The sequence below is a fragment of the Cyprinodon tularosa genome, unplaced genomic scaffold (genome assembly GCF_016077235.1).
Source record: "Cyprinodon tularosa strain WSP-4 unplaced genomic scaffold, ASM1607723v1 ctg318, whole genome shotgun sequence".
NCBI classification, from domain to species: Eukaryota; Metazoa; Chordata; class Actinopteri; order Cyprinodontiformes; family Cyprinodontidae; genus Cyprinodon; species Cyprinodon tularosa.
Genome location: NW_024039028.1, coordinates 1,260,250 through 1,404,428, shown reverse-complemented (window position 1 = coordinate 1,404,428; position 144,179 = coordinate 1,260,250). Strand labels below are relative to the sequence as shown.

The 144,179-nt window shown below is 40.2% G+C and overlaps 3 protein-coding genes across 7 annotated transcripts; all 3 read right to left on the bottom strand.

The window, feature by feature from the left end:
* Window positions 1-24,940: 24,940 nt before the first annotated feature.
* LOC119788469 (retinal cone rhodopsin-sensitive cGMP 3',5'-cyclic phosphodiesterase subunit gamma-like) lies at window positions 24,941-26,288 on the bottom strand. Its single transcript, XM_038292814.1, has 3 exons — window positions 26,137-26,288; window positions 25,714-25,829; window positions 24,941-25,622 (listed from the first exon to the last, which is right to left on the bottom strand). Exons 2-3 carry the CDS (start codon window positions 25,815-25,817, stop codon window positions 25,505-25,507), a joined length of 222 nt encoding a protein of 73 aa, XP_038148742.1. The 5' UTR covers window positions 25,818-25,829; window positions 26,137-26,288; the 3' UTR covers window positions 24,941-25,504.
* A 13,978-nt stretch (window positions 26,289-40,266) lies between these two features.
* On the bottom strand, window positions 40,267-98,752 carry LOC119788491 (RNA binding protein fox-1 homolog 2-like). Of its 5 annotated transcripts, none has more exons than XM_038292850.1 (13): window positions 97,751-98,752; window positions 84,560-84,610; window positions 62,874-63,074; window positions 59,126-59,293; window positions 58,836-58,889; window positions 58,644-58,736; window positions 53,951-54,038; window positions 49,984-50,040; window positions 48,701-48,854; window positions 47,637-47,673; window positions 44,555-44,643; window positions 42,591-42,663; window positions 40,267-41,033 (listed from the first exon to the last, which is right to left on the bottom strand). In XM_038292850.1, exons 1-13 carry the CDS (start codon window positions 98,000-98,002, stop codon window positions 40,989-40,991), a joined length of 1,362 nt encoding a protein of 453 aa, XP_038148778.1. In that variant the 5' UTR covers window positions 98,003-98,752; the 3' UTR covers window positions 40,267-40,988. The 5 variants fall into 5 exon arrangements, 3 of the variants coding, with proteins under 3 accessions (XP_038148778.1, XP_038148776.1, XP_038148779.1); XM_038292848.1 differs by lacking the exon at window positions 47,637-47,673 and adding an exon at window positions 48,075-48,120 and having other exon boundaries at window positions 97,751-98,750; XR_005281479.1 differs by lacking the exon at window positions 40,267-41,033 and adding an exon at window positions 48,075-48,120 and having other exon boundaries at window positions 42,612-42,663.
* A 10,461-nt stretch (window positions 98,753-109,213) lies between these two features.
* LOC119788490 lies at window positions 109,214-131,438 on the bottom strand. The gene is made up of 17 exons (XM_038292847.1): window positions 131,037-131,438; window positions 130,279-130,437; window positions 129,897-130,015; window positions 129,639-129,822; window positions 124,215-124,327; window positions 123,100-124,138; window positions 122,467-122,591; window positions 121,681-121,936; window positions 121,380-121,507; window positions 121,178-121,274; window positions 120,961-121,083; window positions 120,512-120,684; window positions 115,871-115,968; window positions 114,235-114,362; window positions 113,433-113,613; window positions 113,179-113,323; window positions 109,214-109,569 (listed from the first exon to the last, which is right to left on the bottom strand). Exons 1-17 carry the CDS (start codon window positions 131,116-131,118, stop codon window positions 109,495-109,497), a joined length of 3,225 nt encoding a protein of 1,074 aa, XP_038148775.1. The 5' UTR covers window positions 131,119-131,438; the 3' UTR covers window positions 109,214-109,494.
* Window positions 131,439-144,179: the final 12,741 nt, after the last annotated feature.

Sequence of the window (144,179 nt, the reverse complement as noted above, 5' to 3'; positions counted from 1 at the left end):
CCTGAAGGAACTATCGTAGACGGCGGTCATCATGCGACACTGCTGGAGAACCGCTCAAAACAAACTGAATAATAGACAGAGGGACACCAGTTAGTGAACCATCAGAGTTTCAACCTGACAGCAGAGCCATAAATAAGAGGCGGGATGAGGGATAGTAGAGCTCCTCAGTCAAACACAGACTGGACTGGAAGTGAGGACCTGCAGTTCAGCTTCCCATCAATTCTCTCTTATCTGAATAGATAACATTTAACAAAACACAATCTTCAAATATCAGAGTTAAGGTCGTCTAACATCTAACAGGAGACACTGACTTTCTCCCTCCAGCTTTTATTTGGTGCTAAAATGCCTAAAGTGACGTTGCTGCCATAGTAGGGAAGAGAGAGTTGAAGCTAGCATTAAGACCCATTGTCCCAGCCACTACCCGATCCGTACCGAAAGCTCGATCCGTACCGGTAGGTTTTATGGTAGTAAAAGTACTTATTTCTATCCTTTAGTCAATAAAGAATGCTAAACGACAACTCTAAATTAATAATTTATAACATTTCTGAGATCATTTGATGCTTTTTACATTTTCTCTGTTGAAAATATTTTAATTCCATTTATTTTTTCAGAAAATAAATTATTAACCTTTTAGATAGTCTAGTTTAGTACAATTCTTATTTTGGGGCAGAGATAAAATAGTTTTGGTCTGTTTTATAAAGTCAAATCGAGGGTGACCCAGATTTATATTAGGTTGCATTTGTGCAGATGAGCTGATGATCGTGCTACCGGTACGGATCGTTCTACCGGAGCGGATCGTGCTACCGGTACGGATCGTGCTACCGGAGCGGATCGTGCTACCGGTACGGATCGTGCTACCGGTGTGGATCGTGCTACCGGAGCGGATCGTTCTACCGGTACGGATCGTTCTACCTGTACGGATCGTTCTACCGGTACAGATCGTGCTACCGGTGTGGATCGTGCTACCCGTACGGATCGTGCTACCGGTGTGGATCGTGCTACCGGTACGGATCGTTCTACCGGAGCAGATCGTTCTACCGGAGCGGATCGTGCTACCGGTACGGATCGTGCTACCGGTGTGGATCGTGCTACCGGTGTGGATCGTGCTACCTGAGCGGATCGTGCTACCGGTACGGATCGTTCTACCGGAGCGGAACGTGCTACCGGTGTGGATCGTGCTACCGGTGTGGATCGTGCTACCGGTACGGATCGTTCTACCGGAGCGGATCGTGCTACCGGTACGGATCGTGCTACCGGAGCGGATCGTGCTACCGGTACGGATCGTGCTACCGGTGTGGATCGTGCTACCGGAGCGGATCGTTCTACCGGTACGGATCGTTCTACCGGTACGGATCGTTCTACCGGTACGGATCGTGCTACCGGTGTGGATCGTGCTACCCGTACGGATCGTGCTACCGGTGTGGATCGTGCTACCGGTACGGATCGTTCTACCGGAGCAGATCGTTCTACCGGAGCGGATCGTGCTACCGGTACGGATCGTGCTACCGATGTGGATCGTGCTACCGGTGTGGATCGTGCTACCGGAGCGGATCGTGCTACCGGTACGGATCGTTCTACCGGAAAGGATCGTTCTACCGGAGCGGATCGTGCTACAGGTACGGATCGTGCTACCGGTACGGATCGTTCTACCGGAAAGGATCGTGCTACCGGTGTGGATCGTGCTACCGGTGTGGATCGTGCTACTGGTACGGATCGTGCTACCGGTACGGATCGTGCTACCGGTGTGGATCGTGCTACCGGAGCGGATCGTGCTACCGGTACGGATCGTTCTACCGGAAAAGATCGTTCTACCGGAGCGGATCGTGCTACTGGTACGGATCGTGCTACCGGAAAGGATCGTACTACCGGTACGGATCGTGCTACCGGTACGGATCGTTCAACCGGAAAGGATCGTACTACTGGTACGGATCGTTCTACCGGAAAGGATCGTTCTACCGGTACGGATCGTGCTACCGGTACGGATCGTTCAACCGGAAAGGATCGTGCTACCGGTACGGATCGTGCTACCGGTACGGATCGTGCTACCGGTACGGATCGTTCTACCGGAAAGGATCGTGCTACCGGTACGGATCGTGCTACCTGTATGGATCGTGCTACCGGTACGGATCGTGCTACCTGTATGGATCGTGCTACCGGTACGGATCGTGCTACCGGTACGGATCGTTCTACCGGAAAGGATCATGCTACCGGTACGGATCGTGCTACCGGTACGGATCGTTCTACCGGTACGGATCGTGCTACCGGTGCAGATCGTGCTACTGGTACGGATCGTGCTACCGGAAAGGATCGTGCTACCGGTATGGATCGTGCTACCTGTATGGATCGTGCTACCGGTATGGATCGTTCTACTGGTACGGATCGTGCTACCTCGTTCTACCGGTATGGATCGTGCTACCTCGTTCTACCGGTACGGATCGTTTTATCGGTACGGATTGTTCTACCGGTACGGATCGTGCTACCGGTAAGGATCGTGCTAACGGTATGGATCGTTCTACCGGTACGGATCGTTCTATCGGTGTGGATCGTGCTACCGGTACGGATCGTGCTACCTCGTTCTACCGGTACGGATCGTTCTACCGGTACGGATAGTGCTACCGGTACGGATAGTGCTACCGGTACGGATCGTGCTACCGGTAAGGATCGTGCTACCGGTACGGATAGTGCTACCGGTACGGATCGTGCTACCTGTACGGATCGTGCTACCGGTACGGATCGTTCTACCGGAAAGGATCGTGCTACCGGTACGGATCGTGCTACCTGTGTGGATTGTGCTACCGGTACGGATCGTGCTACCGGTACGGATCGTTCTACCGGAAAGGATCATGCTACCGGTACGGATCGTGCTACCGGTACGGATCGTTCTACCGGTACGGATCGTGCTACCGGTGCAGATCGTGCTACTGGTACGGATCGTGCTACCGGAAAGGATCGTGCTACCGGTATGGATCGTGCTACCTGTATGGATCGTGCTACTGGTACGGATCGTGCTACCTCGTTCTACCGGTATGGATCGTGCTACCTCGTTCTACCGGTACGGATCGTTTTATCGGTACGGATTGTTCTACCGGTACGGATCGTGCTACCGGTAAGGATCGTGCTAACGGTATGGATCGTTCTACCGGTACGGATCGTTCTATCGGTGTGGATCGTGCTACCGGTACGGATCGTGCTACCTCGTTCTACCGGTACGGATCGTTCTACCGGTACGGATAGTGCTACCGGTACGGATCGTGCTACCGGTAAGGATCGTTCTATCGGTATGGATCGTGCTACAGGTGCGGATCGTGCTACCGGTAAGGATCGTGCTAACGGTATGGATCGTTCTACCGGTACGGATCGTTCTATCGGTATGGATCGTGCTACCGGTACGGATCGTGCTACCTGTATGGATCGTGCTACCTGTACGGATCGTGCTACCGGTACGGATCGTGCTACCGGTATGGATCGTTCTACCGGTACGGATCGTGCTACCTCGTTCTACCGGTATGGATCGTGCTACCGGTAAGGATCGTGCTAACGGTATGGATCGTTCTACCGGTACGGATCGTTCTATCGGTATGGATCGTGCTATCGGTGCGGATCGTGCTACCTGTATGGATCGTGCTACCGGTATGGATCGTTCTACCGGTACGGATCGTGCTACCTCGTTCTACCGGTATGGATCGTGCTACCTGTACGGATCGTGCTACCGGTACGGATCGTGCTACCGGTACGGATCGTTCTACCGGTACGGATCGTGCTACCGGTGCGGATCGTGCTACCTGTATGGATCGTGCTACCGGTATGGATCGTTCTACCGGTACGGATCGTGCTACCTCGTTCTACCGGTATGGATCGTGCTACCTGTTCGGATCGTGCTACCGGTACGGATCGTTCTACCGGAAAGGATCGTGCTACCTCGTTCTACCGGTATGGATCGTGCTACCTGTATGGATCGTGCTACCGGTACGGATCGTGCTACCGGTACGGATCGTTCTACCGGAAAGGATCGTGCTACCTCGTTCTACCGGTATGGATCGTGCTACCTGTATGGATCGTGCTACCTGTACGGATCGTGCTACCGGTACGGATCGTGCTACCGGTATGGATCGTTCTACCGGTACGGATCGTGCTACCTCGTTCTACCGGTATGGATCGTGCTACCTGTATGGATCGTGCTACCGGTACGGATCGTGCTACCGGTACGGATCGTTCTACCGGAAAGGATCGTGCTACCGGTACGGATCGTGCTACCGGTACGGATCGTTCTACCGGTACGGATCGTGCTACCGGTGCGGATCGTGCTACTGGTACGGATCGTGCTACCGGAAAGGATCGTGCTACCGGTACGGATCGTGCTACCTGTATGGACTGTGCTACCGGTATGGATCGTTCTACCGGTACGGATCGTGCTACCTCGTTCTACCGGTACGGATCGTGCTACCTCGTTCTACCGGTAAGGATCGTTTTATCGGTACGGATTGTTCTACCGGTACGGATCGTGCTACCGGTAAGGATCGTGCTAACGGTATGGATCGTTCTACCGGTACGGATCGTTCTATCGGTATGGATCGTGCTACCGGTACGGATCGTGCTACCTCGTTCTACCGGTATGGATCGTGCTACCTCGTTCTACCGGTACGGATCGTTTTATCGGTACGGATTGTTCTACCGGTACGGATCGTTCTACCGGTACGGATCGTGCTACCGGTACGGATCGTGCTACCGGTAAAGATCGTTCTATCGGTATGGATCGTGCTACAGGTGCGGATCGTGCTACCGGTAAGGATCGTGCTAACGGTATGGATCGTTCTACCGGTACGGATCGTTCTATCGGTATGGATCGTGCTACCGGTAATGATCGTTCTACCGGTATGGATCGTGCTACCTTGTTCTACCTGTACGGATCGTTTTATCGGTACGGATTGTTCTACCGGTACGGATCGTTCTACCGGTACTGATTGTTCTACCGGTACGGATCGTTCTACCGGTACGGATCGTGCTACCGGTACGGATCGTGCTACCGGTAAGGATCGTGCTAACGGTATGGATCGTGCTACCGGTACGGATCATTCTACCGATACGGATCGTGCTACCTCGTTCTACCGGTATGGATCGTGCTACCTGTACGGATCGTGCTACCGGTACGGATCATTCTACCGGAAAGGATCGTGCTACCTCGTTCTACCGGTATGGATCGTGCTACCTGTATGGATCGTGCTACCGGTACGGATCGTGCTACCGGTACGGATCGTTCTACCGGTATGGATCGTGCTACCTGTATGGATCGTGCTACCTGTACGGATCGTGCTACCGGTACGGATCGTGCTACCGGTATGGATCGTTCTACCGGTACGGATCGTGCTACCTCGTTCTACCGGTATGGATCGTGCTACCTGTATGGATCGTGCTACCGGTACGGATCGTGCTACCGGTACGGATCGTTCTACCGGAAAGGATCGTGCTACCGGTACGGATCGTGCTACCGGTACGGATCGTTCTACCGGTACGGATCGTGCTACCGGTGCGGATCGTGCTACTGGTACGGATCGTGCTACCGGAAAGGATCGTGCTACCGGTACGGATCGTGCTACCTGTATGGATCGTGCTACCGGTATGGATCGTTCTACCGGTACGGATCGTGCTACCTCGTTCTACCGGTACGGATCGTGCTACCTCGTTCTACCGGTAAGGATCGTTTTATCGGTACGGATTGTTCTACCGGTACGGATCGTGCTACCGGTAAGGATCGTGCTACCGGTACGGATCGTGCTACCTGTATGGATCGTGCTACCGGTATGGATCGTTCTACCGGTACGGATCGTGCTACCTCGTTCTACCGGTACGGATCGTGCTACCTCGTTCTACCGGTAAGGATCGTTTTATCGGTACGGATTGTTCTACCGGTACGGATCGTGCTACCGGTAAGGATCGTGCTAACGGTATGGATCGTTCTACCGGTACGGATCGTTCTATCGGTATGGATCGTGCTACCGGTACGGATCGTGCTACCTCGTTCTACCGGTATGGATCGTGCTACCTCGTTCTACCGGTACGGATCGTTTTATCGGTACGGATTGTTCTACCGGTACGGATCGTTCTACCGGTACGGATCGTGCTACCGGTACGGATCGTGCTACCGGTAAAGATCGTTCTATCGGTATGGATCGTGCTACAGGTGCGGATCGTGCTACCGGTAAGGATCGTGCTAACGGTATGGATCGTTCTACCGGTACGGATCGTTCTATCGGTATGGATCGTGCTACCGGTAATGATCGTTCTACCGGTATGGATCGTGCTACCTCGTTCTACCTGTACGGATCGTTTTATCGGTACGGATTGTTCTACCGGTACGGATCGTACTACCGGTACTGATTGTTCTACCGGTACGGATCGTTCTACCGGTACGGATCGTGCTACCGGTACGGATCGTGCTACCGGTAAGGATCGTGCTAACGGTATGGATCGTGCTACCGGTACGGATCATTCTACCGATACGGATCGTGCTACCTCATTCTACCGGTATGGATCGTGCTACCTGTACGGATCGTGCTACCGGTACGGATCGTTCTACCGGAAAGGATCGTGCTACCTCGTTCTACCGGTATGGATCGTGCTACCTGTATGGATCGTGCTACCTGTACGGATCGTGCTACCGGTACGGATCGTGCTACCGGTATGGATCGTTCTACCGGTATGGATCGTGCTACCTGTACGGATCGTGCTACCGGTACGGATCGTGCTACCGGTATGGATCGTTCTACCGGTACGGATCGTGCTACCTCGTTCTACCGGTATGGATCGTGCTACCTGTATGGATCGTGCTACCGGTACGGATCGTGCTACCGGTACGGATCGTTCTACCGGAAAGGATCGTGCTACCGGTACGGATCGTGCTACCGGTACGGATCGTGCTACCGGTACGGATCGTTCTACCGGTACGGATCGTGCTACCGGTGCGGATCGTGCTACTGGTACGGATCGTGCTACCGGAAAGGATCGTGCTACCGGTACGGATCGTGCTACCTGTATGGATCGTGCTACCGGTATGGATCGTTCTACCGGTACGGATCGTGCTACCTCGTTCTACCGGTACGGATCGTGCTACCTCGTTCTACCGGTAAGGATCGTTTTATCGGTACGGATTGTTCTACCGGTACGGATCGTGCTACCGGTAAGGATCGTGATAACGGTATGGATCGTTCTACCGGTACGGATCGTTCTATCGGTATGGATCGTGCTACCGGTACGGATCGTGCTACCTCGTTCTACCGGTATGGATCATGCTACCTCGTTCTACCGGTACGGATCGTTTTATCGGTACGGATTGTTCTACCGGTACGGATCGTTCTACCGGTACGGATCGTGCTACCGGTACGGATCGTGCTACCGGTAAGGATCCTTCTATCGGTATGGATCGTGCTACAGGTGCGGATCGTGCTATCGGTAAGGATCGTGCTAACGGTATGGATCGTTCTACCGGTACGGATCGTTCTATCGGTATGGATCGTGCTACCGGTACGGATCGTTCTACCGGTATGGATCGTGCTACCTCGTTCTACCGGTATGGATCGTTTTATCGGTACGGATTGTTCTAACGGTACGGATCGTTCTACCGGTACGGATTGTTCTACCGGTACGGATCGTTCTACCGGTACGGATCGTGCTACCGGTACGGATCGTGCTACCGGTAAGGATCGTGCTAACGGTATGGATCGTGCTACCGGTACGGATCGTTCTACCGGTACGGATCGTTCTACCGGTACGGACCGTGCTACCTCGTTCTACCGGTACGGATCGTGCTACCTCGTTCTACCGGTAAGGATCGTTTTATCGGTACGGATTGTTCTACCGGTACGGATCGTTCTACCAGTAAGGATCGTGCTAACGGTATGGATCGTTCTACCGGTACGGATCGTTCTATCGGTATGGATCGTGCTACCGGTACGGATCGTGCTACCTCGTTCTACCGGTATGGATCGTGCTACCTCGTTCTACCGGTACGGATCGTTTTATCGGTACGGATTGTTCTACCGGTACGGATCGTTCTACCGGTACGGATCGTGCTACCGGTACGGATCGTGCTACCGGTAAGGATCGTTCTATCGGTATGGATCGTGCTACAGGTGCGGATCGTGCTACCGGTAAGGATCGTGCTAACGGTATGGATCGTTCTACCGGTACGGATCGTTCTATCGGTATGGATCGTGCTACCGGTAATGATCGTTCTACCGGTATGGATCGTGCTACCTCGTTCTACCTGTACGGATCGTTTTATCGGTACGGATTGTTCTACCGGTACGGATCGTTCTACCGGTACTGATTGTTCTACCGGTGCGGATCGTGCTACTGGTACGGATCGTGCTACCGGAAAGGATCGTGCTACCGGTACGGATCGTGCTACCTGTATGGATCGTGCTACCGGTATGGATCGTTCTACCGGTACGGATCGTGCTACCTCGTTCTACCGGTATGGATCGTGCTACCTGTACGGATCGTGCTACCGGTACGGATCGTTCTACCGGAAAGGATCGTGCTACCTCGTTCTACCGGTATGGATCGTGCTACCTGTATGGATCGTGCTACCGGTACGGATCGTGCTACCGGTACGGATCGTTCTACCGGAAAGGATCGTGCTACCTCGTTCTACCGGTATGGATCGTGCTACCTGTATGGATCGTGCTACCTGTACGGATCGTGCTACCGGTACGGATCGTGCTACCGGTATGGATCGTGCTACCGGTACGGATCGTGCTACCGGTATGGATCGTTCTACCGGAAAGGATCGTGCTACCTCGTTCTACCGGTATGGATCGTGCTACCTGTATGGATCGTGCTACCTGTACGGATCGTGCTACCGGTACGGATCGTGCTACCGGTATGGATCGTTCTACCGGTACGGATCGTGCTACCTCGTTCTACCGGTATGGATCGTGCTACCTGTATGGATCGTGCTACCGGTACGGATCGTGCTACCGGTACGGATCGTTCTACCGGAAAGGATCGTGCTACCGGTACGGATCGTGCTACCGGTACGGATCGTTCTACCGGTACGGATCGTGCTACCGGTGCGGATCGTGCTACTGGTACGGATTGTGCTACCGGAAAGGATCGTGCTACCGGTACGGATCGTGCTACCTGTATGGATCGTGCTACCGGTATGGATCGTTCTACCGGTACGGATCGTGCTACCTCGTTCTACCGGTACGGATCGTGCTACCTCGTTCTACCGGTAAGGATCGTTTTATCGGTACGGATTGTTCTACCGGTACGGATCGTGCTACCGGTAAGGATCGTGCTAACGGTATGGATCGTTCTACCGGTACGGATCGTTCTATCGGTATGGATCGTGCTATCGGTGCGGATCGTGCTACCTGTATGGATCGTGCTACCCGGTATGGATCGTTCTACCGGTACGGATCGTGCTACCTCGTTCTACCGGTATGGATCGTGCTACCTGTACGGATCGTGCTACCGGTACGGATCGTTCTACCGGAAAGGATCGTGCTACCGGTACGGATCGTGCTACCGGTACGGATCGTTCTACCGGAAAGGATCGTGCTACCTTGTTCTACCGGTATGGATCGTGCTACCTGTATGGATCGTGCTACCGGTACGGATCGTGCTACCGGTACGGATCGTGCTACCGGTATCAGGGATCGTTCTACCGGTACGGATCGTGCTACCTCGTTCTCGGTATGGATCCGTATGCTACGGTAAGGATCGTGCTAACGGTATGGATCGTTCTTAACGGTTCGAGGAATCGTTCTATCGGTATTGGATCGTGCTTATCGTGTAGGGGGCCGGATCGTGGCTAGCCGGTATGGATCGTCGCTACCGGTCAGGATGTTCTACACGAGTACGGATCGTGCTACCTCGTTCTACCGGTATGGAATTCGTGCTACCTGTTAGGATCGTTGGCTACGGTACGGTCGGGCTACCGGTACGATCGTTCTACCGGTAGGATCGTTCGCTGACCGGTGCGGATTCGTGGTGCTACCTGTTGGATCGTGCTACCGGTATGGATCGTTCTACCGGTACGGATCCATGCTACCTGTTATCTTCCGAGTATGGGATCGTGTACATGTTCGGATCGTGCTACCGAGTAGGATAGTTCTATCGGAAAGGACTCGTGCTACCTCAGTTTTCCGGTATGGATAGTGCTACCTGTAGGATCGTGGCTACCGGTACGGATCGTCCGGACTACCGGTTCGGATCGTTCTACCGGAGGGAAAAGGATTCGTGCTAACCTCGTTTTTCGGTTTGGTTCGGTGCACTGCTTCCCTGTTATGGATAGTGATTCACGGTACGGTTCGTGTGAGACCGGGTTCAGGTGTCGGTGCCGTACAGGTTTGGTTCTGTCTATTAGGAGCTTTCCAGGGTTACGGTTCGATGGTGTTGCTTCCTCGGTATCTTACAGGTTTTGGGATAGTGCTACCTCATGTAATAGGATACGTTGCTTCCGGTACGCGATTCGTCAGCCATAACGGTTCTGTACGGATAGTTTCTACCGGAAGAGGAATCGTGCTACCGGTTACGGAATCGTGAGCTACCGGTACGGTTCGTTTCTACCCGGTACGGAATCGTGCTACCGGTGCGGATTCGTGTAATGTCTACTGGTACGGATCGTTAGCTACCGGGGAGAAAAAAGGATCGTGCTACCGGGTACGGATCGTAGCTGCGTGCAACCAGTATTGGGGGACCTGTGCAACCGGATATCAATGTCCGTTGTTGGTGTTAGAAGGATTTATCTACAAACTGAGCTTTAAACATGTTTTTCTACATGGAATGTTTGGCCAAAGTCAACAGTGAGCGTCTGTTCTTTTTATGCTGTTTTTTTCCTCTCCCCATTATTTCCATGTGAGTAGGGAATTTTATTTTGCGACGTTTTCGCTAATAATTCGCAAAAACCCGATTTCGGACTATGAGAAAGTTTTATACAAGCATCGCATCGACCCCATTGGTCTCTACGCGTGTGCCACTTTGGGCCGGGAATCCGTACGTAATTGGTGGCGTGATAGTTACGCGCCGAAGTTTTGGTGGCGAGAGGAGAACTATAAGATATAATAAAATAATACGCGGAATAAATATGTGAGATAGTAGTAGGTGGGCCATGCCTTCGGCATGTGGCCCCCCTAATAAATATGTGAGATAGTAGTAGGTGGGCCATGCCTTCGGCATGTGGCCCCCCTAATTAAATCACCAATACTTAAAGAATAGGACAATCTTGGCTATTACGCATTTAATCGGATAAAAGGGGATGATAGTGAGAAAATAGTCTACCAAAGATGAACTGACGTAGAGATTAGAAGGCATCCACAAACATGGATCTTGGAAAGAGCTTGGTGTCCTCAATCTGTCACCGCTCCTTTATAGAGCGCCTTAGAAGAACGGGTCACATGGTCACCAGAACCCACAGGCAGCCATGCTGTAAAGTATAGTTACTGTTAGGTCTACAGACCACTGGTTTATGACAGATAGGATGTTTGCCTCACATGTTACTGACATGGGATTGTTTGGTGGATGAATAAACAAAATATCTAATAATGAAAGTGGCAAGTGGATAATAAGGTCTGTGTCCCAACGATTGAAGAAAGAGGGTGTCCATGATTTCCTCATTTTGTTTTACCAAACACATCAGGGAAATAAATTTCATGAAGCAAGAGCAACAATGATGAAATCTATAAAACTAAATGGTCTAATTAAAAAAAAAATTAGTTCACATGCGAGGACGTTATCCCAAAACGGCCATGTCGTGGGTCGAGGCCTCTGAACACAGGCTGCACCCCTGTGCCACCATCTATTCTCTTTCAAAATATTAATTTGTAGATAAACAACAATGCAGCAGTTTCATGTAACTCTTGTGTCTTTTGTTCATCTTCAAATTGCTTTAAATCCTTCTTGATAATGTTGAGCGTGGGTGGTCCCAGCTCAGCAGCACTCAGAGCTGACACTACATGCAGATAGGGAGCAGGATTTAGCTTCAAACATCAGTGATGTAATGCAGGTGAGCCTGAGGCTAACAGATTACTGCTAATAAGAATGACGCCAGGTTGTTTATCAACCCTCACTCACACAACCTCCACCCTTCTGTAGCTTTACCAAAGTCTCTTTATATGTGTGTCTGGGTGTAAGCATCTGAACCCCTCCACCCACTAAATGAGCAAAGGGTGTAGCTCAATTATAAAAAGCATTTATGTTACATTATAGGCTGAGCATAAAAGTAGCATTACACTGAGAACGAGCGTAATTACGATAAAAAAGTAAATACTTTCATTTTTATTTATGTAAAACATATTCAAAAATAGGAAGAGGTTGTTCTGTTGGGATGCAACCAGCTGATGAAATGTCAATAGTGTCTGAGAGCACACAATCTATCAAAACACTTTAAATTATCACTATAATCAAAAAATTCCTGTCTCACACACACCCACAGCTTTGTTTTCATGACATATGGGGAAATTTCATTGACTTGCATTCATTTTATATGGCCTAACCCAGACCCTTACCCTAACCCTAACTATTACCAAGATGTGCCTAATCCTTAAACTGAATTCAAACATTAGTCCTAAACCTTACCCCATCTCAAAGAACAGAACTTTACCATATAGGGACCAGTTGAATGTCTCCATATGTACCTTTAAGTCTTCTCATGTAGGATATTTTACAAAATACTTCCCTCACATTGTAGGTAAAACAAGACCACACACACACACACACACACACACACACATGCAAACACACTCAGACAGTTTTGTTTTCATGACATATCGGGATATTTCATTGACTTGCATTCATTTTATATGGCCTATCCCAGACCCTAACCCTAACTATTAACAACATATACCTAACCCTAACCTAAACTGAATTGACACCTACAGTAAGTCCTAAACCCAACCCCGGCTCAAAGAGAAGAACAGGGACCAGGATTTTGGTGCCCATAAGGACATAGGTCCCTATGACATGCCTTAACAGATTAAAGTCCCTACACACACACTCAATTACTTGAGGAGTACCACCAGGTTTAATGCTAGTGGCAATTCAATTTAATTCAGTTTACTCATATAGCGCCAAATCACAACACATGTCATCTCAACGCACTTTACAGTTCAGATCATCCAGTCAAATTGATTCAAAGTATCCTATCTAATGAAAACCAGCTGATTGCATCGACTCATTGACACGAATGGAATCCCTCAGGGCCAGTTCTCTTTACTACATACACATATATATACATATATATATATATACACATGTATATATATGTATATATACATGTATATATATACACATGTATATATATATATGTATATATATATATATATATATATATATATATATATATATATATATATATATATATATATATATATATATATATATATATATATATATATATTATATATATATATATATATATATATATACATACAGATAACATGGGATAACATGGGATTGATTTCCTGTCATGTTAAGGGTTCTCTGCTGTATCTGTGCATAAATCCTGATGAAACCAACCAGTTAGACAGGCTACCGAAATATCCCAAAGACATACATACTTGGGTGACTACATTTTTTGCTTTTACATTCAGACAGTAGCTATTGCCTTTGGGCCAGAGTCTTTCAAACCTAAACTGAATTGACACCTAAGTCCTAAACCCAACCCCGGCTCAAAGAGAAGAATGGGGACCAGGATTTTGGTCCTCATAAGGACATACTGTAGGTCCCCATGACATGCCTAAACAGATTAAAGTCCCTACACACATACTCAATTACTTGAGGAGTACCACCAGGTGTAATGCTAGTGGCAATTCAATTTAATTCAGTTTACTCATATAGCGCCAAATCACAACACATGTCATCTCAACGCACTTTACAGTTCAGATCATCCAGTCAAATTGATTCAAAGTATCCTATCTAATGAAAACCAGCTGATTGCATCGACTCATTGACACGAATGGAATCCCTCAGGGCCAGTTCTCTTTACTACATACACATATATATATATATATATATATATATATATATATATATATATATATATATACATATATATATATATACACATGTATATATATGTATATATACATGTATATATATACACATGTATATATATATATGTATATATATATATATATATATATATATATATATATATATATATATATATATATATATATATATATATATATATATTATATATATATATATATATATATATATATATATATATATATATATATATATATATATATATATATATATATATACATACAGATAACATGGGATAACATGGGATTGATTTCCTGTCATGTTAAGGGTTCTCTGCTGTATCTGTGCATAAATCCTGATGAAACCAACCAGTTAGACAGGCTACCGAAATATCCCAAAGACATACATACTTGGGTGACTACATTTTTTGCTTTTACATTCAGACAGTAGCTATTGCCTTTGGGCCAGAGTCTTTCAAACCTAAACTGAATTGACACCTAAGTCCTAAACCCAACCCCGGCTCAAAGAGAAGAATGGGGACCAGGATTTTGGTCCTCATAAGGACATAGGTCCCCATGACATGCCTAAACAGATTAAAGTCCCTACACACATACTCAATTACTTGAGGAGTACCACCAGGTGTAATGCTAGTGGCAATTCAATTTAATTCAGTTTATTGATTCAAAGTTTCCCATCTAAGGAAAACCAGCTGATTGCATCGACTCATTGACACGAATGGAATCCCTCAGGGCCAGTTCTCTTTACTAAATATTTATATATATATATATATATAATTATACAGATAACATGGGATAACATGGGATGGATTTCTTGTCATGTTAAGGATTCTCTGCTGTATCTGTGCATAAATCCTGATGAAACCAACCAGTTAGACAGGCTACCGAAATATCCCAAAGACATACATACTTGGGTGACTTTACATTTTTTGCTTTTAAATTCAGACAGTAGCTATTGCCTTTGGGCCAGAGTCTTTCAAAATGAATTTTCAAAATGAATGCTTAGTTGGTGACTTCATTGAGATGGCATTAAATTGGCCTCTGGTCATAAAGTAAAAAACCTCTGTCTTATTTTGTATTGGGACATGTCATTTAAAGGTCCCATATAATACCAAATTCCATTAATAAACATTTTCTAACAATCATATGTGCCCTGAGCCTCTGTAAGAGGTTCACAAATAAGAAAAATGATTTCCCTTCTCTTACTGTCTTCTTCCTGCTATTACTTAATGGGTGCATTCAAATCCATGGGACGTCTCCTTCGAAGGCTAGATTCATAGGCCGATTATGTCATAGCATGGTGCAGAGGCCTGGTCGGATTCCAAGACTCCTCGTTTTGCGGCCTACAAATCCGTCCTTCTTTTTGCCCAATTTGAAGGGCGGGTCTGGTGTATTCTATCTAGTCTTTATTCTCCCAGGATTCATTGGGAAACCAAGCAGGCCGACTGCTCCATGATCAGAGGAAAAAGGTAGGCTACTTGGCGCAGAACAGTTGTGAATATTGGAAGTTTAGTTTAATATAATACAAGTATGTGAACAGTTCTGTCTGAAATTAATGAAAAGAGTTTTTTAAATGGTTATTGAGTCAGATATGTGGCGGTAATGTTTGATTTATCTAAAGGTTTTTATATGTTTCTGTGTAAATGGGTTTGGCTGGAATTTAGGGACAGATTCTAACAGATCTGCATTGTGGGGACTATAAATCTGATATGATTTTTATTTGTTAATTGCTATTTTGCAAAAGTTGCCTAAGTATTTTTTGTTGTTGAATATAAAAGATTTTGTACATAAATTTTTTATACATACATAGTTTAGTTTTTTAGTTTACTTATATCTTACTACCCCTTATATAGAATAGAATAGAATAAAATAGCAAATTAGTTTATTGTTCCACAATGTGGAAATTCTGCTGTTAACAGCAGCAAAAAGATTATAGAAAAAAATGGTCACACAAATGTGGATCTTTGAAAATGTATAAGAATAACATAATAGTGAAGAGTTAAAATATAAACAAGAAAATTCTGTACTGTAAAGTGTTTTTTAACAAAATGAAAGAAGCTGTGCACCTGGAAAATAAATAACCAATATACAGCCATGGACATTTTTACAGTAATGGATATTTGAAAATACAGCAGTGAAAGCCGCGGAAGGCTGGACCTGCTTGAATTCACAGCCAAAACTCTTTCGGTCTCCTTATTTTCACAGACTTTAAACGATCCAGTCCAGATAGACCGCGTCCTTGGAAGATGCAGCCAATGAATTCGAAGGCACATATTGTGTGCTAAAAAGGCTGTTTCAAAATCTTTCCCCTCATGAAGTCATTTGGGGAAACAACTACTAAGCTCGCCCTGTAGCAGGCCCTATGACAGGCAGCTTAAGGCCAGCTGTGCACTAATCATGGTGTCTAATCAGCATCTTGATATGGCACACCTGTGAGGTGGGATGGATTATCTCAGCAAAGGAGAGCAAAGTGCTCACTTTCACAGATTTAGACTGATTTTTTAAATATATTTGGGGGAAATTACTATTGGGTATGGGGAAAAAGTTTTAGATCTTTGAGTTCATCTCTTAAAAATGGGAGCAACATCGAATGAGTTGCATTTGTATTTTTGTTGAGTGTAAATGGATGGTAAGCTGCTCAGAGTGGTCTGTAGCAGCCCATCGGTTAAGATCTGACTTTGTCTTCTGTATTATCCGCTATCCTAGACGCCATCATTGGTGGCTGGTTGTCATGGTTGCATGTTGTGGGGGTGCAGCCTTTGGGTGTGGAAAGCCAAAATGGCTCATTTAGAAGAGTGCTAAATAAGGAAGTTAATGGTTCGTGCTGCCTGCCTAATTCGAAAGGAATTTTCCTGCTCAAACTGTAAAAACATTCTCTGGAGGGCTCATTGATAATATTTTTTATTTTTCAAATATAAAATTATATGAGACCTTTAAATCTCACATTAAACATGTTTCCAGGACTTCCTCAAAACCGTTAGAATACTCACTACAGGCTGTTAATATATTTTGTATTTAAATAACTATTTTATTTCTTCAAGGGGCTCAGGAAATTATAGTTAAAGGAGGATTGTGTTTGTCAGTGCATGAAAACATATAAAGTATCTGGGTTCTTCTCTGTTTTCAAGGCTCCCCTGTTAATGTGATAAGCCTGAAATGGAGACAGATTTAGCATAAATAGAAACAAACAAAGGCTCAGAACATACAGTTGGGGAGTTTGCCTACCTTGACCAAAATGGACAAATCCCAATCCTATTAGGGTGTTAGCTGCTCACTTAGCCACAGTGTGAAGAAAGATGTCATGTCAGGGCAAAGGGACCAACAGCACCCAGGAGCGCTCCGCACCTTTCTCATCTCGTTTTCTGATTAACTGAGCTGCACACCTTCAAACGAAATGTTGGGTATTATTTGGAGAAGACAGACTTTGAATTATACAAGTAATGTTTATTGGAGGTTCAGGCACGTAATGTTATAAATAAAAATCAATAATGCATCATTTTATAGATTTAATATGATTTCAAATATTGTTTTTGATTAAAAAAAAGAAGAAAACGTTTATTAGATACACAAAACTTGCTTTGCTAGTTTTTGCTTAAAGCTGATTGAAGCCACTAAAACCTCAAGAACTTATGTTTTATGTATAACGTCTAATTTGAAATAAATTTATGTGCAAAAACATTATTGCAGTTTGGAAGTAATTACCCACGGCTGCACTGCTGAGCGGTATGAGACTGTAGGCTGTTTTTCAGAGCTGTATCTTTGCATATGAAGCAGCGGTTGTGTGGATCAAAGGTTTAATCATGCTGATAGGCTAAGCAAGCTTTAGTATGTTATGTAGAGAACTCGAATGCATATTAGTATTAGAGTCTATATTCACCATCAAACATTTTATTTCATAACTTCTTACATAATAAAAGCAGTTTGTCAGATTTTATTTGACTCAATAGAGATTTTTAGAAATTTAAAGTAATAGCTGTTTTTCTAGCTCAGTAAAAATGTTGGACTAATCATATATAGAAAGATGCAGCCAAACTCATCAATTCCTCTGTCCAGTACAGATCTATACACTCACCGGCCACTTTATTAGGTACACCTGTCCAACTGCTCGTTAACACTTAATTTCTAAGCAGCCAATCACATGGCGGCAACTCAGTGCATTTAGGCATGTAGACATGGTCAAGACAATCTCCTGCAGTTCAAACCGAGCATCAGTATGGGGAAGAAAGGTGATTTGAGTGACTTTGAACGTGGCATGATTGTTGGTGCCAGAAGGGCTGGTCTGAGTATTTCAGAAACTGCTGATCTACTGGGATTTTCACGCACAACCATCTCTAGGGTTTACAGAGAATGGTCCGAAAAAGAAAAAACATCCAGTGAGCGGCAGTTCTGTGGGCGGAAATGCCTTGTTGATGCCAGAGGTCAGAGGAGAATGGCCAGACTGGTTCGAGCTGATAGAAGGGAAACAGTGACTCAAATAACCACCCGTTACAACCAAGGTGGGCAGAAGAGCATCTCTGAACACACAGTACGTCGAACTTTGAGGCAGATGGGCTACAGCAGCAGAAGACCACACCGGGTGCCACTCCTTTCAGCTAAGAACAGGAAACTAAGGCTACAATTTGCACAAGCTCATCGAAATTGGACAATAGAAGATTGGAAAAACGTTGCCTGGTCTGATGAGTCTCGATTTCTGCTGCGACATTCGGATGGTAGGGTCAGAATTTGGCGTCTACAACATGAAAGCATGGATCCATCCTGCCTTGTATCAACGGTTCAGGCTGGTGGTGGTGGTGTCATGATGTGGGGAATATTTTCTTGGCACTCTTTGGGCCCCTTGGTACCAATTGAGCATCGTTGCAACGCCACAGCCTACCTGAGTATTGTTGCTGACCATGTCCATCCCTTTATGACCACAATGTACCCAACTTCTGATGGCTACTTTCAGCAGGATAATGCGCCATGTCATAAAGCTGGAATCATCTCAGACTGGTTTCTTGAACATGACAATGAGTTCACTGTACTCAAATGGCCTCCACAGTCACCAGATCACAATCCAATAGAGCATCTTTGGGATGTGGTGGAACGGGAGATTCGCATCATGGATGTGCAGCCGACAAATCTGCGGCAACTGTGTGATGCCATCATGTCAATATGGACCAAACTCCCTGAGGAATGCTTCCAGCACCTTGTTGAATCTATGCCACGAAGAATTGAGGCAGTTCTGAAGGCAAAAGGGGGTCCAACCCGTTACTAGCATGGGGTACCTAATAAAGTGGCCGGTGAGTGTAGTTACCTGTTGACTGCAAGCAAAACAGACAGAGGCAATCTATTTGATGCCTTCAATATAACATTACGTAACTATGTATTTATTTGATAACATTTATGAATTTTGCACCATATATATTTATTTTTTGCACTGCTCTGAACCTTCCACATCAATGCCTTTTGCACCATATCTCCCCTACATTGTTTACATCTTGATCAATGCTGTACTTGACTATTAGAATAGAAATGGTCATTGCTAAGCTGCTGCTCACTCTGTGTGTACAAAACGACAATAAAGTTTGCCTAAGTCTAAATTTAAAGAGCAACCCCGGTAGTATTTACTCTTCGCATAAGCCTTCTCTGACATCAGGCATAAAACGACAGACTTTGTTATTGCAGAAAACACACTTTTTTTTCCTGCTAGTTTTGTTTGTATGGCCGCCATTGCAGAAAACAACTCGTGAAGATGGACCAGCTAAAAGAGCAAGGTGCGCGTGAACTCTGGGACCCTTTCTCCACCTGGATCCCCGCTCTTTTTCGCCCACATGTTCCTCCGTTGTCGCTCAAACTTGTCCCCTCTTCCTCACCGCCTCAGCCGTATCTAGACCCACAGCTGGTTCCTGATTGTCTCTCTTGCGTTATGGCGTGGAATAACATAGCGCAGACCATGCTTCAATATTGAGCATAAATCGAAGATATCTGCGACAAGCTCATTGCGACACTCTGCTGCGGGAGCATCACCAACTCTTTACTGGGTCCACTGGTTAGATGGTATTTCATGCCTGCAACTACAACAACAGCTTGCTCATGCTTTCTTAGCTGAACTGTGTTTTGAGGAACATTTATTCTTTATTTTTCTTCCGATGAATCTGATGGTTTTGTCGATCAGTAGGTAGGTATAGGTTTATGTTTTAGTGAATTTGATTGACGTCAGTTGGGAGTTACATTTATATTTTCTGAATATTTGCTTTATGAAAAAAGGGGCGACAGTCAGCATTGCTGCTGTTTATCTCATTTGATTTTTCCTCTTTTGTACTGTAATTCGCTCCAGCAGCCGGTGCTCTAGATAATTGCTAATTTAGTCTATGAGCTAAAAGCTGCCTATACTGTACATTGGTGTGGTTAGCACAACTATTAGCATGGTAATATTTTACATTATCTGTTTGAATGGAAAGACTAGATTTGTTCTGCCAGTCAAGCTAAAAACCAGACAATTCCAGACTTCAGACGACTTATTAAAGCATCCTTGGTGTTAACACACATTTCATAAAGTCCTTTATGATCCTTTGTTCTGAGGCTGCAAATTCTCATTTGGTGAAGAAGTAATCCTTTTTTGTTTTGGAAAAAAAGAGAAATAATGATCAAAAACATGAGCTATTAAAAGATGTGACACATTCCATCTGAGAAACATCCTCTCATTTTCTGTTCTTTTTCTGTTTATTGGATTTCTTCTTCAACTGTTCAAAAAAAGGCAAACATATAAACTTGATTCTAATTAGGCTGAGAGGCAGAGGATCGGGGAGCGTGTAGCAGCAGTCTGAGTGACAGGGTGATGACTCAGACCTCAGATTTATGAATTGCAAATGCATCATTTTGGTAGAGCTTTCACAGCAGACAGAATAGATTATAGTCATGGTGGATAGCGCTAAAGAAATAATGCAATAGATAGTTTTACTTTCACTCTAAATGTGTTCATTGATTCATACAGAACATTTTGTTCCTTGCTAATGCTCCAGGGCAGAGAAGTCCAGACGTCTCCAAATGGACTGTGCCTGGCAGCAGTTAATCTTTGCAGAGCCATTAACGATTAAAAACCCAGTAAGTGCACAAAGTAAGATTTACAGACTAATTAATCTAAAATGACTGTCATGTATGTACTCTCTGTGACTTTCTAAATTGAATCCTATTGTCAATGGAGGCAAACAACAAACTAATGGTTATTTTTACACCAGGCACCTGCAAGTAAACTATACTGTATAAAATTAGAAAGAACCAGATTAAAACCAAAATAACCCTCCAATAAACTGGCACTTCTCTGTTATTTTGTTATCCTGCCAACCTCTGAGGAGTCCATCTTTTATTGCTGAGAGGAAATCTCATATCCACCACTGAGAAGTGTCTCCTTTTTCTGTCAGGAAGCAGGGGCTCCAGATGATGATGCAGTGAAAACAATAAGGCACTGCATCCTAAAAACTATGAATATTCCAAATAGGCTCCATCCCTGACATTTTATGTCACTCTATCTCTGGTTCCCTGCCAGGACCCTGTGGAATTTCAGAAAATGATAAAGAAGTTCATATTTCTTTGCAACATTTTCCCATAATGTATATTCATTATTGGATTAGATCAGAATGCAGATGCAATGATCAGAATTTCTGAGGTTTTTTACATTTCTAATTATTTCTCCTACATTCTGATTCTCTGAAATTAAGGGCACTTCCTACTTTTAAAGATAAGCGGTTTTTTAAGTTAAATATTTATAGATGCAGACATCAAAGGCAGGTGTTTAAATGTGATATTACTTTACCTATTCCAATCTTATTATACTAACAAGAATGTTACTTAGGTAAAAGTAAAAAGTACTTTAAGTACAACTGGTTCTAAAAGCACAGATCTTTCATAAAGTAAATGTAACTGATTGAAATGTAACTAGTACTACCCACCTCTGGTCGGAGGTTCACAAAACAGGTTCTTTAGAAATGCTAATAAGCCTTTATAAGCAGAATGAGATTTTAATTATTTTTCAATGACTTTAATGTAATTAACTTAAGACATTTCCAATGGATCATCCTGACCAACCCAGAAGGGCGTCTGGTATTCGCCCTTAGGGTGGGGGTGTGGGTGGGGGGTGTTGGGTGTTGGGGTTCTGTCATGATCTTGGCACCGATGACTGGTTTGATTACTCATTTCATTCACCTGTTTAGCTCCACCCAGCTCTCACTGCTGTTCTGATCCACCTGTTTCAGCTTCTATTTTTCTAGCCTTCAACCAGCCATCAGAGCCAGATTATTCAAGCCTTTAGTGAGAGTTCTCTAGCATTCCTGTGTTTGTGAATCTCTAAACCTGTCTGTTCCCTTTCTGATCTGTTTGCCTGTCCTGTTTTCTGACGCCTGCCAGATATGTGAATGTCTGTTAACCGAACCTAGAACTGTTCCCCAACTCGTTCTGGATTTCCCTTCGGTACCTCTTCGAACATCTGATCTCCTGGCTCTGACAATTGAGCATGTCTTAGACACCGGCTTTGACTTCGCCCTCTGGATTATCCAGCCTTCCTTCATCTGCTCGGTTCTGATCCCCTGCCTGTCCTCCAACCTCCGAGTCATCAGCGCCTGGGACTCTCTGGCCGGTGACCGCTACGTCTCATTGGCAGCCTACAGCCTGAACCCAACCTCATTCTCTGGGCTTGGACTAAATGTTCCTGCCTTAGATGCCGACGCTGTTCATTGCAGTTCCATCTTTAACAAACGTTTTGTTAAATCTAACTGTCTTTCTCCCTGAATACTGGGTCCTAATGTCATTCAAATGCAATAAGAATAAAATGTAATTTGTAAAAAATCTAATAAAAAAATAAAGTGAATTAAACAGTGTTTAAAATACAAAAAATTATATTATATTCCTGGTAAATAAAGTGATATTATAAGGATTTCAGTAAAAAGGCTGTCATTCAGATAAGAGCATTTGGTCCCACCTTTTGGCAATAGCCAATCCAGCCAGGGAATATTCCAGTGCTGCCAGTGGATGGATGGATGGATGGATGGATGGATGGATGGATGGATGGATGGATGGATGGATGGATGGATGGATGGATGGATGGATGGATGGATGGATGGCTAAGATCAGATTTTTCTAGGTTACATTTAAACAATATTTCATTAAAATCAGATAAGTAATAGGGGTGCTACGACTGTTATAGTAAAAGATCAGGCTCATGTGAACAGCATGGATTTGTTGAAATAACTGAATGCATAGCAATGGCTCCTGGGTTTGCATGTCAATAACTGTAGCGACTAATAGGGGATGTCTTATCTGGTAAATAAAATAGTCATGTAACGAAGGACAGAACATAGAACCCAGAATTCAGGCAAGACAAACAGCGATTACTTAAAAGGGGATTATTTAAACAGAGCGGAGCGGGCTGAGGGTGCATGATATGATGGTATGGTAAGTGGCCATGAGAAACTGACGGAAGATTATTATCTATGTCAGTTATTTACTTTTTTTATCAGTACAGTCCATTTAATTGAACACGGTAGGATCCAGCCGAAGGCCTGCCAGCTAGATGTGGCGGCCGCCACCCAAGGTGTCCCTGATGCCGCCGTCCCGGGGGGCAACCAGGAGTCCAAGCCAGGTCAGAGAAACGGATCGCAACAGGAAGGCTCTGAGTTCCAGGAGCCCGAAGCATGATCAGGGATTCAGATCAGGAACAGGAACCGGCTGGTTCAGGGTTCCAGGTGACCACAGAGAGCCCCGCCACCCTGTTCAGATAGGAACAGGCAAGCTCAGTGGTAGAGAGGTAGAACAGATCAGGATATTAGGAACACTGCGGTACACTAAAAACTTGCTCCTTCCACTGAGCAAAGGCAAGAACAGGGCACAATCAGTAGATAAGAGGCAGATCAGGAAATCAGGAACAGGAAAACGCTAAAAACCTCTCACCACTGGCCTCTGAGAATGAGAAGATGAACTATGGCATCAGCAATGATCTCAAACTCAATGATGGCCATTATGGTTGGGACTGAGTGGTATATATGGAAGCAGGAGCAGGTGGATTAGATAAACAGTAATTGTAAAATGGGCAGAGTTAGGCAGGTGAATGAAATGAGCAATTAGGCCAGCCCTCAGAGCCATGATCATGACACGTCATGCTCTAATAAAGCAAACTTGGGGAAGGATCTTTGTCCTTCACAAGCTTTACGTTACAAACAATAAATAAATATTTAGCATTCACATGGATTTAAAGATTTACTCTACAGTCACTTTTGACTTGATCTGCTCTTTGCAAATAGTCCTCTGAACTACAGAAAAAGTCAACTATGATAGATGGATTGGGGATTGGTCTGCAGTAATGAGAGAAATTACTGATAGAATTACAATGGATGAATGAGCTGAGCTTCTGACTGTCTTAATTCAATGAGCCGTCGACATTCCTCATGAAGGAATTCCTAATGAATATCTGGAGCCAAACACTACAAACACATTTTTAATCTTTAGAAAAACTGTAACTTCTAAATACATGAAAGGTTGTATTTTATCAAGAATAACAATATGATGCACATGTAACACCCACATTAGAGGCTTTGAAATGAATAGAAGCTTTTGAATCTTTTATCTTTCAGATATATGTTTTTTTTCCTATTTCAATTCTTGGTTGTATTCCTTTTTTTATAAAAAAAAAACAGTGAAAGAAATTATTGATATATTAATAATTATATAAATAAGTGAAATTATAGTGTAACTCTCGAACCCTAATCTAGGCTAAGCAGGTATTTAAAAAATGGATAGATGGATGCCTGAGCTGTTTATCAAAGTATTCAACAATCTGCCATAACTGGCAGCAGAAGAACTATAGTTTATAATCTTATAGCTTCTGCTTCAGTGACTCCCAAAGGCTTCAATGATCAAAGCAAGCAAAGCCTTATGTGGTAAAAATGACACAGAGACAGAGATTTTGTGCAAAGCACTCACATTTATTGCTTTTGCCGCAGCCGTTTTCCCGACTCAGACAAAGATGGTGCCCATCGCTAAAGCATAATGTGATTTACATATTTCTGATGGAAGACCAGCGTGAGTATATGCTGTACAACAGCAGACATCGGTGCATGTTGAATCAGCAGCCTCAAATAATGGGTGTAAGAGGAGAAGAATGGAATACTCCTGAGGTATCACAGTAAAACATATCAAAGTCTTTTTTTTTTTACAATTAAAATATACAGTCTTACACATTCTTACAAATTTCTTCCTTATTGTGCTGAAAAACTGGGTATAAGGATGATGGAGATGGGAGGAAGAAGGTAGGGAGGAGGACAAGATTTAAAAAATATGTGCGGAAAGGCAGGGAAAAAGTAAAGTGCATAAGGGATTCCTCTTTTGTGTCCAGGTCAAACCTCTACAACACCAAATGTTGCTTCATCTGTGCAGCATGAAGGTAATAGATTACTCGCCTGTGAGTCAATATTAGGACCACTTAGGGGAGAATAGTGGCAAGAAGGGTAAAGGCAAAGGAAGGAGGGCTAAACAATTCCATATTTCGCCAAGTCGCTGAGCTCCATGTCTCCAAAGGCTTCCCAAGGGCAGACCACTGAGAAGTCTGTGCCGAGACCCTCCATGCCTGGAATATCATCCCCAAAACTGAATCAAAGAGGAAGAGAAGCTTTGATTAGAACAAAGAAAAAAAGAAGAACTGGTCTAAAAGATTAAAATGAGTCCTTCAGGTTCTCACCCTTTCTGGCCTGGCTTGGGTGCCTTGCTCTTGAACGTACGAGTGGTTCTCTGCTTGAATTTAGGAGGGGCCTTTTTGTCAGCGGGAGTTGCAACGTCTGCCATTATGTTTGGTTACTGAAAGAGACAAAGGAGACGGTTAAATAAAGCCATTTTTCTTCCAATGGCGCTGAGCCTTAAAACCTCACAAACACTTTTTAGATATCTGTCAGTTTGTTAAGCAGAGAGCCAATCACATGAGGAAAAATATGCTTTAACCATCAATCATTTAAGTGGGTGAAAAACCCTGCAAAAAATGCATTATTCAGAAATCTGCATCAAGAAATCTCTGTAGCATTTTTCTTTTTCTATGCAGCACGTCGCCAAAGCAGCAGAAGTCCTAACGCCTTGTTTAAGAGCTGAGTAAAATGTAGAATCCTCTCACCTTTTCGTTCAGCGTTTCTCAGGAGCCGTCGGATGAGCTTTTCTGTTTCTCTGCTGTCGATCTGTTTCTCCTCTCCCAGTCTGAGCACCTGCTTTTAAAGTCGGCGAGCTGCTAATCCTGCTGTCAGTCTCAGAATTGGCACCTCTTCAAAACCCTCCCCTGCACCAGCTCAGCCACAAATAGGTGAGATAAAGGATGGCTTATTATAAATACAAGGTGTATTTCAAGATGGACATGCTGGTCAACGTGCAAACTGAATCACAGCAGGTGTGTTATCTGAGGATAAGTGAAGGCCTGCACAGTTTTTACACCTCAAACTAAACATCTAAAGGCTTGTAATAATTCTTTAACAGATTGGTTTACATAGAATTTTGATTTGTGCACATGAACTATAGCAACACAAACATACAGATTTTCTTTATGTTTGTGTAAAAATTTAGTTGTATTTCTCTAATATCGGATATGCCAAATGTTATGTTTTTTTTTTCTTATGTTGCCGTTGGTTGGGCTATCTACTAGCCTGCAGTTAGCTGCTTTACAGACACATGACCTGGTGCTTGTAAACAACAATATATTCCTGATCGTTTTTCATCACTTCAGATCTATAAAAAAAAAGCCATACTATTCTGTTTTAATGGTGAAGGAAAGGTGTTGTTTCCTTCTTTCAACCAGCTGACAGGCAGTGTGCAGCGACTGGTGAGTGAGAATCTGTCCTGCTTTCATTGATGCTCCACACAACTGTAAAACTGCAGCATTTTCTCTGGTTTCAAGATTTTAAAAGCAAGATAGCTAAAATGGAACAAAGTGATTCCTTTAAAAGAAAATGATTTTGAAACCCTAGTATACAAAGATTCCAGCAAAGCACCCAGTTAGGATCATTATCAGGATAATGCATCTACTGTCTACACCAGTTATCCTTGACGGGTCGCAGGGGACTGGGGCCTATCTCTGGTGGGCATTAAGTGAGAGGAGGGATACACCCTGGACAGGCTGTCGGTCGATTATATGGCAACATAGGGACTCACAACAGTCCCAACAAACTGTCCTAGAGACAGAAAAATAATAATAGTTATAGCCTGTAGGAGGAACTCATAGTACCCGCAGAAAACCCACAAATGTACAGGGAAACATGCAGACGTTAAGCAAAAAGACCCCAAGGCAGGATTTAAACCCAAGACTTTCCCACTGGAAGTCAAAGGAGATACTTACTCCTGTAGCCCATGAAGAGCATTATGAATCTGGAAGCTGGTGACCTTTTCATGGAGTGTAGATGAAAACCCTTTAAAAAATAGATCTTGTTAGTTTTCGGACTTTCTATTCAACACTTTCAAACCTCCTAAAAATGTTATCTATAACCTGTTAGCATATTAATGTTTTAAACAGTCCATGATTTCTTTATATTCGAATAGTTTGGTCTCCATTTCTGCTTCAGATTTTACAGCTTTTTCCAATTACTTTCCACATCTAAGAGTTGATTTTACAACTTGCAAACAAAACATGTTTACTACAAAAATATAGTCTCTTACTTTCCCCGAATTTAGATCTAAATGAGCATTCACCTTCTGTTCTTGAAGGTTCAACGTCTCACACAGCCCCTTCCTTCAATGTATCAGGTAAAAAATTATTATTTTTTTTTTCGTTTATGTTTACAAACAGACATGTGTCCAAGGATCACCTGCTTGAAGATCTGCAGTATGTGATATAAGATCCCAGAAGCCTTGAAGTCTTTACAGGAGATCAGCCGCATGGAAAGAGATAAAGTGTACTTAACTATTCAGCTCTTAATCTGTCCCTTCATGGCCTGAAGGGAATAGGTAACGATCAAAAATTTGACATGAAGAGCCAGAACCACTCCTCGTGAGGAAAAATAAATATTTTTAAAATTTCCTACATGTTAAAGTGTCAAAGTAGGCAGATATTAATAAAAAATAAACATAACTGGTGCTGTAATTCCACATTTAGTAAAGATTTTAGTTTTTTAAGGAACCACCTGGTGTCGTTTCAAGCAGTTTCTAGAAGTTAGTAGTTATAAAATTTGCCAAAGATCATTAAAAAAATTAGGAATTATCTAAAATGATGTTGAATAAAATTAATTATGATGGAATTTTGTTAGTATTTTTGTCTGACCTGTTGGATAGAGGTGTAAAAGCCTTGCAGTTATTGAGACAGCTTGATGCTGAGGTTGTATGGGGCAAAAAATAGCACCAATAAGTCTGTGCTGAATATATATATATATATATATATATATATATATTCATTTTCAGGAATATATGACATTTTTATGTTTCTTTTTAGCAAAGAAAACATCTGAAAAGTGTCATTTGCATTTGTTCTAGATGTATCTAAATAAAATCCAACACAACTAGTTATCCTCAGACGTCACAGAGTGATAAAGATTAAGGAACATATGTGGGGAGCTGACCGATAAACATATAGAGGACTAAATCAGGGTTAGAAGATTGTGAAACAGATTTGTGTTTCTTCATCCAAACTTCATGTTATATTTGGGTACATGATGCATGATGGTTGTTATTTGGAGTGAAAAAGCCCTTAGCTATAAACCTGCTTTTTGTTTTTTAAACTAACTTTTTTTGGGGGGGGTAGGGACAGAAAGGCTGCTTAAAGTCAACATGAAGGTGCATGGAGTAAAAAAAAAATAAAAAATCTGGTACATACAGCCAAAAAACGTGAGGTTGAGGCAGAGGTTTAACTCCCAGCAGGAGGACAAGCCTAAACACACAGCATAGCCACAATAGAGCAGCTCAGGTTAACAAATATTAATGTGGGATAACGACCTTTAGAGACCAAAATTCAATTAGCAAACACTGGTGAGACTTCAAATATTTTCTTCACAGATTTCCATCCATAGCTTATTTTATTCCATAATATTTACTTTGATTTTATGAGAACCAACCAGCAGAATTAGGGAAACATAGTCTACAATAATTACTGGAATTGAGGGAAGGAGAATATAAAACAGCCAGAACCAAGTACTTTCAGGTACAATAGGGAAGAAAAATAATAAAAAAGTGAGAATTTTAAAAAAGATGATAAAAATCCCACCAGGATTACCTTATTACTATGGAACCACATAGCAGCAACATTTTCCTTCACATGTGTAAGACCTATTTTGCAGGATTACGAAAATAATGAGATGATAAGACAAAGAAAATGAAGCGGCATCTGGATAGTTTATAGAAGCACATCGCGTTTACCAAAGGAAAAAAATACACCCTGCAAGGTTAAGCAATTATATAAATATAGGTACAGTACACCACCAAAGATTGAAAGGGATGAAAAATACTTACAACGTAACCGTATATGATTAGTAATGTTACTTTTTAAAGTACTGAACTATATCAGTTGAGCTGCACAGTGGGTAGCACTGCTACCTTGCAGCAAGAAGGTTCTGGGTTCGATTCCTGACCCGGGGTCTTTCTGCATAGAATTTGAATGTTTTCCCTGTGCATGTGTGGGTTCTCTCCGGGTACTCTTGCTTCCTCCCACAGTTCAAAAACATGACTGCAAGGTTAATTGGCTTCTCTAAATTCTCCTTAAGGGTGAGCGTGTGAATGGTTACTCTTTGTGTTGCCCTGTGATAGACTAGCGACCTGTCCAGGGTGTACCCCGCCTCTCACCCATAGACAGCTGGAGATAGGCACCTCTTGCAACCCAAGCGGGGATAAGAATGATGGAAAATGGATGGATGGATAACATCCTCTACTACTGCATAGTAAATTAGGTGAATTCTGACTGTAACGAGTTTCATTATTAAAAGATCCTCCCTAACCCTAAATCTGGGAAAACATAACTCATTCACTAAATTCAAAGCAAATGCAGGCCACACTTTTCAGATTTTCATTTGCTAAATAAAATAAATACATTAATTCATTCTCCCTCTTCTTCATATATATGTACTACTATTTAATGACATCATATAATATTACTTAGAAAAAAATGTGTTTGTAACTTCAGAAAATATGGAAAAAGTTAAAGGAGTATGAATACTTCTGCAACACTCATTGTTTAACAGAATTCTGCTTTATTATGCAAGGTGGCAAAGTTTTAAAGGTCAGAACTCACTGAGGCATTGGGGAACAGAGAGGGGAGGGGCGTATATAAGACAATTACAAGAGGGAGTCGTTGCAGACAGAAGCTGCCCAGAAAGGCAGCAGCCTGAAGCCAACCGTTTTACAGGTAGGAAAAGCTCTATTTCAAAACTAGCTGTACAGAATTGCTGCTATAACGTTCTATTAGTTGCTTTGTTTTGTTGACTTTTATCAGCTTTAAACCTTTATGGTGCTGCACGACCGTTGCTATTTAAAAGAAAAGGTTTTACTCCTTATGATTATAGCAGAATTTTTTTTTTTTTTTTTTTGTTATCTGTTGTGTTTATATACGTATGTTAATTTATTTTAATTGTTGGCCAAGCCAGCCAGATATGTGGGTGCAAATATGTCAGGGTCTATTTCATAAGACTTTAATTCTGATTATTTTTTAAGGTAAAATATTTACAAGGAGAAAAAAAAAATTACATTTTTTTTTTTTTTACTTATTTCACTGTGGTACTATAGCATGTCCCAGATAAAAATGAAAAAAAAAAAAACAAAAAAAACAATACATCAATAGAAACAGAGCAACAACGTAAAGCAAAATGCGGTGTGTCTGTAATTATTACCTAGCAGATTTAAACTCTAATTACATCAACTGTAAATAACGAACTAAGGATAAACCGTTTAACACTGGACAAATGAAATAATCAGAAAAGTCTAGATTTAAGTACCTGTTGATACAGTGATGCATGAAATATTGGGTATCTACAGTAATAGTTAATGTAAGCTTCTACTTTTAAAGTGTATTCATGCAAATGTTTTCATGTTTTTAGTTTGGGTTTTCATTAAACAATGCACAAAAAAATATCCATTTAACATATATCAGATATAATTCTTTACCATTTTTATTTACACATTTAATGATCAAATTTTTATTTACTGTATGACATAAAATAGATATTTTTTATGTTTTTTTTAATTATTAATTATGTTTATATTTAACATCACATGAACAGCATGGAAAACAAGGTCCTTGTTCTCAACGAGAAAGCTTTTTAAAAGGTGATCACAGCCATTTCCGATTTTAATAAAGTGGCTCTTGCCATTGAACCTCCACCAGGGGGCATAACACTGGAAGTAGCCAAATGTGAGGTAGAGGTCTTAGAATCATTATAGGTTAGGAATTCAAAAACTATTTTTACCAATATTAATAAAAGGAGACTTATGGTTTTATACTGAAAAGTCTTCCCGTGACAAGTTACCTTAGCAGAGAAAACAGATCTCCTGTTCCAAATGTTGACATGTGTCAAGTCTGTTAACTCCATCAAGCTGTCAGGTAAGGAGATATTCAGGTAAATTTAGATGGACCAGCCTAAAGACTAAGCTCTTTGCATAACAACGTATTAAGTTGGACTAACAGCTTGAGAGTATAAATTGAACTAATCTGGGAGTTATGTCACTGGATTTGGGCCAGTGGGCTCTTAAGGAAATCACGTAAAAGGTGCTAAACTCCAAGATTACACAACTCACTGTTAGTTCTCTTTCTTTTGGTATAAAAATTATATGGCTGACGGAAGCATTGCAACATCCGTCTTCAGAAAACAACTCTCACCTTCAAAAACAAAGCTTCATAGGCACTCCAAACCTGTTTAGAGTTAAACGCAAAGGCAAATGGCAATGCATATTTCTCTGATAAAGTTTTAGGCAATCCGGTTAGGTACATTTGCTTTAAAAAGCGTTTTTATTGAATAAAAACAATGAGATTCTTCCGTTTCTTATTTGCACAACAATCTTAAGTCAAGTGTCTTTTTGGTTGCAGGTTCAACGATAACATCTCCGGCTTGGCGGGCCTTGGCACGGACATCACAGTGATCCGTCTGCGGGAAGTTTCAGAGGACATGGGGCTCATATGGAATTACCTAGATATCTTTCCCATTTCTTTACACCACCTGTTCCCTGTACCAGTTCAAGTACATCTCCTGAACCCTTTTCGTGCTGCTTGTTGTTTCCCACTGAGAGACTAAAACTTGTGTTTATTTAATGTCTAAATTCATTTAGACCTATTCTAAGAGAGCCAAAAACCTCTATCGTGTAAATTCATGTTTCATTTGCTTCACAGAGATCTCAATTCTTTGTGGTAAAATCCAGCATCCTTCTGTTCTTTGGCATTTCCTATTCAGTGTTTACTCTGACACCTTTCTATTACTCTCATTATGCCCATCCTGCTTCTTTAGAGTTGTTCCTCTCATTATATGTTACAGTATTTTATTCAAATAAATGAGAAATATATAATATATACCACTACAGATCTAGCAGGCACTAGTTCTAATAAGCACTATTATTGTAAATAATGTGATTTTCAGCAAACAATACCTCAATGTAACCTCACAGTAGAACAGACTTGTTAATGAAGACAATAATGTGAGAACATTTTACTTTCATACTTTTCAGCCTTTCATTATAACTATTATCAGACACATCAATCTCCTGAGGGGTAACTGCATCGCTGGGCTTTACCAGCTAGTTTCTGAGAATTAACACTTCGACCATTCTAACATGCGTCTGTTCAGGTGTATAAATATGTGCTTGGGAGTGCTCTGTAGGGTCAGATGACTACGAAAGCGCCGTATAAATTCAGTCCATTTACTATTTATAGACTGTTATATAAGTTGTTTCCAAACTCAAGTTTCCAAGGGTTGGCATTGCTTGGATTTGATCACCATTTAAATTTCTATCTTTTTTTAGGCATAGATTTTTACCTGTTTTTTGAAAATCTATTCAGCTTTAGAAAGTTTTTAGGCATTTAGATCTAAGTCTTACTTTCAGAATCACAAATATTAAGCAATTAAAAAAAAACCTTTTAATTTAGCCCTAGAAAGACTGTTTCGTCTCTGATCCTCAGCGGCTCTCTATCCATCTCCAGCAGTTAGCCTCCAGAGTCTAGCCTTGGCCTGCCATCGTCTTTTCCTGCTCTGTCACCCTGGCGGGCTCCTCCGATGTGACGCTGTCCTCCTCACCGTAAGCCGCAGCTACTCTTCCCTGCCTTCAGACCTCCCTCCACCCAACAGACAAAGCCAAGCTTTGATCTTCCGTGGTTAACCTATAGTTAGCCCGAGCCCGCTGTAGCCTCTTCTGGGCCATCAGCGCAGTTTTCTGGCAGGCCTCCGCCAACAGTAGTAAGCTGCCACCTCTGCCGCTGTGCTTCCTTAGCTCCAGAGGGAAGCATAGTGGGCCGGCTCGTCGAGGAGGTCTCCCAGCTTCTGTTCACCACTGATTCCCCGCTCCTGCCTGAACTCAGGAATGCCGTCTACACTTACCTCTGTGTTCCAGGTGATTTGTCCCCATGTTTGGGAACTCTGGCTAAAACAAACATGGAGCTAGGGCAGGAGAAAGATGCGAGTGCACTTACAATAACAAACAAAAACGCAAGAAATAGCGATTTAGATCGGTCACCTTAAATCTATCAGTCTTTAGTAAACCTCTATCACAGGAAAAAAAAAAAGAAAACTGTAATGTAGTCAATTGAAGCCATAATGGCAATGCCTGTGGGATGAGTTAATGTCTCCAGATCAGAGTTTGATGTGTTTCAATTTTAGCCTGTTGAATGTTATATACCAAGCAAAACCTGAGCTACTGCCCAGCAGTGTGTTCAGTATTCACATATTGATCAAATTGCTCAAAAATAATATAGAAAGGACATTAAGATTATTTGTGTTTCAATACTAGGTATTTGATTTTTCTTTACAAGTTCTACCATGAACATAAATAAAAAAAAGAAAAATGCACATGCACAACCCTGTACCTGCTCCTGAGAGGAAACACCTGTGTGAGAGCGTGCACGAGCCCATTTCTCCTCATGCACGCTCTGTTAAAAAGTTGCTGTTTGCATCGCTCATACAATTTTTCCACTATGTCAGACTCACCACCGGTAAGTGAAAATGGGGACGAGCACGTAGGACCGCCTTACGTAAACATGTCACCAGAATGATTCACAATTAGGACCACTTATTGAGATGATCCAAACATCCTCCACTATACCTTTGAATACTATTGTAAATAAAATGTTTATTCAGGATGAAGTATTAGGACCACGGTGAGGTAAAAATAAAATCAGGGAAGACATTTTTCTCTCTTCTTCACCAAGCCAGTAATGTTGAAGTGTTGAGAATAAAGTCTAACGGTTAATAAAAAAAAAGTTGAAAACGGTTTGGGGAATAAAGTCGATAAACTACAAAAGCTCGACCGCGTGCTGTTTGTCGCTTACATCATCCTCTAAAAGTTAGCTTTTTATTAACAGCTGTAAGTTATTCTCAATATTTCAATCTTAATTGATGAGGAAGAGAAAAAAATCCTCCCCCAATCTTTTTCCCCCTCAATGTGGAGCAAATACTCTATTGTATGTATTTTATATTTTGAAGTTATCTTTCTGTAAAAATGAAAATCTCTTCAAACTGATTTGACCTGCTTAATATTTCAGGTGTTAAATATAAAATCTGACCCAGCAGACTGTTAATGTAGTCTGTAACAAAGGCTAGGTTAGCAAAATAAAAACATTTTGAGTCGTCTTTAACCTTGCAGCTTCAAGTCTATTTACAAGGTTTATACATGAATGACTAACTTTATTTAATGCCTTTTAATGCTTTTAGAAATAATCTTAATGCCATCAACAAAAATCCATGACATGTATATACACAGCAAAACCCTTAACCTTTACCTAGTTTTCCCTAACCTGACTCCGCCAGATGGATTTGCTCCGCATATCCATCTGGAAACCTTCCGCTGAAGTAATTTTGGGAAGGGGCGAAAATACTGGTTAGCTGATTGGCCTATGTTGGTGATAGACGGGCCAAATAAACCAATCAGATCAACGAAGCATATGATGTACTAACAGAGCGACGACGAAGAGGAGCCAATTAATAGATCAAACTCTTGCAGAAACCAGTCGGGAGAAGAGCAAAAACATCTTTTCCTCTGAGAAAAGCCTCCAGAGCAGTGTTTTGCTCTTCTTTCAGTGAAGAAATACTCCATAGCCACGCTAACGCTAGTTTCATCGGCTGAAGCCGCCATGTTCTTTAGACTGAACTGTCGGGCTTCTCGTTGCGTCACACCTCAACCCGCCTCAAAGCCAACGCTGATTGGACGTTCGTTTGGTGAATGGCTCCAAATTTTCTTCAACGGAGAGTCTCCAGACTGATTAGCGAGTGAAATCTTCAAAGCTCGCGAGATCAGGATGGTCTAATGAAGCTAAGTTTTCCCGCCACTTTGGTTCAAATTAGCATTTTCCCCATTTTCTAGCCTTTTCTCCACCTAAAGCTACTTTTCCGAAGCATTTTAATGCCACGATTATCAAATTTAATTAATTTTAATGCCAATTAAGGCCTTAATTTAAAAAATAATAATTTAATGACTTTTCATGATTTTTAATGACCCACAGAAACCCTGATTTAACAAGGAAGGGATTATTTCTCCTTCAATCGCAAACTGATGGAGAAAGCAACAGTTTGAAGAAAAGAAAAAAAGTTCAAGATAAACAAAATAAAGTTTAAAACGACTGAATATCACTTAGTTCATTGTAAGACAATGCATCACCACACAGGCTTGATTTGTCTTAAAGCTATGACTTAAAAGAAAATATTGGAAGTCATTAACATGAAATTTAAAGACCTAATTTTTCTTTTTTAATCATGATCAAGGCATATTTCACAAAGATGTATACATTGATTTCTTAACTTATGCTGTGTGCTGGTGAAGATTCTCAGTCATCCAGGTCATATTCATTCCAAAAAAGTAAAAAAAAAAAAATACAATCCACTGGAATTTGTTTCCAAGTTTGGAGACGTTTCGCTACCCATCCAGGAAGGTTTTTCTATTAAAAATGTCAGAATAAGCGTCGACTTGGAGGCTTTATAGAGTGGCCAAAAAACTTGTTTTGAATTAGAAAACATGCAAATTGAACAAGAAGAATGGGTCCACCCCTTAGGAATGGGGAGTCCTTTGGAAACTTTGCAAGCCTACAATACTCGATACTGGTCTAAGCCTCTGTAAGAGGGTCGTTAGGAACAATTGTTGGCCTGGCTGCCCAGGCGAGATGTTTTGTCCTCTGCTGTAAAAATAACATTTAGATTGAAGTGATGTATATTATATGAGATGGTTGTCACAAGTTAAGAGTGGCATCAACATATTTTAAATCAAAGGACTATCTTTTATTCATATTCTGAAGACACAAAATCTTATTTTAATAAAAGGTTTTGCAATATATCACCTTGATTTAACACGTCCTTTTTGTCCCAACTTCTTCCATACTTATACATTACAACCATGCTGAATGCATTTCTTTAATGATAAAAGGAATACCAGTACTTTTCCAATTGTAGGCATACATGAACTGCTCAAATGTCAAGTATGATTTGCAGTATTTATTTAATTTGGACACTGTTCCATATCTGAAGTATGACTCCGGATGATTCTGAGCAGCCTCCTGCTGAGGAACACCAATTGTACTCTTATAGCTAACCTTCCTTGCAGTAGATTATTAAACAATATTTGAACAACTTTGTCGTCCAAAAGGCTCCTTTTTCGAACTCTATGAAAAATCAGGTAACAAAAAAAAACTAATAATATAAAATAAAGAAGTAGCAAATAGACAAATCCTTATTTGATTCTTAACCGGTTCGTATTTATCAAAATAGCTTAAGAAGTTAAGAGTAAAAGTGCACTCCTTTGGTAACTGCAGTTAATGACAGAAGGAAAAACAGGAGGCTTATCCACAACAAAACATTTTATATAAAACATTTTTATATGGACATTCAATAACAAAAAACAAAAAAACAAAGGCGTTCAAAGGGATACAGATGGGACAAAGGGACGGTTCATTGAGAAACCATAGCAACTATGAAGAAGAACCACATAGTGTTCTATAATACAGGGCCAAGGAAGCCATGACAGAAAAATGAAGCTGCAAAATCCACCCTTTTTCAGCAGCCATTTTGTTTGTCAGGCGGCGTTTTTTTTTTGTTTTTTTTGCCAACAGCTCTGTGCTATTTCATTGTCAGCTAGATTCCAACCGCTAGCTGCCCGTTAGGAAGTTTAGTGGTGATGAAGGGTGCTGCAGCGATTAGCTGCAGGAGTCAAATATGAAAACTCACAAGGTTCATGCAAAACTTTTTTTTTCTTTTTTACATTTTTTTTTTTTTTACATGACAGCTATCACTCATGCTGGTTTGTCCATGCCATTGTTGGCTCCAAAAGACAATCTTCATGTTTTTTTTGTTTTTGTTTTTTTCCAGCACTTTTCAAATTGGGAACCAGAACATGCTGGGAACTTAACATTTTTGGCTGCTGCCTTTTTTCATGATCAAGTCCATATTTTAAAATATTAACAGAAATGGTTAATGGAAAAAACAAACAAAAAACATTTCAATATGCAAAATTTTTTCAAAAGTCAAAAATGTGGGAGGAAAATAAAATTAAAGAACAAAGCAAAGGAAAGCAGGAAATAAACTGTCCTATTTCACACAACGTAGATAAAATCTACCTGTGTGAGCATGAGAAACAACACCTTCGTACTTTTGATATGACCATACACTGAAATGATGAGGAGTCTTCATTAAACGCAAAAAAAAAAAATAATAAAATGATAATGATGTAAAAGACAAAAAGAAACAGCTGATTTAATGAAAGTGCCACAGACCTATTCTCATTCATTCTAATGGCTCACGGAAACTATAAAAACAAGCACTTTTAGTATTTTGTGAAACATTTCATGTCAAGATAACATTTCCTATGACCGATTCAAAAAAAGAAGGCAAATAATAAAAAAACACTTTGGTGACGTTACCTGCAGACCTTCAAACTACAAACTATCAATGTATGCTCGCAGCTCAGGTAGTTTCATCTGAGCCAAAAATAAAGGTTGAAATTTGCACCTCACGTGAGAACAAACAACAATATATATATATATATATATATATATATATATATATATATATATATATACACTCACCGGCCACTTTATTAGGTACCCCATGCTAGTAACGGGTTGGACCCCCTTTTGCCTTCAGAACTGCCTCAATTCTTCGTGACATAGATTCAACAAGGTGCTGGAAGCATTCCTCAGGGAGTTTGGTCCATATTGACATGATGGCATCACACAGTTGCCGCAGATTTGTCGGCTGCACATCCATGATGCGAATCTCCCGTTCCACCACATCCCAAAGATGCTCTATTGGATTGAGATCTGGTGACTGTGGAGGCCATTTGAGTACAGTGAACTCATTGTCATGTTCAAGAAACCAGTCTGAGATGATTCCAGCTTTATGACATGGCGCATTATCCTGCTGAAAGTAGCCAACAGAAGTTGGGTACATTGTGGTCATAAAGGGATGGACATGGTCAGCAACAATACTCAGGTAGGCTGTGGCGTTGCAACGATGCTCAATTGGTACCAAGGGGCCCAAAGAGTGCCAAGAAAATATTCCCCACACCATGACACCCCCACCACCAGCCTGAACCGTTGATACAAGGCAGGATGGATCCATGCTTTCATGTTGTAGACGCCAAATTCTGACCCTACCATCCGAATGTCGCAGCAGAAATCGAGACTCATCAGACCAGGCAACGTTTTTCCAATCTTCTAATGTCCAATTTCGATGAGCTTTGTGCAAATTGTAGCCTCAGTTTCCTGTTCTTAGCTGTAAGGAGTGGCACCCGGTGTGGTCTTCTGCTGCTGTAGCCCATCTGCCTCAAAGTTCAACGTACTGTACGTTCAGAGATGCTCTTCTGCCCACCTTGGTTGTAACGGGTGGTTATTTGAGTCACTGTTGCCCTTCTATCAGCTCGAACCAGTCTGGCCATTCTCCTCTGACCTCTGGCATCAACAAGGCATTTCCGCCCACAGAACTGCCGCTCACTGGATGTTTTTTCTTTTTCGGACCATTCTCTGTAAACCCTAGAGATGGTTGTGCGTGAAAATCCCAGTAGATCAGCAGTTTCTGAAATACTCAGACCAGCCCTTCTGGCACCAACAATCATGCCACGTTCAAAGTCACTCAAATCACCTTTCTTCCCCATACTGATGCTCGGTTTGAACTGCAGGAGATTGTCTTGACCATGTCTACATGCCTAAATGCACTGAGTTGCCGCCATGTGATTGGCTGCTTAGAAATTAAGTGTTAACGAGCAGTTGGACAGGTGTACCTAATAAAGTGGCCGGTGAGTGTATATATATATATATATATATATATATATATATATATATATATATATATATATATATATATATATATAAATTCAAACAATAAAAATATAACGTAAATAAAGATGGCTATAAGAGCATGTTAATAACAGGTAATATATTTATATATATATTTATACGGCAGAAAAATGTGCTTTCTACAAATCTTTGGAACAAAACAAAAAAAGAAAGCCAAAAGAAAAGCAAGATTTTGGAAATATAGGATACAATATTATAGAAATATGCACATTTATGTGTTTTGCATTTAAATATATACTATAAACTTACTGACAGAATCTCTGTGTTGCTCAGTAATTGCTGTTGGCAGCATCTTAAACGCGATCACCAACTAACGTAATGTTACAGGAAGACTCATCCATTGCTGGACTCTAGAAAAGATGAAATATGAGGGGAAAGTCTAATTCAAAGAGCTTGACAACCAAATAAACCACCAGATACCTGAACAACCCCTCAGGCTGCAAGCAGATGATCTCCAGCTGGATATAAATGTGATAACATGTTTACAGTGTAGTGTTGTACTTACTGTAGTGTTTTGTGATGGCAGCACATGGACTGTGTAGTGAAATTCTGTGCATGACCGAGCAGATATGAGATATAGTTGGTATATTACTGAAGAGTGGAGTGTTCGTAATATAGATGCATTTTTTTTCCCTCTATATTAACCCCGAGTTTTACTGATGAACCTCCACACATAGGTGGAGCCGTTTCAAACAAAATAATGCTTTTATATTCAGAAGAATGAGAATAATTACAACAGTAACAATAATAATAATAATAATTTGGTAAATTTTTTTTCTCTAAGCTAATTTCTTTGCATATCATATATTTTTTTTTAAGTTTAAAGGTTTACCATTTCCACATACAAAGAGAATCTTGAGGTAAGGAACAGCTTCGATAAACCCTCCCCTCGTTCAGCTTTCCATCATTTCTCCAAGATGCCGGGCATGATGGGAACTCGTCCCTTCGCCATCTGACCATGTTGAGGACGGACTCTTAAATCCACCGCTGGGTGCTTTCATCAATCTGGTTCAAACATATCTTTCTCTGGTGCTCTCTTGGAAGGCACCTTACTCCTCTCAACACCGTCTGCTTCCCTCTCACTTTCCTCAGAGTGTGTGCAGGCCAGCCGGCGCGCTGGCTCCTTCTAAGGCAGCTGCTCCAATGTCTTATTATCCACATACAGCCTTTGGAAGAACGCTTAGGCTCTGCCCCTTAATTTTGTGCTGCTGAGTGCCGAGGGAATAACAGGGGGAGAATATAATAAAGCCGTGCAATAGAGAGGGTGGCCATTTTACAGTCTGGTTTTTTTTTTTTTTTTTTCTTTTTGATTGTAAAGGCGACCCTTAGTCTTTAATACAGCATTCCTCTATTTTTGTAGAAGCTTAGATAAGAAAAGTGGGACTGCTCTGGGGCGGGATCTGAAATATCTTAGCTGTGGTCAAATCCACACTTTAAAAACAGGGCGCAGTCCACCTCCAGGACAACAGAGGGAGCTCTTTCGGAATAATTCAATGGGATAGGGGATGTCCTGGGACATGAAGTGTCTTTTAATAAGGGGCAAATCTACTGTATCCTCCCCTGTAGAGCGTGGCCTGTAAAACAAGAAGGAAAACATGGAGATTATTTGGGTTTTTCAGGAGGTGCATCCTCACAAAACTTACAGTAAACAAGAAACTAATTATTTTCAAACCAATCTTTTATGCAAAACCATCAGGGGATTTATTTTCACAACAATTGTTATTTTACATGAAGCAACCCATTAAATGAATATATATATATATATATATATATATATATATATATATATATATATATATATATATACACACATACACGTACATTTTCCGACACGCTTATCCCTACTGGGGTCACAGGTGTGTGTGTGTCTATGTACAGTACAGACCAAAAGTTTGGACACAACTTCAAAGAGTTTTCTTTATTTTCATGACTGAAAATTTCAGATTCACACTGAAGACATCAAAACTATGACTTAACTTTTGGAATTACGGTATATATTTATCGTCTTATATTCTAGGTTCTTCAAAGTAACCACCTTTTGCTTTGATTACTTCTTCACACTATGTTGGCATTCTACTTTTTTTGTTCCTCAAAGAAGAGAAGTAACTTTTAAAGCACCGTGGACACAGATTCTGGGCTTCAAGGAAAGGAGCTTCAAATTACGAATCCCGGAAGAATGTATTTGCAGAGTTAGAACAGATGATTTCCTTTAGATTGGGTTCTGATTAGTGCTAAATAATCGTCAACTAATAGAATAATCATGAACTGGAGTACAGAGACTCCAAAATATGCTTTTAGCTGTCAGAGCGACCCACTTAGAGCTGCAATTACATCCAAATTGTAATAAAATATATATAAACAATTTGCATTTAAGATAAAAAAAAAACATTTTAGCTTGTCAATACACTCTATCCAGAACTCCTCAAGTGGAAACGTTTTGATTTCACTGGTTTAATTTAATAAAAAACCCTTCTTTAAGGAACCTTTGGCTATTAATCGATTAATCAAAAAAATAATCGACAGATTAACTGATTTGCAAAATAATGGTTAGTTGCAGCCCTAGTTAGGATATCTACAGTTACGCCTACAATTATTCATAAACCTGACCGATTTAGAGGTTAACTGAGTTTCAGTCAAACATTAAGTTTAATCCTCACAGCAAACGAGAAACCTCTTTATGAAGATTGTAAAATACAAATGGAGTTACCAACTTTCAAAAAATTTAAAATTACCGTGTAATAAAAACTGATGTCTCAAAAATGAATGAAACCTGTCGTGTTAATGTCAAATGCTAATTTAGCATTATATCAATCCAACCCTCCTCATAAGTGCAGCACAGCTTTTTTCATGCTCCACTAATTGATTGTGGTGTTGAGAGTTTGGAAAGACACCTTTCCATCAACCAAATTAAGCTCTTTCATGTGTATACTCTGAAAAAAAATACTACCTCCAGTAAACATACAAAAGAACCATGCCACTTAAAAACTGAAGGTTGTACATTTTTATAAATTTTGACCAAAGTATTTTCATTTAAATATGACATCAAAGCAAGATATAAAGCTCTTTCTCTAACCTCAGTAAGCTAACATTCAGAAATACCTTTATTCTGCCAAAGAGAGTTGAAAACCTACCATAGCTCCAACACCATATGCTGCTGGGGCCAGTGCAGCGTGGTAGGGATCTGCTGTGTAAACTCGTCCATAGCTAAGAGAAACATCACATTTTAGGGATAAATAAAACGTTATTATAACAGACTGAATATTTCTAATTTGTTTTTCAATTGGAAAGCAATTATGAAAATACAAGAACAGTTTATTTTTATTTTTTTATCTTGTTTCATAAAATTTTAAAAACCGGAGAACGTCTCTTTTTTTAAGTCAACACACCCATACTACTTTAAATATGAAGAAATACTGATAACGAGCGTGTGAATACATTTTTCCAAACTTTCTTTGGACCCTGAATTAACAATAGTTTATGAGGCACAAACAGTAAATTAAAGACACAAGAATCATAAAGGGGCTCCAGGTAAGAACATTCATCAGCAGTTTGGAAAAATGTTTATATTTTAAAAGTTTAGAAATCACAGCAGTACTTGCTACAGTGGCAGGTAATAAATAAGTGGCCTATACATAAAATGTTTTCATTCTGCCTATTTTCAACTGTGAATAAACACAAAAATATATGTTATTTCCTGTGATGTAAATACAACAATGTATAAAACTAGATTTATGAGAATGGCTGCCCCAAAAAACTGAAAAAATGACCTTTACTACCAAATGTGATGGATAATCTGGGCCTCAGCATTTTTCTCTCCCTGTTGGATTATTTCTTCATGCAGCTGTAGCCGTCTTTCAGGTGTAGAAGGTCATTTCGGCAAATTTTTTTTAAGGAAAATGATGTTTGATTAAACATATTAGCTTTTAAATCTATTGTTGACTGTAATATTTAACTGATTTGATAGAGATTTTGGGGGCAGGATTTGGGATTGAAGAGTAAATCTTGCATCTGAACAGCTGTTTTTTTTATTAAGTAAAGCCAGCAGTATTTTGCACGCTGAGGTATTTTTAAAGAACCCAAAACAACAATAAATGTCATGTATTCTCTCTTTGTTTTGTTTTTTTAATATATATTCAGTTTAGTGCGCACACAAACGAAATCTGTTTTAAGTCTTTCTATATTATTTCTATATTACGAAACAAAATTTGATTAAAAAAAATCTTGATTTTATTTGTTTCCGATTGAAAAAAAAATGAGCAAAAGGATACACAGATAAAATAATTCTGAGTTTTTGTTTGGTATGTTAATATTTGTGGATTCAACCTGCTTTTTTTTTGTTTAGTTTTTTTTACTAGAATGTAACTTAGTTTTAGTTTAATATTCAACAACTAAAGCAAACTATATTTATTACTGTAAATGGTGACTAAATTGTCAAACCATGGATAGAAAGTCCTACTTTTTCCTTTTTTTCATAGCAAATAAAATCAAGACAACATTTTTGTTTACAAAGTTTAAAGTTGTAAAACAGATTAGTCTAGAAAATCAATCAGACGAGTGAGCAGATTTTCATTGTCCCGTCTCAGAGGCCCAAACGTCCCCACTCGCCCCTAGATCCCTCAATCACTATATAGAGCGGAGACTATATAGTAAACTCATTTAATTGAAGGTTTGGAAAGATGATCACTACTTTTTGTTCCCCGTTAGTCACGTAACTCCACCTCCCCGCACGGTGCCTGCGCCATCTTTGTTATTTATCGCCGCTGTCGGGTAGCAACAGCAGGCTGCTGTCACAACAAATCCCATAATGCTTTGTGAGGAGAGGTTAGCAAAGCATTCTAAGATATATCTGCTTGTCTAGACCATTGATCATCACTACTTTTCAAGTTGCACTGTGGGAAATTTCGAGTCCACTACTTTTTCATCCATTAGACGATCGGACGCTCATTTGAAATGACTTAACTACTATGCAGTGCCCTATATAGGGATTAAGGGCGTACGTTCGGACACAGCCATGTTCTCTTGGCCTTGTTTGAGCTTTCAATGTTTATATGAAAGAACTTCTGGTTAAAGAAGTCAATCTGAACTAGCGCCTCACCTGTCACTGTAGGCTGCTGCTGCAGCGGCTGCTGCTGCAGGGGTCGCTACGGCTGTAGGCTGGGCGTAACGATACGCTGCATAGCCGCCCTGTGGGAAGGTGATGAAGAGGAGGGAAAGTGGGTGAAAGTGAGTGAGAAGAAGATAGAGGGACAATGTAGGGACAGGTGGGAGGAACAGGAGGAAAAGTGAAACATTTGTTCAATGCTCGCTATGTTGTCTTATTTTTCTGCAGTGCAGACGTCTAGTAGTGAATCTAAAGGGTTACATTGTGAGAGAAAACTGCTGAGAAGAGCGAAATATTAACAAGCAGACAGTCAGCAGAACTGGCTAATCTGGTGCAGTACAGCATTCACAAGGATGTAGCTCTGGCTCGGAGTTTCTCTCTCACTCCGTGACCAACTCAGCAGAAATAGCTGTAATTGTGTGTGACGATTTTCTTTTTTTTTGGGGGCCCGTTTGCCGTCTTCAACATGCGTCATTTTCCCCGCTGTGTTAAGCAGAGAGGGAGAGAGACCTTAAAGCCATAAATGTGCCCAACCGCCATTCCCTTTCACAAACACACGGTCAGAGAAAGGGAAAGGAGAGGCGAGGTGACTGTGCCATTATTTATGTTTGCATGAACAGACGCTCAAAAAAACAAAAAAAAACTAACAAAAACAAAACTACAGGTGTAAGGAGACAGATTAAAATGGGAGCAAACACACGCACTCTCACGTGGCCGGCAATCAGTCATTGACAGACACGGCATGCTTTCCCAAACATAGAACACATATTAGATCAAAACATCCTATGAAATAAAATAAAAAAACAGTAAGACACACCACTGCATTCTACCCTAAAGAATCAGTCATGACCAAGTCCCTGCATTCAGGACCACACATTGGCTGCTATGGGGAAGGGAATGGACTAATAGGGAACAGAAGAGGTGAGGAATAAAGAGCAGAGTGGAGAAAAGGGTGGAGATAACAGAAAAGGAGAGATTTAAAGGAATCTAGAGGAAGAAAAGAAGCAGCTAAGAGGAAGAGGAAAAAAAGGAAAGAGGAGAGCTAAGAGGATGGAAAGCAGAGGGAGAGGAGGGGAGTCAGCCTTGTAAGTACATCTGCATGCTGACACTGATTCAGTTAGCATGCCAAAGGTGAAACAGATAGGGAGATTCCTGGAAGGGGTCTAAATCAACTGCATGTTGGATATGGGTGTCCTACACCGCATCCCTCTGACTGCCTCTCTGTGAACAACAAGGCATCTACATGGAGGCTGCTTGTTTCCCTTCATTTAAAAAAAATCTGTTTCTTTTATCTTAAAATGCTTTATTTCACAGGACAGTCCCGTCAAAGTTTTTATTAGTCCAATTCATTGACATCTGGATGTATCTGACGCTCTGACTCACTGGTACTGGACCCAACAATTGTGTCACGTATTGTGAAATAACTTCATAATCTGCTTCACGGTTAACAATTAATCATAATTGTCAGTCTGTTACATTTCAAAGGTCAGGTTATCCATGCATGTACAGGAAGGATTATCTAATTCTGCACAAAGATTTTTTTTTATGTATAAAGAGAAGGCTAAGCAAATTATAAACAAATTTAACAAACATCTTTTCGTGGACAGAGGGAGCTTTGCTCAATTTAGAAACTAGTCAATATTTTAAAGAAACTGATGGATAAAGATGCCTTTAGAAGCATCTTTATCCTTGAGCTTTTTCACACAGTCACTTTTCCATGACAAGCTTCAGTGTCTTTTATCTGGATGTATAGTATTAACTGACAGCCAGTAATTGTGAAGAAGAGGGACAATGAGAAGTGGCTTCAAAATGTTTTTAATCAATACAAAAAAAAGAAAAAAAAAAGTTAATTGTTCCTAAATAAACCCGCAGTAACAGTTTCATTTAGAGTTCATATTGTTGGGTGGCAAAGTGGCAAAAGAAAACAGCAACATTGAAAAAGAGCAGTGAGAATCCTATTTGATCAGATTAGGACATCATAGACCCTTTATCACAGTGAAACATGGTGGTGGTAGCACCATGCTGAGGGGATATACAGAGGGATCCTGGAAAAAAACACCTCAGAGGTAAAGGTGCACCGACTGCAAAGTCATCGACCTTTCAAACTGTGATGTGCTGCTTAGATTTATAAAAAGTAGGGATGACGGTAAAGTAATTGAAAATGTATTTTACATTTATTTTCCCACAGACTTTCAACAATGTGAAGGAAAGCTTCATAATTGTATGATTTGTATTCATTTCTGCATCTTAAAAAGAAGAAAATTGCTTACTGACAGACTGACTTTGATTACATTACATTTTATCTATGGGGAAATATCTTTAAAAGGGACTCATAACTTATATTCTCAAGTGTTTCAAAAATGAAAATCATTTTCTAAATCCGAGTTGAAACCTATTTTATTGAAAAAACACCGGTGATATGACAGGAACTTGTTTAATCTCTATATGAGTGGGTTTAGATTAAATTAGTTTCATGTAATTATCAGCTGATCCCTGATCATCTCTAATTAGAATGGCCTTGTCAAAGTTACACATTTTATCAGATATTTTACCTCAAATCAAACAGAGCTTGAAATATTTGGCCAAGAATATTATCGGAAAAGTACTTTTGGCAGGATTATACCTCGGAAACATGTTGGGTTATCAACTGTACAAACATCTGACACCCAAAGATCAGCGTCCCTCCAGTTCACAACAGTGAACAATAAAACACATTGAAGTTTGTAGTTATGAGATGCGCACTCGGCACTAAAAGGCATCTTTAAATGTACTCTTGTGAAATGATCAAGTTATGCTGCAAGATCCGAGTCCATTACTATAACGGCGCCCCTGCTTCCTGGATTTCAATTCATAAATGATTTATCACTTGGAGGATTCGTTTTGTTCTTTGGGAATTTCAGCCCAATTTTTTTTCTTCCCCCTTCCGTAACTCCACCCATGTCAGAATCCAGTGAGTTAGTAAAAGAAGACAGAGAAGGCAATCCAATCTCAGATGGTCAATAATGTCTAGCAGCACGCAGTCATTGGAGACGAGGAGGATGCACACTGGCCGTCACACAGAGTGTGTAAACCCTACCTGGGGCAATCTGCCACTAATGTCCTGAAACACTAGTCTACAGAGAGAACAGAAACAGCTATTGTCAACCTGGTCTCTCTCACACAATGTCACATGATCACATTGGTAAAAACATAGTCCACAAATGCACAGAAACAAACCCCAGAAGAGTTTACTTGTTAAAGGGCCTGATTTGAACTGTCTGCTGCACTGAGAAGGATAAACCTGTGCATCACCAGGTGCATCATTAAACCAAAAGTGCTTTAAGGGGGAAAACTAAAACAAAAAACTTGATGTGAAACAGAATTATAATTTCAGATTTAGGCGTCATGACAAACTGTCAAAAGTACACGCCTCTATGGGTTTGATCCGCGCCGACTCACACTTGAAAACCCACAGGCAGGCAAAGGAAAATGTAGGTGACGAGTGAAGCAGTGGAGGAGAGGCAGGCATACTTACATAGAGGTCAGCTGCACCGTAAAAACCATCCTGATAGGCCATCACACTGAGAGGGAGACAGACGACAGCAGGGGGAGAGGACAGGAAGGTAGGGAGAACACAGGGGTGGCGTTTGGAAAAACCAAAAACAAAGGGAGGGAAAAATAAAGAAGTAATGGAGTGAAGCGCCCCCGTGTGGACAGAGCAGAAAATAACAAACAGAAGAGTTGATGGGGAGGTGAGAAAACGGTGCCAAAGAAATGGTGAGAGAGAGAAAAGAGAAAAGAAGGGTGAGATTATTACACACCGTGCAACATGCAAGACTAAATACCACCTCTTTGTATACAGATGCACTGACTTAAAGGTGCTACTACTGATGCTTTACCAAAAACAACCAATCCTCACTTTGATTTTATTGCATCACATCATTGCATGTGAAGGTACAAGGAAATGGTATTTTAGCTGCGCTCAAACATTTATGTCATTATTCAATACAATTTTATTCAAACACACAGCATGCACAATTTGAATCACTATCTCAATAAGTGAAGCCATGCTTTTAAAGACAATCTACAGTATTAGGACTGTTTCTCATTATTTATGTAACACTAATTGTGCTTTTCAGTAGACTGGATATAAAAATGTACCCAGGGTATGCAGAGATGGCGGGCTGCGGGACAGCAGCCCTGACTGCGCTGTAGACGGGCCGAGCTCGACCCCGCAGATGTGTTCCTCGAAATGTTGCTGCGGTGGAAGCGGCGGCTGCTGCTGCGGCTGCCGCCGGGTACGGGAACCCTGGAACTGATGAGAGATGATCAAGGTTGAAAAAAGAAAAACACACAGCTTTCATTTTATTTACAACAATAGACTTATCCACAGAGAGAAGTATCTTGATTATTATTTGCTTTTAGAATTCAATTCCTTACAGAATGGAAGCTAATAGTTTTCAGTCTCTGCAGATCTATTTAGCAACGCCAAATTATTTTACAAAGACATTCCGTGTTTTAGAGTCAGCTTGGGGTTAATAAAAGTACATTTAGTTAAATATCTGCTAGAGTGTGGAAAAATACAGTTTTTGATCAGCGGTAGAGAAAGAATAGATGTAATCTCATGGATTAAGGGACAGAAAACAATAAAGGATACCTTAAATAAAACTTAAAAACCATTTAGATGCCTGTTTTTTTAAAATGACTATTTTTTCCCAAGCAAAACTTTACTTAAAACTTGGAGAAACTTTTGATAAAAAGTAGTGTTGCACCGATACCAGTATCAGGCGGGGCCCAGATCCAGCACATTTTATAAAATGGTGGTATCGGTATTGGCGAGTACCAACAAATAGGGCACCGATGCCATTTAAAGACAACTATTTACTTTATTCAACTATTGTCACCCATTCCAGGTAGGCAATAAAAAGTTCTACTGGGTTCACTTTGTATTAGTCTTTTTCCTGCTTCACAAAGGTAGGCAGCTTGACAAAGCCATGATGGCAATTATTTTACATCAAGTAGTATGCAGTTCTTCATATATATATATCGGGGCCAGAAAAATGGCATCGGAGCAAGTAGAGCTAATGGGCGTTTTCTTAGATCAGTTACCTGGTTTGCAAATATCCCAATACTTTTGAGCCTCACTACACAAAACTTTCATTACTTTTTGTTTTTTGGGTTTTTTTTTTGCTGCTGCTTGAAAGATCAAGTTTTCTCCATGAGTTCACTGTAATTATAGCCTAGTTTAGAAGTACATTGTCGCCCTCTACAATATTTTATAGTTTTAGTAGTGATCAATATGAGAGCTTTAGATGTGAGTATATTTTTAGAAATTCAGTTATTCCTGGACATTATTTGAGAGGCATACAAAAAGCTACGTTACTAGCAGTTACACTGAATAGTTGTAGTGCTTTGTGAGGGAAACTTAGTTTTTGATATCTTACCTGTATAAAGCTCAGGACTGTACATGGCTCCGACCATAGGACTTAACTTCCAACCAGCTGTAAGAATGAAAGAAGACAAAACAACATTAGTGCAACATTCTTACATAATATCAAGCCATTATACATTTTTTAATTCAGCTTTATAACAAATTTTCTAAAAAGTCCATAAAGATAATTCCCACTTTTTGGCATCATAGCCTACCTTAGAATTACATATTTACAAAAAAAAAAAAAAAAAAAACTGAGCTAAAGATTCTACATTTGTTCAAAATTCTTTAAATACAATCTTTCAATATTGGCCTTTTTTTTTAGGTTTCAACAGGACTTATAATCCACTGCGTTGCAAAGACAGCTCCAGTTAAAGCTGAATTTGAAGCTCTGTAAGGGTTTAAAAGTTTTAAAATAGCGTGACTTCAAGAAAAACATTGGAACAATCTAACATTTACACATGTATATATCTAAACTTATTCAGAGCTAAAAAAGGATAAAACATAATTCTATGTCCCGCCTTTCCCTGACTATGTAGTAAACTCTCTCCCTTCACACCAGTAGTATCTGTTATTATAGGAAAATACTCACAAGGCAGGTCTCTACAGTTAGCAAGTATAATAACATTGATTGCTATGACAGTGAATCAAAGATATGAAGGGGTAGAAAAACTGAAGGAAACATAATCTACCTTATAAAAAGTTACTCTGTAATTTGCAGTAGGACTCGATATTTGTTTTTTCCTGAATATCTTAGAACCATTTGTGGGGCAGCAGACTTAGTGGAGACTTCCAGACTTCCTTCTCTGCCCAGAAACCTCCTCAAGCTCCAATAGGACCAGCAAAGACATTCCATCTCCAGTATGCCCTGGGTCCCCCAGTAAGCATCCTCTTGGTGATATATCTGGATCACCTCTCCAGGCAGACTGATTAACCCCAACCACCAATTGCAGCACATTTTGTTCTATGGTAATTATTAAATGATTTATGTGTCCTACTAGTCAACCAGACTCTTCCTCCAGCTTGATGGCACCCCTTACTGCTGTTTTCCACCAACTGGTTTATCAACACCAGACATCAATGCATCCCCAAGCAGAGGACACGATGTACTAAGACTCTGTACCCCCTGCCTCCAGTGGAATCCAGTAGACGTTCTCAAAGAGGTGGGAGTTGAATTTGTTCCTGTTTGAGGGCTCCGCCATATGATTCCAGCAGACCCTCATGGCGCTGTTGGGCCCGTCTGTCCAGCTTTATTCACTGACAGCAGATTCAAATAACTAGGTAATGATGAGTGGACAGCTTGACTCTCTTTTCCCTCAAGTGAAGAGAGAAGAAGGTAAGAAGACACCAATTGGTAATGAACATGCTGGTTTTTATGGACAGTCCCAGGTTTTAGTGAGGTCCCCCATTTGATGGTAAACAAGTCAGGATACTTGACCAAAGCATATAAACATTCAGTCACCCATTCCCTCACACACTGATGGTGGTGCGCTACATTGTAGGGTGGGGCTACAGACAGAAGCGAGGCTGCTATACACAGGCGCCACCATCAGTAGACGGTAGTCTTGCCTAAGGACACAACAACAATGAAAGCCAGAGCTGGGGTTTGAACCAAGGATACTGGTTGCAGGGCTAACTCCTGCATAGAATTCCAATGTCAACCCATAATCATAACCTGGTGAGTCCCCAAGCAGACTTATGGTGTTGAAAATCAAATTTCAAATTATATAAGTGAACTAAGAGTCCCTTGACGTCATGTGACTTTAAAACAATGCTGCAAACTTATCGTGTCCTCTTGGCCCTCTGATCTCCAGATCTGTGAGGTGAGATACACCAGTCTTCAGCTGAAGTCACGCTATATGGCCCCCCCCTCCAGAGGAGAGTCTGTGTTTGCTGGCGAAGCAGGCTGCTTTCCGCCTACAATTCAGAGAGAACTCAACGTATTGTCTTTTCATCGCGATCCCACCAGCTCTGAAGCAGATGAGATAAACTATCCGAATTTTGGCTTGGTCAACCCTTGTTTGCCGCCCACGGAATACCCCTAGACGACGGTTCCTGGGATTCCACTGTGAAGCCGTTGAACCATGCCTTGCAGGTTCCGCTGATGTTTTGAAGCTGTGCAGCTGCCTGTCTGTGCTGCCACTATGAAGCTGTCAGCTGCCACTCCAAGGAGACGTCTTCTAGGAGCTCCAGGAAGTGCTCAAACAAATTAAGCCCTGAAGACCACCCTCTGTTTTCTTGGAACAAATTAATTTAAGTCTCTCTAGAGAGTCCGCTCGGTCCTGCCTGAGGACCGAGCGGACTGGGTTTCTGAGCTGAACTGAAACCAGACATCGTTCCTTCCTTTCCACTGGACCATCACATGGTAAAACCATTTCCTTCCTTTTGTTTATCTGATACTTACCCAGGTTCTTAATTTCACTGTGTGTGGTTTTGTCTGTTTTCCCTTTGTCTGGAGAGTCAGGGTGCTAAAGTTGGATTGGCTAGCATTGTTAGCTTCAGGCTACCTCATCTTCGGCGACACATGTACGTGGGGCGACCATCATAGGACCAAGTTTTATAGCCCTTTGTATTGTCTCTGCCCCACCTCATGGCCTGGTGTCCTGATCTCATCTGATGCATTTAAGATCACTGTATCAGATGTTCTTTACACTTACCTGCTGCTAAGTTAACGGACACCCTAAATGCATTAAAACACCAAGCTTTAAAACTGTAACATTCGTAAGAGATTAGCCTTTCAATTAACCTGTGCTGATTTTCAGTACTTTGTAGTGTTGCATAGTTATCAAGATACAATAATACTGGAATAGGGATGATTAAGCAATAGAGATACTGATCATTTTAACTGTCGCTGTCTGTGATTATTTATGACAGTGAACAATTTATCGCTCAGAGCCAGATCCATCCCTGTTTGGTTAACACTTGAGGAAACAAGACAGAATTTCCGTTTGTTGGTAAGACAAGGAAAGAGAACTGGATTTTAACTGCCGGTCCATAAGTCCAACCTTAGGAAGAAGACTAAAGCTTCCATAAGTAGGCAGGTTTGAGTTATAATGATTAAACTAATAATCATTAACTGTTTTCTACATTGATTAGAATAACCTATTAATTAACTATAACACCCAATTCTAGCTATTTAACATATTCATAATCTGCTGGTAAAATTGCACAACAATAGAGTCCTCAAGAGAGGCACCAGGGATGCCAAGAAGACCAAGTATTCCCTGCTATTTGGCCCATAAACCAAAACAGCAGTCGGACACCTCAATTGTGCTTGAGGGTGGAATTCAACTGGGGTAGAGCCCCTAAAGAGAGTCCAACCACTCTTAAGGAGCTGGCTTCCAGAGCCCAAGATGTGCATCGAGATCCAGACCCTTTGTAGCCGGTTTCTCTCAACCTTGACCTCCCACACAAGCCGGGGCTCCTTTCCCCCAGCAAGGTAACTACATGAACCTAGAGCCAATTTGGGGATCCTGGTATCAGGTCACTGTGATCTCCACTATCAAATCCTCTTTGCACTGCAAGTGTTGGGCCCACTGAGAGATGGCCTTATGTCACTTGTTTGGGCTTGGTCCTGTGGGATCCACAGAGGGATCCCCAGGCCACCAATCCCTAGAGAACATGCTCCAGAGTGGAGCCTCTGTGTACTGGGCAGCTTTCCTAACCCTAGGCTTTTGAACTCCTCTTTCTCTGTTCAGTCGCCCAGAAACTATTTGCCGAGGAAGACTGAAGCAGGGGAATGTATCCCCGGAGAATCATCCGAGCACTCCATGCAATAATTCCTCTCTTCTGTATTTTGGACAATATTACTAGTAAGATTTCAGTAAGAAATCTAGAAACCTGGTTCTGTGAAGGAGAAAATATTACAAGCTTCTTTTTGTGCAGTAGATTCTATTCTAAAAAAAAAAGCATTTATTATTCAAATGGTTCAACAAAAGAGAGGCTTTACCAATGAAGTGTATCTGAGAAAAATTCATTACCATATGGTAGGGCTGCAAGTCCCTCTCCATTAGAGTACGGTGTGGTCATTTTCTTGTTTGTCATCACTCTGGCTGTGGCATTATTAACCTGAAAGTTTAACAAAAGGTTTAGGAGCCAGTTTACCCTTTACCTTTAGTAGAGACAGAAGCAAAGTTCAGAAAACACACGTTTTAACAGAAATTAATGTTCTTAAGAGTCTCATTACAAAAATTAGCATTCACAGAAAACTTCTGCTTTCATGTGAGGCGCCATTAAATCTTTAGTGCCTGATTTTAATCCTTAAAATGGTGTTAATTTGGTTTATGAGCAGCGATGGTATCGGATGCATGCACTTCTTTTTTAAGAAGAAATAGACTGAAAATAAGGATCCCAATGTTATCAGCCTGTTTTGCACACAAACATTGCAACAATTTGCACATAAAACATAGAAATGAAAACATATTACAGAGCAAAAGGCATTCAAAAAGAAATCCAAGACCATTATATTGCTGGTAAAAAAAGGAGGGAACAAAGAAGGTGAATTAAGCAGCAGATTCATCAGTTACAGTGCAAAAAAATAATGAAATAAATCATTAAAAAACAAACAAAAAAGAAGGACAATCAAATAGTTTATACACAAATAACAGACAGCCAACCAGGAGCGCATCACAATATCAGAAGTGAGAAAACTAACCAATCAGCAAGCATCAGATGCAGCAAATAGACCAATCAAAAACAGAAAAGAAAAAAAGGTTGGATTTTCTCCCAATCAAGAACAAGTCGTACAGAAGGAGGAGGAGGGAGAGCGAACAGAGGAAGAAAAGAGAGAGGGATGCAGGGGGAGATGCCAGTCCACATGACAGAAAAACAGACATGAGGTGGAGAAAAGAGAACATGTCCGTTCCATTCAAATGTGCAGGTCTTCCAACAAACCAACTAAGATGCAATCAACATATAGCGCACATATCTGATTGTTTAACTACAACCAGTCTATATGAACATGAGCCATGATGGGCGAGATGATGATTGGTGCAAAAACAGACATAGAAAAGAGAAAGGACAGGCCAGAGAAAAGACAGAGGATGGGGGATGCAAATATATTATCACAAATTAAAAAGAAAAAAATGAGTTTAACTTAAAAAAAGTAAAAAGAAAAAAGAAAACTGTCAAACCATTGCTGTGGAACACTGCCGGATTTTTCAGATCAGTGTCACACACCAGAAAACACCTTCTAACACACAACCAGCGACACACACCATCCAGAACCAAACTGATCAAAGAGTAAATCAAGGGCACCTCCTCACAGAAATCAGAACAGGGCAAAGCTGTTTGCATTTATAGGTTTGCCTGAAATTGTTTGATTTCATTATTTATTTATTTTTTTGTTTCAGCTTTGCTGTACAAAAATCATCCCCATTTGGGTACAAAAGCTACTCATCCACAGCACGGCTCTGATTGAAACATTAAGGCTGCAAACCTGCAATTCGACAACAGTCTGAGCACTGGTACATGAAGTGATAATCGAGCACTACGGCACGCCATGATTTACAGACGGCTGTTATCCCCTCTCCAGTAGAGCTAACATAGGCACTCATGCTTTGGCATGCTCTCCCGCTAAAAAGGTGCAAGAATGCAGCTATTGGCTGACACATGACACAGAGAGATGACATAGTTCTACATAGTCGTCATACAGATGACCAGAAAGAGAGTAAACCATGCAGGATACAGCTCACGAATCCAATGCTTTGAATGCAGTTAGAGAGGTGATTGTAATGAATGCATTAAGAAGTGGTAGTCGAAGTTGTTGCACTTGCAGATAGATGCGGCACATTCAGTTACACAAGTGGCCTTATTGTAATGCCATGCGGTCAATGGCTAATCTCCTAACAGTTTCATTCACCACCTCCCCAATCAATCACAGGATTAGCCAATCAGGTTCTGTCCACCAATCAATCAGTCAAGCTCCCTGCAGGAAGGGACTCCTTCATTTGGGTGCATTTTATTTCGTTGGGGGGGGCGCATGGGGTGGGGGGGTGGGGAGGGGGTCATTCAAAGATGATGCCATGTGTACACAACTTACCGTGGTCGGGGGAACGGCGTGAGGACACGCGAGCAGTTACCGTGGAGACTGACAACAACAACAACAACATACAAAAATCATCAGGGAAATCGAGAAAATATGTGTAAGAAACAAAATGATGAACCAAAAAAAAAGAGAAGAGAAAACAAAACAAAACAAATAATATAGGAGGGGGGAGGAATGAACAAAACGAGGCAATGAAAGCAACCCCCACCCTGTGGTAGAAAGGCAGTGATGTCAGAGGTCACATGTCAACAGTCCCCTGGAAGTATCAGCCAACAACCTAGCCTCTATAACCCACTAGGAAGGCAGATCGTTAAGGTTAAAGAAATAGAAGGAGATGAAACTCAGGGGACACCGTACAATGATCAAATAAGATATCAGAGATTTAACCTGTTTCTTAAAAGGTGTTTTAGCATCTTACTAAATGTCAAGACAGGAAAATTAACAAAGACGTGGGAGACAAAGGTGGACATAAGGACACGAGCACAGAGACAGACAGCCGGACAGGCTGGACCAAAGAGAGTGGAAAGAGATGGAAGAAAAACAAATTAAAAAAGTAAACAGCTGTCTATGGCCTTAGCTTCACTTCTTTCTCCACCCTCTCCATTTATTTTTAGTCATTCTGCACTAAGACACAGACACAGAAGAATGCAGGACATTCAAAGACCATGCACAAGAGCCTCAGCAGTCAGTAAAATAAAAACATGATCTGATTTAAAATCAACAGCTGGAGCAAATGGCAGAAAGCATGGTGCGTGTTTCCTCTCCGAGGCCATTTGCAACTGAAACCTGAGCTCATGCTGACAAATTAAAAAAAATATCACAACAAAATGCACTATGAGATCTGGTGTTTGTTGTCAAGCAAAGTGTGTGTAAATGGTAAGCTTATTCTTTTTTAATTTTTTTATTTACCCATCCATCTTGCATTTAGTATTTTAGTATTTCTGTAAATAAAATAAAAAAATATCCCCACAATTCTCAGCAGGTTCTTTCCTCATTCCCATCCCTACAAAGAGTCCCCCCACCATGCATGTCTTTTCAACACACCAAACACGTAAACTGCAACCGCATAGAAGTCACATAATTTTAAACGAAAGCTACCTCCAACCTTACAGTACCTCCCAGAAGTGATCACACCCCTATAAACTTTATCACATTTTGTCAAGTTGTGATATCAAGACCTCACTGGTTTAACACGACTGTGAAAAACCAGAAACAAAATGGGGCATAATTGGACAATAAAGCTGTTTTAAAACTAAATTAAAGGAAAATAAAACCAGCAAAGTGTGAGGTGAATCTGTATTTAATCCCTTACTCTAAAACCACCCAAAAATAGTTCAACCAAATCCCTTCAGAAGTCAGCTAAGACTTCCTGCCTGCAGCCGTCAGCATCTACAACAACTCTTTGAAGAACCCCAAATACTATCACATATAAATAAATTTAATTTCCCTTCGGAGTTAATCGATTATTTTTTAATTAAAGCACTAAATGACGTCGCCCTGTGTGAAAATTAATCTCAGTATCAATTCAGCTGTTCTGTTAAAGCTTTAGAGGTTTTTTTCATCTTTTTTTTTTTAAAACATCTCACAAAGTTTAATTCAGTCCGTCATGGCTGCCCATTTAAACTGGACAGGGAGAGTGATAGTAAAAGAAGCAGCCCAGAGACACACAGTGACTTTGGAGGAGCTGCTTAGATCTAGATTTCAAACACTGATGTAGCCTCCAACCGCAGATCTTATTGGAAGAGTAGCAAGAGGGGACAGCTGGAAACCAATAATAATCAACGTAGGAAGTCTTGACTCATCCAGGGACACAGCAAATATGTGGAGGAAGGTGCCCTTAGCTGATGAGAGCAAAAGTGAACTATTTGGCCTGAACGCTATGGTATACAGGATACAAATGCAAACTCAGATTTGTTATCAATATTTCTCATTTGTTTCTCTCTGCTTTGCAAATATATGCTATTTCCCCCTGCTTCATAGTAAAGCTTTAATTGAATGTTTCAGTTTTTGGTTGTAAAGTGAAAAGTTACCAAGAATAAAGTATAAACACTTTAACAAGACACTGTATGTTCCAACCATGCGACACCAGCAGGCACTTTTCTGTTCAAACGCTTCTCTCTTCCAGTCATAAACAAAAAAAAAGAAAAAAGCGGCCACTCATTATGATCATGGAAGAAGTGATGATGTGAATGGAGAAGATGCAGGGAAATGTGGGAAAATAATGAACGAAAACGCAAACCAGATCCTACATGCTGTGACAGAAGCAGCAGAAATCGCCAGCGATCTAGTCGTAGTGACGTCTCACCAGCCATGCCTGTTGTGTAGCCACTCCACCCAGCAAGCTTTGCAAACCACACAGCCCCAAAGATCAAGGTGCAATGGAGAGCCCACAACACCGACATCATCAACGACAAAAAAAACGGCAAGAAGTGCCGCCATGAAAGAGCGTGCGGCACCGCTGCACCATGCTATAGTGAAGCCAGAGGGAGGGGGAGGGGTCACAGAACAGCAACGTGGAAACCTTCTGTGGGGTAGAAACCACCATATTGGTTCTCATTTGCCACTGCTAGGAATGGAGGAAGGACTAAGGACAGAATGGACACTGCTCTAGAGGGCTGGAGACTCACCTCGATTTTACGTCCTTCCACCAACGTGCCATGGAGCTTCTCCCTGGCCCGCTCCGCATCTGCGCTGGACTCAAACGTAACAAAACCGAAGCCCTGTGAGGATCAGAGGTTTAAAAAAATACTGTTTAGATCCCATCAGGTACTAAAAATATAAAATAAATAATTCTGAAGGGTTTCTTTCCACAGTCCTACCTTGGAGCCCCTCTCGTTGAAAATGATCTCAACGTCAAGGATTTTGCCAAATTGCTGCAACCAAAGAGACGATGCAGAGAAATTAGGAGACAGGAGAAGCACCGATGTCACATGCTCACCACAGGGAGTCAGCAGCATTCAACCAGGATGAGCTGGCACCGAGCCAGTACGGGTTCTCCCACAGCGACTCCACCCCGCTCTTTTCTCATCACAACATTTTAGAGACAATTCAAGCAAAGAGACGCTGTGAATTCAAAAAGGCAGAGAGATTAAACAATTTGCCTACTTACGCCAAACATCTGCCGTAGGTCTGGGTCCCGAAAGCGGAAGGGGATGTTAGATACATGGAGACGTTTGGGCGTCCCTTTGGCGTCTGAATCGTCCCCAGGGCCCCCGCCGCCACCCCCTCCACCTGAACCAACTCCAGACTGCCCGTCAATCTGAGCGGAGCCATCAGACTACAGGGTCAGAGCCAAAATAAGACATGAAGCAGGTTATTAAACTGATTGCCGTCAGTTACAGGTAACTGTTGTCACTATAGAAACCTGAATAGACTAACTAATCATTAACAATAGGCGGTAATTATCCAAATAGTCCTCTAAATTATTCTCAAATTTGTTAGCAGAGATGATGCCTTTAAATCTATATCTCTATGTACTTCTATTGTTTGACAGAGCAATTTAGAAAGTGGGATAATATTAGAACTAGAAGCCTCCATTAGATGAAAAGAGGAAACTCAGGGTCCTTGGAGGTGACACGAAGACACCGGAGTGATTCTGGAATATTGCCTCAACCTTCTACCAAATCAAACGATAGCACTGGGCTCTAATCACTGCTGTTTGCACACATTCATACGTTGCACTGCAATGTAAGCGACTTGGGGATAAGAACCTTGTCCAGCGGCACATCAACGCATGGCAACAAAAGGTTGAATTCAAACCCCCAACTTTCAGATCACAAGATAATTAGGGCAGCAAAGAAATGGCCGAACAGCAGCTCAGGGTGAAGATAGTGACCAGGCTCCGCAGATCCATAAACTGATCCCCTTTTGTCCTGTGAAGGTCCCACCGAGAAAGAGAAAGCTCTTTAATCAGATTTTCAGGAAACTGAAAATGTTCAGAACTGGTAGACAGATCCAAGCTTTGCAAAAAAACTAAAATAATAGTGATCAGAGCTCATTATACTGCACTACAAAAAAAAACAACCAAACAAAAAGATGTGTGGCAATGGTACAAACAGTCCCCCGTCAAAGTTCGCAGGGGTAAGAAACAAGGAAAACCTCCGTAAAGTAGAATAATGGTTCACTTTGGAAAATAAGTGAAGTGTACCTGACGAAGCGTTCCTACATTCTCCTGAACAGTGAACGTCTCATACCTAAATCAGGCTGAGCCAACAACAAACCCCTTCAATGTCTACAGTGGTACTGAGGAAGGAAGACTTAAAATCCTTTATTTTCAGGGTTACTGAGGCATGGGATTAGCCTAGTAAACTAGCCCCACCCGCCAGCGGCCAAAATCATTTTTGCCTGTGGGCGGACTAGCCTCCATCAATGCCCCAGGCCCTAGAACTGGCGGGCCAATAACAACGCAGAGGTGTGTTTTGAATTTTTGGATGCAAAGCGGACGGGGTTTTGAGGTCGTGACGACAAAGCTGTGCGACGCTGGCGAAAGCGCAACAAAGAAGATGGCAACAACAATTGAACAGTTCTATTTTGACTCAGCTTTGGAATCAGTTTTGGAAGGATTAGACTTCGAGTTTTCGTTGAAACGTGAGCAGGAAGAGGCTTTACGCTCATTAATTTTTAAGAAGGACCTATTTGCCGTTTTACCGACAGACGTTTCACATGCTGCTTGTTTACACTCCCCCAACAGCTTTCTGTCGCGCTTACTACGCCACAGTCAGTTGCGCTCATTGGTCAGAGCGTTATCCATTAATGAATTCATCTAAAATAGATCTTATCAATCAACAAATTATGAATTATTAAGCTCCCCTTTTAAAAAAAGCCCTCAGTATTCTCTTGAAGCAAGAGGCTCTTTCCATTAACATCAGGGCCAATATTTATATATATCTTACAATACACTGAATTAAAAAAACAAGAGTATATCATTCTAGTTTAACAATTAATTGTGCTACTTGTATTAAATACTGACTGAATCAACAACAAATTGTTTTTCTTACACATTATTATACTGGATACATTAAGATGATATACCAAAACAGGAACCTGGGTTACTGAATAAAAGATGACTAAAATACATCTCTAATGTACAGATATGTCAATCCATATTTTAAAGACAGGGTATGTCGCTCTGACAAGCTGTCAGACTGTTTGCCACTTGATTTTAATGAAGTAGAGGATAATTATGATGTTTTAAGAGTAATCCAGCAATCAATGCTAGGATATTCTTTGTGCTGCTAGCAGCACCTCTAAATGGGCGCTATATAGATGAAATATTAAGGAGTTTATCAAGTGTTAATCCTTAAAGTTTATTCTGCATCCTTGTCGCCGTTAGAGAGTGTAATAGTGTATAAATAAACAGCAGCGCCAGCTAGCGGATGGTGGTAGCATTACAACACTGAAAGAATTTCCTTCAAAGCCGACGTTATCAGTTAAATCAGTTGCCAAAAATTGAATCCAATCAATAATTAATCGACGATTAATCATAAGCTGATTATTTGTTTATATCCCTAGTGCTAACTTTATCTTTCCTTTTTTTAACTAAGTAAAGTCTGAGTTTACAGTTACTCCTCCTTTGAAAACACAGCTTATAACTAAGGAGCAAACATTAGAAATAAGGAATCATCAAGTCAAAGGTTTAGGGAAACTAAATAGAAACAGATCTCGAACATAGGTTTAAAAGATGCTTTAGTCTCTCTGTAGAGGTGATAGACTGATTAAAATCATAGTTGGATTTATCGGACTGATCCACCATTGGTTTCTAAGAGAAATACCCCCGGATACAAGCTGCTTAAGCAAATACAAAAAGAGTAGATCAGGCAGAAGTAGAAAGCAGACTTGTTAGAGTCGCTGCAGCGGAAGTGCAGATTTATTTGGCTGATCTATTATCCGCATTGCAATAATTTAAAATAAGTACACAAAACCCATACCAGAGAGCAAGTTCTTTTAAAAGGAAGAAAAGTAAAAGAGAAATGCCATTATGTAAAGCCAGTTACCTTCAATAGACGTCTACAATTCAGTTGCTTGCAAAAATATTTTAACTCACAACTATGTATGTCTTTTGCAGTCCTTTATTTCCATAAACAAAGAATATCCAGAATATATTTATTTCAAATTAAACTCACTTAATTTACTTTTAATATATATAATTTTAAATGATATATCTACAGCATATCAACATGTTTGCAGTCATGATTGTTCTATTTTATGAACCAGTATTCCCAGCATTAATATAAAAGTACGAGGACCGAATCCTCTTCATCTTTCCAGTTAGACATTAAAGTTACATAAAACCATCTTGTGTAGCTTCACATTAATCCAAACCATTAAGTGATCTCAGTGATAAACGAATCGAAATAAGCCAAAAATTTACTGAAAGATATCATCCAACTGATTTAATCGCATTAAACTTTCGCTTAGTGTTGTAGTTGATTTTAAAACAATCAGCCCTGGAGCAGTGCACTTCAACAATATGTTGATTAACCAGATATTTCAGCTTTGCATGCCTAGATTCCCACTAAAATCATATAAAAAAAAAACAAACAAAAAAACAAACGTTTTGTACATAGTGCTATTGAATCCATCAGAAAATTAGGGTATTAAAAGATTATCCCCATTACCCCCATTTCCCCCCAAACGTGAAAATTTCAAGTTTGTTGCAATTAATTTTTGGTGTTTTTCTTGCTGATCAGAGATGAGAGCCAACATTAAAAAAAAGGAAACTGGATGATTCAGATCTCTGACCAATTGCTGCATTTCCAACCTATAATTTCATGATTCTGCACATATAATATAAGCTTATTGGAATATTTGCTCTGATTAACCTGCGATAAAAACCTGACGTCATGCCTGGCGCTCACCTGGCCGCTGAGGCTGTTGGCGGCGTTGGTTGCACTGTTCCCTGCTCCAACGGCTTCCACTGGGCCCTGCACGGCACCTGCTGCATACAGGCTGCCCCCGTAATCCAAAGCCAGGCCGTTCTGAGGAGGCGGGGGAGGCGGGAAAGCGGAGAAGGGTGGGGGTACGAGTCCCTCCTGACCGCCAGCACTATCCTGAGAGCCCTGCGGATAGACAGAGAGCAGAGTGAGGAGGCAGCAGGAACTAAGGTGAAATTCCCTGCACCTCCCCAAACACTCAGAACATTTCCCCAAAGCCTTGGCCTAAAAGTGAAGCAGACATGGCGGATACTCAATTTTAATTTCCCCACCTCCTCTGTGAGAATGTGCGTGTATCTACAGCCCCCCTCTCATTAAATATTCACTGCAGCCACATTTATTATTGAGGGTCAGATGCCTCCATGCTCGGTGTGTTGCACAACGATGAGAGTCTGACGCCTGCGCACACACACACACACACACACACACAAACGCCTCTGCACACTAATCACCTTTGACACTTAACACCCACACACCTAAGCTCTCCCACAAAGACCAACTGGTATTATGCTACACTGCCCAAGTATTTCACACACAATCACTCCATAAGATACTAGCTTACCATCAGACAGCGGAAAACAATGCAGGCATCTGCAAATACACATTGAACGCACACACATTCCAGGCTGCTGGCCGTGTGGCATGAATTACCCTAGATGGTAATAGTTAGTGAGCAAGGGGAGGCAGCATGGGAAGGGGGGTAAAAAGGTGGTGACTGATAGAAGAGGCCTGCTTTGCCTCTGATCCATAGCTGCAGAGATAAACCATCCATCATTGTCTCCCAGATCTATTTATAACTCTTGAGAATTCATGGGATGGTCAATCAATTAGAGGCTGCAACAAACTGGGACAATCCCTTGTTTTAAGTTTATTGATCTACCTGATATAATTACATCAAGACTGCGGCCATGCCAAGCTGCACCAAGATGCAGGCAGGCTCTAAGCTAAGTGCTGATGTCAGCAAGCAAACATGCTGAAGCGGCTTTTGGTAACTCTGCATGTTGGTGGTGATGTCAGCAAACCAGGCCTTTGGCTCGCTTCTTATAAACGAGAATCGCTCCTATGCACATACCATGGCAAAAAAAAAAAAATTTATTCAATTACTACGATGCACCAAGAAGTCGCCTGTGGACTAGAAGACTTTAGGATCAACCAGTGGCCATGAAGACAAAGAAAATTCCAATCCACTGATTAGTGACGATATAATAAACTGAACGAAGAGAGGCTCTGGTAGAGGTGGTTCTAATAAAGAACCTAAGTTTTCCTACTGGGGCATTTCAGTGGTTCATTCGTGCTGCTACAGAGATCTAAGCCCACGCAGACGGTGGTCATTTCGTCCCTAATGAAGATCCGTTGGAGACATTAAGTTAGCGTCACAAACGGTCAAGGATGCCATCAGTAGATACATGTAAGGCTAATTTAGAGTGGGTAAAAGTAGCTGTTATATCCTTTTAAAATGTTCATGCCGGTCTGCCATTAGAAATGCCGGATTTGAAACCTTGGCAGCGGATTCAAAGTTTTTTTTGGAAACCAGTTGGATTCTCAGACAGAGATCAGAAACTTGTGATATGCAACATCTAGTGCATAGCGTCTGCACCACCAATAACCCTGTTATAGAACTCGAATTTAGATTTATCAGCAGCTAATACATGCATTTAGACAAAAATATGAGCAGTTTCGTTAAAATAAAGGCAATCCTTTTTTCATTATTCATAAGTCTTTTCATCACAGTTCATGTTCACAGCAAATGTTTAAGTGTTTTTAGTTTTTCTGAAACAAAATAAATATTTCTTTTAAATATTTCTGGGTTTAATCACCAAGATTGCATGTGTAGGACAGCCTAAAATATCAACTATGTATTATGGTATTATAACAGACGCCTCCACCCTCACACGGTGAGACTGTAACTTTGTAATATAAAATCAAAAAGTTTGATTGTTGAAGACAGAAAGAGAGATTTATTTAATGCTTATAACACAGCAAAATCCTTCATCCTCTTTACTGTCGCCAGGTTACAGCCATGTCCCGAATTCCTCGTTTTCCCGCCACTTCTGTTGAAATTTGCATTTTCTAAATTTCTAGATTTTTCTCCGCCTCAAGCTTCTTTTCCGAACATACGACTTTACGATCGACTGCAAGCAGTTCTGCACAAATATATCGCAATATAATATATCTGAAAAAATTGTCTTTAGAAATCTTTTTTCTTTAAATAAAGAATTTTATATGCCAAGATAATCACATTTAATGAACCTTAATGCCAATTAAGGCCTTAATTTAAAAAAAATTATAATTGAATGATTTTTAATTAAAACTGGCAAAAAGCATGAAAGCCAAAGCTTTGATAAAAATAAGAGATTATGCAGTATAAGGACAAAAGCTTGCTTCAACATCCAGATCTTCTCCGGTGTGGGTTCTGTACTGTTCGATAACCCACTCCACTCTGTGCTCTTGAACTGATCGGCAGTAGAGATCCCTTCCAAGGCAGGAAAGCTAGAGTTTTCTAAAATATCCACACAAGGTTAGGAAAATCCATTACCTGCATGTCATGTCTAAACAAGATCGGGAAAATTACTTTTCAAGCATTTTATGCAATCAAATAGAGAGCATTAACATAAGTTAACGGCATGTTCAGAAGATGTTGTTACAATGCAACCTTTAGCATTGATACTGAATGTAACCCTGGTTTAATATAGTCCAATAAGAGATTTATTTATTTGCAAAGCAAGGCTACTCTGGCTCAGCTTCTCCATGTGGTACGTCTGATTTGTCACAACACTTTTGTAAAATGAAAAACGAGGAGGTTTTTCAAGCTATCAAACCAAAATGCGTCATATGCTTTATTTAATATCAAACCAAAGATAAAAAAAAACCCAGTAAGAAGTGAAACTTGTTTATATTTGAGTTTATATTTGAGTTTATATTTGATCCAGCAAGCCTTTATTCTCCCATTTAACAGAGATTGTTTTATTTATAACTCAATTGCTATTCCTTCTTATCTATGTATTCATTATTTTCAGCATGCTTTCCTCAGCCGCTATTAATCTTTAATGATAGTTGTAATGAAGTTGCACAAAAAGAACACTCTGGTAATGTTTTACTAGACATCTGGCTGTGTGTGTGCGTTTGTGTGTCCATGCGTGAGTGACAGCGATGCCCATCCGAGCTGCACAATGGATCCCTGTCCCTTTGGGAGAGTTAAAAGTGTGTGGGAGGGTGTTTATGTCGGTGTGTGTGTGCGTGTAAGCCATCTGTCTCCCAGCTTTTGACCTTTCTTACCGTCGCACCTGTGACGCTGTAGTCCAGCCCCTTGACTCAGTGACAAACCAGGGGATGCACCAAGTCGACACGGATCACATCAATATTGTGACACAGGTGCAGCAGACTGCGAGGGGAAAACATGGGTCTGTTCGCTGGCAGAGGTAAACCAAAGTAAATAAATACAGCCGTAACCCTGGAATGTAATGCACTTGATTCTGTGATCCTACCGGTTCGTGGTCATTCATCAAAACTAATAGGCTGCCTATTAAAAAAATTCAAGGGGCCACCGGAACCTCTTGAGGAGCTTAAAAAAGGTAGAATCTGGAGCCGACACAACTATCAACTATTAATTTTTGGGTGTATTTAAACCAGTAAACTCTGGTCTGGTCCAAACAACCAAACCCCTAAGTATACATATCTTTGGACTTAGGACTAAGGCTAAGAAAGTAGAGCACATCAGCCCAGTTCTAAAGTCCTTCCACTGGCTCCCTGTATCTCAGAGAATAGACTTTAAAATACTTCTGTTAGTCTATAAATCTCTGAATGGCTTAGCACCTAAATACATCACAGACTTGCTATCAGTGTATCAACCCTCCAGACCACTCAGGTCTTCTGGCTCCAGCCTGCTCTGCATACCTAGAACCAGAACTAAACATGGAGAAGCAGCATTTAGTTCCTATGCTCCACTTATCTGGAACAAACATCCAGAAAACTGTAAAAGAGCGGAAAGCCTGAGTTCCTTTAAATCAAGACTAAAAACACATTTGTTTAGGATTGTCTTCGACTGTTCTACTTAAACAGTTCAACTGAAACATCATTAGTTCAACTTTTTTACTTTCTTTATTCCAACTGTTTTTAATTTTCTTTTGTTTCTAAATGTTTTCTTTTATTAATATTTTTTCCTAATTGCTTTGATTCTGGTTTTTTTCCTTATATTTCAATCATGCAAAGCACTTTGCATTGTCTTTGTACTGAATTGTGCTATACAAATACATTTGCCTTGCCTTTTGCTTTGCCTTGCATTGCCTAAGCAAGTCAGCATAGTTTGAAAAATGTAGTATCAAAAACTAGGGATGTCCCGATCAGCATTTAAGGCCTCTGATCCCGAGCTGATAAGATCGGATCTTATTTTGAGTCTTGATATGATATTTTGCCTAATTTATGGCAGTTGTAGTAAAGTTTGGCACGACTTGTCAATTAATGTAGTCCTTAGTCATAAACTAAGGACTGTGAATATCTTTTCAAATAAATTACAAAAACAGAGCAATAGTTCATCTTATTCAATAACCTTTTACACTGGTGTGAAGGAAACCACCAGATCAGGCATATTAAAGAAGACTGAAAAAAATTGACCCGCACTTGTCGGTTTACATGGGCGTGGTGTTTATATAAAATCCACAGGTTTAGTTAAAAGATCCGACTTCTCTTCTTCCAGGCAGTGATGGAAACCTGGCTGGGAAACTAAAAAACATTACTGTTAACATGCCATTAAAAATGGAACTACATTTATGGGTGGTAAAGTTCATTGGTGCATCTATCCACTTTTAGAGAAACTGGTGGTAAAAAAAAAATGTATAAAGGATTTTTGTGTTTCCATTACAGCAAGAAACACAAGTAAAAAACTGGAAATTAAATAATTTGAAAGCTGATTTTGTCACCTGCTCATTAAAGCTATTAAACATCATGGGATAGTTATCTACACTGTATCCCACTGCTCTGATTGGCATTTTAAAAATACAGTTTGATCTGGACAGTTTTAGTATGCTTACAAATCCTAAATAGTTTTTCACGTTGTATATATTTGTGATGTTTTAAATCCCTTGAGCAATTTAACTTTTAATGGTTGCAATTCTCATTTGCGCTTTGCCACAAAGCAGGTTTCATCAAAGCTTCAATGATTTAAAACAGATTGATTGATTGATTTGCAGAAACTATGAAACCATGTTTGTGTAACTATGTCTCATTTTCATGCTGATGTAAAGTGAAAGTAGACGTTTCAGTGGCTTCAGCAGAAGAGAAAGCCTTCATTGACTGCTAGACTCCCTCTTGTGATTTTCAGCAGCGTAATCACAACCAGAAATCCTGTTATCTTACTCCCTCCTGCAACCCTGATAGCATGCAGTGAATTCATGTATGCCATTAATCTCAGTCCATTTTCACCCCCACGATCTTCCGGAAATCCTTCAACTGCTCATTCGAGACTTTCCAAACAGAAACCGTGATCTCCAGCTTCAGCGCGTGGCCACTCAAGCCGCGCCGCCAGCAGATTACCGACCGCTGTGTCCAAGTTTAACTTCATTCACATTCTCAGATAGCAGCTGTGTCCGCTCATCTACACTCCGCAGCTGTATGAACCTGGTCCAATTATGCCCACAGGAATCCAGAGCAGGATTATGCTGAGTGATGGCGCCCCTCCCATCCCTGCCTTCCCGCTCTGCGTACATTTCAAGCAGCAGGCCCAATATACCATTTTCTACTTTGTGATATTTTTCTCAGAAACACGTATGGGTGTTAATCCATAGTAAAGCATTTCCTTATCCATGCAATAACAATTATTTTTATAAATGAGCACTCTGTAAACAGCTGATATAATTTTATGCTTTAATTAATGAACAGAAGCTTAAAATAGACGAGAAAATCATTAACATGTGGGAAATTTTCTCGTTGTGGTATAATGAAAGTCAATCTGTGATGGTAATAACGTGAGCTGCGATCCTCTGATGAGAAGGCCTGAATTCATTAAATTCGCCTCCCTGTCAGAGACGAATACAGGAGAGCAGAAACATGCACAGGCTTGGTAATGGAAGAAAAGAAACCTAAGTGACAGTCTGTTGAATCAGCCCGCGTCAGATCAAACACATTTGCAGAAAATTAACATGATCAAGGTTGGAGGAACATATTCCGGGTCGGAGAAGAAACAGAGAAACTAGAGCCGCTCCTGAAGAGCTGGAGTCTGAAAGCTCATCGCTTGGTTGGGACGAAATAGGAAGAGAGCGACTTCCTGGGAACATTTTGAAGCAATGAGGGATCTTTATGTCCATTAGAGCTCTAAAAATGAACAAAAAAAAAAAAAAAAAAAAAAAAAAATCCACACATGATTTTGTTATCAAGCAGCAGCCTTTGTTACTCCAAGCACCACTCGGATGTTTTAATGTTGTCTGAGAGAGCAAACGGTGACGTCAATGTGCACCAAATGGGTTCATACAAAAACAGCAGATGTTTACAATAAAAACTCTGGGATAACCTTACAAGCAGCTGCACTGGCTGTACCTCATACACAAACATGATCAGAGTTTCAACTTCTTTTAGGACGCATTTGGAGGGATCCCCCCCAAACTTATACAGAGTATTTACTGTATTTAGCATCCCAGTCGTGGTTATTTTAGTCATCTGTATGCCATTCCCATTTCATTTCATCAAATGATTAAGATTTGTAAAAAGCCAACCAGGTGTCCAAAGAACTAGACTATTATTTTGAACAAAAAAACAAACTATAGCCTCTGCAATATACTGTGTGTTAACGAACTATAAGATTAGGCGGGTAAACAAGAAAAGTTTATAATTTAAGAGTTCTATTTTCAATAATCTAAGAGTTTTACTAGAGTTCTCTTTAAGAGTTCTACAATTTTTTGCAGATGAAGAAAACAAAATTAAAGTGTCCATCTGCATGAGTTTAATTTGCTGGAGGGCAATATTAGCACCATCCTAAAATAATAATAGGTCTGTCATCACTCCAGAATAAACCTCGGTCTATAAAGGCACATAACCTGACTCCCACCTTAAAATATCCTCTGATTCTCCAACCTTAGATCGCTCTGACCACAGTCCACTGCAGGCAAGATAATAAGCCCTCAGAACCTGAACACAACCTTATTTCAAAACATATCCCAGTCTATTACATTCTCCCAAGCTAAAGCTAAATGCTACAAAGAGAATAAGCACTTAGGTTTGAGTTCTCCGAGCACAAAGGACCTTTTTTCTCCGTCCGCTTTGTTGCCTCAGTAAAGGGTTAAACATAAACGATTTTGAAAAACCTGACCTGTTAACAGCACCTGTTGTTTAATACTCTGTATGCATTATCTTTTTTTGGTGACAAAGATGTTTTTGCAACATAAATATCCAACTTGTTTTTGAAACCAGGTTGCAGAACGGCAGTTCACCTTCAGGGAGAAAGGTTTAACTTTCTTTATCCTTCGTGTTGTTTTGCACTTTGGTATTGTTTCTGCACATCTGCAGTACAGCTGGCACATAAGACATGAAAACGACTCGCTAGGCTAAAAGAGCTGCTCATTTTGATGCAAATGATGTGTGGCTCCATCTCTGCCAAACTACATTTGAGTTGCTTGTTTTCTTTATGATTCATTTAACTCCTATTAGGTGGAAAAAACTGAAAATTTTTTTTATTCTAAAGCAAAACATAAAAAAAGGAATATGGACATTCATATTTAGTTATGTTTAGTTGTCCAGATGAACTGGATATCTCTTTGTGAGAAAGACCCAAAAATTATTCCAAGGCCAAAATATTTCAGCAGCTAAATCAGTCTGTGTTCATCATTCACCTCATATGAAAGGGAAACCCAACTTTCTCTATCGATTAAAAAGCAGGTTTCAAACATAAAAATCCGGATATAATTGGGGAGAAAAATTAAACAGGTTTGTCACTTCAGAAAACCTTCAGAAAACGTGTATTTAGTCCCATTAAGTCAATAGGATGTTAAACCTCCCATGGCTTCATACAGACTAGGGCTTGACATTTGCAATATAATTTCAATTTTAAATAATTGTAATTTTCAAATCGCAGCGGCAAGCAATTTAAGTCATGTTACATTTAACCAGAGTAAGATGCTAACTTTGTCACTCAAGCTTTTTAAGTGGCATTTATGCGGTTAACTTTGGTTTGCCACCATGCAGAAGGGAACAGGGAGTTGTAAGAGCTCATTATGCTTGATGATGTAAAATCTGCATAGAAAATGAGCCATCGGTCACGATGTCTGCAGCAATAAGGCTCCATGTGGCTTTTCCCCTGTTCTGGCAGCCTCTATGTCATAACAATACCACATGACATGAGAAAGTAGAAAACACAGCTGTTTTATAACTTTTCAAAGCCTCTTTTTCCATAATCCGTTGATAGCTGTGATATTTATGCTAAATCACAGCAAATCTCTAGATGTTTACTTTTCCAAACTCTCGCCAGCAAAGTCGCACGGATCTGTCCCCGTAGTTACAATTTTTCCTAGCTACGATGTGAAGAAATTCTATCTCCAAGGACACCCATCAGAGGGGTGTGGAAGGCAAAAATTACGTAATTTAGACTTCGATTTATTTTGTATACACAAGTGTAAACAAAAATAAATTTCGTTAAGTACAGCTCACTAGACAATTTCATTTTTTAAAGTGCAGCCTTGATATGGACAAGAGAGCATGAAACCCTAGTGCCAGACATTTATAAATCTGTAGAGAGAGAAAAAATATATCAAATTAAATGTAAAAATTGGAACTTTGTTTTCGAAATAAAGGGAAAAGCCATTTATATTTGTGGCAAAAATTCCCTACCATAGACATGAACTGCCTGATGCTGCCCTTGCTATCCTGATATCCCTGATTAATACTGCTTGTGGCTCCGCCCCACACTCATTTATGCCCTTATTTACAACGGAACTGCTCTGATGCACTCTGCTGCAAAGCCTGAAGGTCCTCCACAAACTAAGTGCACATTAAATAACAAATGCCAGTTATAACTGAAGAAGTCGGACCAAAACAATTGGAAGAGGGACGTAAAGAAGGTTGGAACTACTCTGCTTTGTTTTGGGTTTTTTTTACTAGAGCCTTACCAAGAAGGCTGATGCTGATATTAGGGGCCTAAAAAAAATCCAATATATTTTCCCGGGTATAAAAAAAAAAACTGAGCAAGGACACACACAAGATGTGAGTTTGCTGCTTACTTCTTTTCACTGCTAAAAACTTTTTTCTAAAATGTTTCTTTTTTTCTTTTTAAACTACTCTTCCATAAAAGGTCAGAACTGGGAAATCCATTAGTCATGGTTAAGCACTGGATGCCTGCAGCTTCATGTCAGCTCAGGTAGGGGTGGAGGGAGTATAATTTTCATTTATTTAGACCATGGATTAAACAGCGCTCTGTTAGATGTTTTATGATGTTAGAACTCCCAGGCCTTCAGACAACTGGATTTAAACTGGGCTTAAACTAGACAAGTCTACTCTTTTGAGGACTGCTGAAGTTCGTTGTTTTTACTGGATTTTTTTGGGGGGTAAAAGAGGAAAAGGGGTCTGAATAAATATGCATTGCACCAATTTTAGATTTGCAATCGTGAACCTTTTAAAAGTTACATGTACCTCTTTCTTTCATCGTCACTATTACATAAAACCCCGTTAGAAACACTGCAGTCTGTGGTTGGAATGTGACGCAGAGAAGAAAGGTTCAGTGGGTTCTCCTACTTTTTTAGGACGCTTTCATGATGGAACAAGCAGTTCTGACAATTACTGAAGCTTCTCTTGTTTAAAACCTAAAGTCATCTCCTGCACAACATGAACTCTTTACAGCAAAATAAAATGACCCCCACATTTGGCATTAAACGTTTAAGTAGGCCAATAAAGCAAAAACATCCAATTAAACTCACCGGGGAAACTTTAGTGAGGTACCTGCCTGCGGCAGAGATAATCATTGACAATGCACGGTGATATTCTACCTCCTGACCCATTTGCTGGGGAAACTACCTTCCTGCTGTGCTGCAAAATGTTCCTCACAGCTCCTGTGTTGTCATCTGCAAGTCTCAACATTGATGACTCATGACATCTCGCTCGAATTTAGATGAGTCAGACTCGAGCTTGACAAGTTGTGATGCAAGCGGACAGCATTATAGTGTGGTGCAATTCAATACAGCTCAACCGCACGTCTGACCAGGTGAAGGTGAGCCATTCATGCTTTGAAATGATGCGACTTCCAGAATTAAAGGAATTGTGGGCTCCGTCAGACTGTGGCTCTAGCAGACTCCAGCCAGCAGGAGAACGGACTACCCCGGCTGTTAGCGCTGCTTCTGAAAAGACGAAAATAGAAGCAGGAATGAAAGCCAAAAAACCCCCCCCCCAAAAAAACCCAGTGTTTGTGTTTGACGGCCGGGCTTTTTAGAGGAGATCCATTCTGGCTGCATCTCAGCGGTCTTCTCTCTACCTCATACACGTTGTGTCAAAAGGCTGGTATCTACACAAACGCTATGTGCTGTGTGTGCAGCTTCTTTTTTTTTTTCTATCTGCTCTCACATCCTGTCAAGCTATGAGCCTTTTGCTGACTTCGAGCGGCTTGAGATCCACATCAGGATAAAAGCCTCCTCTGAATAAATGCACTCAGAAGGGAGGGTGAGGGTAAGAGGAGGAACACAAAGACAGAAAAGAAGGCCAGTCCTGGTCAAATGGAAGAGGGCAAACTTATGCATTTGTGTCAGCACTCAGGTTTGCTGTCGTTTAAGCGTGCACGCCTTGGTGTGTGTGTGGGGGGGCGCTCCCCCTGGCGTATGGGATGTTAAAAGGTTATGTGCAAGTGTATTAACTTCCACAAAAGCCAGTGAGTCAGAGTAGTAGCTGTAGCTGGCTTCCTTTCGGGTCACTTAGCAGCACCGAGTGGGTCTGAGGATGCATGTTACAAAGCATGCTATTCCACGGCCGTCTCGCCACGCAACACGAGGAGACAGGAGGAGAGATGAGAGGGAACACGATTTACACTAACTAGGCCATCGCTGGGTCAGTTCACACGAATAATGTCATTTGAGGATCTTTACTCCTTTGAGCGCTGGCGTCTCTCGCCCTCTCTCATTCTACAGGCCGATTCAGCGACTCTGGAAAGGGTGATTCATGTCGTTAAGAGCGGCTCGCGTTTTGGCTGGGCGATCAGATTAACTGAGGAAGTTCAGAGCACAGATTTTTTTTTTGTCAGTGCTGAAAAAAGAAAAAAAAAACAGCTGGAGAAACGTTCATGACGTGTTTGCGGCAAAGCGGCAAGCCAGGAGACTCCCTCCCTCCCCCCCACCCACTTTCTCTTTCCTGCTCCTCTTGCTGATTTTCTCTCTTTCCTCCCACTCTCTCTCCCTCTGCTGCGCTCTTCACTTCTTTACACTTCATAAAATCCAGATGGGACCCCTCGCATATGTCCCGCCCCCACACCTGTCAATCAAACCCATTTGCCTCTTAGCAACAGGGCATCAGTGGTGATCAAGCTCCTCCCGCAACTCCGTTCTCCATCTCCTTATAGGGTAACAACACGTTCATCAAACAAACGTCTCCTTTAAACCGCCAAATTAAATTCACCATAATGTTACGCATCGAGACATTGCAATTACAGTTGCCCAACGTATAAAATTAGCTTTTTTTTCCCCATTTACCACAGCTACCTCTTTAGGCTGCATTTGTCGGTTCATGAGAGAGTGATTTGGACCAAATTCTGGCCGTGAGCGCGGCGCCTGCGCGCTCTCCATCACCTGGCTGCAGCAACAAAATATGGCGATGGTTTGTCAAGATGGATCTCATTAGCCAAGCCACGTGTGCAACTCAAACCCTGTCACAGACTCCACACAAGTGTAAGAAAATAAACCTTTTGTCTAGTGTGACACAAAGACGCAACACTGCAAAAATGAAGTTAAAAGCAAGTTTTCTTGAAGCGAGAGTAGCTTCCCTTGATTTGAGCAGGTAAGTAAGAGAATCTACCAATAGGAAAAAATGAGTAACCTTTTTTTTTTTTTTCGGCTTTAGTGGCCTTTATTTAGTTATTTTTGAAAGTATGTAGACAGGAAAGTGGGTTACAAGAGAGGAGAGAGACATTTGGCAAAGGTCAGCAAAACAGGGACTTGAACCTGCGACAGCTGGTATATGGCTCATGCACTCTACCTCCACAACATAGCAGCACCCCCTGAAAAATGAATTACCTTTGAAGTTAAAAGAAAAAAACAACTCCATTATCTTGGCCTATATTGTGGAACACCTAACTATTATATTCTAACGTCAAAAATACTAATTCTATTGGCAGACCATCTTGTTTATCTGCTCAAATTAAGGCCAAAAACACAAATTTTAAAAATTCCTCCTTATTTTTTTAGAACACTTTTTTTAGCAGTGAAACTGTAGTCTGATTGGTGACAGAACAAGATTAGAGTAAATATTGCGGGAAGCTTTAAAAAAGTAAGGGCTAAAATGGTAAGATGCTCTGTTCTGAACCTTCAATTTTTAAAACATTGTTACCTCAGATGGCATCACGGCTCACAGCAGCTTCAATTCAAAGTGCTTTGGAATATGTCTCTCCCTTCTTTGAACATCTACTGAAAAGTTTTCCTAGGACTCTTTCAAAACTGAAAAAAACTCAATAACTGACAAAGAGCTTCAACATTTGTTTCATGTTTTTAGCCTCCCAGGCCCTGAATATGAAACCCCATCCTCCCGTGGTGATGGAAAATATTTGTGATATAATTCATTTCAGTACTGCTGATACAATTTATGAACAGATTTCCAATAATTCAAAATACATTTCAGCAAATCAATTTCTCACTGAGTTTTATGTAGTTTTATGCATTTTGTTTTTTTAAGGAAATTTTTTAATTTTGTGTTGGAGGAGTTAACAATTATGAATAAATTACAAAATAATTGTCAGCTGTTTGTGCAAGAATCTATTGTGTGTATTCTTGGCAGAGTTTTTGAGGCTATTTCTATTATTATATTGATATCTAAATTATATTGTTCCAACCAAAATAAAGAAATGTATCCCAATATAGGTTTTGGTCATATCATCCATCCCTGCCCTAAAACCATGATATTGCCACCACTACGTTTAACTTGAAGGATGCAGTGTTTAAGATAACTTTCAGTACTTTTTTTGTAGATATCTGTTTTATTACAATAAAATGCTTTGATCCAAAAAATCGGTCCTCCTCGGTTAATGGAGAGGCCTCTAGTGAACCAGCTGCAAGCCAAGGCTGTAATTTAGCCTTTTGTCTCAGGAGTGTTAAAGTGGGGCTGCATTTAAAAGCTGCAGGACAGTGGCACTGGAGGACCGACATTGCCTACCTCTAATTTAGAGCTTCTGACATAATATTAATTTAACTCTGTTAATCTCACATTGGAGAAATTCACCTCTGCATTTGATTCATACCCTTTGCGAGCAGTGGGCGGCCATTGTGCGGCGCCCGGGGAGAAGTGTGGGGTTAAGGGTCTTGCTCAGGGACCCAGAGCGGAGGCTGTGGAGATAGAATTGGGTACTTGCAACCTTCTCAAAGCATAGGCACACTGCTCTAACCTCTAGGCCATCATCGCCTCCATTCTTCTTACAAATGCCTCCTATTGTCCAATCAATTAATCATTATCTTGGTCACCACAGTTGCTTAAGAAATCAGAATCCTAAGTTTAAGAAACTACAGTCATCACTAATAATAAACATCTGCTAACTGCCCACTTATGAACTTGTTTTGACTCACCTGACTTGTTCGGTTTTCAGACAAGTAAAACATTTTTATTGTATTCTATTCCAAAAATTCATTATAATAGATTGACCCATTAGTTATTTTTGTTACTTATTTAAATTCTTCTTGCATTATATTTATTTCTCATGCTTTCTACTGTCTTAATTGTTCAATATTTAATAGAAAACATTTGGGACAGTGGTGAGACAGTGGAGATAAAGAGGTTCCAGCTATACTGTATTTTGCAAGTAGGATAAAAAGTTTCCTTTTGGTCCCATCTGACCCATCAGAGCACCTGTTCCATATGGTTTCCGTCTCCTCTGTATGGCTGACGCCTAATTGCAAACTGGCCCTCTTATGCCTTTATCTTTCAACAAGTCTCTCTCCTCTACAATAAAGTCTGGGTTCTCCACAAAAGCTGTGGCCATTTATGAAAGATAAACAGGCCAAAACAAAAAGAGAAGATGACACCCGACAAACACATGTGCAGGTGAGCACACAAGGCAGCTAAAAGATGGTGTGTTTACCCAACTAGCACAAAAACTAAGGTATGACCATGAAACCAGTTTGGCTTGTTCAGGAAGGGCTCTGCATGTCCTGCTGTCCAGTTTGCATTTGAAGAGCGCACGCGAGCCAACTGGAGGATGGTGTTGAAACTGTCAACTGTTCTCTGAAGAGGCAACCCCCTTTATGCCACAAAGGCTGTTTTAGCTTGGATTAGGTCAGAGACGACTGCCAAGACTGATGCTGTTTCATAACTTATCTTTTCAGAGTCCAAAAGGTGCTGAACCTCTCCCAGCTCTCCCAATCTCCATTCTCTTCCTGCCCCGAACCGGCTAACAATCAGCACAAAATGAGTGAGTAATGCAAGTTGCTACAGTAACATGGCTCATTGGGATCATTTAACAACCTTCATTGTAAAACCTAGCGAAGAATCAATAACAAGATTTGGGGAGGTGTAGGAGAGAGGGGGAGATGGAGGAGGAGGTGGATCCTCACAACAGTTTATGCAAGCGTGGTAGCATGTCCTCAGCTCCGGCAGCAGGTAGGTGTCTCTCCCTCGCCTCGGGGCGCACGCTTGGGTGGGGCTTGAGAAAATATTTCAGCCTTTTGAACCTGATCTGCTGCTCCGAGTCCAGCAGTAAAAGGCCAACCTTATTAGCACATGCAGCGCTATCAGGGAGCTTATAAATTAGCCCATCATACGGCCCCTTTACACACACAGGTAGCTGCAAAGTCAGCTCCAAGAGCGTCCCACAGAGCAACCGGCCAACGCCACCAGAGCTTCTGCTTGTCATATCTCCAACCTAGGAGCACCCAACTGTCCGGAGAGGTCCCGGCGGTCACCCTTATGGAGCTGCTGCTCTCTTTAATCCCCCCCCCCGCCCATCCCCCTCTCTTCCAGGGGCTCTTAAATGAAAACATTGAGATAACAGCTGCCAGGGCCTCAGGGAGAGCAAGAGGAGGGAGAAAAGAGGTCAAACAGTAAAGAGAGCAGGAATCCAAGGTACAGCTGAACACCGAGCATGCTCACACACACGCACACACACACACACACACACACAAACAGAGCTCCTGACTCACATCAACTGATATGTAATATGAACATGACACTTCATGCACCGACTTTGCAGCCCAATGTGTGTGCTTCAGCTTCTGTTTGTGAAATGTGTGACACAGAAATTACAGTGAGGAGGTGTTTGGAGCTGAACACAAGAGATGCAGAAGGAAACAAGAGAAAGTAAAAGTGAGTAATAACAAAAGGGAGGGAGAGAAAGACATGAGCAACTGTTCAGTGGACAACTGTCCCTTTCACTCAGGGTTAACGCACAGAGACAGCTGCAGGGATAATATAGACCTTTCACCTTCCTCTCCTCCCCCCAATCGCTCCTGTATTTCCACTCTTTAACCCCAGAAATGTCTGAATGGTGGGGGTGTTACTTAACTGCCACATCCAGCCGTACGATCTAACGCAGAGAGCGGCGCTCTCACATGGATTCCTCTGAGTATACATAATACATGGCCGAGCACAGTTTCTGGCAGCGGCAGCTCTCGCTCTTCAGAATGCGTGAACACTTCTCGCTCTGGGCAGGAGAACAGATGCCACAACAACAGCGGCAACAATAATGCATCGCCACTCGTGCGTCTCACCGTAGCAAATCATGATTGCTGGCGTTACAATATCGCCGTCATCCTTCTATGCCAGTTTCTCCCCCGTTTATAGAGCCGGCTGTCAAGTCCTAACAGGAGTCAGGCATGTCCTGTGGACCGCTGTGGTAAACGGGTCAAGTAGAGTCCTCATCTGTTAGTACTTAATTAACATTTAATGCTCAGTGACGGCCGCTCGGTGCTCTCGTGCCGTTCTCGCGTACGGCAGAGGTGGACGAGGAAAGATACGGAGGCAAACACTCACCGACAACACGTTAGGATAGTACAGTCCCATCATCGTACACTGTGCAACAACTCCAACAGTCGCCGCTCCTCGCTCCTTTTCTCTTCTTGCGCTGCCTCGCCTTCTCTCCCTCTCTCCGAGCCTGTGTCACCTCACCAGCTCTGTCTCTCTTGTCTGTCTCACAGATTCAAAATCTCCCTCTCTCTGCCCCCGCTCGCTCCGTCTGCCCTGCCAATCCCCACCCCACCTCCTCCTCCTCCTCCACCTCCTCTGCTGGCCTCTGTCCCTGTCACTCTCCCTCGCGTGCCTTCTTCTATATCCCCCCCCCTCTCTTGGTTTCTCTCGTCTTCCCACTCACTCTTTTCTCTACTTTGCCTCTCCCACTCGCTCCTTGCTTTCTTTCTACCCCCAGCCTTCCTTTTCGGTGCTGTGCCCTTGCCTGCTCATCTCTTCTGTCTCTTCTCCAGTCCTCCTCTCTCACCCAGAAAGCCTGACGCGTCCTCCCCCCTCCTACTTCCCTGCTTCTGTCACACCTGCAAACTTTCCCCTCCCCTCTGCTTCCTTCTCATGTCGCAGTCCTCCCCTCCTCTTCCTCTGTTCTCTTTCTCCATGTAGGTGAGTTAACTGGGGCTGCTGGCACCACTGGGAGAGAGAGAGAGAGAGAGGGAGAAGACTTTCCCTCTTCTTCCCTCTATTCCTACTCAGACATGCACCTTGTTACACAAACCCACTGCCAAGTGCACATAATGTTTATGTTTTGAGTAAGGCTCACAAGAGAAAAAAAAATCATATTAAACTCAAAATCCCAAATGCTTTAATCTAAAGAAAAGCTTAGAGAACAGCTAAACCTGCTAAGATACTACAAAATTTCAGTTGTAAGCATTTAGTCAACAAAATCCTTTTGAATAATTAAAAAGGATACAATAAAGAAAAAGTCTGGAAAGGCAAAAAATAAAAAATCTGAGCTTTTTCCTCATCAGTAAGCACACAATCCCTGAGGGTAAACAGGTCCCACTAACATTTTTGGTCCATGATGACTTAGCATTTGCTTTAAAATAACAATGAAAGCTGGTTTCACAAAAACTGCTCTCCCCCTCGATGTCAGCCCTACTATTAATCCAAATAAGAGTTTCCTTCAGCGTTTTCTGATCCGCGTTTTGAAGTATCTTTATCAGTAACATTAAAACTATCCAAGATTACTGATCTGTGGTCAGTGCTAGATTGCAACCTCTACTTCCTGTTTATTACTTTCACAAGTGACGACGTAATGTTGATGATGATGTGTGATAACATTACACTTTGCAGGGCGTGGTTAAGTTATTCAATTCAATTAATTTATCAAATGGAAACACCACAAATTCACATTTCTTTTTAACTTTAAAAGTTTGCTTAAATTCACATTTGAATTAGATGGATAAATGGCTCAAGGACTCATCACAGAAGGAAACCTAACAAGAAATATTTAACATAAAATCAGCTGATTCCACGCTTTGCAAAAACAATAATGAGGCCTGGTTCAGATGAAGGCAGGTATGGGTGGACATCACCTTCAGGCGAAGTGACGGCAAAACCTACATTTAAAACCTGGTCCTAAACTGGAGAAGTTTGAATCTGTCTTCAGCTATGTTTCCATCTTGATACCGCCATCTGGTTAACTGGTTCCATAATGGCGTGCTTGTGCATGTTAGCCATTGCAGACCTCGTCATCTTGTACACGCACTGACAAAAATCAACGATGGCCGACTTAAGGTTTCAAAATTTTGTTAATTTTGCTCCTCCGATGATGCAAACAAATATTTTGCTCTCCCGCTTTTGTTGTTCGCAATCTTCTTCCTTATATACTTCTCCGACAGCGCCACTCACTTGCTTGGAAGAGGTATTACAATGCCTATCAAGGCTCCTTTGGCTTCATCCGTACAATCAATCTTTTCTGTGACGTTGGTGCATCTCATGCCCTGAGACAGACTGGTGACCTGTCCAGGGTGTACTCTGCCATAGACTGGCACCTGCGAGGAATGGATGGTAGATTGATGGAGCATCTCGACCAACATAACGTTAACATGTCTACAAACTAAAGTAGTTCCAAGTGGTGGTTTAACATTGAAAATTTATTTCAGCTAATATAGCATTTTGTATTGGTAAAATTGGCTAAAATAAGGTATTAACTACAGCAATGGCTTCGATTTTTCAACTATATTATAAAAACATAGAACTATATCTTTACTTCAATAAATTATTTCTAAAACCAAATTATTAAGACTTTTTTGTCTCACAGTTAGCCACTCGTATATTTTTTGCTAACATTAACAAAGGTTTCCATTAGAGATGTCCGATATTATCGGCCGATATAAGCATAATTATGTGATGTCTGTCAGGTTTCCCCCCCGATAATTAAAAGCCGATAATATAATGCCTAGATTTTGCAAAATATGTTGAAGCAAGCGCTCTTGCCAACACGAGACGCTCAATGATGACGTCATTAAACTGTGTAGCAGCAGCGAAGCTAAACTGTAATGAAAAATGTCTGCGGTGTGGAACTTTTTTAAAGTTTCAAATGATGACTTGAAGTTTGTGATTTGCAACAAATGTGAGGTCCTTGTCATGTGTGGGGGAACCAAGACTTTGTCCATCAACAGCGATCCTACACTGGACTTCATTTGTGTTTACATTCAATTCTGTGCAATACAGCTGCACTGGTGAGGTACACTTTTTTCCTATTTGTGAAGAAAAGAGATTTATCTCTTGTTTGATTATTAATTGTCAAGTTAATCTCAGGACGAGCATATTCCAAAATGTTGTTTGAGAAAGTGTTGAAAATAAATGTCAAATTTAGCATTTTCCTGAAGTTTAAATGCTGTTTTTATCCTCTACAATAGTAATTATTTGTGGAATATACAGTGTGTAGTGGGGCATCACAGTAAATGTAGGTTATGCCTAAATTTTTGTGACTGGCAAGATGTGAAATTAGTTTATATCAGTATCGGCTTATATCGGAATTGAAAATTCAGCATTTGGAATATCAACATATCGAACATCGGCAAAAAAGGCAATATTGACCTCCCTAGCTTCCATGTTTTTTCCTCTGAAAATGTATAAAGTGCATTTTGCATTTTGCTTTTGTTATTGTTGTTAGTCCAGGGAAAGGCTCTGTGTGTTGCTAAAGCTAAATAGTAGTACTAAGGCATTACAGACACTAAAGTGGATCATTTTCTTAAGATATATTTCTGGATTACAATTCTCATCAACAAAGAAACAATTTTTTTTTTTTTTTGTGAACAAAATAATCCCAATCTCTACAGCTTGGCACCATGCAATCAAAAAACTCCAAATCCGATGATTTGTAACCAGTAAATAATTTACGACTCAGCAGAAGTAGCCTAATCCAACGGTAACATCTTTCTGTGTGGAAGTGGTCACTAAGGGAGGGAGACACATGGTTAACCAATTTGCAGTATTGGTAAATGATTTAAATATGAACTAAGAGGAAGCATAAAAAATGCCAGAATCTTCTCTAAAAACCTGTTTCCTACGGGGCTTTGTTATTCGACTTACAACTCTGGAATTTGAAAATACTGTCTTTTCCAGTTCTAGCCTTTTATTCAATAGAAAATCTCCTCGTTTAAGGTGATGGTCTCCATTTTCTTACCAATATAGTGATTAATGTGTACAGTTTGTCATACTAACAATGCTATTGTGAGGATGTTTAAAAAACAAAGTATAAAACTTTGTTTTATATTAGTAAAACTACGTTTTTACAGCCGCTATCAGGAACCTTTATGAAATCTTTATCTATATCAAACCATATTTTGCAGACTTCCAGCTTTAAAGGCACAATTTATTTACAAACAAATATTAAAGACACATGAGCTAATTCGACCTGACTCAATGATTGTTAAACATACAGTTTCTATCTGAACCTCTATAAAGAGACATTAATTCGTAATTATTATAAGAACTTCTTATTTACATTATTATTAACTGTAAAAAAAAATACTAATTGCATTCATTCTGGTTTAAAAATTGTGCCCAGCTGCTTGTCTTTATACGAAAAAGTAGTTTTAGCTTTAACTTTGTTTCTGCAAATATGGCAGTTTTTTATTTTTTTGTTTTGTTTTTTAATAATACATTTTATAATAGAGCCTTCCCATAATTTATTTTGGCTGCTATAAATAACTGCAGTCGTGCCTAGCGGTCTTACATAACGATTAGAGCTCTGGCAGTGTCTTCAAACATGGAGCAGTTTGGATTGGAGACATTTTTTCATTTTTTTAAGTAAAAGAAGAATATTCAGAGATTTTTGTCTTACTTTGGCATAAATTAGCTCCCATGTTGGATCTCCTTTGCTTTAGTCACATTTAGGATTACGCGTCTAAATCCTGTTAAAGATTGTTTTCCTGATTTCTATTAGGGGAGTACCTCTCGGTTCTCCTCTGTCAAACTTTACATTAAAAACATAAATCGAATTCATGTCTAGAGCTGAAGGATAGATTTCAGCTTTCCATCTACTGATGGGTCTGTTCTCCCTTCACACACAAAGCTCCCACGACTCTCCAGGCTCTTCCTTTCAGGAGGCTTTGATCGCATCATTCTCACACTCCTGTTGACAGTTTAGCACCTCGGTGTTGTGGAAACCTCCGCTGGCCGGCATTGTTCTCTCCCCTCCCTCCCTGGCCAGTTCACACCTCCAAGCCTCAAGAGAAAGCCCTTCCTGACTTCTTACCATCCCGGTAAGAAATTGCACAACACAAACAAACAAGAACTTTATGAGTAGCCTTGAAAAATCATTTACAAGGAAATGATTCAAAGCTTCATCATTTTCCAAAGAAATAAAATCCATCTAATTGACTCCCAGGCATCCACCGCATCCACTTAGCTGTACTGGAAAAGAAGAAATACTTGCACTGCGGCACATAAAAGCGCATGAGTGAAGACCTAAGACAGATAAAGAGCCGATAAAGCAGCCAGAGGTTGCTGAGCATCGCAGAGCGAGGGATGAGGGGATTACAGATGGAGGCTGAGAGGATGAGTGGATGAACGCAGGATGATCTAAGGATTAACCACGTAAACTGAGCAGCCTAATAACACATTCAGCCAGCTAATACAAATGCAAGCAAACAGATTGTTTGCTTAAACACAGACGAGTCCCCATAAAACATCACGTGATACTGACGTTTTTTGGAATTATAATTTATAGATATTTCTCCCTTATTTGTGGAGATACAGCAACAATCTGCCTGCCTTTAGAGGCCTAAGGATGAAATAAACGAGTCCGACAAGCTTAAAAGATGATTACTATCATCAAGGACAGGAAGGAAAGTAGGTGGAGGATAGGAATAGATGAGTGATGGTTGTGGAGGCACTTCTTCCTCTACACAACCATTAAAGTGAAATCTACACCCCCACCTTGTGGCTTAGAGAACAACACCGAGCTGTATTAGTGCTGTACTGCAGCAATGAGGCTTATTATGCAACAGATGTAAAGCTAACACTTTCACAGGTGCTCTTACCTGACCGTGAGACGGATATCCATGATAGCCCAGGGTCAAAGGATCGTTGTTCTGAAAGAGAGAAGCAGATTTTTATTTTTATTTTTTTTTAAGTCAACTTCATGTGTAATTTCGAAGGCAAACACTCTGTGTTTTCATCTGTTTCTGTTTTGTGTCTTTATCAGACTTTACAGTTAGATGACATTTCTGTGACCCCCACACATACAAATCAAATTAACTTCACTGGTGACACACTCCTGCAATCTCCCCAGTCAGCCTCCTCTCCAGCTTTCCACCCGGTGGATCCTTTTGTCTGCTTGTGAAGACGTGATAACGGGGGCGAGGGAGCTCATGCGAGAGGCGGATAAAAGACAGGAAAAGAAAAGAACGAGTGTTGGCGCGGCTCTTAAATTCATAAATAGGTCAGGAGTGTCGGCGAGCATGAAGCCCACTGGCGTGGAATGCCATCATAAACCCTTATGCAACCTCTGACAAGTTCCTTTAAGTGTTCTGGCTGCGAGGAGCAAAGCCTGCTGCACCAAACGTCTGGAGGAAGACCCAGGGAAAGTCAATCCAGGCCAGTTCTCCCCTACGCCATCATGCACTCCTACTTTGTATCTACGTGTTAAAATTTCATCCAACTCTACATCAAATTTTGGACGTCTAAATATATTTAAGTGGATTAATAAAGTCAAATAGTGGAAAATAAAGCATTGGTAAATAACACTGTTTTAAAATTATATCTGACAAGCGTTGAAGGTTATGTACGTTAAGCAGCTGCTGAAAGACTCTCCTGAGCAGATTGTCTGATTAATTAACAAGATTAAACACATTTCACATAGCTTTATAGTGCCATTTAAAACAACCACAGCTGTAAATACCAGTGAAATAAAATTGTATAATAAAACTGTTTAAAATATGAAACAAGTTAATTAAATAAAACCAGAGAAAAACATAAAGAGTCTGATACTGTGTTGAAAGTAAAATGATAAAACTGCTTTAAAATTTGATTTAAACTGCTATTAGATAAATAACAAAATGCGGAAGTAAAACAAAAAAATTAAATTAAATAAAAATAAGAGTTAAAACTTTATAATAACCGTAGTTATGAATCGTCTACATTATTCAGGTAGCATTAGAATACCTCCGTAAAGAAAAAGCAACCAGATCATTTCAGGTAAAGGTCCTAGATGTATTTTAGGGGTCAGCTTTAGAAAACCATTACTGAGGGCTGCTCATTCTGAGTCGGGTCCGACTGGAGGGGGGATGTTTATTTCCACTATCCCTGCATGCTTTTTCCTGCTATTCAGTGGTGCCAAAAGTACCCACATTTGTTACTTCAGTAGAAGTATAGATACTGCAGTTTAAAAACACTCCGGTAAAAGTTGAAGTATCAACTTGACCTCTTTACTCAAGTAAAAGTGAAAAACTATGTGCTCCAAAAACTACTTAAAGTATAAAAGTATAAAGAAACCTTAAAAAAAACAGCCAGATGCCACTATGTGAATTAAAAGCTCATTTTTTCGACCATTTCGAAAAATTCTTTGAGATAGGGCCAAGGATGAGGGATGGTCTTGTTGGTCTCCATCTCCCGATACGCTCTTGTTTGTGTCCTACCTTTTAGACATTTCAACATCTTTTTCTGAACCCAACATTGTAGCATGGCATAGACCAGTGGTTCCCAAAGTGTGGGGGGCGCAATGCCATTGTAGGGGGGGCGCGGGAAGCGGTATGGATGAATGAAGAAAAAAAAAAAAACAGCGCTTGCTTGACTGTGCATAATGGACAGTTGTGACACTGTAATCCAGATTTGAGAAGATCTACAGCAAATAGCAGGCTCACTATAGCCACTGAAAAGATGGGAGGATTAAAGTACAAAGAAAAAACTCTCAGGGAGCTGTTCAATGTTTTCACTCCATTTTGCACAGAGGCTTTTTTAATGTATAGATTATAGCAAAGTTAAATATTGTTACAAATAAAAAAAAAGAAATATGTTTAAAATAACACAGACAACAAAGAATCCTCTTCTAATCTACATTATAGAACTATGAAAAAAAATACAGTTACACAAAAGTGTTCCACTGTAAAGATGGTGTAGTTTGTTTTGTTGCAACCTGAAGTGTGGAATAAACTTCAGTGGAGTTTGAAAACAAAATATGTGTATAGATTTATTATATCTGGTTGAACGATGTGTGTGCCCAGTTTATTCTTTTTTTTTGACATGGAAATTTTATTGTAATCCAAAGGGGGGCCCAGAAGAAAATCTTGGGGAACCACTGGCATAGACAATTCATGTTTGCAGTTTGAAGAACAGCTGCTTGCTTCTGATGATATGACTCATCCAATGACACTAGTTTTCACTAGATGTGGATGGAGCCAAAGATCTGCACTGGATGGAGCACATGACGGGAAATAAATATTTAGAAACATTAAACCAAAGCCAAGAGTAACGAGTAACGTTTGTTTTAAAAGTCAGAAGAAGGAAGAAAAATAATGGAATAAAGTATAGATACCTAATAAGTGTACTTAAGTACAGGAACAAAGTATTTGTACTTCATTATTTGACACCTCTGCTGCTATTGAATGATCAAACCTGTGTGAAATGACATTAGATGGATGTTATATAAGTAAACTAATTTAGAACCATAGCAAAGACTCTCACTATCTTTGTTCTTGTTAATACTTCTTGGAAACTATTTGAAGCGTACTCATAATGCGTTTTTTTTTCCCCAGCTATTATGTAGATGTATGTCATTAAAAAGGAGACTTCACAGCAGCTAGGAGCGCACTAAGAATGGGCGGAAAGCCGAATCCCGTCTCTGAAATCATATCGGTAGATTACAAAACATCTCCGCTCCTCCCTCTTCTCTCAGTCTCCCATCCTATGATCTTCCTTTCATGTGCAACCAATGTCCCCTCATCTGCTCTGTCCCCCAGGGCGGAGGGGTAGGGTGGGGTGGGGGAGGCGGGGGGACACTTTGCTCTGCGTACGCTGCAGCTTGAGTTGCCTGATTAATACTGGAGCCTTCTCACTCTGGACCCCATGAGGCCATTTCACTAAAACTGAGCACAATGTATCCAAATGTAAGAGGCAGAGGCGAGGAGGAGGAGGAGGAAGAGCGAGCAGGAAGCGCCTTCATGATTGAAAAATACAGCTTGAGCGAGTCTATCTCAGAGCCAAAAATGTACTTAGTGATCTGGCTTTGGGAGGTAGAAGCTCTAAATAATGAATCACCTCTTAGAGGCTTGAATAACATGAATAAAGTATAAACCGTCTCTTGCAAGGAGGGCAACTCCGAATGCAGCACACTGCAGGTATGGAGGAGCAAAACAACACCCGGAGAGGAGACGAAAAAAGATTTATGGAGCTGCACGCTGTGTGGAAGTTTGTGTGTGTGCGTTTGTGTGTGGGGTGGCGGACACAACTGGAAACATCTGGAATTCATATGTGCTAGAGACTGAGTATGGAGCTGGCAATAACGGGAAATGGACAGGGAAAAAAAGATGGAAGGAGCAAAGACAATGACTCATACATGAGCGGAGTCATGCGCTTAATTTCCTTAAGGAACCGGGAGGACTGAGATGAAGGGGTGGGCTGCATAGAGGGAGTCTCGCTCTCGCTCTCCACGCCACACTGACTTGCACTGCATATGAGAAACAAAACAACTGTGCATGTCACGCGGTCATGCTCGATTATCTGGATTCTGCTCGCAGCAAAACGAAGCATGGCTGATTCCTGGGTGGGGGGGAGGTGAAGAATGTTTTTTTTTTTTTTTAGTTCAATTTAGCAAATCCAAATTTTTCATCAAGAAGTCTAAAAATAGAACATCTTTTCCCAGCCTTCCTGCTGTGAGCGGTCATTATCTATTCATATCGGCAGCAGAGATGACATCAAATGGGATGTTTGAGAGAACAAACAAAAAACCAAATCTTAGGTTTCATCCACTCAGAGCGAAGACTGTATCAGCAGAGAGAAAGTGTGAGCATATTGATCAAACCACACAAAGCCAGAGCTTCTGCTATAAGCTTGGTAATACGTATGCCACACCAGTGAGGGGCGCACTAATGCTGCCATACAAGTAAGGAAAGAAGGCAGAGCATAAACAGCAAACTCAGGAGGGAGAAAGAAATAAGAAATTTAAGTGAACAGATGGAAAAAAGCGGTGTAAATTCCACAATGCAGAGATTTTGAAACAACAGGAGATCTGATGTCCGCCATCTTTTTTATTGTTGTATTTGTAATGAGGAGAGTCCTAAGTTAGATTGCATGCTCAAAGACGCCTGCTTGAAGTAGAAAAGAACAGATACAGGTTTTGTTTTTTGCTTTTTTAAGACTGATACTGAGTATTTTTACATCAGGCTAACCAATCTCCGATAGATGCTGCTGATTTTTTAGATCTTATTCTTTAGGCTGACATCGCGTCTCTCATTTTTATACTAATAATTAATAGTGGTGTCCTATACCGATACCGGAAATTAGTCTGATTCAGTCTAAAAAAACAAATATTTTATTGTTTTTCAGCCTGCATCTAAAATATTTGATATGATCAAACTGAGAAAAACACTGTGTTGTCATAAAGGGAGAGTGGCGGCCTAGTGGTTAGGGAATTGGGATTTGGAATCCTGAGGTTCTGAGTTCGAGCCCTAGTCCCATAGCCTCAACTCTGGGTCTCTGAGCAAAGACCCTTAACCCCATACTGCTCCCTGGGCGCCTCACAATGGCAGCCCACTGCTCCCCAAGGGGATGGGTTAAATACAGAGATAAATGTATCTAATGTGCGATCAATAAAGATCAATTATTATTAAAATTTTTTGTTGACCATCACTTGATCAAGCCTTTTCTAACATCCTCCAATGTCAAGCTTTTATCCAATCCCAGCTGCAGTAGCATCTAGGACATTTCATATTATTGATTTGTTTCACTGAGTTATCTGATAAATCAAACTGTTACCACATCCGCTCGGAGGGAACCAGCAAAAACCTTCCCATCCACAAAGGCAAAAACTGCATCCTTTTGCTCATATTCCAGCTGAGACCGGTGCAGCCATGTTTGTTTGCTTCAGAATTATGCCTCTGGTTGACGTCATACACATCACTGCATTTCATTGGCCAAAAACATTTCTTAATCATGGCCAAATGCATCCATTGGCTTCCGGCACAAGGATTTTTTTGGAGTTTGTGAATTTACAAATTCACAATTCACCGTGCGGGCAACGTAACGTTAACATGACTGGACTTTTGAAACCCGCAATCTTAACTATCCTTCCAAGAGGATGTAGAGCCTTAGCATTTTGAAAAATTTACAATTTAAAATACGACAGTTCCAATTGTGACAAAGAATTAAAGACTATAACAATCAAATTGGATCTACATCACAAAGATTTCCCATTTTATTCTAAAAGTCTTGATCTCTACATTCACTGATCAGGAAAGACTAGATTTTGGAGTTTCTGACAGGCTGCTAACCAGTGAGTCTTAAGAATGAGCAGAAAACTGTCCTGTTTTGGTCACTAGCTTATTTTGTTTTGGCATATCTCCAGTTTTGGTTAAAGAAGGAATAACAGAGGATTATAGAGAGAAGCAATGGATGAGCAACCAAAAGAAAGAAAATGACCCAAGGATATCTGATTGTCAGGGGAGGCGGGGAAGAGAAGAGATTGTGGTACCATCTCCAGTATACATTAACCTTGGTGCTCAATCAAATGCTGCGGGTCACAGGAGGTGTTTGATGTAAAATCTGACCAGAGGACCCATGTCTTTTTTTACTGTGCCCCAAGACGGCTGCCTTTCTAAAGGGAAAACCACATTTTATTGCCCTGAGAGCTATTCTTCCATGCATACCCTCAGGAAGATGTGAACCCCCTGTTTCCACAGCACTGATGTGCTAACCTTCCACACTGCCAGCCAAGCGACCTGAAGTTTGTTTTCCCTCAATACGCCTCACATTCGTCTGACTTTTCACAGCAAACCTCCACGTGCTTCCTCGAGGGGATGCTGGCTGAAGTCAAAGTGGATTGTGGAAGTGAGCTTGACACTTCTGGAATTAAGATAATCACGAAGCGGCATTTGCTGCCAAGTCACGTGCTACACAAAGAACTCCACGGTCCACTGCGCTGATCTTTAACAGTGAAAGAAAATAGAGTTTCTTTTGCCCCTGCAAAACATTAATTCTGATCTGATAAAACAGAATTGGCACTAGCTTGTAATTATTCACTGCTTAGATAATTGCCCACAATTATTTGCTCCGCTTCACAGCTGTCTGCAACATCCTTTAAACAAAACTAGAGACTGAGATGTGACCAATGTCAGAGGCTGTACTTAGAAAACTGTCCAAAGCGCCACTCTGACACTTTAGTGTGGATTTCAGAAACGTGCTTATATAAAAAATGCATAACAATTGTTGGATTGGGTTTAGCATGTGTTTAACCTGCCAGCCCCCTGATGTGCAGCTTCAATAATGGTGTAATTGGTGAATGGAGCAGAAAATAGCAGTTGTAGATTAATTAGTGAATGAATTCAGCATCAGGTAGACTTGATATCAGCTTCCAGAATTGTTCTAAGTGCAGACAGTCTTCCATCAGTCTTAATCATAAGTTAGATTTCTGCAGTTGTCTTTTGCATTAACAATAGTTCATACAACAATGCAGTTAGGCTCCAGACTGAGAAAATTCTCTTGGTAGTACAGTAGATACTTGAACTGAAAACACATCAGTGAGTGAAATCCCATTCTGTATTGTAGGGCTTAAAGGGGAGCGCCGGTTTATTTACATTGGGCTCTTGATTTTACGTTGTTACATCATGTTCTACTCACCCATATAAGTTTTGTGTCATTTGGAGCCGTTCTGAAGATATTCTGTTAGGTTATATCCAAGTAACGTCTTCCTATGGGCAACGACTTGAAGGCACAACCTAAACTGTTCATAATTTATCATCTATGGTACGCCAGCATTCATAACATGTAGGCGAATCACTGTCCCCCAGACATCCACGGATATATTTTTTATATTTATATCTTTTAAAAATGAAGCGGCGTGTGTATGACGTCATCCACATGCGGCGGCTACCATTCATTCTTCCTGTCCGCTGAATTGCTGCTAGTTTTACTCACATGCCTGGAAGATGTCTAGTGCTACTACTAGGGATGCACGATATTGGGATTTTGGCTGATATCCGATATGCCGATATTTTAAAACTCATGTAGCCGATAACCGATATCGATACAGATGTTAAAGCTGGACAAAAATAAGTAGTCATTGAAAATAGCAGTTTTGTTATCCATTTCTGACACTTTGAAAAATAATATACTCAAATATATTTTCATATGCTGATATCAAACTGATTTTTAAAAACGCGGTATCGATCTATTTTACTTTCAAAATCTCGTGAAATTTCATCGTTCTGTTACAAACTCTCGTGATATTTTGCAAATTCTTGTGAGATTTTGTTAGTAAAATAGATCGATACCGCGTCAATATATCAACATTTAAAAATATGGCAAAATTTCGTGAATTTTTGGGGGATTTCGTAGCATAACGATGACATATAGCAATATTTCATTAGTAAAAGAGATTGATATGGTGTTTTTAAATGGCAATATATCAGCATATGAAGATATTGGGATATTTTAATGTATCAATATTTTTTCCCTCGTCTTTAGAAGTTTTTAAGTCTGTAAAAAAGAAGTTTTTGAGGAAGAAGAAGAACTAGTATTTTTTTTTTTTTAGACTTTAGAAACTCAGAAGCTGATCAAATATCGGGTTAAATATCGGTGTGGTGGCCGAGGTCCGATATTCAGTTTTAAGGCCGATACCGATAGGGGGCCGATTATAACATGCATCCCTAGCTACTACCATAGATGATTTCACTCTCGAAATGAAATTGAACGATTCAGATCAAAAATCATTCAAATCACAACTCATTCAGTTAAATTTGTTATAAATTTGTTACCGGCCATACACTGAGGCTGTATCACATTAAAGTTAGCACTGCATTCATACTGATGCCTCTCAAACTGATTTTTGTGCTGCTCCTCCAACCACAATTTAAGTATGCTACATATTTAGCTCTCCAGAATACCAGTGCATGACTTTTATTCATTAACACTAAACTTTCACCTTTAAAAAGGAAAATGCATAACAAAAAAAAAACTAATGTTACTGTTTAGTTAATAAACAAGAACTTAATAGATTACCATACCCAAAACAACATGCAAATCAGATTTGATAGGTTGTCCTTTTATATAGAGCAAACTTACAAAGCCCTGTTTATGTGTTGGATCCAAGGTGATTTAAAGAACTTTCTGTTTTCAGAAATGACAACCAAAATTACAGATTTATCAATCTGATATTGATATATGTATTTGTCTTGATATTGAAGAAAATTCTAGTTTGGGTTTTGGTGAAAATGGACCCATCCTTGGACACAGAAGTATTCAAACTATTTCTATCATAAAATGAAGTTAGCTAGAAAATCTCTTGATCAGCAGGAAAATGTACCCCTTATGCCTTCTTGATCAAATAAATCCTGTTAATTTGACACCTTAAAGATGAATATTTGTTTTCAACCTGGAATTTGTCTTTTAAACACAATTAATTGTTTTTATGACTTCCTTTTCTAACTTCCTTTTAATCTAAAGTTGCTTTCTGCAATATTAATGTGTATTTGGGTCACATGGGAAAAGGTACTGAAGCCAGTGGTCAAAGTAAAGAATTGTTTCCCTGTTTTTTAGAACATTAGTCTGCATCTGATCTATCATTTTCAGACTGATTTCCAAACAAAATAAGCCTTTTGTTAAAATTTCCACTATAAGGAAAAAAAAGGAATAAAATGTTTTTTTGAATTTTTACCACTTGCCCTATGGGCAAGTGACTTTCACATTTCATTTGCCCAGAAACAATTTTTACTTGCCCAGTATAATGTTTGATAAATATAGTTCCAATGAAACATGTTTGTTTTTTAAATGTTTTTTGTAATTCAGTATTTTTTAAGTTTCCAGGTTCCTGGTGTGTATATGCATGCGTCAGATAATGAACTCAAGCCTACATTACCGTGTTAACATGCTTTTCAATCCTTCCTGCACATTCTTTTCAAACTAAACTTTGCTTTAAACTGTTGTGTGCTTGGAAAAATATAAATTGTAATGCTAAAAATCTAAAAAAAACTTGACAGGTTAAAAACTTAAGATAAATCACAAGACAGAAGTCAATGTCACAAATGAATAACTTTTATTTTAGAGTCACGGTATGTTATACAAGATAATACTTTTAATATAATGTGACTTTTCTAGAGAATCATTATACATAGTTATTTTATACAGGGTTTCCACAGTCTTACATAATTCCCTGACTTTTAACTGACATGCAGCCGTTTGTCGTTTTGGTAACTACATCAAAATTACTGCTAGGTGGACCAAAATCACGCCACCTTGCGGAAAATCACCCGGCTTTTTCAAATCACGCGAGAATTTGTACAAAACAACAAAAATGGTGCCGGCAACACTTCTGGGTCGTTTTCATCGAATGTCGGTGATTTTAAAGTAATTTTGCCCGGCGGGCAAATGCAATGAAATTTGTTCTCTCCCAACAATAAAAACTATTTGCCCAGGGAGATCAGGCGATGGTTAACATCGAGCCCTGTTTAACTCTATTTTTGCGATATATATATTAGCAATATCCTGATGATGATGATGTACATGTATCGTCCAAAAATGTGGAGGAGAAAGGCTTTCAAACACTACAAACCATCAAAATATGACCAAGAGGAAAGCAAAGCTGATCTGATCTTATTATGCTGCTAAAAACACATCACTCAGCTGCACTTCATTTTAGGGAGCATAACTGCACTTTAAGCACATCCACTTTTCAGCAGATCTGCAGTCCAAAACACTGCTGGTGCCCTCAGAAATGTAAATCTGTTCAACGATTTCTCCCAGGAATTTTTAGCAGCCCAAAAAAAACCCCATAAATTCATGTAGTTTCAATGCAATGTCAGGGATGAAAGCACGAAGAGGAGCTCTGCATGCATTAGCGTTCTAGTCCAATCATCTGTCCTCTGCACTGCCACTCCGGGCAGGTCCTTATAAGGTTCTGAGAGCACCGATTCCTGCACAGCAATAATAGCAAAACGCTCCACATCAGGCCAGACAGATATCGAAATAGACAACCTCCTCCTAACGTTCCCAATGATGTGACTGGAGCTGAAGATGAGAGGTGTTATAAATCCCCTGCCAGCCTGGAAATAAAAACAGGACTTCCCCCAGCGCAGCAGATGAATATAAAGTAGACTGATTGGATGTAGTGAGGTTAGCAGCAGTGAGTCAGACACCAATATAAAAATCAAACCATTGGTTTGTAAGCACTGCTCAAACTGCTGTCAGACCTGCAGCCTTTAATTTAGCCACATTAGCTAAACGCTTCATTCATGCTGCACTGATATAGCAAAATTTTGTTGCCTAGATAAAACGTTGCTGATCTGACTTGACAAAAAACTAAAACAGCATCTGTGACTGATGGTTATCTAATTGTTAAAGCATGCTGATGCACACCTCAAAGTTCAGATTTTGCCATAACGTCTGCAATGAAGCTTACTTTCTTTTTCTTAACCTCACATGAAGGATGGAAAGGATTAAGTAAGGGCCACACTGTTGCTTCTGCACGTCAGTGTAGCTGTAATATTTTCCATCCTCTGCAGATTAACTTAACAGACACGCTTCTCTGCACTTTTAGAGGGTTTTCTTGGATAAATAAGTTTGCAGGGGATGGAAAATTGAGGGTCATTTAGCCAAGCTAGACTCTACAGTATTAATGGCGTCAGCAGATTGGAGGAAAATAAACGCAGTTCCTTGGAAAAGTAGAATGGAAATATTTAAGTATGCCACTTTTCCACATTTTATACAGTTGGAAAAACAAAGTTCCAATGATTTTATTTTGATTTTTTTTTTTTTTTGTGACAAGCCAACAGAAAGTAGCACATAATATTTCATATGATATTGGTCATTTTTTTTCCAGATCTGAGAAACAATCATATTTCTGTATAGAACACATTACCATGATGTTCCGGAGAAAAATCAGATGGAACTAACATTAGTGGACAAACAGCACAGAGAAGAAAAGGGGAAGGTGGCCTGTTGTGATTTAAAGATTTAAACAGACAGAGGTGATTAAATCAACAACAAAAAAACCTAATCTTCGAAGATTTCAGACAAAGGTTCAAGTGATGATCTGAGAATGGAAGCATAATAGCAAAAACACAAATCTACACATGGTGTATATAGTGACAGCTCCATGGAGAGAATTACAAAGATATGAGGAAAAAAACGCAAAATAGCTCAGGAGGAGCTGCAGAAATCCAGAGCTCAGGTGGAAGAGTCGGCTATCAGCAAACATGGCTTCTATGGAAATCACCAAGAAGAAAGTCTAAATTATCATTTTGGACCTATGGAACATAACATTACCTTGAATGCACAATCTGCAGTGTGGAACAAAGTAGTGGCAGCATCATGCATTGTGTGGGTGGGTTGGGGGTGGGGGTTTAGCACAAAACATGCTGCTCCTTCCAGGTTTTTATGTCAAATCATTAAAAACCATCAATCATATTCTACATTGTTCACCAAGATGCATCAGTTACAGTTGTTCTATCATTAAATCCCAGTAAAACTCATTCAGGTTTGCTGATATGTTACTTTAAATGGTACTTTCACAGACATATATTTTTTTAATATACCATAAACAATGAGCTGTGATGATAAATATTTCTTAAAAAACTGGTCTGAAAGCTTAATCTATTAAAGAATGTCTAAGTTAACCTCGAATCAACTTTCCAAATAACTGTAAAGCATTGCACAGAACCTCGATTTTCAGCCCTTTTTGTTCACCGTTTTCATTCCAAATTAATTCTCTTATTTTCCTCAACAAATTCATAGTTAATTTATAACCAGTCAGAATTAATAAGCTAACAGTCATCACACATTGTCCCCTTTGAGCTGAAGGGCCAAACATGGCTTTGTTATCACGTCTGTTTGAAAAATGATTTTACTAATTCCTCATCACATTTCTGTCAGGCAATTACAGCAGCTGCACATAAATAATATTCATCTTCATCTAAAGCTCATGTCACCAATATTTATGCATTCACCCTTTTTTGTGTTTTTTTTTTTTTTTTTTTGCCCCCTGATCCTTTTAACTGAGAATCTTAGATCCCTCCAGTATGTGAAGTGATCCCATAAGCTGGAAACAAAGCCTCTTTACTGCAACTGATAGTGCAAAGCTGCTGCTGCAGGACCAACAGTAACTCCTGCTGAGGGGGCTGAGGGGGGGCGTACCTATCCCACTCTCATTTCCGGACTGTCCAGCCAGGGAGTTCAATACATTTTAGAGCCTCAATTTGATTGATCTGATCCAATCCCCCCCACACACAGACAGAGAGAGTCCTCCATTCACATGTGTGTAAGTGCATTACAGCAAGCACTGTCAGCACTCACTAGACGGGATGGTGATCTGAAGCAAGCCATTTAGTTTTCCCAAACAGGAGCAAACAGGCCACTTCACCTCCATTATAGCCTCTTTCAGTGGAGGGGAAATAGCTTTCTGTCTTGCAGTGGAGTAGCTCAGCCTACATAATCCACTCTAATGATATCCAAAGCATCCCTCAGCCTCTAGTGTGATGATCTATTAACTGCAAAATATACCCAGTTTTGGTGCACTGATGGTTTTATTATTTAGTTTAACTCAGATAAGAGTTGCGTGCCTTTAAAGCATAAAGACAGTTTCCCCATTGTGAGATCAATGAAGTCAATCAATCAATAAATTAGCCTATACCCTATAGAAATAATTATTTTAAAAATGTGCATGAACCAATTGGTGAAAACCTGAAAAAAATTAGGAAAGGTTATGGGAAAAGATAGTTTTTTTTTTTTTTTTTTTTTTTTTTTTTACAGTATATAATTGAAGGTCTGGTTTGTTTACATTGTCTAGCCTGGAGGATTTAAGGATATGTATCAACCCAAATAATGTCTGAAAAGTTTGAACAGGATGTGTGAGGAGCAGGATGATGCTGATTATGTCCTGATAATTAAAAGTTAAATCCAAAGCATGTGTGGTGATTTTCAGCTCAGAATAAAGGCAGAATGCATGCAGGGCCTCCTGCTGCAGCAGCCACCGGTTGGATAAAACAGAAATAGTCTTCATAAAAACAGGAACCGGTTCTTGTCCTCACCTGTCCAACCTCACCGATCCCCCCTGAGCCGTCCATCCGGGGACGCTTGCATTCCGCCCCGGTGGTGTCCACCATAGCAGCGGCCGTCTGTCCGTCGGGCTCCGGGTCTCCGCGCTTCATGCCCCGCACGGCTCCAGCGACACCGGCCGGGTTGGCGTGCACCCCGGCCATGGCGTCCAGCTCCCTGTCCCGGTCCATCAGGGCCCGGGACACAGGCAGCATAATGGAAGCAACGTCGGTCGACATTAACATTTAAAAAATCCTCCTTTGTTTCTTTCAAAACTAAAACGAAGCTAATTCACCTCCGCGCTTTAAACCTAACGGTGATTATATATGTATAAAAAAAACGTCTTAAAAAAAGAGCACGTTTTGTTAAAAAAAAACCCTAAAAGAGTTGGTGTGTCCGCAAACGAATATAGCAACGAATAAACAATAGCCTGTTTGTTTTTAATCCAAAAATGGAGAAAACGTACTAAAATAAAAGCAGTTAGATGCGAAGCTAAGCAGGTATAGCTTCTCTCTGCTCTCCGTCTATAAACTGCCTCAGAGGCCTGCCTTATATCAGACCATAACTAAACCAATTAAACACACCAACTGGCAGCTCGGAACACTTTACATTTGTTTTGTTTTTTTATCCGCCTCCTCCTCCTTCTCCTCTTACCGGAGTGTTTAGAGAGCGGAGCACCGACAGCAGCCTTACCGCGACCTCAAGACGAAGAGCCCCTTAACATGTCTTCCCCATCCGCCGCCTTTTCCCTCCCTATCAGTCACAGAGGAGAGGTTCACTGGAAGTCAGTCCTCCTCTCTGTCCATGTTAGTCCGCAAAAGGGAGAAAAATAAACGGGTTCTCGGGCTTTAAAGGGAGAAAAAAACAACCAAGATGACTGACGGGGAGACGGGTAAACGGACGGAGGGGTTGCGGTGTTTCCTGCTCCCTCTCTTGGTTATTATTTTCTTCCCTCTCCCCGTTTTTTTTTTTTTCTTTTTTTCCCCCGGCGGTGTGTTCCCGTAGTGTGTTACAGAAAGGAAACTGTCCTCCCTCCCTCCTCCTCCCACTCTCCTGCTGTAGTCCTCCTCCTATCTTCCGCTCTGCCTTTGAACGCTGAGCCAGGCAGCCATGCAGCCTGGAAATACACGCAGTGTGCCGCAGTGCTTCCATACATTTCACCGAGGGGAGGTGTGCTTATGAGGAGGAGGAGGGGGGAAGCCCTGCTGAGGAGCAAACCCCCTCTTTACATTTCTACCTTTTAAAATGTGCGAATTTTCCCAGCTGCTGAAGTTAATGCAGCTAAATAACGGGGTGGGCTTCTCAGGGAGATTTCATGCCTAACTCATTACACAACCATTACCCAGGCCAAGGTCCTCACACAAACCCAGCTGTGAGTCATGCAGCTCAGAAAAACCTCATGCTCCTCTGGCAATTTTATTGCTTGGATGACACCCAGTGGTCAAAGGCTACTTAGGGAGGAACATATTTAAAGGGGAAAAAAAAGTCTGAAGGCTTTATTGGTTTTAAATTAACAGATTTGACATACTGGGAATTTTGATATCAGGCCGATACTAAGGATATACAGTGTCTGTATTGCTGATATCAATGCTGTAAATATCGGTAAGCAGAGACTGCAGTTGCTTAGGGGCCCCTGACCTCTTAGGTCCCCTGTCACTGACACTTGGTAGGCCCCCTACGCCAGGGGTTTTCAACGTACCCCCAAACTGATGGAGGGGGGACCCCCTAATTATATATATTGTATGAAATTGTGTTATATCAAACTTCACTCTATTATAGATGGAGTCATGTAACGAAAATAAATTCGCCCTGGGATGATTCTGATTCCTTGTTGTTGGGACAGGTGTAGTGAATGAAATGGTGCCCAGCTTGAAAGAGCATTGATTAGATTAGATTAGATTAGATTAGATTAGATTAGATTAGATGAGCTTTATTGATCTCACAGCGAAGAAATTCACTGTTCACATATTGGCATAGTAATTAAAGAAGGTGCAAACAAGGAGGAAAAAGGTGCATTAAGAATAAACAATATATATACAGTATATCCAGGTATATACAGTATATCAAGATAAATAAAGATTAAAGGAATAGTACACCCAAAACATGATTAGCTTTCATTTTCTACTCACCCCCATGCTGAACAACACTCTGAAGTACTTTTTTGATATCTCAAATGCATCTGGAGATCTGGGAGGCTTCTTGCTGTCTGCTGATATTCAAATAATGGAGGTCTATGGCGCCCGAGGCAGAAAGGTCCATAAAAGTCCACAAAAAACGTGTCAATATTCCTCCATACTGCTAGTCCAATGTATTCCAAGTGTCCTGAGTGGGTAGCGTCCAGAATTTACTCGAAACGAAGTCATTTAGAATGTTTTTAGAGCATAAACAGTAGTGTATAGGATTTCCTGAAAGCACGCGCCTGCGAGCTCATGACGCTACGGAAACCGCGGCAGACCAAGCCAGATGAAAGTGCGCATTCAGCTCGGCAAAGAACTCATGCTCTTCCTCAACACTGAAGTCCTCAGACATTTTTCTTTCGTTGTTTCTTTCTTTGCACAGGTAAACAGCACATTTCTTTTTCTACGCTTGCATTATCGGCAGAGCAGACGCTGAATGCACACTTTCATCTGGTTGGTCTGCCGGCTTCCGTAGCGTCGTGAACGCGCACGCGCGCGCTTTCAGGAAATCCTATACACTACTGTTTATGCTCTAAAAACATTCTAAATGACTTCGTTTCGAGTAAATTCTGGATGCTACCCACTCAGGACACTTGGAACGCATTGGACGAGCAGTATGGAGGAATATTGATACGTTTTTTGTGGACTTTTATGGACCTTTCTGCCTCGGGCACCATAGACCTCCATTATTTGAATGTCAGCAGACAGCAAGAAGCCTCCCAGATCTCCAGATGCATTTGAGATATCAAAAAAGTACTCCAGAGTGTTGTTCAGCATGGGGGTGAGTAGAAAATGAAGGCTAATCATGTTTTGGGTGTACTATTCCTTTAAGGTGCAAGTGTACATATATCGCACACAATGAAGAACAAAATAAAAATAAGAAAATAAAAAAAAATACAAGGTAGTAGCACAGAGACTTGAGGTGTCATATGTACAATCCGGATGGCTTATATACAGGTGGATTTACTTTTACATTAAAGTGTAGTAGGTAAGGAACAACAATGAGGTAGTGGTATGACTATTCTATTCACATATATTGCACATTCAGTGTCTGAAAGACATCTTCTGCTTCCATTTATCTTTTTACTACAGTGTGTTGAATCATGTTAATGTGGATTTAAAGACATTTCAATTAGTGGAAAAAATTGCATGGGGGAATAAAAAAAAAAAATCTAATCAACCAAAATTTTCACAACCCCATGAAGTCAGACCCCCTGTTGAAGATCTCCGCCCTACGTAATTGTGGACAAGAATGTCGCTTTGCAGATGTAATGGTGCAAAAAATACCTCTTAAACCCACCTGATACTGGTTTGACTAACCACACCTTATTTATACCCCAACACATGGCAGATTTCAATATGATGTGAGCCGTTTAAACACGGCACCAATAGCAAAGCAGATAGTGGTACTTTTAATTACTATGTTAATAACTGTGTATAGTTCATTAGACGGTTGGTAAAAATGCAAGATTATAATATGTTTCAAACCGCAATAAAGATCTTAGAAGAACAATGTAATTGAGCATTTTATTTTTTAGACTACGACTTGGAATTATGGGTAATCCAGAGCGTAGATTAAAACCATAACCGTTACGTATGTGTATAATGTGTTAGCGACAATGCATACCAATAATAGGTACTTAAGCGTATTCCAAAAAAGAAAAAGGAAAGAAGAGCTGCTGACCATCTCATTAACAATTTAACTTTATTGATCTCACATTTGAGAAATTTACCTCTGCATTTAACCCTTCTAGCCCAGGGAACAGTGTGGGGTTAAAGGTCTTTGCTCAGGGACGCAGAGCGGAGACTGTGGTGCTGGGGCTCGAACTCAGAACCTCAGGATTCCAAGCTCTATGCCAGGGGTGGGCAACTCTAGTCCTGGAGGGCCTGTATCCTGAAACTTTTAGATATGTTTTTACTTAACAAGCCTGAATCAAGTAAATTGATCATTAAAAGGACTCTGGAGAAATTGATTGCATTCTGGGGAGGTAATTCAACCATTTGATTCAGGTGTGTTGCACCAAGGATGAATCTGAATGTTGCAGGAAACCGGCCCTCAAGGACTGGAGTTGCCCACCCCTGCTCTATGCCCTAACCGCCACTCCCCACATAAAACTGTTTACCTTTTGGTATTTTTACGATTTGTTTTTACTTTACTATTGAATAATGGAAAACTAAAAAAATTAAGTTTAAAGCAGTTAAAACAAAGTCATGACAAAGAAGCTTAACACACCATAAAACATATATTGAGCCATGTGATGGTGCAAGACAGCGATGAGACGGGAGGGAGAGCAGCAAAGTGCTGTGATAGACATAGAGACTGGAGGTGCAGTCAGTGTCTCCTGGAGAGAAAAAAAGTATTGATCTTTTTACACAATATCAATACCGCCACTGGTATAACTCCAATATAACTGCAATTTAACTAAACTTCTGTGAAAAGTATAGCAGGAAACGTGGAGGAGGCTGCAGGACGGCAAGAACCCAGAACTGCTACCTCAGCCTTTGCGCAAGGAGGAACAGGAGGACCACAGGGGCCAGACAAAGTGATGGCCTGACTTTTCCATCACCAGAGAACACCAGGATTTGCAAATTCACCACTGGTGCCCTGCGTTCTTCAGAGATGAAAACAAGTTTACACTGAGCTTGTGACAGAGTTTGGCGACACCATGGAGAGTGATCAGCTGCCTGCAACATCCTTCAGCATGACCGGTTTGGCAGTGGGTCAGTAATAGTGTGGGGTGACATTTCTTTGGAGGGCCACACAGACCTCCATGTGCTCCCCAATGGTAGCATGACTGCCAATAAGTGCAGAGATGGAATCCTGAGACCCCTTGTGAAACCGTATGACTGTGCGGGTTCCCCCTAATAGCGGACAAAGCTTGACCTTATGTGGCCAGAGTGTGTCAGCAGTTCCTGTAAGATGAAGGCATTAAAGCTATGGACTGGCCCACCCATTCCCCAGACCTGAATCCGATCAGGTCGCAATCCATCCACCAATGTCACAGTGCACCACAGTTTCCTGGAGTTGGCCAATGCTTTAGTCCAGGTTTGGGAGGAGATACCTCAGCAGACCATCTTCCACCTTATCAGGAGCATGCTCAGGTGTTGTAGGGAGGTCATAGAGGCACATGGAGGCCACACACAGTACAGAGCATAATTCTGACCTGTTTTAAGGACATTGCATCAAAGCTGGATCATCCTTTAGTCTGTTTAGTTTTGTGTGTGACTCCAAATCCAGGCTTCCATTAGTTAATAAACTGCTCAAAAAAATTAAACACTTTGAAAACAAATCAGATCTCAATGGGGGGAAAAAATCCTGCTGTTTATTTATACTGATATGGACTGGGTGATGGGTTAGGAACAAAAGGATGCCACATCATTAGATGGAAATTAAAATAATCAAACTACAGAGGGCTGCATTCAAAGACACCCCAAAAATTACAGTGAAAAAATGATGCGTCAGGCTAGTCCATTTTGCCGAAATTTCATTTCAGCAACTCAAAATGGTATTCAGTAATGTGTATGGCCCCCACGTGCGTGTATGCATGCCAGGCAACGTCGGAGCGTGCTCCTAATGAGACGACAGATGGCGTCCTGGGGTATCTCCTCCCAGATCACCGAGCTCCTGGACAGTCTGAGGTGCAACCTGCCGGTGTTGGATGGATTGAAACATAATGTCCCAGAGGTGTTCTATTGGATTTAGGTCAGGCGAGCGTGGGGGCTTATCAATGGTATCAATTCCTTCATCCTCCAGGAACTGCCTGCATACTCTTACCACATGAGGCCGGGCATTGTCGTGCACCAGGAGGAACCCAGGACCCACTGCACCAGCATAGGGTCTGACAATGGGTGCAATGATTTCATCCCAATACCTAATGGCAGTCAGGGTGCCGTTGTCTTGCCTGTATTGGCCTGTGCGTCCCTTCATGGATATGCTTCCCCAGACCATCACTGACCCACCACCAAAGCGGTCATGCTGAACGATGTTACAGGCAGCATAATGTTCTCCACGGCTTCTCCAGACCCTTTCACGTCTGTCACATGTGCTCAGGGTGAACCTGCTCTCATCTGTAAAAAACCACAGGGTGCCAGTGGCGGACTTGCCAATACCGGTGTTCTGTGGCAAATGCCAATCGAGCTCCACGGTGTCGGGCACTAGAGGACGTCGGGCCGTCAGGCCACCCTTGTGAAGTCGGTTTCTGACATTCTGTTTCTTCACACCAGTGGCCTGCTGGAGGTCATTTTGTATGGCTCTGGCAGTGCTCCTCCTGCTCCTCCTTGCACAAAGGAGCAGATATGGGTCCTGCTGGTTGGTTGTAGACTTGCTATGGCCCTGTCCAGCTCTCCTGGAGTAACTGCCTGTCTCCTGGAATCTCCTCCATGCTCTTGAGATTGTGCTGGGAGACACAGCAAACCTTCTGGCAATGGCATGTATTGATGTGCCATCCTGGAGGAGTTGGACTGCCTGTGCAACCTCTGTAGGGTCCAGGTAGCGCCTCATGCTAACAGTAGTGACAGTGTGCAAAACTGGTGAAAAAGAGAAAAGATGAGGGGAAAAAATGTCAGTGGCCTCTACCTGTAAAATCATTACTGTTTTGAAGGTCGTCTCGTTGTTGTCCCTCTAATGCATCTGTTGTTAATTTCATTAACACCAAAGCAAAAGAAACTGATTAACAACCCCCTCTGCTACTTACCTGACCAAATCAATATCCTAGAAGTTTAATTAACTTGATGCTATACTCTGATTACAAAGTGTTCCTTTAATTTTTTTTTGAGTAGTGTACATTTGATTTGCATCATTGATTTTTATGTGATTTTGCTGTCAGAAATATTATTGAATACTTTGTTCGGTACAAAGTGGAATGTGCTATCATTCAGATCTAGGATGTTTTTTGAGTGTTCCATCTATTTTTTGAGCAGTGTATAAACACCAAACACTAAACTTTACAATCATTTTGTTTTTTTGGTGACCTGGTTGCTGTAAAGGTCTCATGTGAAACGAACTAAAAGAATATGGTTCCATAAATCCAAGTCACTTCAATATGCTGTACAAAATCAGAAGTATACCTGATATTTTATGAAGAAAGCCGACCTAGAAAAACCCCAGTCTTCACCTGAACAGACAAAATTGAGGCACACAGTGAAACAAGGGACAGAGCAGTCTATACTATTAACACTGGTCCTTCAGTTTTAATAGGAAGTTGCAATGCATCACAATTTTTAAAGTCTGCTGTGAGTGCAATGCCTTCTGCCACCTTTTTTGGTATCGCATCAGATCAATTGATTTATATAAGCCCACAATAAAAACCGTCTACAACAGACAGTCTTCTGTCAGAGGCTACTTTAGAGCTGCAATACTAACCACTACAGAAGTTCTTTTGTGCCCAAAGCCTTCAGAATCTACAACTTGGATAGGAGTTATTTTCCCTTTGGGTTAGAGGTACTTTTGAATTAAATTTTAATACAGTTACTGTCCATTCCAGCTTTAGTACTGCTGAAACGCAGATGAGTGGTATAAATTTAAATGATTAAAGAAACAAACTGTACCGCTGCAAGTTAGATTTAAAAATTGGTATCAATACTGAATGAAGAGTGAAACCATGTATAACTGTGTAGTCTCATGAGATTCTCACCACTAAAAGATTTTAGTATTGATAAGGTTTTCTAATTACATAATCTGTAATGTTTAGTTATTCTACTCACAATCAAGAGGATAAGACAGTTACTTGTTTTGGGCCTTTGCAGAGGCTAATCCTGTGACCATTCATGTGACTGAGAGACTTGTGGCTTAAAAAAATATTACTAGCATTTGAAGTTTTCACATTTTGCTAGTTACAAACATAAACCTCAAGTTATCTTACTGTGATTTTGTGTAAAGAGCAACGAGAGCAAAACGATTAAATATTGAGAGAAAAATGTGCACAGAAAAAATAAAATAAACAAACATTGTCAACATCGCTTTCTAGGAAATGTAAAAAGTGTGGCAGGTATTCAACACGGAACACTTCAAACACACCATCTTCATAGTGACATGATGTTGAAATGCTACAATACATTAACCTCTGAACTATTTCCAAATGTATTAATTTTGCACCAAATGTTAGAGGATGAATACAGGATTTAGTGTATTTTTAAAATGTTTTAATGTTTAATGGGCAAGAGCTTGTTTCTACACTCATCTAGAAGTCTTATACAATCACAGATTAACTAATCAACATAATATACATGTCAAACCATAAATTAATATCTATAAATACAGTGGGGCAAAAACGTATTTAGTCAGCCACCAATAGTGCAAGTTCTCCCACTTAAAAAGATGAGAGAGGTCGGTAATTTTCATCATAGATATACCTCAACTATGAGAGACAAAATGAGAAAAAAAAAATCCAAAAAAATCACATTGTCTGATTTTTAAAGAATTTATTTGCAAAATATGGTGGAAAATAAGTATTTGGTCAATAACAAAAGTTCATCTCAATACTTTGTTTTATACCCTTTGTTGGCAATGACAGAGATCAAACGTTTTCTGTAAGTCTTCACAAGGTTTTCACACACTGTTGCTGGTATGTTGGCCCATTCCTCCATGCAGATCTCCTCTAGAGCAGTGATGTTCTGGGGCTGTCGCTGGGCAAAACAGACTTTCAACTCCCTCCAAAGATTTTCTATGGGGTTGAGGTCTGGAGACTGGCTAGGCCACTCCAGGACCTTGAAATGCTTCTTACGAAGCCACTCCTTCGTTACCCGGGCGGTGTGTTTGGGATCATTGTCATGCTGAAAGACCCAGCCACGTTTCATCTTCAATGCCCTTGCTGATGGAAGGAGGTTTTCACTCAAAATTTGACGATACATGGCCCCATTCATTCTTTCCTTCACACGGATCAGTCGTCCTGGTCCCTTAGCAGAAAAACTGCCCCAAAGCATGATGTTTCCACCCCCATGCTTCACTGTAGGTATGGTGTTCTTTGGATGCAACTCAGCATTCTCTCTCCTCCAAACACGACGAGTAGAGTTTTTACCAAAAAGTTCTATTTTGGTTTCATCTGACCATATGATATTCTCCCAGTCATCGTCTGGATCATCCAAATGCTCTCTAGCAAACTTGAGACGGGCCTTGACATGTACTGGCTTAAGCAGGGGGACACGTCTGGCACTGCAGGATTTGAGTCCCTGGCAACGTAGTGTGTTACTGATGGTAGCCTTTGTTACTTTGGTCCCAGCTCTCTGCAGGTCATTCACTAGGTCCCCCCGTGTGGTTCTGGGATTTTTACTCACCGTTCTTGTGATCATTTTGACCCCACGGGTTGAGATCTTGCGTGGAGCCCCAGATCGAGGAAGATTATCAGTGGTCTTGTATGTTTTCCATTTTCTAATAATTGATCCCACAGTTGATTTCTTCACACCAAGCTGTTTACCTATTGCAGATTCAGACTTCCCAGCCTGGTGCAGGTCTATAATTTTGTTTCGGGTGTCCTTTGACAGCTCTCTAGTTTTGGCCATGGTGGAGTTTAGAGTGTGACTGTTTGAGGTTGTGGACAGGTGTCTTTTATACTGATAACGGGTTCAAACAGGTGCCATTAATGAAGGTAACGAGTGGAGGACAGAGGAGCCTCTTACAGAAGAAGTTACAGGTCTGTGAGAGCCAGAAATCTTGCTAGTTTGTAACTGACCAAATACTTATTTTCCACCATATTTTGCAAATAAATTCTTTAAAAATCAGACAATGTGATTTTCTGGATTTTTTTTCCTCATTTTGTCTCTCATAGTTGAGGTATATCTATGATGAAAATTACCGACCTCTCTCATCTTTTTAAGTGGGAGAACTTGCACTATTGGTGGCTGACTAAATACTTTTTTGCCCCACTGTATATTAATAAATGCATGGCTATATTAACAAGGGAAATCATTCCAAAACACTACATTTAACATTTCTCAGCTATCCAGAAGGTCTCATTAAGTTTAGAGGTCTTTAAAGGGATCCACTTTGCAGAAAGTTGACAAACTTTTACTAAGAGCATCAGTTTATGTGCTTAAGTTGCTGAAGTTCAAACTTCCACCTTGTTATACCACAGACAGGTAAAGAGAGTATTTCGGAGTAAGGACATTTCATTGACTACAGTTGTACAGGTGGCATCCTATGATAGCACCATAATAGAGTTTACGGAGCCAAGAGTGACCCCTTCTTTCACAATTGCTTTAAAATACCATCTACATAACATTTGAAAGGAGTGAATAGATTTAGCAATGTATTTAATGATTTAGTCTTAAGATGTGCAAACCGGGTTGAAGTAAGCATGAACAGCGGTGTGTGGTTATGTTACCCAAGTAGGACCATTTTCGGTACATTTACTAACCTTAGGACCAACAGGTCCGTGGGGAACAAAGGCCAGTCTTAATATAATGGACCTCCATGTTTTAATGTTAGGGAGACTGCTTAAAAATACTGTGTGAACTAACTTGAGGAATATACTAGTAATAGTTTGGGTAAATGTCAGGGTTGGGCATAAACACCAGGCTAGAATGATAAAAATCAGAAAAAGCAAATAATGTAGTTTTTGACAGAAATTTTCTTTTAAATCATTTTGATATACAATTTCACGTCAAAATTGACTGAAATTGAAGGCAAACTTCCAATGCTGGGTGAAATGCCTTTTACAATTTAATTTATTTAAGGGATTAATAAAGTGTTTTTGAAACCCAAAAAGATAGGGTAAGAAAGTATGTCACTTTATCACAATTTGTTATCTTCCCTTTGCTGGTAGAGATTGTACTTAAATAGTTACAAGACTGCAAACTTTTAGTTTATGATTAAAGCAGAATTTTACCAGAATTTCCCCATTGTAAGACAAGAGGATTTTCTATTTCTTCTAAGTAAAATGGCAGAGGGGCATTTATACGTGATCCATAAACCCAAAAATGTTTCCTCTCAATTTGGATCTTTCCTGTTTATTTGGGAAACAAACAACGACTAAACATTAGGAAGAAAAAGGATGGCTTGATTTGACTCAACTACAAGAGTATTGTGAAAACATTTTAGATCACCAGTTACACTTCTATACCTAGTAGTTAGGGAATGTTTTCGCAAAAAAAAATAAGCACACTAAGCTCTTAAAAACTGGCACCCATTTCTCAAAACAAAAGGAAAGTTCTGAATAATGAAGTAAGCATGTTCTTGCTGGAGTTTTTCATTATTTTTCCTACCCATAACACGCTCAGCTGCTCAACTCAACTTCAATAAACCGAACAGGTGCAGGAATAAAGGAAACAGCAACAACTTTAGAGATATTTAAGAGCATTTATTGGACGTTAAATGCCACATAACTAAAGCAAAGGGAGAGAATACATCACCTGGAATTCTTCATGAAGTTCAAGGCAAACCTTTACCAGATCATGATTTTAACCACTATTGAGTGTCAATTGATTCTCATACTAGGTTCCATGAAAGCACAGCTCCCACAAACCCTCAAGCTGTCTTCAGATCATTTGTAAACAAGGCTCTGATTTTACAGCTTCCTCCAGGGCTCATCACGATGTTGTGCATTGATGCAATCCATTTCTCACAGTCATTGACCAAAACATCCCTCAACACAAGGACCATCTCGAGGAGAGCAGATCTCTGTTGAACACATGAAGTAGATCTGAAAAGGACAAATAACAAACCTCAGGGATTCCAAAGACTAAAAGAAGATCAATGATGTCATGTTAGGAAAAGAAAAACAAGCAGTTTTCTCAAATTGTAAGAATTTTTTTACTCCAGTAAAATTAGTAAGTCACAAAGCACCTAAAGCCTAAAGGGAACTAAAGTGAAGAATGTTAGGATCTGTGTGGAGGACTTTTAGAAAGCAGTGGAGGGGGGAAAGGAGGGACCTGATTGGCTAATCCACCATCCAATCGGTGCAATAAATAAATACAAAAACCTTTTTAACAATTACAGTTTTTAATGTGGAGATGAACTATCATCCATATAACAGTTTTAGCACCGGAATGGGTTAAAGGTATACCCTTGGTAACAAATTTATTGACGATGCAAAAGTTATAGGAAAAATAAATAAATTGGGGAAAATGCACAACACAAATCCTGGAGCTGTCCAGATCAGATAAAATAAACAGCTTATGCACAGAGAGAAGACAGTATTTTGTGTCGTTCATGATGGCAGTATCTATAGACTAAATGGTCTTTGAAAAAAATCATTTGTGTGATAAATGCATTTCAAAGTCCATCTACTGGCTGTGATCCCAGGAGCAATTGACCTTTCAGCACTTAATGCTCCTCCCAGAGCTGTGCAGACAGAGGTGCTGCTCCTTTGTCAAGCTTGGTTTTCTTGCACTCTCTTCCTTAACTTGGTTAAATGTTGGTTGCTTTATACAAGCAGATAAGCATAAATGCTGACCAATGGGTGCAAATCAAACATAGCACTATATCATTATTAAGTAGAAAGTAGTCATTAAAAAGATTACTTAAGAGTAAAATGGTAGTTCTGAAATGGCTACTCAAGATCTGTTTGATTACATAATTTTACACATTAAATTAGATTTTTTGAGCAGACAGTTCTGTTCAATTTATGCCATTTTCAATTATAAAAAATATATATGAATATCATGATTACAAATTAAAGTCCAACAGAACACAGTTTAACACAAACCTATAAAACCATTTATATTTATAAAATATGAATTTCCATCTACAATGTCTATTGTTTACTGTTGAATTGTTCCAAGTTAGTCGTGGAGGTTAAATCAGAAAATTCCCTCCAGAGTAGTGATTAAGTAGTTATTTCACTACTTTAATCTCTCTGCCTGCTAAGATTCCTTTCTTCCCTGTTTCCTGCTTGTTTACCTTCTTTTAAAATGAACTTTTCATTTCTTAGCCAACATTGGAGAAAAGTTGGACAGACCAGAGACTCCCTTGGATTATTAGAAATTGTTTTCTAAAGGATTTGCCATGTTACATGACCAAGCCTAAAAGGACACATTGACACCAGCTAATCTGCACAAGATGCCTCCCATTACCACAGAGGACTTGAAAAATCTTACAAAAAATGGCTGTTTAAAAGATAAAAACACATTTGACTAGAAGTAGATATGAAGTGTTAGACCAGGGACTACGATATACAACTATGCCTGTAATCCTAAATGGCAACAGCCAAGGTTATTTGGAGGTTAATACTGTTCACAATATTAGGGTCTGCCTGTGACCCCAAAGAATGAAAGCTCATAAAACAAAAACAATGACAAGACATGTTTTGCTGCGACAATCCTGAAGACAGAAGTGCAACAGAACTATGCAATACTCTTAGAAACCTTGGTTCGACCCAACATGTTAGGCAGAAAACCGACAGACACGGCAGACTTTTAAATCATAATTCCCAATGACTTAACCATAAAGACATAAGAGAAAATACATCTTTAAGGATGGTGTTACTGAAACCTTTAACCAGATTTACTCTTTAATTAGCTCTCGATCCATCATGAGCTGGTAGATAAGTTTGTATTCTAAAACCTCAAAAATCTATAATTTTTTACTACTTGAAGTGAAGTTTGTTTATGAGAAGACAGAGCCCTCACTGATAAAAAAATGAACACTGGAAGTATTGAAAATCTGAATGCAGGTGTTGAAAGTCTGGACTGTAGGTTCACTATAAAGACAGACTTTACAGACCTTAACCACCAAAAACAAATTTTCTCTAAGATAATTAGCAAAAACGATGATGTCTTAATTGCCACAGGCTAACAAACCCTTCTGTAACTGTAGCATCTAAAATCCACTCTACCAAAGCCTGCAATGAATTTACCAGTTTCTTCAATGTAAAAAACATAAGTTTGGTTTGTACATCCACACAAGGTCTAGTTCAAAAGCTGTTTTCAACTAAAACTGAACTTAAGTTTCCCAATTTCACCAAAAATTACAAGAATTTCAAAAAAAAAAGGGTATATAAATTAACCTCTTCTTCCTGCTTTGTTGACGTTTTACCAACAATTTACTGTAAGAAAGCTCTGTCATAAAATTTGATTCAATTGAAAAACAGGTTAGGGTTGAAAAAAAACATAGACCCCTTTCCCTCTGGCAAAAAAAAAATAAAAAAATGTCTTTAAACCCGGGAATAATCAGCTTTAAGTGAGAAACAGAACAGCTCACTGACCCGCGTCAACCAACTCTGCATGCGACCTGGGTTAAAAACAGTCTTCAAATGGCTCGGCTCTGTTCATCATACAGTGGGATCAGGGTGGACCTGGAGTTTGTTTAATTAAAATATTTTCAATATTGGTTCCTATGAATTTGTCCATATCTGTGCAGAGTTCACAGATTGTCCATGATCCAAGCTTGAATCCCACTTTCATTTGTGGTCCTAACAGCCAGTTTGGCATGTTCACAGAACAAAACACAGTTATTAGATACAATAAAAAATGCATGTATTTAAACAAAAAATCAAAATTCGATACCCAGTCCCTCCATTGATTACTAGTAGTGTTTTTTTTTTTGTTCTTTAAGTGTATCAGCAATCAGTGGCTAGAAGAAAGTGTCAGGCCTAGTAGGATTGTCAAAAGATAGGAATTTCTGTTGTACCTCTAAGCAATTATCGTAAACTTAAACAACTTTTACTGTGATTTATTATACACAGTGTATACAAAACTAAATTTTGTTTAGTACAGCTTACAAGGCAGTAAATAAGAATTTAAATTCCATAAAGTGCAGCAGTGATCAAATGTAAATGGCATGGAAGGAAAAAAAAAATGCAAAAAACGCATTAATATGGAAGTTCAGAGCAGCAATATATATGGTGCAAATACACAGTTTTTGGTTTGGCGTTATCAGTGTGATGCAGTCTGTGACATGATGGCAAGTTTTTTCAACAGTTCAACTGTCTAATGGCGGTGGGGAAGAAACTGTTGCAGAATCTGCTGGTCCTGCATCGAATGCTGCAAAGCCTCTTCCCAGAGGGCAGCAGGGAGAACAGTCCATGGTGGGGATGTGAGGAGTCATCGATAATGTTATCTGTATCACGCTTAGGACAAGAGAGGACTCAATAAGGGCTTTGGGTTAAATGAATAAAGATTTTATTTTTTTAAATAATCGAATTAGATGCAGGCCTGAAAATAGTAGTCTCAGTGACAGCCAGGTATTCCAAGTGTTTGACTTTTTTTTTTGAACCGACTAAACTGTAACATCCAGTCCTAAAAAAACCTCAAGACCATGTCCCCTTGTACAGAAGGACCCACTCACATTTATAGCGAGATAGTTTTCTTACCTCCTCATCTGTGTCCTGGAAGTCTCCATCAGGGAGGAACTGAAAGGTGCGAATGGTGAAGCGGCGTGTCTGACTCTGAGGAGAAGGGGGAGTTGGTTCCGACAGAACGGTCTTCGGTGGGGCTGGATCCAAAGGGTTGGGGCATCTGGAGAATGTTAAAGTAATGACATGAGCATTTTAATTCTAGTAGAAACTGCTTTCTCGGCTGTGGTTAGATTTTTGTCTTTTTTTGTAGTGGAGATGTTATTGCATACCCGTTGTAAAGCAACACCCACACAGCTTTTCCAGAGCGGGGGTAGGCCACACAGAAGTGCACCAGCAGCACTAAACTGGGATCTGGGGAATTGAGGAGGCGCACTTCAAGGTGGAGAGGTTTCCCCAGCAACATGTGCAGAGGTTGGTGATACTGTGGGTAGTAACTGCTGTACTGGGCATCTAATAATAGATGGAAGCAAAAGAAGAGAACCTTATACGTTTAAATTATTTTTGTGTGTTTAACTTCCTCCTTAAGGAGGTATCAATACTTTATTACAAACAGGATTTTTTAAAAATCTTTAATAGGTGGGGAAAAAAGAAAACAAATGGATTCAGCTTCAGACAAGAAAAAAAAACAGGTTTCTATAAATACTTGTATCAATCTTGATAATCAATCATGCTTTAAACAATTTAAGAAAGGGAATAATTTGTTAATCAGGATTTGACCGGTTATATACAGTGTGATGTTCGGGCCAAATCTAAGCATTAACGAAAAAGTTCAATTAGTTATCAATTGCAGATTAGAAATTTTGACGGAATGGGCATTCAGGTGGCGCGGTGGTTAGCTCCACTCTCTCGTAACCCCTTTCCTGTCAGCCTACCGTTAGAAAAACGAGCCACTAGTGCCGTAAAAACTCAAAAAGAAAAATTTATGGGAAAAAAAGTCCTTAGGTTGAAATAGAAGCTCTGAAGCAGATTAAATCTTCAGAGTGTTTACAGCCAAATGTGAGCTAGACATTTGCATCTTAAAAAGCAACAGAACCTCTTTGATTTGAAAGGAAAAAAAAAGAATCCTTTTACCTTTAGCAATCCTCAGCTGGACTCCAAACACTCCCTGAGTATGAACTTCAGGACCAAAGGTGGGAGTTTTAACAACGTAGCTCACACTGAGCGCAGTTCCTGGAACATATCGGCATTCCACCAGCAACCTGAAGATGATGGATCAAACACCTTTAGGGCTAAAATATTTTTCCTTGTTATATTGGTTGAAAGAAGAAAAATATAGACCTGGTTGAGAAAACAAAAGACAACTAGCAGACAAACAGGAAGTCTCAAATAGCAGCACTGGGAGATCAGAGCAGAGAAGCAGCTGTTTAGGCTTACTGGTTGTTTTATTACTCCCCAAGCATTCACTGGAACGGTTCAGGAGGAGAGCATCTGCTGTACAGAGTTTCTAGCAAAGTTCAAACTTCTTTTTTCACCAAAGATAATCACACTCAGAACTGATGCAGATTATAAAAACAATAACAGAGACCATAATGTTTCCCTTTTTCCAAATATCAATATTTAGTAGAAGCCAAAATCTAGATCTAATTCTAAAGCTGACTAGACTTCTTACTAGGAATGCATTTTTATGATTAAAGCATGCGACATCATGTATTACTATCATTAAAAAGAATATTTTTGGACTTAAATTTAGGATGTGACATGCAGACTTTTATAGATTTATTATGAATATAATTAAAGCATATGTTTGCTTTGATCTTGGCTTCTTATGATAACCCACACTTCAGTTTGTCCGAAAATTACTTGATGCAAAACCTATTTAAGTTTTTTTTTTTTTACAAAAATTTCAACCCACCAATGAGCATGTGTATGCAATGTCTATATGTGCAATACAGTCCCTCAGTGATTTATGTAAAAGGAGCCCTGACTGATTACTGACCCAATGCAGCCTGGCATGAAGGCAGTTTGCTTTATGGCTGCTTTAGCTGATCAAACTGTTGGTTCTGCCTACTCCAGCTTCCTGTTGGCAATATTCCATATACTTTTATGGGGTTCAGGTCAGGCCAGTTTGTTCAATGCAAAAAATGTTAATCTGGGCAAGTAATCTTTTTTCTTAAAATAAGTGCATATTTTTTTTAAATTGAGCAGGAAAATGAGACCCTTTATCAAAGGAATAAGATAAATCCCAACTACTTCCTTAAAAAAAAAACCCAACACTCTTTGAAAGGAAGCTTATTTTTAAATGACAGCTCACCCAGTGTTCTACAAATAATTATTGTCTCCTGAAAACAGGAGATAACCTTTAAGCAAAATGTATGAAGCTGGAGATAAGGATCATTTGCTGTGAGTGCAGCTTGAAGCATCACACCAACCAACTCAAACTCCATGACAGGCTTGGTGAGATTCTTCTACTTAGGCAAGATGCTCTGAATATCTCTGGTTTGGGAGTGACAGTAGCAGCCCAGGTAATCCATGTGTGTGGGTGGAGGTGTGTGAGAGGTGGCCCTTGGTGCCCTGGGCCCCACCACAATCCACCCTTTGTGAAACTCCAAACTTATAAATGAGCTTTGTTTTTCAATTCCAAGTATGCCGTCATCTTACATTTCTTGATTTCATTTTTTTTTCTATAGCAATTTTACCCTTCACTAAACTTTTCATTAATATGCTTACATGCAGCTCCTACTGGAAGAACATATAAATGTAGACTGACCTGATGGGTGAATCTCTTGTGATGGTTCCATAGTTGAGGCGGACAGTTTGTACGATGTTTGTAATCTCCACCATGTACACCACAGTCTTCCCCACCATCTATAAGGGCAGAAGCAGGTTTTAAACACAAAGGGGGGGGGGGGGGGGGGGGGGATTAAATATCTCCATAGTCAGGACCTGTGTCTTTAATTTATTAATAACCCAAATGTACGAACTACATTTAATTCTACTTAAGTAGCAGCAATTCAAGATAACTTTGAAGTCAAGACAATTCAAAATGCTTTCTTTCAAGAAAAAGGTTTATATAAAGATATAGTTTAATCTGAATACATCTAAATCATTTAAATGTTGAATTAATTTAATTCCAGTTTTGAACCAAATTCTGTTCATCATGCCAGTTCTCTTTGTGGTAGGGCTGGACAATAGGTGTCAACCAGATTTTTTCTCATACCAAATCTTTCTCTCCCCCAAGATTCATAAGATGACAAATGACATACATTACTTTTAAAACCTAGCTTTTATTTTAGTCATTCCTTATTTAAAGGTAACAAAATCATTTATAGCCATAGTGTTACACAATATTTTATGGGTTATGAGTGAACATTAAGAAAACAAAAAGTGATGAACCAAAGTCACTAACTAAAGATGACCAGAGGATGAATTGATGAATAAAAATAAACTGATTCAAATTTTCCTAAAATAGAAAATGAAATCAAATAATAAATCAAATGATTGTCCAGCCCTTGTTACATTTTGCCACAGAAAATATATGGGTCAATCTAATGCAAAAATATATTTTTTGCCATTTATTCAAATTCATGCACAAATTAATATTTCATGCATCTAAGTAATTCTCATGAGTTCTGCTCTATGAGCAACAGCCCCCACCATTCCTGTAAAAAAATAATAATAAAATTGAACTACATCTACGTAGAGCTAACGTTACCCTCCTCCAGGAAACACCTAGCTTCAATATGCTGCACCTGCACAGTAATCAAACACCCACTGTCTCAGATCAGGGATGCAAAGCACATCACCTACTGTCTTACAACCTGGCCACAGGCAAATAAAACCTCACTAAAACCTTAAGAATCTCTTTACAAACAGACAAAAATCTTGGACTAAAAACCATCAAAATATCACCATTGTGACATTTTACTAAAACATAAGCTTTTAAGCTGGGAAAACTATCAAGTATGCAAACCTGTCTGTTTTACAAAATAATCCACGGTCTGCCATCTCCTCCACTCAGTTTGTAAAAATCAGGAACACACCAACAGTAACACATGGGTCGGCTAGAGGAGACTTTGTTGTTCCTCTGCATAAAAGTGCTTTTAGTCAAAGAGCCTTTGTAGTTACAGCATCTCAGGAATGGACCTCTATCCCTCAGATCAGAGAACTTACAACATACAATTATTTCAAAAAGCATCTAAAAAAATTGGCTCATAACACATCAGTCATGTCAGCATTAGTTGAATGTCTATCATTAACAAGCCATGCTGCGACCTATGTCTCTGCTTTGTGTGTGTATGTATATATATATATATATATATATATATATATATATATATATATATATATATATATATATACATACATACATACATACACACATATACATACACATATACACACACACATAGTTTAAATGTTTTATTCTATTTTATGAAGCTCTGTAGTCCAGCGAACACTTATTCTGTATTTTGAAATCAGTTTTGAGGAGTTATAGCTGTTTTTATGTCTTTTTATATTTGTATTTTACATTGTAGCATGCTTACTTACATTTTTTTTTTTTTACAAAGACAATTTTAAGATCCGTACAGGGACAACAGATGAAAAATAGCCTTTTGGCTAATTCTGGTGCATTTGCAGGACTGCTTTTTAACGTACACTGTCCCTGTCAAATAAATAAATTAAATTAAATCTTTTCTGCTCAAAGAGAAAATGTGATTCTGTAGAGGTTGCATGACACAGTGACCTCATGGGATGGAATCCAACATGGAGAGCTGACATTGCTTCAAAAGGCCAGGGGGAGCCTGTGTGCAGCAGCCTCTCTGCAACCAGTGAGACCCAGGGCAACAAAGGCTACAATGTAGCTTACCACCAGCATGTGAATGACTGAATGAATATAGTTATAGTTAGTTAAGTGCTTTGGAATTCACTTGACTTGAAATGGTGCTCCATGAATACAGGCTATCCATATACCAGGTTAAAAGAAAACTAAAATTTTGTGACAAATGAGTACTCCATATTATCAAATGCAATAGTCCATTATAGGTATGTCTATAGATAGTTCCTGTGTAAAATCACATATCAGGATTGACTGTCACCAGCTAGAATGTTGGTAGACTTGGAAATCTTGATTGCAAAGATCATTCACCAAAAATGTAAAAAAATAAACTCCAATAAGGGTGTTCAATAAAAAAAAAAAAAATAAAAAAGCAATAGAGCATTTTTAGTATTAATGGACATTTGTGAAGGGACATTGGATTGAATGGAGCAGACCTAACTTTGTGTCTCAGAGTAGCTGGAGGCCCCAAACTGCAAAGAGAGAACTTGTTCCCATGGTGGAGCACCTGCATCTATATCATATATCATCTTATAAAATGCAGAATGTTGGATGCAAAGGTATAAAATAGGCCTGCACTACATTCTGGAGCAGTGGAGGAAAGCTGTTTGTGAAGAGATGAATCAAGCAAACTGAAGTCTGGTGTGTGGCATTTATCTGACTATCACACCAACACCATGTTTTTAGGAGCTGAGCTTGGCCCTTTGGCTGCAATAAAGACAACAGTTTAGCACAAAATTTGAAATTTCCCTTTAAACTTTATAGGAACATTTTGGAGATGCAAAATCACACATTCTGAGAAAGTTGATAGTTGATTGGATTATGAAGAAAATGCCGATAAAACTTTCTTTAACTCCCCAATCGGTTTATTCATCAGACAGTGATGTTTCGGGTGACACGCCCTTCTTCAATCTGGCCTGAAACATCACTGTGATGAATAAAACAATTTGTGAAGGTAAGCTAGTGTGTGGATCAATCTTTTTCATTTTGTTAACAGTTTGAAGATGGCATGTTCCATTAAAAGGACTGTGCACCACTGCACAAGGCAAGGTCCTTAATGACATGAATGTGCAGGTCAACAAGTTCATCTGAACCAAATTCTCACTGATTTCTTGAAGTGGTAAAACAGCCTTGGGTTGAAATGAAGCAGAGACTGAGTCAGACCTTCTTATTAAACATCAGTCTATGATGGTGAAGAGTCTCAGTCACCCAAATCATTGTCAATCTAAAATCTAAAGAAGTTCAGCATGGTATCTAGTGTTTCTTCTGTGTTTATTTCCTCCACTTTCTCTTGCATCTCTGCTATCCCTCTCCTGAAAATGTATATGGATGCATGCCAACAACTGGACAATATTGGGTTCAAGAATCCATGTAGAATAAAAACAAATTTACAACTCTTAGCTTGGATATATAAAATTACATTCATAGATTTTATTTTTTCCCCCTTTTTATTGATTATGATATAAAATGATAATACATTTGTTTATCAGCACTTTTAATTAAACTAATATACTTTACAATGTTATTGAAAGCTTTAAAATGTGGTGGAGGAGCTGGAAGTTTGATATGCTGCTTTATGGAGCCAAGGTTTTAGGACGGCTGTTACAGTTATTTGAATGTAACTCACATTTTGACTTTTAAAAAAAAAAAGTGTTATGTCTTTTTTTTTTTCCCCCAGACACTCTGGCTGCAAGTCTAGTAACCAAACATACACACACGCATATGAGACCAATTCAAAGATTTGTGAAAATGAATACACCTGATATTACCACCCTTCTAGATTATGTGATCCAAGAGAAGAAAATAAAAGCCTAATTTACAGTAATGGACTCCCTCACTAACTGTCGACTTTTGCAGACCGTAACTCCCGGACCGGTTAAGTTTCCTCAAAATTCCAAAACATACCAGAAAACAGATAAATGCTTGCGACCCTACAGTTCTAATTATGTTAGCACTAAGACTTCAGCAGTGCATTGACCGTCCAATCACAGACCCAATTTAGTGGAGCATAAAGTGAGCTTCTCAGGAGTGACAGCGAACACAGCTACTCACACAAGAAAACATGGAGGGCCAATCAAGAGCTTGAGGGTGGTGTAAACTCAGAAGTGGGCTTCAGCTTGAGCAGAGGTTTTTTGCTTGGCCCTAGTGCTCAACGAGTGTTAGAGTACTGTAGTGTAACATTGTTGGACAGTAAAAAGTGTAGGGGACCAAAACGGACTTTTGAAAAAGTGCAGGGGACATGTCCCCGTGCCCCTCCCCCAAATTACGTCCATGCTCCAAAGCATGCTGCTGCCACCCCAATTTTTCACCATGAGGGGGTTTTCTGAACACATACATGTTAAAGAACACAAATCTCCTTTGTCATTTAGAAAAATTATTTTGGTAACACTAAATGACAGGAAAAGTCTGGGTGGATTTAATATCTATAGAGGAAAGGTTGTGTTTTTATGCAGTGTATACAAATGCCCACTTTCAGTTCTATAAAATAAAGCCACAGACTTTTTATAACTTTGGTATAGACAATGTACATTAAAGGAATTCTTACAATTTTCCCCCATGATTTATGAATCTCACCACTCTTCGTGTCCCACAGCCATCCATTGGGATATTGAACAATGCATACTCAGGGGTCACTCTCTGAGGCTTGCAGGTGGAGTTGTTGGCAGCAACCAACAGTGCAGTAGAAAGAGGGGGGTCCGTGAGGGAGGCGGGTACAGAGAAGATCATGTGGCGGTCAATAGTGCACTCTGAAGGGATGAACAAAGACACACAAACAGATACATGCACAGTTACCAAAAGGTTGCATGAACAAAAGGTCAGAAATCTCAGGAGGCAATTGATAACGAGACCCAAGCTTCTTCCAGCCTTTTCACATTCTGTGTCACTGTCGGCTTGACTCATACTGTGAATATGCTTCCCTTCACACACCCACCAGCTACAGTACGTTTCTGTACTCTAAACAGCTCGACTGCACTTAGCTAAGTGGCGTGAAAACGCCAGTAGGGATACAGAGTGCAGCTCACCATCCATTGGGTAGTAGCAGGCAGGGGGGTGCTTGTTGAAGCAGCAGCCCATGGAGAGGCACTGTGTCTGGGATATAGAGCTGGACCCGCAGGGGAGGCGGTATTCGCTGTGAAGGTTGCACTCTGAGGGGCAGCACGACAAATGTCAGGAGCACAGCTGAAACAACAGATAGGCCTGGACAAATTGAACAGCCTTTTAGAGGTAAAATCTATCTACCATGCTCAGACCTCGGGTTCACAATCGGACAGGAAACCTTTGCCTCCTTTCTTCCACTTGGTGTTGTGTAGAGGATGCTAATAATGTACATTTGATCCTTTGCAAAAAGAAAAATCAGTGACACAAATAGTTAATACATGCATAAAGTAGTCACTTGCTTGAAATGTCATGTGCTCAGCATGAAATCTGAATCAATACTTGCCTGCACGCTCATATGACAGTGTGAATGCAACTGGAGAAACAAATGGATTTTGCCATCCTTGGCCTCACTTGCATAATATCCACATTCTTTAGGAGATTCATGGAGGCTCATCTGGTTCCCATCGGTGTCTGCAATATATTTGTGGCAAGCATACACCAAAATATTTCAGTGTAGACATTAAATAGAACAATCAGAGCTTTGCAGGAAGAGGCCGAGTTCCTCAGACACAATAAAAAGCAAGGCTTTTACTCCCACAGCCGAGTCTCTGAGCTCATGCAGAATTAATGGCAAGCAGACACACCTTTAAGAACTATTTCTGAAATGGGTCCAGGGGGAAGCACGACCTTCATCTGCTGGAAGGAGCAGAAGACTTCAGTCATGGTGACGACAGAAGGACCAGGCTTTCCCTGAGTGGTGCTAGGAGGGGTGGGGAAATCCCAGGGAGTAGATGTTGGAGTATCGGGAGTGATTTGATATGGACACTCCAGATCCAGAGTCCGATTCTGCTGGGTGGAAAAATCCCAATAACGTATGGGTAGGGAAATGGTGGTAGGAGTCTGAAGAAGAAAATATGAATTAATAAAACAAAAACTTAATAAAAACACAAAGTTGAAAAAAAAAGTGAAATTCATTTTTTCTTTAACTTTATTTGTAAAACATTATCTAAACCTTTTTATTTACAAAACATCCTGTTCTTTACAGCTAAGAAGAATAAAGAGACAAATAAAAACCTACCCTACCCCATATTTCTAAACATAGGGGCAGACTAAAGAGCACTAGAAATCAGATTCATTTTCAGATCAGTAAAGCTTAAAAAAAACTTGATTATTAAAATGTAAATGTAAATCAGTCTGTTAGGTAAATCTCTGAGGCTAAATAAAAAATAAAGTTTTTTCTTGTTTTCTCTAAAAGAAAAGCTGCAGTTTCAGCTCAAATGTTCTCTCTCACTCTAGAACAGTGATGATCAGACTGAAGGATGATTTTTTTTTTTTTTACTTTAAAAGTGACAAGACAGATTTTTTTTATCCTGAAAACATACATAAGCTCAGTAAATGAATACACTAGTAGATTTGGTAATAGGAGTGACCTGTAAGTGACTGTGGCAGGCTGGCAGAGGAGAGTGGAGAATTACACCGAGGCCTCCGGTCATCTGCAACATGTAACCACAGAATGGAGACGCACTGGAGATTGACTCCCAGGACTTTAAGGGGTCTAAGAAAAGAAGACGTGCCCATTAGACCTTCGAACCCAAGAAAAATCTCATACTATCTTTTAAGGTTACATATTTTAATGTGCACCTCATTACTCCATTTCACTGTATTCTTGTTACTAAAATTGTAGATTTTTCCAAGCTGTGAAAGAATTACAGCCAAAATATACACCTTCAGGTTCATTAAAAAGGGAGTTTTTCCTTTCCACTGTTGCTACAAGCATGTTTGGTGTGAGGGATTGCCTTTGAGTCAATGAGTCGATGCAATCAGCTGGTTTTCCTTAAACAGAAAACTTTGAATAAATCTGACTGTATGATCTGGTTGAATTGTACAGTGCCTCGAGATTACTTGTGCTGTGAATTGGCGCTGTATAAACAAACTGAATTGAATTAAAACATGACATCTATTGATACCTGTAACCTCATCACTGAACACAAATCATGCGGGACATCTTTAGAGAGTCACACTTGCCTCTGACAAAGACCTCTTATGTTTACATAAAAACTGACCTTTGATCTGGATGGTGTTTGGATCGGCAAAAGGCAGGAAAGCAACCATGTTCTTCTCCAAACACTTGATGATTGACTTCTCAGGGCTGATTGACTTTGGGGTTATGGTGGGAGAAGTGGCCTTGGGATAGTGCGGGAAAAGGGGATGGAGCTTATGGTAATTTGCAGGGTAGAACGTACCATGACTGGCTAGAGGTCTCTTAGACTCCTGATTGACTAGTGGCAGATGTGGAGGTAGCAGAAACTGAAAGGGAGTTTGGATGTTAGATTGGCTAGTAGGATAAATTGGATTATCAGGATTGCCAGATGGTGGAGCAGCAACAGGATGTGAAGCAGAGTATGAAAGTGCTTGCTGATGATAGAAGGACATTGGATTAAATGGAGCAGAGTGATGCTGGGGATTCAAAGGCCCTTTAGGTAGAAATGAAAGACCAGATAGAGGAGCTGGAGCCTGGGTCACTGGTTTAACTGTGTTTACAGGGTAATGATGTTTCTGGTGATAGTATTGAGGATAATATGGACCTGCTGGAGGTTTGTGATGATCGTCAACAGCTGGATTCAACTCCTGATGAAAGAATGGCACATAGGTATAGAACGCTGGATATGGATCCTGAGATGGGGAATCAGGTAACTCATGTGCTGAATTATCCTTAAATTGAAAATGGTGAGAAAGGTATCTGGGATTACTCCCTAATGGTTCAGATCCAGAGCGGTACTGGTGTATGGATTCAATGGTTGGCTGAAGGGTCTGTAAAGCTCGAGGAGAGGTTTGTGGTAACTGCTGGTACTGGAAACCAGAGTAGTATTTCTGATAGTGTGGATTTTCTATAGACTGCTCATTACCTGAGGCTTGACGGAGGGGATTAGGAGTTGTAGTGGGGACAGGGCTGATTGGATGTGGGAGGTTTAAGGGAAGAGGGTCACCATGGGAAAGAGGTTGATACTGGGGCAGGGAGGGGGCATAGGGAATCTGGGAAGGGACTGGGCAGGAGAGAACATATAGTAGATCATCTAATGTGAGGTGAAGGTGAAGACCATCCTAGGGAGGGAAAGAAAAGTCAAAGTTATTATTGAGTGAGCACTCTGACAAAGTTTATTTCAATGAGCGACCTTACGTCAGTGGTGATACAAGGAGCACTGTTGGAAATAAGATAGGTCAACTTTTGGGCCTCAGAGTCGACCTGGAATGCACATCTTTCAGACACAAAAGGATCCTTGGTTCCAGCCACTATCAAACACAGTAAACACCTCTGTTACCAATCCAGTAAAGGAGAGGGATGCTTCAGGCATCCAGCTCCCCATTAGGAGTTTTTGACTCCTAATTTTTATTTCAACAACATCTGTTAAAACTGTTGAAACAAACTAGTTACTTGTGTTTGCTAATCAGCTTTGATATTTTAGAATGTTGAATTTGATATTCAGAAATACTCCATGTAGTGTTTGGTGACTACGTAACAAATTCTTCCTAGTAATTGTATCTATGTGAATTGGATGACCTCAAAAACTTCTCAGATATAAATCACCCCCCTAATAAAACAATGTAAACAAGAAATCATTTAAACATAACCTGCCTGAACAAGGCTGAAAGGACACAGGAGGAACTGAATAATAGGCCATTCTAAGAAACTCCATCAGGTTGAAAGTCTTACACAAGATAGTTTTAAGACTTTGGGACAGTAAGACTATGGGAACCATCCAAAAAGAACAAAGACCATTTTTGGCATTCTCCAGACCTCTGTCCTCAGCTAAGGAGGGTTTATGAATAAATGAGAAAAACTGGGAAAGACTGAGACCCATGAGAGAATTTCAGTATTAAAACCACTGCCAACCAAGACCCAACTCGCATAAAAGAAAAAAAGACAGGATGATCCACAAGTATGACAATCAGATGTCTAAAGAGACCAAAAGTAGAACTTTTTCACTGAAGGGTGGCGCTTCATTAGTGCAGGTTTGTGCACTTAAAAAGTCATTTGTAAAATAACATCCATGTTTGTCAAAGAACACTACTGCCACCTACCGATTTGTGACATCACAGTGCGGTATCGGCTGTTGATCAAGTCCCAGTGCTATTTGGTGTTTGTCACTGTACGCCATTATCAAAGTCATCTTGAAAACCTATGAAAATGTTGGCTACATATGACGATGGCAAACCCTCTTCAAGTTGGCAATTCAACGACGAACCCGTCCGTGGAGGATCATGTATGAGAAAGGTAAAATAACCAATAATTTTCAATAGTTGTCACTTTATAGCTTTTGTAAATTTCAATGGGGAAGTCCTCAACATCTAAAATAATTGTTGATTGCAGGTGTGTATAATAGGTCCCACTGATTTTGCTTGTAAAGCGGGGAGAATGGCGCAAGGCTTACCGCACCCTGACCCCACTGCGGGAAGATGTCAGGAGTGAGGTGTTACTAAATTTGGGCAAAAATGGCCGCTCCCAGAATCAGCGGTTGCTACAAAAATTTTTATGTTTTTACTGATTAACGTGATATTAATTAAATCACTGCTAACATATTAGTTTTAAGTACAGATAATGATCTACTGATTATTCCTTGCTGACAGGACTTTTCCTTTAACATTTATTTTTAATTACAACCGATGACCTCCCAGTCCCAGCAAATGTTAGGGCTTTTTTTGATATGAAGTTATTGCATAAAATCAAATGTCATTCCTGTGCTGGTGATGAATATAACAATGGGTATGTTTATTTAATTGGCTGGAATTATGTTTTTTTTTTTTGGTAAGTCACCACCCTCCCAGGTCCTTTGCTTTGGACGCACTGATATCTATTCACTGGATTGCTGATAGCCTGGAAAAAAGTGAAGTCACCTGCCCACATCTTGTTACACCTCACTCTTATGGGGATGCGACATAAACATGCCTTTGTTTCACATTTGCAAAAACAAGCTGTATTCTAGCTCCCGAAAGATGTTTCTCAGGTAATTTTACAGTCAGTGGATGTACTAACCAAGAAAATCCACAAATACGCTGATGAATCCTATAGTAAACTATTTAGAGTAATATTAGTCTGGCCATCTCATACCAACTCGAAGACACTGACTGAGCTAGCCATCGACATTGTGTCTAAGGCTAGAAAATGGAAAGCGTAAATAGAAAGTAATTCACTATGAAATGTCAATGTAGTCATTTTTGATTAAATGGATGATGCTGTCGTTTTTGTAGTGTTTGGTATATTTCTTGTTTGAAAAAGTCCGGTGCTGAAATATATTGCATGTTATATTGACGAAAGAAGATGAATATATATGTATATTGGAATGTGAATTCACACTGCATGCTATATAGGGCTGGGTATTGTTAAAAAAATTTCGGTTCCGGTACCAATACCGATACCTTCACTTCGATACCGGTTCCTGAACGATACTTTTTTCGATACCAGTTTTATAATATCAATTCGAAAAAAAAGAAAATTACACAACATAAAAAAGTACAAATCTTGAGTTTTATTTTAAGCTCTGTTTTTCCATTTACATTTTTCCTCTTACATAAAAAAATAAATAATTCAGTGTCTAATATTCACTGTTACATTGTGAGGACCTTTTTACTTAGCAGTTTTCCTTTAGAAAAATTACCATGTCTGACAAACAAGCCCGTTGAATGGGATCCTACTGACAGCGCACCGCTGGTATGGGGGGGGTCTGAGCGGCTCCGACAGAAATATTGAAGGCAGGATGAACTGACTGCACTGATTACGTTTTCAGGTGGATTTTCCCACTTAAAAACATAATAAAACTACTTTATTCCCACTGATCACAGCAAATATAGCTGCAAGGCAAATAAAGGATAGAGTAGCTCCGCCCAACGCGCGTCTGACCCACTTTGCGACCGCGCAGCCAGAGCAGCAAAGCTTCTTCAGCAGCGCGTCAGAAGCTGGTACAAGCAGCAAAAATGAAGCAGCAGACGAGATTTTGCTGCTCTTGCTGCGTCCAGTTTGAAAGCAGCATGATTCACTCCGCTCTGGCTTTGCTCTGCCCACGGGCTGCTGAGAGGAGGATGGTCGCGCTGGCTGCGGTCCGCTCTTCTTGCAGTCAAACACAGAGCGACTTTCTGCTCTTAAATTATTTCCGTGCCAGATGTATTGCATTGTGCACTATTAGCATCAGTCTTAATAAAGTGAAGCCGCACTTTTGACCTGGGGGGCATTTTAAAGGGGTTCCACGACGCTCGCAACCAGTTCACAAAAGATACACATGAACCCTGGCTGTAGGCGTGACCACCTGTGTATTTTTCCTGGATGACGCAATCACCTTAAGTGTTCCAGCCAATCACCGAAACTTGGTACCGAAAGACGAGGCATGTTTCGATACTCTGTAGAACCGAAGCATTTCGGTCGGTACCATAAAAGTACCGAAGTTCGGTACCCAGCCCTAATGCTATATTATTAAAGGTATTCAATTACTGGATAGTGGATGTGTGTTTGTTTTCGTGTGAGCATACATACTTGTATGCATAAGATATGCATACATATTAGGGATGCACGATATAATCGGCCCCCTATCGGTATCGGCCTGTATCGGCCTTAAAACTGAATATCGGACATCGGCCACCCCACCGATATTTAACCCGATATTTGATCAGCATCTAAGTTTCTAAAGTAAAAAAAATAAAATAAAAAATACTACTACTTCTTCTTCCTCAAAAACTTCTAAAGACGAGGGAAAAAATATTGATACATTAAAATATCACAATATCTTCATATGCTGATATATTGCCATTTAAAAACACCATATCAATCTCTTTTACTAATGAAATATTGCTATATGTCATCGTTATGCAACGAAATCCCCCGAAAATTCACGAAATTTTGCCATATTTTTATATGTTGATATATTGACGCGGTATTGATCTATTTTACTAACAAAATCCCACAAGAATTTGCAAAATATCACGAGAATTTGTAACAGAACGATGAAATTTCACGAGATTCTGAAAGTAAAATAGATCGATACCGCGTTTTTAAAAATCTATTTCATATCAGCATATGAAAATATATTTGAGTATATTATTTTTCAAAGTGTCAGAAATGGATAACAAAACTGCTATTTTCAATGACTACTTATTTTTGTCCAGCTTTAACATCGGTATCGATATCGGTTATCGGCTACATGAGTTTTAAAATATCGGCATATCGGATATCGGCCAAAATCCCAATATCGCGCATCCCTAACACATATGCATACATTCTCTCTGAAAAACTTTTGAAACACTTTGGAGAGACCATTTCTTTGGAAAAGCTGCAAAAGTTCTGGGGGGGGAAAAAAAGAAAAGAATCCACTTTGGTTCATCCAAAGCTGTGTCTGAGCTGTGCCATTTCAAACTAAAAAAGCTTCGCCTACAACCCGTCCCTGATCTATTACGGTGTCTCGATTTCATAGAAAAGTTGAGCTCGTTTCATCTGCAGCAATCACCGCTCGGCTCTTTCCATGCGGCGCTGCTGTTGAACAACACCTCAGTCCTACCTAGTAGCACCATGAGAGAGCAGAGCAGTGAACACCCTCGCCGTGTGGGATGCACTACTGGACTCTATGTGTATCCACCTCGCTCGCAGCAGACACAGCGTGCAGTCTGAAGACAACATAAAATCCATTGTTTCCCACTCCAGTCCTTTAAGTGGAGGCATTACATTTGGAGTCTAAATAAATTAACTCATAAGTACTGTGCAATGATACTAAAGCTTCTAAAAAAATCTTTTTACTTTCCCTCAGTATCAATAAAGTATATTTTTATGTGAATAGAGTCTGTAAGAGTGCAAATAAACGTCCCAGTAATGTACTACTGATATAAAAAAATGTTATAACGGAAGCAATAATACCTGTCAAATTTTAGAGTTGAAAACAAAGGAAATTTTATACGAGATTTGCTGTAAGCCATCCGACTATCCCAGTCATGCTCCAGTATGCATTATATTTTTAAGACATGTACACACAAATCTAAAATAAACATGCGTCCACCAATTTCAGCCTATAATAAGGGGATTCGATTTTGAATTGTGATGCTAGTGACAGTTCTGTTTAGAGAGACAGATACATTTTTTTTATACAATTCTATAATACCACAATACGGGACATTTATAGGAGACTGCAAAGAAGAGAAAAGAAGGGTAAAATACAATATTTTCCCGGTCCAAGTGGGAGTCTTGGGAGCTATGGAAGAAAGAAACCTTACTAATGTTAGACAAAGTAACCAAAAGAAGTGTAAAGCTTAGCTTAGAGCTCCACTGTGGCCAAAGCTTGCAGACTACTGGGATATAGAAGTATTCCAGCAAACAAAATCTACATCCTATGATGTGTAAATACATCAGTTCATTAGTGACTCTGATTGCACCAAGATGCCTGCTCTAGGTGCAATCCTTTCCCAAACCATTTCAAATAGAATTCTTAATGAGAGTCTGCAATGAAGAATCACTTTTCTATTGAATATTAAATCCCATTTTAGGTGGATTGTATTAGTTTCCAGTTTGGAGAAGTTTGAAATCAAGTCTGAAACGGGATTTCTTGAGCCATCATTGTAGTGTACGTACCTATGACACCAAGGACAGGTACACTATGCTCTTGCCGCTGGACCTGTACTGCCATGCTATCAGCAGAGCAGAAGACTGTGGGAGCCGGCAGGGAGTACATGGGAATAACTGTGGATGCTGTGATTGGACAGGACAGCCTCAGAGGGCTTCCTAACCACAGCATTGGAAGCACGTGACTGCCATTCTGATAGAGGAAAAATAGACACCCATTACCTGGAGCATAATTTGATAATATCAGGCAACCTTTGCTCCTGATACCTCCTGTATGATGTAGCAGTCATCATATGGCACCATCATTTCCAGGTCAGTCCGTGACGCCTTCACCAAGTAGCTGCAGTAGGATGGCAGCTGGAAAATGGAGATGGGAGAAGCCTTCTCTGGAGATGGAAAAAAGATGCTTCAGGAATAAGTTAGACTACAAACAGAAATATTAAGACCCTTCGCCACACACAAAGAAAACCACAGCCGTCATTCTGAGCTATCCAAGAGAAGAAAAAAAAAAAAAAAATGGTGCTTGGGAAAGTAAAAAGCATAGATGGTTCTAATAGAAATGTAAATCATCCTGCTTTTCTATATTCTCCTATAGGGGGAAAACCTGAGTTACAGTTTATATTGACTAATAAGATGTCTGTCGTCTTACTTCTGTCAACTTGCAGGTGTGTGAACCCTTGACCGGATGCATGGAAAGTCATAGAATCATCGGCACACTTCACTAGAGGTCTCATGGCCTCCCACTCAGAGAAATATGGGCTGGAGTCAGACGAAAGGCCCAAAACCTTCCCCTGAATAACAGAAAAACCTAAAACAACAACAAAAATGTTAAAGCATAACGTTGAATCGCCTCTTAATTATATTCTAGACATATGTAAAATACAGACTTGTAGAAAAAAATGAATAAAATTTAAAGCATGATGGAGATGGCTAAACAGAATCCCAGGGACCCAAAGAATGATGAATTAGCAGACTGAAGACCTTAACATTTACAGCTCACATTAGTGGAAACACTTCAGGCTTACAGTACTGACAGGGAGGTCTAAGATTTAAGCAAATATTACTGTACCAAAGGTACAAAATGTGTACTATTAATCACTGAGAGGGGTATTAGTAAATTTAAGCTGCTGGTTTTAAAAACAATGCTTGTGTGCTATTAAAAAGAACATGGTTTAATTTAATAGTAGAAATCTCACTTATTTGTTGCATAAGACAGTGAAATTAATACATTTTATTTCATCTAAGGACACTGTACAACAAACAAACATAAAAATAAATAGGACATGCAATCAGTGGAGGTATGCAGTCTTTAACAGAGTATAGTTTTTTGTTTTTTTACTTTTTTTAAATCCCATTTTTAAATATTTTGGTTGCTTTTAGATAAGCTGTAACAAAGTTTGCCCTGACCTGTAAAATCTGCCTGGTAACCTTGTTTAAAGCCTTGAGCAGCTGATCTTCTTTCCTCCCTGACCTTCCCGGTGGTCCACATGGAGCTGCTGAGGTTTAAGCTGTTGCTGGTTTTATCAGGTTTTAGTTCCCCGACAGGTGGGAGTGAGTTAGTCGGAGGTTTAAAGCCAGACTGGAGCTCCAGGAGAGCCGACAGGCTGAATAAATCCCAGCTCGGAGTCCATGTAACCTGTTTAACGGCATGCGAAAGCCCCCGCTGACCGTGTGCAGGACTCTCTCCGCCCGCAGAAACTCCACGCAGGCCGGCAGAATCATTTTCCCTCGGTGCTAAACTAACCGAAAAACAACGCTGAAAAATAAATACACTTATAATAATCAATATTAAAAGTAAACGTAACTCTCGTTTTGGATGGCAAGTCATAGCCGCTCATAGAAGCTCCTTCCTAATGCGCGCTCTCTGGCGCACCTGCACGTCAGTCAGTTAATTAGGACTCATTAAGCCCGAGCCAATCACAGAGCAGCGGGAGACGCGGTGGTTTTATCTGTAGGCTACTCGTTTCCTTTCTTTATGTAATTTGCTTTAGCTTCTTTTTTGAATCTCACGCTTTTTAAATGTACCGTTTTGTTTGTCTCTGTAATTTGATTTATAAATAAACAAACTTTGCTGATCAGTACTTTTGATTATTTACGTTGCTTTATTTGATGTGTCCTGTTCCAGTTTCTTAATTAATTATATTAGTTTACTTGTTTAATTAAATACCCAGCCTTCCCAATAAGGAAATATCAACAATCAAACAATCTGTTGAAAAACTAACATAACATGATTTAATTATACTTTACTTACTTTTTAAAAGCAAAACAATATAGTCAAACTGATTAATTCAACATTTTAGTAAATTATGAACGTTTAAACTATTTTGCTTTAGAAATTGAGACTTACAACATGTCAGGCAATATTTATCTATTTTATAAATTGGATTTATTATAAAATATTAAATGAACCAATCAGATAATTCAATACAAGCTTAAGGCCAAATAAAAAACATCAGATTAGATCAGTTTTATCAATGGATGCAGAGACAGAGGTAGAATCCAGACATGGGTTGTAACAACAACTTTACTTGAACATCAGGTTCCAGTAAAGTTAGGGGAAATTAGGGAAAAAGTTTAGGCCTAATGTTTAGAGCAGTGCTCTTGTGCTCTGAGAAGGTTGCAAGTAGGTGGTTCGATCCCCACAGCCTGCCCTCTGGGTCTATTAGCCTTAACCCCACACTATTTCCCAGGCGCCACACCGCAAGGGGATGGGTTGGATGCAGAGAGGGAATTTCTCCAGTGTGAGTTGAATACAGTTCAATTATTATTATTCTATTTAAAAACAAGGAAACTTCATTACATGATTATCACACAGATGGCATCCCATAAAAGCATCATCCTGGAATTTGTTACCAATGGTTGCAGAGGCAGCCGGCATGTCTAGGTGCTGGATGTAATACACCTGTGAGCATGGAAGTGATTGGAACACCTGGATTAGATTATGTAGAGGGGTTGGTAAATAATTTCTGCATTGCATTGCATTGGAATTCTCCTTCTCACAAATAAAGCCTTAAATGGCCAAGCTCCATCTTATATCAGAGATCTGATTGTTCCTTATGTTCCTAACAGAGCACTTTGCTATCAATCTGCAGGTTTACTAGTGGTTCCTAGAATTTCTAAAAATAGAATGGGGAGCTGGCTCGGAGCGTGTCTGCCTGGCTGTGTGTTTTCTGGCCTTTTATAGTTGCTTTTTGTGTCTCTGCTTCTCTCTCCTTGAACCCCAGTCGGCCTAGTCAGATGGCCGCTCACACTGAGCCTGGTTCTGCTGGAGGTTTCTTCCTGTTAAAAGGGAGTTTTTCCTCTCCACTGTCGCCACAAGCATGGTTAGTGTGAGGGATTGCATTTGAGTAAACATTTGATGCAATTAGCTGGTTTTCCTTAGATAGAAAACTTTGAATCAATTTGACTGAATGATCTGGTGAACTGTAAAGTGCCTTAAGCTGACGTGTTGTGAACTGGCACTATACAAATAAACTGAATTGAATTGTTATTGATGCCTTCATAGAAGAAAAATCAAAAATGCTGTGGATTTGTTTGTTTAATAGGAAAAAACTACTGATGCCCACATATAGCAGCGACAGCACAGTTTGTTGACTCCCACCAGAGACCAGAAATGATGGGGGTCATGGTGTGTGGAGGGCAAACAGATCCGTGCAAGAATTTTATTGTATTCATGTTCAGTTAGGGTTTTCATTAGCTCTGTTTTTGCTTTTGCAATTTAAATATTTTTGCAGTACTATTGAATCCCTGCATGCTGATTTTAGACGTTTCTCTCAACTCGAATCTTGCACTTATGACAAATTTTAGCAACAAAACTTTTAACATTTGACAAGCAGAAGCTATCTCACAGAAAGTTATTTTCCTTCTAAAATATGTAAAGACTTTAAATAGGCTCTGTAGAATGTGTCTCTGCTGGCCACCCACTGACAAATGGGTATGAAACCATAGGGTTTGAGGAAGCCCACATGTTGTTACTGGGATAGAAAACTCCACTGGAGCAGAAGCGGTGTGCAATGGGGAGCAGCACAGCTCAGCATCCACTCATCATTACTGTGATATGAGAAACCAACAGGGGTCACACATAATAGCTTTGAATTACAGCGAGTGGAAAATGTCTCCCTTAGTTCATTCCAGCACCCCTCTCTTTGCTACTATCAAAACAGCCATAAACTCTTGGCTCCATTAGTTAGCTTTTTACAAAATTAGGTCACACGGTCCTTTAGGAAATACATTCATTCAAAAGGAAAATTTTATTATATTCAATAATGTAGATAGGCTGAGAAATCTAAAGTAAAACTGATTTTCAAAACTTGTCCTCTGGGTGTTTAAGTTGTAAGCAAACGTAACAAAGCATAAAATTCAGGAAAGCTATCAATTTACTCTAAATCAAACTCTAAATCTAAAGGATATTAAATATTTAAAGCTACAAATGTTTTAATTTGATTATTGAAGAAACTAAAACATTTGTTGACAGTTTACTCAAAGTATATCAAACCTTCAGCTTAGATCACTGCAGCTACATAACATGAATGATCGCCATTCTTCAAAGGTCAGGCTGAACAAATGAGCAGAACAGGGATTTAAAAAAAGACCACCATTATGAATTTTCAAGGGTTTCCATAACAACGAAGGTCCGGTGTTGAGGTGGGACAGGTCGGAGTGCTGGTTCTAATCTGGTTCTAGAAAAAGATAGCTGTAAAGAACTGATGTTGTTTTTTCAGACTGAGAGACAACTTTTTTCTATGTTCTCGAGCAACCGATAAACATCTCTGTGAGCCTTATGCCCTTCTTTTGTTTTATTGTGTTTTTCGATCAAAGTGAAGGGCGGCATAATCTAAATAAAACACACCGTTTATCTCAGCATCATTTCAAGCAGATGTCTTAATGTTCCAACTTGAATAACAATTCATAAACCACAATTTAAACAGCTAGTGGTTGTTGTTAAACGCTACATTTTAAGCAGGATTTATAAACACCAGCTGGCAACATTTAAATACCAGACAGTGTCTATAAACAACCGGAGTCCAAACTGTCGTGTTTTGAGTTGTTTTCCTGACTTTCATGCAGAATCAAACTAACAAAACATAATGTAAATTGCAAAAGTGGTTGTGGTGATAACTCACTAAACCATGGCGGGGCAGAGCAAGCATGATTTTCTCGCATCCCTTTCACCAAAAAACATGTCATAAAAATAGTATGTTTAGCTTATTGCATAGAATATATTAATCAAAAACCAAACAAAACCTCTCAGTTTTTGTGTTTATAATTAGAGGGTTCTTTTAACTTCACAACCTTCACAATCACACGCTGCAGTGAAAATAAAAAATTGGACACCTCTGACTTGGTGAGTAGCCTGTACTCAGAAGCTTTGCACTACATTCAGTCCTTACTGGAGGCAAGATTAACTGCATCCACGGCTACACTGGGGCACACTGAGAGAAACTAGGCTGCTATAAATGGGCACCACCAAATCCTCTGATCACGATCAGTAGACCCTGTGGGTGTTCAGTGGTGGACGAAGTACTCAACAGTAGTACTTGATTAAAAGTATTGATACTCATAGTCAAATGTTACTCAACTGCAAGTTAAAGTTACTTGGTAAAAAATTTACAAATATGGAAGTACTCACGTTTAAAGATACTTATTCAAAAATACAAATGAATATTTCTAATATCAGCACATTTCTTTATAATTTTCAGAGTGTAACCTTCAGAAACCACCTGTTTTGATGTGCAGAACATCTCTGCTACAACTTCTAGACAACTCGTAGAAAACTTCAGCATAAAAATGCCTCAAAAAAAATAAGGAAAGCAATTTTGATTATTATTTCTTATATAAAAAAAACAGACCGAAAGTAAAACAGGTGCGTCTTGATTCTCCTCAAACTCTCACTATTGAATAGAAGTTTAAGGTTGAATCTATTATCACAAAAAAACGCCACTCTGACTTGAGACCTCATCCTACTGAAAAACTTGGCCAAATGGCAACAACTAACGCCTTAATAAAATAATAAGCTACAAATAATATCTGCAGTGCGTTTGTCACATTTGTGAAATGTTATTAATTCTCTAAAACATTGGTGTCCAAATTCAGTCCCAAGGGCTGCTATCTTACATGTTGAAATTGCATTAAAAAAAGAAAAACAGTAACAGCAGATTAGAAAGCAAAGTTAAGCTAAAAGGAACAAGGAACTAGCAGCTGCTTCAAAACGTAGTGGAGTAGAAAGTACAATATTTGACTTTGTAATGTAGTAGAGTGAAAGTTATAAGTACTGCCCCAAAAAGTTACTTGAGTGAAGTAAAGATACTCATAAAAGTACTTAAGTATGGTAATCAAGTAAGTAAATGTACTTTATTATTTTCCACTGCGGGTGCTGTATCTTGCCCAATGACAGAAAGACGGAGGGAGGGTTCAAACCGGTGTAGGTACCAGATTGACTCGGGCTGCCAGATTGACTCGGGGGCCTGCGCCTTTTGATGACGTCACAATACATAATTGTTTTAACGTTTGCACAATTGCGCAAAACATTTTGATTGGTCTGGACAGCTTACTAAAGTAATTATAGCGGGGTGTAGGTTTTATTCGAAAGCGGGATTGCGGTTTGTAAACGGACAATTTTACGGAGAAATTCTCCATGGTCCCTGCGCCTTACGATGACGTCACCGAATTCGCCATGGGCCTTGCGCCTCCCGATGACATTACATTATGGCAACGCCACTTAAACAAACTACATTGAGCCCGCGGTCTGCATTTGTAACGAGAATAAATTCAGGAGAATGAAGCTAAAGGGAGACAAAAAATAAATTTGTAATATTACAAAAACAAAAATACTACGAATACAAAGTATATTCAGAGATTAAAGTCCCTCTGATACTGTTTAAGTGACTGGGAAACTGCAGATTTGCCACATTTAAGATTACCGTTTATTGGCTAAATAAAATAGATTTGTGACAAATAGAGATCGCGGGCGCAATGTAGTTTGTTTGAGTGGAGTTGCCATATCGTTACGAGTGGCGTTGCCATATAGTGACGGGCGGAGTTGCCATATTATGACGTCATCAAAAGGCGCAGGCCCCCGAGTCAATCTGGCAGCCCGAGTCAATCTGGTACCTACACCGAAAACCCTCTGGTTGTAGGATGAGTTCCTGCATCCACTGCCTCACTTACATTTTCTAACTAGTAGTTACATTTTTTATTTTGGAGCAAAGTGGTTTTAATGTAACCTCTTGAACTAAGTCAACTTAATACAAAACAGTAGCAACCAAATATATCCTTAACGTCATTTTATTTTATTCTTTCGGTCTTGCAATAGATCCAGTTAGGTCAAGAAGAAAATCTCTCTATATATGACTTTTTTTTATATTATAAAACATTTAAATGGCAACCGGTTCACAGTGTTTCCTTTCTGTCCAACGATTACTGGATAAAGGGATCAGCCCCCTTGAGCCTGCAGGCACAGCCAGGACCTGATTTGTGAATTAATTTGCCTGTAGTGAGGCATATCTTTTGGTCTTAAAGAAAGATGCATAAAGGCTTTGGAGTGGTTGTGATTGCTGAAGAAGGTGGGGTCAGTCCTGAAACAGATAAGGAATCTACAACCAAAGGTGTCCCAGCTGGTCTGAGAGGCTTAATTAAACTGGGAGAACTGGAAAGGAGACATGCAGCTGAAGAAAAGGCAAAGAGATGGTGGGCATATTCTACTTATTTCTGCTTTAGGACCAGTATAAGAATGTGCAATAATAAGATGGAGGACATAATTCATCGCCTGCTTCCTTCCCTTTATTTCTGTTTGATGGCCCACCAGGGAAGGGCTGTTATTAGTTAACGCTTTGACTCTTGGACTGACTGTTGGCACTGACAGCTTGCACAACTCCTAAGACGCAGGATCTGATTTGGCCCCTACGACCCCAAACGTGTCTCTCAGAAAAAAAAAAAAAAAAAAAACTCTCTCTACATCTGACATCAAATTATGTAAGCTTAGACACTGGTCTGTTGGTGCCGAGTGAAACTCTGTCAACAAACAAGGAAAGGAGGGAGAGGGAGGAAAAGAGGAAGTGTGTCTGAACCCTCCCCATCTCAGACAGAATAAAGCAGCTATTGTGGAGCTTTACCAGGACTCCACTGAGGGATCGCCGGCTGTCAGACAGCTGCGCTCCGCTCTGAACTGTGACAGTTTGCTTCATTCAAGATGGATGATGAAAGGCTTCATTGGATATTTACTGTCTGCTAACTAATCCCCTAATATCATGGCTTCAACTGACCCATTCTTACAACGATAATAGCTGTCTGACAATTTCTGCTCTAATTATCTGTGATTGAGTAGAAAGTAGTGGTTTAGCTAAAGAATACTGAGAATCAAACAATCAATTATGTCTCAGATTTAACTATACACACATTCTGTGTATATATATATATATATATATATATATATATATATATATATATATATATATATATATATATATATATATATATATATATATATATATAATGGATTACATTTTATATTTTACTTACTGAGATTACTGAGAAGAGGGGCTATTTCATTGCACAGCTCAGTTTGATATCAGTGACATGAAATATTAGATTTACTCTGAATTACTGGCTATCATTTGTTTCACTTTATATAACAACCACATGACAAATAACAGATGCTTTTCTGAATCTTATGTAATATATTTGGGGATGTTTGTTGTTCAGAGTTACGACACATTCTAAAAACCATGATACTGAGATGGAAAAATGTATTTCTTTTGTAGTTGCAGTAGTTTTTTAGTTGGATGGATTTGATCTGCTTCCTAAAGTTGCAGCTGATCCAACCATAAAACAAGTATTTAGGTGTATCATTTCATTTCCTACTGCTGTGCTTGAATGTCCATGTGCCCTCTCATTAAAAAATTATAAATGCTCACTATTAATTCAAATAACCCAAAACCGAAAAAGTGATAATAAACAACAACAATTACTCAGTTATAATTTACTAAAGGAATAATTCCAAGAACAAATTGCTCCACACAAATTAAAGACAAATTAAAGTTCCAGACAAATTAAAGTAGTTAAAGTAACTTTAAAAATTAAAGTTCAGTCAGACTTTAGCAGAACTCTGACTGAACATTTACTGAATATTACAGAAAACAACTGATTTGGGTGATTGCCTTAAAGTGTTCAACAACACTTTACTTCACGAGCTCCATAAGGCTTGTTTATTTGTTTTATTTATTAATATATTGATATGTATGTATTAATTAAATTAAATTCAGTCTATTGATATAGCACCAATTCACAGCATATGTCATCTCAAAGCACTTTACAGAGATGATGCAACCAGATCATACAGTCAAACTGATTCAAAGTTTTCTTTCTAAGGAAAATCAGTTGATTGCATCGACTCATTGGCTGATGGATAGGGGTACCAATGTCCTCCAGAAATTAGACTTAGACAACTTTTATTGTCATTAACGACAGTTCACTTAGTACAGCTTTTCAAACAGTAAATTGACATTTCCATTCCATAAAGTGCAGCAGTGATTAAATGCAAAAAGTGTGGGAGAAAAAAAAAAAACATGGTACAAAAAACACATTGGCAGTTCAGAGCATTAATATATATGGTGCAAGTATGCAGTATGTTTGGTTTGATGTTATAAGTGTGATAGTCTAATAGCAGAGCGAGTCTTTGACATGATTTAGACTTTTTACAACAGTTCAGCAGTCTGATGGCAGTGGGGAAGAAACTGTTGCAGAACCTTCTGGATCTACACTACCGTTTAAAAGTTTGGGGTCACCCAAACAATTTAGTGTTTTCCTAAAAGGTCAAACTTATTCACCACCATACATTGTGAAATGAATAGAAAATAGAGTCAAGACATTGACAAGGTTTGAAATAATCATTTGTAGTTGAAATAAGATTTTTTATTTTTTTTTACATCAAACTTTGCTTTCGTCAAAGAATCCTCCATTTGCAGCAATGACAGCATTGCAGACCTTTGGCATTCTAGCTGTTAATTTGGTGAGGTAATCTGGAGAAATTGCACCACACGCTTCCAGAAGCAGCTCCCACAAGTTGGATTGGTTGGTAATCTTTTTCTTTTATCGGCCAGTCTCAGATGTGGCTTTTTCTTTGCCACTCTTCCCTGAAGCCCAGAATCCCGCAGCCGCCTCTTCACTGTAGATGTTGACACTGGTGTTTTGTGGGTACTATTTAATGAAGATGCCAGTTTGGGACCTGTGAAGTGTCTGTTTCACAAACTAGAGACTCTAATGTACTTATCTTCTTGCTCAGTTGTGCAACGCGGCCTCCCACTTCTTTTTCTACTCTGGTTAGAGCCTGTTTGTGCTGTCCTCTGAAGGGAGTAGTACACACCGTTGTAGGAAATCTTCAATTTCTTAGCAATTTCTAGCATGGGATAGCCTTCATTTCAAAGAACAAGAATAGACTGTCGAGTTTCAGATGAAAGTTCTCTTTTCTGGCCATTTTGAGCGTTTAATTGACCCCAGAAATGTGATGCTCCAGAAACTCAATCTGCTTAAAGGAAGGTCAGTTTTGTAGCTTCTGTAACGAGCTTAACTGTTTTCAGATGTGAACATGATTGCACAAGGGTTTTCTAATCATCAATTAGCCTTCTGAGCCAATGAGCAAACACATTGTACCATTAGAACACTGGAGTGATAGTTGCTGGAAATGGGCCTCTATACACCTATGTAGATATTGTACCAAAAATCAGACATTTGCAGCTAGAATAGTCATTTACCACATTTCTTTAAAATTAAGTCTAGTTTAAAGTTATCTTCATTCAAAAGTACAGTGCTTTTCCTTCAAAAGTAAGGACATTTCAATGTGACCCCAAACTTTTGAACTGTAGTGTACATCCAATGTGTATTGAAGCCCAGCTGTTCCAGTTTAGCTATGAGATGCTGTGGGAAGACGATGTTGAAAGCTGAGCTGAAGTCCAGGCACAGCATCCGCATGTATCCACTGTCTAAGCCTATAGCAGCATAACTATAGAGATAGCGCTGGATAACCTGAGCCACTCTAACTATAAGCTTTATCAAAAATAAAAGTTCAAGCTTTAATATTTATTCAAAATCAGTAAGATGATTTCCATTTTTTAAATAATGTTTTATTTATTATTACTGATGTAAATTTCAATTTATTTTACTAGCAGCTGATTTTTTATGTCTTTAATAGAACTGTATAAATTGAGTTTAAATGCTAAAAAGCAGAGTTAACTTGAACACCTACTGTCTTTTCCAATATATAGACCTATTTCTTCAAGGTGAATAAAAAAAAGGGCCTCTGGGTATTTTAGAAACTTTGTGGCTTGGTGCTTATGGGGTAAACATAGATGTTCCAAAACAATGAGGAATGCTGGCCAGCTCAGAGGCAAGAGACGTAATAACTGTCATTCTCTGTCTGAGAGGATGATTCTTCTATTTAATGAAGACCTTCAGAGAAGACCAGCAGACACCAGGCTTGATTGAGGAATGTTCTGAAAGCTCCTTGCAATTACATTTATACCCCTAAAACTTTCAAACATTTTATCCCACTGCAAGCACAAACTTTAATGCCTTTCACTGGGACGAAGTGTGTGGTTGTCAGAGACATCCTGAGCTGCGACCATATATGGTGCAACTCTGTAGGGATTGTAAATATGGAAGTTGGGCCCACTCTTTGCTGTAGAAAAAAGATTCAGATTTTAAATATAACAAACATTTTGATGATACAATTTTAGAGCCTTTACAGTTTGGGAATGCTTTTCTTTAACAGAGACAGTGGGGCTACTCAGAGTTTATGGAGGGACAAATACAGAGGGATCTAAAAGAAGAGATATACCAAATAACTAAAATTAAATTGAATTTAAAGAAAAGAAAGAAAGAAAACCTGCATGCATCCATCTTCCGTCACACTTATCCCTGCTGGGGTCAAAAGTCTATCACATGGCAACAGAGAGACAAACAGGACAAACAGCCATTCACACTCACACCAAAGGAGAATTTAGAGAAGCTATTTAACCTAACAATCATGTTTTTGGACTTCAGGAGGAAACCAGAGTACCAAGAGAGAACCCACACATGCACAGGGAGAATATGCAAACTCCAGCGCAGAAATACCCTGGACCAGGAATTGAACCAGGAATCTTCTTGCTGCAAGGCAGCAGCGCTACCCACTGTTTCATTTGAACAATTCTCTGATGAGAATTGTTCAAATGTTTATATCCTAACGCAGTAGTTTAGTACTTTCTTCCTAAGAAAGCATTTCTTTCAAAGCATTTAGCATTTCTTCCTAACTCTGTTGACACCCTCGATGAACTAATAAATATGGTTGTTGCATAATCCAATTCCGATCAACCGTAGATGCTGAACGTTAAAAAATCTCTTCAATGCATGCTATGTCATACGCTGAGCAGCTTACAGCTATAATTATCATCTCTTCAACAAATATTTGTTCCTCTGACGAATTCAGGTGGGAAACATGCACGAACTAGCATTACTGCTGCCCCCCTGAACCACATTCTTAGAGCGATAATGACCCCAGGCATTTCACACTTCATACATTTTTTATCTCTTAACTTCCTCCACTGCTGTCACAAAACAGTAGATGATTATTAAAAATGGATTTCTATGGGTATCTACTCTAAAGCTGTCTCTCATCTGAATGTAAACTGTGAAAAGAAATGTGTTAAACTCAGATTAACTCTGAAGCCGATCGCTGTTTTATCAGGTAACAGAGATCAAGTAAAAAGTCTACTGCCCCTGATGTTTTCCCAGAGCCCCACTTCAAAGTAATCTGAAATATTTCTGCTATTTTTGCTCTTAAAATCTAAACGTATTACTTAACATAACTTGTCTACCGGTGCTACAAGACAAAGAATCTCTGTCTTTGCTGATTACATCATTTTGAGAATGCAAAACAGAGAGAGGTCTTGCCGTCGTATTTATGCAAACCCTCAGTAGTCAGTCAATAGGATCAAGATTTAGAAGCTTTCCTAACAGCTTCTCCCTTCCTGAATAAATATGTTGTTAATTTTGTGTCCAATCTTACTAGCAACAATTTTTTTACTAATGGAGTGCTTAAAAAAACATTACATGAAAACATTTCACATATGCTTATTTCATTAGGAATATTTTCTTTTTAATCACCCATGCATGGCAGAAACTGTGTACTTTTCTTTTATAAATAGCAAAGGTGCAAGACATGCTATCTTACAGATTTATAATTATTTACAGATGCCTTTAAACCCTTGATCACATCTCTTAAAGTCTAGCTTACTACTTAGCTGGAGCTTAGTGAAGTTCTTAACACTGCTGGCATTAAAAGAATCCCTGACAGATTTTTCCTGGTGTTTACATGTTATCTCTGTGCATTTATATGCATGCTGTTTCTATCTGGGTATGCATCCTGTCACGGTCCACAACACAAAAGTTAGATCAACTCCACTCTAAACCAGGGGCGTTGCTAGGCACACTGGGGCACTGGCCCCCTAGTGCATATGCCCCTCCTTCCATACATAAATACAGACAAGCACACTGCCCAACCCTGATACATTCCTACCAAAATTACCAGTTGAGATATTAATAAGTGCAAGAGCATATTTGTTTTAACAAACATGAACATTTTCAACATTGCAGCTATAAAAAAATAAGACATCACCAACTTTAAAAATAAAACGTTTCCTTATACACATTCTGAAGTAATCATTAATTTCTAGGTTTCAGAGTTTTAGTTAGGGGGAAATGTTAACTCATCCTGAACTAAGTTCAGGATGAGTTAATTTTTTGAGCATTAAAGTGTACCTCCTATTTATCATTTTTGCAAAGTGGTCAATCACTTGACTGTGACTCAGCTTAGAAAGTTCTTCCTTTTCAACTGATAAAATAGCCAGATGATGGAGCCAGTCTTGTCCCATTGTGCACCTCAGCCAAGTGTGGAACCTTCTCAACACACTGAATGACCTTTCACAACTACAGCTATTGATTGTGATTGTGAGGGAGATCTGGATGACCTGCGTTAGTGTTGGGAATATGATGTTATCAAGCAAGTTGAAAACACACTGCATATCCTTGATGACAAGGCTTTCTTTTTCAACCATAAAAAGCTTTCAAACCATTTTGAATTAAACAAACGTTTTTTTACTCCAAATTTGTGCTCTGGATAGTGGGATAACTTCACTTGTTTAGGACCATCATGCTTTCCCCCTAAGTCACTAATGTCCCCTTCTTATTTGTGGAGGCTGGTTGTTGCTCCCTCATCACCTTCATGGTCCTGTATCTCCTGTCTCTCACCTGTCTCTTGCCTGTCAGTCTCGCCTCATCCTCCCTTTCCTACTCCAGCACCTTCATTCTCATTCTCTACAGCAAACATTAAAAAAACGTAAATCTATAATTATGTAAATATCAATCATATTGCTTATAACGTCCCTAATGTAACTGCTTAGCTTAAATCACTAATTCATTACGGGACCTTACCTCCCTCTCTCTCATCTTGTTTTACTGCTTCCCTGTCTCTGCTTCGTGTGAGGAATTTTCTGATGTCAATCTACAAACCAATGCAGT

Bases quoted from the DNA above. Each gene is read 5' to 3' on its own strand.
- LOC119788469 (XM_038292814.1), bottom strand. From the start codon at position 25,817: ATGGCAGACGTTGCAACTCCCGCTGACAAAAAGGCCCCTCCTAAATTC. The intron at 25,623-25,713 runs GTGAGAACCTGA...TCTTTGATTCAG, and splicing joins CCCAAGCCAGGCCAGAAAGG to TTTTGGGGATGATATTCCAG.
- LOC119788491 (XM_038292848.1), bottom strand. From the start codon at position 98,002: ATGTTAATGTCGACCGACGTTGCTTCCATTATGCTGCCTGTGTCCCGG. The intron at 63,075-84,559 runs GTAAGAGCACCT...GTCTATCCGCAG, and splicing joins GATATCCGTCTCACGGTCAG to GGCTCTCAGGATAGTGCTGG. The intron at 48,121-48,700 runs GTACATTTTTAT...TCTCCCTCTCAG, and splicing joins GCCATCTCTGCATACCCTGG to TGTGATGGCCTATCAGGATG.
- LOC119788490 (XM_038292847.1), bottom strand. From the start codon at position 131,118: ATGTGGACCACCGGGAAGGTCAGGGAGGAAAGAAGATCAGCTGCTCAA. The intron at 130,016-130,278 runs GTAAGACGACAG...TTCCATCTCCAG, and splicing joins ACACCTGCAAGTTGACAGAA to AGAAGGCTTCTCCCATCTCC. The intron at 121,084-121,177 runs GTAGATAGATTT...GCTGCCCCTCAG, and splicing joins GAACCCGAGGTCTGAGCATG to AGTGCAACCTTCACAGCGAA.